Raw genomic sequence first — 144,179 nt, 5'->3', positions numbered from 1 at the left:
CTCAACTTCAATTACGTGGAGCAGACAGTGGGGGACGTCTACGGAGGGGGACGGGGGGGGGCGACAAGAAAGGCGTCCGGGGTCCCCAGCCCCGCGGGGCTGCCTCGGGTCGCCCTCTCCCGAGCCGGGCGAGCGCTGAGGGGCCGGGTGCGCCCCCTGCCCTGGGGAATCTGTTGGGAGGCCCGGGGAGGGGAGCGGGGGCCCGAGCCGAGGTCCCGGCAGAGGAGAGCAGGAGGGGCGGGAGCCCCCCTCGGTGCCCGGCCGACCACGTCCGAGTAGGGGGTCTGCAGCCGGGCAGGGGCTGCGTCGGCGCGGGAGGGGTCGGCGAGGGAAGAGGAGTCAGGGGAGTCAGGGGCTGGAGGGGGGGGCCGGGCCCGGGCAGGGCGCTCCACTCACCTTCCTGCCGGCGCCGCCGCCCGCGCCCGCGGCCAGCGCGGAGCCGCCCCCCGAGTACATGTAGTAGGCGATGCCCAGCACCCACAGGAAGGCGAAGCAGAGCAGCATCCGCGAGCGCCGCCGCATTCTCCCCTTTCGGCCGCCGGCCGCGGCCGCCGCTGCTCGCAAGTGCTGCCTGGGGCCGGCGCGGGCGGGGAGAGGGCCGGGGGAGGAGCGGAGGAAGGGGAAGGGCGCGGCGGCGGCTCCTCCTCCGGCGCGGGCTGCTGCTTGGCCGCGGCGAAAGCGGCGCGCGCCCGGCGCCCGAGCTCCGCCCCGGGCCGGGAGCGCGGCGCGGCAACCGAGCAGGAAGCGGTGGCCTCGGAGGCGGCGAGCGGGTCAGGGAGCAAAGGGCGACCAATCGGCGGCGGCTGCGGGGGCCGGGGCGCGGGCCGGAGGAGGGGATTACCGCGTCTCCATGGCTGCAGCACGCGGGGTTCCGCCGGGAGGGCCTCCGCGGGACCGGCCTCGGCACCGCCCCGCTCCGGCCGCCGCCCCGCCCCCTCTGCGTCCTCTCCGCCGCGGCCCCTCCGCCCCCGTGAGTGACAGGTGGCTGCCCGGGACCGGGCGGAGCGCGCGCACACGTGCGCACACACACGTGCACACGCACCCGGGACTCTGGCGGTCACTGCCGCCTCGCGCCGCCCCGCCGAGGCTGTCACCTCTTCGGTCCCGGGTCTTGGGGACCTCCTCAGACCCTTAACAGCCTCGCTCTTACTGGCCGGCCAACCTGAGTGTTTTGGTGCAAACCCGCCTCCTGGACCCGACTTTGCTGCTGCTCGCTGCAGTTTTCTTACTAATCTCGCAGCAAAACATCCCTGATCCCCAGTTGTCAGTTTTATGTATTTATTTAGTCAGAAGTGGGGGCCCACAGGTAGAATAAAAGAGGTTATGGGAATATTTTTCCGAGAATAGACAGCCCTGAATAGCAGGATTTTTTGTTGTTGTTATTTTATTTTGTTTTTAATAAACCCGAAAGAGGAAGAAGGGACGCAGTTTATTTTTTTTTAATCTTTTCCTTTTAATTTGTTGCTTTCTTAAAAGAAGAAAGAGTTAACACATAAACATCTCAGGAAGACACATCTGTCTTGTAACAGAATCTGTGTAACCTTGACTATGCCCTTGCTACACGCAAAGTTTCCCGTGCTCCTAGGAAAGAAAGATATGTTACTGGGCACTTAGTATTTCAAAAGTGATTTCAGGAGCTTCCAGTCTGGAAGATAATGGCAGCTGCCTGAATCTCAGTCTCCACTCACATCTTCAACAAAATACAAACACCAACAAGACTTCAGCACTACTAGGAGAGGGAATGCCGTGAACTGAACTTCTAATTACTTCTTAAGTAGAAGAAAGAAAAGACCTCAAATTCCAGCAGAGCTCCCTCGGCTGTTGCCAAGGACTTAAGTGAAGTCTGGGCTTAACGCCTCTACAAAGAGAAAGTCCAACACCAAGAACTAAAACTGAACACAGGTCGGGTACTTGACAGGGAAGAGGTTTGAAAGAGAATGGGACAGGAGGTGGCAGCCTTGAAGAAGCCTTGCTTCTGGGAAAAGTCAAATAAATAAAGAAAGGGTAATGCCCTTTGGAGGCCTGGCAGTGAAGGGAAAGAAGGAAGTAAAAAGGGCAAATTAAAGATCCTAAAGAAATAAAAGACAGCCAGTCCCTCCCCCAGATACTGTTATCTATTAAAAACTGCACTTCACTCTACAGACAGAAGATAACATTCTCGAACTGGGAACCGTGTGTCAAAATTCCTCGTAACAGAATAACATCAAAAGAAAACAAAAAAGGAGTCACATTTCTTATGATGAAAAAATGAATCCTAGCATTTTCAGCTGATGAAAATACACACACACACACACACACACATAAAACCAGGAAGCAGGAGAAATCGCAACACCATACATCAAACTACCAAACTGACCAAAGCATCATGTGTGTGGACACACGCTCACACACACACATACATATATGCGTCATATAGACAACTACAATCAGAAATTCAAAAACTAAGAACAGACTAGACAACAATTAGGAAGCGATGCAATAAAAATTGATCAAATTCAGGAAAGAAATTGAAAATAAGACAGAACTATCTGAGAAACAAAGAATAATTACAAAATGCCCACAGGAGAATATAGTCAAATAAAAATATGTAAAAGGACACTGAAGAATGGCAAGAAAATAATCAAGAAATTGAAAATAAGACAAAAAAAAGAAGCAAAAGTGTTCAAAGAGAAGTGGTTGAAATGAAAGAAGAACCAAACGACATATAACTGGACTCCTCAACGTAGAAACACCGGTGAAGCAGAATTAGTATTAAAACTGTAATCTCAGGGGTGCCTGGCTGGCACAGCGGTTGAGCGTCTGCCTTCGGCTCAGGGCGTGATCCCGGCGTTCTGGGATCGAGCCCCACATCAGGCTCCTCCGCTATGAGCCTGCTTCTTCCTCTCCCACTCCCCCTGCTGGTGTTCCCTCTCTCGCTGGCTATCTCTGTCTCTGTCAAATAAATAAATAAAGTCTTTAAAAAATAAAAAAATAAAAAATAAATAAAACTGTAATCTCAGGTATAATATTCAACATAACTACATCGTGATAAATAATGCTGTATGGCGTGTTGGAAAGTTATTAAGCGAGTAAGCCCTAAGAGTTCTCATTACAAGGAAAGCAACACTTTTTTTTCTTTTGTATTTAGGTGAGGTGATGGATGTTAACTCAACTTTATTGTGGTCACCATTTTGCAATATGTGTTAGTCGAGTCCTTATGCTGTACAACTTACAGAGTTATGTCAGTTATAAAGTTAAAACTGGGAGAAAGCTGTAATCCCAGAAAAGAATTTAGAAATAAGAAAAAAATTTAAATTGTATACCAAAAGTAACTTCCATGTACCCTGAACAACTGTCCTGGAATAATCAACTCCAGACTTCTTAAGAACAACGTACAAAACAAGGCAACAATGGAGCAGCATTTACAAGAAACTCAATGCAAGAAAATACCAGCCAAGGATTTTTGTGTGCAGCTATAAACAAACAGAAAGAAACTGAGTGCAAAAATTCAGAGACCATTATATGCCTTTCCTGGAAGGTGAGCTTTCCCCATCCAAGAGAAAACAAAGGAAAACCAACAAAATGACTGATGGAGAGCATTTATATATTTGATTGGTGGAAGAATAGTATGTACACATTATACTTTCTGGTAAGTAAAACACCAGCAACTAAAAGCAATTGAAGGAGAAGGAGACAGAAAAGAGAAAATAGAATCAAATCATTGACTATTAAATAGGCAATAGATGGAAGGCAAAGGAGACCATATAAAACGCACAGCCAGAGTTAAAAGGTTAAGAAACAAAGGAAGGAACTAAGGGTGATATAAAAATATGAAACTTGACCAAAAGCAAAATATATATATTCCCAAATATCAGAAACCCTATTCTAAAACCCTAAGAGAAAAAATTTTAAAACAGCAAAGAATACAAACCAGACAGTGGGGGGAAAAAACCAGAGTAAGTATAGCATAATACACATGGCAATTGTAAAAGAAAATAATAAGAGCTGAGACCAGACCATATCACAGTATCATTTACAAAAGGGCTTAATTTGCCTATTAAAAGATTTTTAAGGGATGCCTGGGTGTCTCAGTCAGCTGAGCGTCCAACTTGATTTCAGCTCAGGTCATGATTCCAGAATCTTCGGATTGAGCCTGAGTCAAGCTACGCACTCAGCGGGAAGTCTGTTTGAGAATTCTCTCTCCCTCTCCCTCTGCTACTTCCCCTGCTCATTATTTCTCTCTCTCTCGCAAATAAATAAATAAATCTTAAAAAACAAAGATTTTCAAATTTGTTTATGAAAGAATACCCAAATCTAGGGGCGCCTGGGTGGCTCAGTCAGTTGAGCATCAGACTCTTGGTTTAGGCTTAGGTCATGATCTCAGGGTCCTGAGATCGAGCCCCAAGTCAGCCTCTGTGTTCAGCAGGGAGTCTGCTTGAGGTTCTCTCCCTCTGCCTCTCCCCCTCAAAACAAACAAATAAATCTTTTTAAAAAAAAGGGAGGGGGAAAGAAAACCCAAATCTAAAAAAAGCAGGAGCTTTTTGGGGGGTAGAAAAAAGTCAATGGAAGTCTATTTCTGTTGTATGTGGCAACAGGTCTGAAGCGACTGTAACTTTCAGACCTGGCAGTCAAAAAAAAAAAAAAAAAATGCTAGGTGTGGCAGCCTGAAGTCATTGAAGTCACTGAGCCTTGAGGATGTGAGGCGAAGGAAATAAGCCAGTCATAGAAAGATAAAGACTATAGGACTCCACTGATACAAGGTACTTAGAGTAGTAGAATTCCTAAGTGTAGAGCTTCAGCTTGGGAAGATGAAACAGTTCTGAGGATGGGTGGTGGTGATGGTTGCACAACAGTGTGAATGTACTTAATACCACAGAGCTACATACTTACAAATGGTTCAAATGGTAAACTTATGTTATGTATATTTTACCCCAATTTGAAAAAAGGCATGACGGATTGGACAGAATTATTTCATACTCATCATAGATAAAAGGGTAATATCCTAATATATAAGGAACTTAGACATTGAGATGGGCAAAATACATAAAAAAAAAAACAATTCACAGTAAAGATCTTAAGAGTCCATAAACATGAAAAGACGTTAAACTTCACTCATAGTAGAGTTGCCAATTAACACTACAGAGAAACTATTTATCCCTCCCCCCCTACAAATTGGCAAAAATTCAAAAGCTTGACAAAACACTATCGGCTAGACTATAAGAAAGAATAAGGAAGACTTCTGTGAACAGATATGGAGTGACTTCCAGGATATGCTATTAAATTAAAAAAGCAAACTGTGACAGAGTATATATTATATGCTATTTGTTGTAAGAAAGGGAAAATAAGAAAGCATACAAAAATCTGCTTTTTTTTTGGCAACACACACACAATAATGATATGCCAAAAAACAATGAAATGAGTTACCTATAAAGGGCAAGAGGATAAGGTAGAGGGGATAGAAGAAGTGACATCTCCCTGAGCACACCTTTTTCCTAGGTTTGACTTTTGGAAACATGTTAATGTCCTCCAAAAAGTAAAATAAAATCAACAAGATGGGGGAGGGCCTAAAAGAGAAAGACCTGAACCCATCTATATTGCAAATGAATGACATAACCACCCTGCGAGGGGGTAAAAGAACTAATATGCACACCTTTTAAACAAAGCAGTTGGGCTATATAACCTCAGCCTAGGGAATGAAGGAATGTCAAACAATTTTTAAACTCTTCTTTATGTGTTTTTCATAGTGTTATGGTGTGGCCATTAAACTATTCTATGCATATTGTGCAATTGAGCATATAAGAAAATGTATTGCTTTGGGGAGGTAGGATATTCACTGTGGAATAAGGGAGATATGATATGGAATGATCTATAATGTAAGACAAGGAAAGGGTAAGGAAGGCAAGGAAAATTCCTGTGGAGTAGATTTGGAATCAGAATTAGCAGTATGAGGTGCAAATATATACATATATATCTATACATATACACATGTGTGCATGTTTCCTAGATCTGTCCAGTGAGAAGATCCCAGAGCAATGACACCTCAATGGCAATGAGCACATCTCGCAACCAGATCTTGGTTTCTAACACCATTCTTCACCGTAAGAAGGTTTCCTTGGAGAGATGATTGATTCAATGACCGGAGCCTAGAAGGTACTAATGAGCCTAGAAGATATTGTTGTAATGGAAAGTAAGAAACAGTGGTGGAGGAATGTTGAAACATCACAGGAGCCAGCTTGAAGGGCCCCTACTGGCTAAATCCAGACATGTATGTATCAAAATAAATATTGAATAAATTAAGAATCTTTGAGTACAGGCTGATAATAAATAGGTAACCAAATGAAGGAGATGGGCGAGATCTTTGTTTCCATAGAATGCCAACCGATAAAGGTGAAGGGAAGGGTGAAATTGAAAATCACCGTCTTGCCACCATCACAGTAGAGATTGGTTGGCGAAAGGGGAGTTTGATGAGAAGGAAGATATTTATAGTCTCTTCAAATATCTTTCAATAGGATGCTTATTCGTTGCAGAGGGAACTGAGGTATAGAGGAGAAACTGGACAATACCTTGGCCAGGTGATCAAAATTAACATCACTCATGAGGGTCAGATGGATATCCTGTGTCTGCAGATAAGACATATCACTGTTTTGGTATTCTGGCCAGGGATTCATAACTTGAATCTACTAATGAACAAATACTGGGGGAAAAAAACAAAATTGAGGAAAAGTCTGCAAAATAACTGGTCTGTATTCTGCAGAAACATCACTGTTACAAAAGACAAGGAAAGGGCAAAGAAGTATTGCAGATTAGGGGACCTAATGAGACATGGTAACTAGATGCAATACATGATCCTGGGTCGGGGACCGAAGAACGCTGTGGAGGACATGAATAGGACAATTAACAACACTGGACTATGGCCCATAGATTAGGGAACAGTATCGTGTTACATACTACAGCAGACTTAGCGTATCACACAGCGTTGCACTTTCTGATGCCGATAACTGCACTATCGTCACGCAGGAAGATTCTCGTTCTCAGGAAATGCGAACTGAAGGATCAAAGGTTCAAGGGGCAAGATAGAACACAAGTTACTCTCAAAAGGTCCGAAGAAATAGACACAGAGGATAATGCAACCAATATGGCAAAATATTAGAAAGTGGTGAGTCTGGGTAACTTATGAGAATTACCTTCATCATTTTTCTGTAAGGGTGATATTATTGATATTGATATTGTTTTCTTTGAAAAGTAATTTAACTTACAGTGTGTGGACCCTGGTTATTAGTGTCATTTTGCAGGTTAAGGAAGGTGTAGAAACCTGAAATCGTTTGGCTAAAGTTATTACAACCCCGGACTCTAAACTCCACTGCCTCTCTTTTCTCTAGGCAGCCAGCACACACGTAGCTCCGTCTTTCCGCTTCTTTTATTTTTGCTTCCTTCCCTACCGCACCTCTACTCACACTTTCAGCCACTCGTGCATGGTTTCTGTATTTTTATAGGTAATGAGCTGAGTAGCAAAGTCTCCGTAAATGTTGACTTGCCCTTTATTCAGCCCCCGGCACCATATGGCACTGTGGCTGCCATTGATCAATGTAATCTTTTCATGCTGGAAGCCCTTAGGGCTTTTTTCTTGACTGTATAGTACAGTACGGACAGCTACATATTTGTAGCAACACATAAATACAGCTTAGATATTTCTCCTGCCAGTTCACTGCGCTGGTTACTGCTGTCAGAGATGTCAGGAGCCCTGTACAATTTAATGATACTGTGTCTTTATACAATGGAAACTTTTTTAGAATCTGATAGCTCCATTTTCCTTTGCCTCGAATATTTGAATGAGGGCAAAATACCCAACTAAGAGAGAACAGAAAAAACAAAAGTATAACGCCTTCCATAGGACCAAAATATTAAACACTAAGATTGGATTCTCAGAACTCCCCCTCCCTCCCCCCCGCAATTTGAAATGTGTTTACACAGAGACTTTTGGCAAAAGGGGAGATTAAAGAATGCTGCCCAGGTCCCGTCAGAGTCTCTGGACCCACCACAGGCTGGCTTTAATGGGAAGGGACACTGGAGTATAACACTTCCGTCCCTTGTAAGTCAAGGACTACTGTCCCTCAAAGGTGCCACTCTTAGTGACAGAAGCTCAAAGCCCGCACACCCCGTGAAGACCTGCGGTGACCACCTGCCACAATCTTCCCAGCGATTTCCTCCTCACTTGCATTGCAACTGAGAAATAATTCATCAATGTGATTTAAGTTAAGGAATTCAATTGCCCTAAAAATATAAACATTCATGATGTGCTTACTACATGCCAGGCACTGTTCCAAGCGCCGTTCGTGTATTATTTTATGCGATTATTATTAATCTTCCCAACAGCCTGATGAAGCAAATGCCATTATTATTCTAGTTTCATACGGAGGCGCGACACTGTTACGTTCCTCGCCCAGGGCAGCTCCGAGGGCTGCAGAGCCTGGGAATGTGAGTGACAAGGAAACATTTGGCCACACCGCAGGCAAAATGGGTCACCTGGAGGGAGATGGCTGGGGCCTGACGAAATTAGCACAGCAGGGGCTTGGGGGATGCTGGAGACCTTCTGGCTGGTGAGCTGGGTGCTGCTTACCTGCTGTGTTGTGTGTGGGAAAGGTCAGTGGGTCATACACCTGTGATGCACGCACTTTCTATATGAAATCATACTTCAGTAAAGAAAAAAACACATCAGGATGAAGAATCACTGACTTCCTTTCAGTCTCCATAAGTGCTCGGTGAAATTCGCCATCAGCCTGTCTGGAACGACCGCAATATAGCTACTTCCTGTCACCGCTTCCCTTCCTCGCCTGCCCTGCAACCCACGCGGCTGGAAACATCCCCAGAAACCTCCACACAGCCTCCGGGGCTTGTGGACACGGAGCTCCTCACCTCACGTTAGGGGAATGTCAAGCCATTAAGGATGATGAACAGGCCACCGGGGCTGCTCGCACACCTGATTCTCGCTGTTCATCCCATGGATCATTCTGCCTGGGGCCTCGTCCCAGCCTCTCCAGTTCCAGAGGTGGGGAGGGGAGCTCCAGATGACAGCTGGGTTGTCAGCGCCATAGTCCTTCACTCCCCATAGCTCTTTCCCCCTTTGAAATGCTTGGGTCGTAGGCCACACAGGCCTGGGGGGAAGAGGCTTGTTGGCGGCTCCGAGGTGACCCCCAGCCCCTCCAAGTCCTCCGTAGTAATTCCTGTTCTCTCTGGCAACGCTGTGTTGCCAGCTGGAAGGAGGTGTTCATGCTCCTGCCTCCCCCTATTGTACCTGCCTTTACCCAAGACCCCCAGGAAACCTGTCCACCCATGGCTGTGCCGCTAGCGCCCCCTGCAGTACCACCTCTGTCAATGCCCGTGAGCTGGAGAGCTGCCCCAGGATCAGGGGCCAGGGTCAGGGCAGCTGACGGCTGCCTGGCCCCTTACCCTGCCCACATTCTCCAGGGATGACGAAGACCCAGCTCCTTTAGTTTTGGTACACTCTGGTATAATAGCCTTTCCCTCCCTGGGTCCCGGACAGTGAGAAGAACCCTCTGGATGGAGGGCAGATGCTTCCCTAACCTCAGATGCCTCTCCCCCTCCCCCCTGTGGATGAGCTCCCTTCCTTCCTGATGAGCTTCATCCCAGGAGGCCTCTCAGTTCATTGGGTAAATGAACTCCCCGTGTGCCTGCCCCAGCAGTCCCCCAGATAGATCTGGGTTCCAGGGTGAATATATCTCCAGCTCAACTAGACTCCTGCTGTGGATTTCACAGTGTTTTCACACGCACCATCCCGTCAAGTTCCTCCTGGGGCAGGTAGTACTCTGCTCGTCTTGGAGGACGACCTGGGGCTCAGAGAATCCAGGTAAGTTATCTCAAACATTTCCCGGGCTAGCAGACAGCAGCACCAAGGGCAGAGCCAGGCCACCTCCCTCTAAATCCCCAGCCTCCTCCCCCACCGCCTGCCCATGCCAGCTGCAGAGTCCCACGATTGGCTCTGGTGCGCAGGGATGTTCTGAGGAAGTCTCTGATTTATTTATAGTTTATACTCCACTCACTCCCAAAGATAATTGGAGTCATCTGAAAAACCCACAAACACACATCCATGAGATGTACAGAGAAGTGTTGTGTAGGCAGACCATGTAATGGGGGATTTTCCATTCCCCCTTCCCCCTGCCAGATTTCTAATCCTGGAGAGCTTTGTAAAAATATAATTTCCTGAGATTCCCATCCCAGACCTACTGAATCAGAATTGCCAAGAGACGAGCTGACTTGTATATAGTGTTTTTATTCCACAATGCAAGGAGATAAAGGAGGCTGGCGACAGATTTAAGAGAGAGAGAGACCATACAGTGGATATCTGTATGGGCTGAGCAGCCCTAATAGCTATACGGGGCCCAGGGCAGCCCTCGGTGTCCAAAAACAACACTTCCCCTGCTCCTGCTTGAGGATGGACACGGTCTGTTCTGGAAACAGCCCATCTTTGGGGCTCAAACAGCCCTTTATCATCCGAGAAACAGAGAATGCAACTGTGTTCTGTGAACTACAGGACCGTACCACACCTGTCAAACCCGAGGAATCTATAAGGAACAGAGACTAGAATTAAGTTTTGGAAAGCAGAGTCATTGTGTGGTCCGAAAGCAAACGTCTCCAACGTAAGAATAAATGAAAAGACATTGGATTCTATTTCAAAATGATCAGTAATTTTTAGCTGTGATAACGCTGCTGTAGTTATATAGAAAAGGTCCTCATTCTTAGGAGATGCGGGAAGCGTTTAGAAGGTGAAGTGTCATGATGTCTGCAATTGACTTCCAAAATAGCCTGCAACAAAGTTTTTATATTTATAGGAAGAGTTATAAAAATATAGGCATAGTCATATCTATGATATATAGAGAGAAATATATGGAGAAAGACAGAAAAAACAAATGTAGAAAAATGTTAATTGTGAGATCCAAGTGGAGAGCCTAATGGGGTTATTGCGCTATTCTTTCAGCTTTGTCTCAATTTAAAATTTTTCAAAATGAAAAGTTGGGGAAAAAAAGAAAGAATAAAGAACAAATGAGGGAGAACTGGTGAATAATTGCCATGAAAATAATCACAATTTTTCCCGGGGGAAAAAAAAAACCAGACATTATAGCCAGACATAAACATCCGGCATGCTTGGCTGGCTGTCAGTCAATCAATTATTCAACAGGTGTTTATTACAGGTCTGTGCTGGGTCTAGAACTTCTCTAAACAGTGAAAGGGAAACGAAGTTGTATACTATGGGGCTCCTGTCCTTGAGGCCCTAATGATTGAATTCCGTTTCATGAAACGTTTTTTGCTCTGGGTCTAATTCCTTGGGGGATTCTAAAAAAGCACCTAAGTTATACCTCTGTGAGCAAAGATTTCTCAGTCCCAGGAAGAATGTCTTTGTCCCAAACTTCACTGGGAAGAGAAATAAAACAGGATGTTCCAGGATGTCAGAAAAGAGAGGTTATACTGAGAAAATTCCTGAACCAGATCCCAAATAGGGCCATATGTTCTGGAAACGTGGCCTGCCGTGTCTGGAAATCCTAGGAAGGGAGGTGAGAGCAGAGCTGGGTCAACATTAAGGGTAAATGGAAGAAAGGTCTGACCTCAACGGGGATGAGGGACACAGGGAGCCCCAGAGGGGAGGAGAGCTCGAGAGAGCCCTAAAGAGCCTGTAGAAACAATGATGAGAGAGGGACACAGCCACAGGCCGTCCTCCTCTGGTGACCAGCAAGGAGCAGGGACGGTGGGTGGTGAGGAAGTCACCATGGGGCAGGTCAGGCCAGCCAAGGGATCTGTTTAACAAGCCTAGTGGTAATTTCAGGGGTATTTTTGCTTCAAAGAGTAGAGAGAGGGAAAACATTTCTCCGCATGAAGATAATTGATAATTCCTCAACATTTCATTGAGTAATTGGGGATGAAGGTTTCAAAGCATAAACTCCTACTGAGCTCACCTATTCCACAGACATTTTCAAGTACGCGCTTTGTGCCAAGCTCTGTTCTAGATTCCTGGAACACACTGAGGAAGAACACAGAGGAAAATCTCATAGCGTCTCATCGTGTGTACCACCATTCATCAGTGCACGTGAAGGACAGGCTCCCAGACCCATCTGCTCCAGAGGAGGCTGTGGGAGCGGGGAGCTGGGGGTACGTCCTGTAGAGACGCCTGAGGAGCCTCAAGATGGCGCTGCCGAGGCCCCAGACAGAGTGAAGAGACTCCAGGCTCAGGGACAGAGCTTCCAGGCTGCTGACACCCCCGTGATGGGCCCTGTCGACTTCAGCATCCGTGGAGACAAACAGAAACCGCGTTGAAGTATTTCTGACACGCAGCTGTAAGCAGGCAGCTCTGCTTAGAATGATTTATGAAGATGTTTTGTTTTTATTTTTGCACATAGTTGACTTTGAGTAAATGAGCCTTGTTCCTGAGGAATTTCTAATCAAGGTATCGCTGCATAAAACAGCCTGTGCCCTCAAGGATCTTATGGCCTTGCTTGGAAGACAGAGCACACACCCGTGGAATGGATAAGAAGGCCATAAATAAAGTGACAAAATGGGGGGTATGGACAATTAAGGGGTCAACAGAAAATTTAAAATGCAATATCCATAACCGAGAGCAAGCCAGGGTTCTACCCGACTCTCTTTTGGATTTCCACATGAAAAAAGGTTTACTGCACTTAATCTCTTGCTGTATTGATCCAGCATTAAATCGGAAGCCGCCCTCGATGGCAGTTATGAGAAGTCAGAGAAGGGACAGCCACGTCCCTGTGAGACTCACATCAAACTTGATCCAACAGGCCGTGGGGGGGACCAAGATAGAACCAAAGCAGCGTGTTTAAAAAGATTCATTTAACAGATGATTCCAGGATGCACTGGGGTAAAGAGGACCGTTCCCTGCCTTGGGATGGCAGACTGCACCTGGGGAGTGAGGATGCATCCGGAGGAAAGGGGGCTCGGTGTGGAAGCCGCCTTCGAAGCCTCACGCTTCAGGGAATGTAGGACAGTGGCGGATGGGCTTACGGGAGAGTTCTATTTCTTCCTTCAGCCAACATCTATCAGGCACATGCTTGGTGCCAGGCACTGTTCTAGGAACTTGGGTTGCAACTGGGATAGAACAGACTTAGGTTCCCTCTGGAGTTTCTCTTCTAGCAGAGCGATGAGATGAGTGAGGGGAGTGACGGGCACTAAGCATTGCATATAATCAGTAAGTAAACGGTATGCCGGAAGGTAGAAGGTGCTCTGGCCAGACGGCCAGCAGAGCAAGGGAAGGGTGGGTGATGGGCATGCGCCGTGGAGGGTCAGGCAGGCCCCGTGGAACAGGTGAGACCCAAGCCTAGAATGGAGGGAAGTGAGAGAACTGGCCAAGCAGGTACTTGGGAAAAGGGGATCCCAAGCAGGAGCCAGGGTGGCCAGTGCAAAGGCCCTGGGGCAGGAGCTAACCCAGCCCGCGAGATAAACCCAGGGAGGTCATTGTTGCTGGAACAAAATGAAAGCGAGGGAAAAGAGGTCAGAGATGGGCCAAAGGTCGCAGCGAGTTGAGAATGTATGGTTCCGTGGACTACCATAAGGATTTTGCTTTTATTCTGAGTGAAACAAAAAGCCTCTGGGTTGGAGCAGAAGAGTGACATGGTGAGGAACGGACTGCTGTGTTGAAATTTGATTGTAGGGGTGGGGGGCAGGAGCAGGAAGATCTTTCAGGAAGGGACCAAGATGGGATGGTAGCTCGGACCAGGCTGGGAACAGCGAAGGAGGCAAGAAGCTCCGCCTCTCGATGGTTTGAAGGTAGAACCAACTAGATTTCCTGTGAGGGGGGAGGCGGGGTATGGGAGGATAAAAGCAGCTAAGGCTGAGCCCAAGGATTTGGCCCCGAGTCCCTCCAAGTCAGGAGCTGCTGAGCCGAGAAGGGAAGGTGGCAGGCAGGCCTGGTTCTTGAGGGACGGCCAGGAGTTCATTGTGGAGTCTGGGCCACCTCCGAGACTCTCAAGGGAGGATGTCAAGAGGCAGTTAGATGCGTGTGCCTGGAGCGTGGGAGAGAGGCGTAGGGAAGAGAGACATCTGAGGGTCTGGGTGTGGACAGGCCATGTAAAGCCGAGAGGTGGCGGAAAGCACCAAGAGGCAGGCCAATGACCGAGCTCTGTCTTTAATGCTACTTAAAAGTTAAACAGTAAAATACACTGTAAGTGTAGCATGCAGATAAAGAGAACGGGAGGAGGGGAAATGGAGGGAGAGAACCGAATGGACACTTCGGAGTTTTGCTGCAAAGAGGAGCCAAGAAATGGGGTGATCGGTGAGATAAGGATCAAGAAGTGAGCATTGTGTTTGAGGAAGGGGAGTTTGTGAAGGGGACCGGATTGGACGGCGAGATGACTTTGAGTCTGAGGGGATGGCAGGCCATCGGGTGAAAATGCCCGTCCCTGTGAACACGGTTGGGCCCGCTGAGAATGGACACCGCACGGGCAAGGCCCCTGGCGCCTGCTCAGCCGATCTGAGTCTTGCTCGACCATGGACCACAGTGGTTAACACCAGAAACGGACCAGACTGCTTGACTCACGCGCTAACTAAACCCCTTGTGCTTATTTCTTGTCACGCTTTCTTGAGGCATCGATGAAGGTGTTTTGCAACGACTGGCACTTCCCAACCGCCAGAGCAGCAAAGCCCTGAGAGCCGTGAGGTGCCTGAAGACCACCCCCGCACGTCGGCCTCCCTGCCCGTGACCGCTGGGCTGAACGCGTCCTGCCCCGCAGCCGTGATCACGCCCTCTCTGCCTGCTCTCCTGCACACACCCCCTGAACCTCTCCCCTAAAACTCTGGGTGTCCATCCCGCAGGCCGAGAGATTGGTGAAGGCTTGAGCCTGCCATGTCCCCCGGCCGCCGGCACCTGAGATGAATTTCCCTGGATCTCCTGTGCAAACTCTCATCTCTTGAATCACTGGCTTCTCTTGCAATGAGTGTGTCCCAGTTTGTTCGACAGCACTGTCGGCCAACCCAGCCCGGAGCTATGCCTCTGATTGTCCAGCGCCTGGAGTTCCCCAGGATGGAGCAGTCGGCCTCGGCAGTGCTCCGGGGCTCACCTGCTCCTTTCCTTAGTGCCTGCGACAGATGGGTCCCTAACCTGAGGGAGGGCCCGAAGCGAATTAAAAATGAATGGAGAGACACTGGAAGGGATGCATGGCCCACGGAAGGAAGTAGAGGGGTGAGACGGGGCCAGGGGAGCCTCAGCAAGAGACGTTAGCCATGTGTGTTGAAGTTCGGGGACAGGGACTTCTTCCAGCGGTGGAGACTGGCCCCCTGAGGAAGGCGGGCACAAGCCCTAGGCCAGGATGGAGATCTACGGTGTTCGGTCTGCTGGGGCTGCCGTGACAAACCAACACAGACTTGGAGCTTCACTACGTCATCTGGCAACAGTTCTGGGGGCTGGAACTCCAAGGTCATGGTGTCGGCAGACCTGGCTCCTTCTGAGGCCTCTCTGCTCAGCTTGCCCGTGGCCAGCTTCTCCCTGTGTCCTCATGTGATCTTCCCTCTGTGTGCCTGTGTCCTAACGTCCTCTTATAAGGATGCCAGTCCCACTGAATTAGGGCCCACCCCAATGGCCTCGTTCTACCTTAATTACCTCTTGAAAAGCCCTGTCTCCAAACACGGTCACGTGAATTCTGAGGAACTGGGAATGAGGGCTTCAGTGTACAAATTTTGGGGTGACATAATTCAGCCCATAACACAAAGAGACTAGATTAGATCACATTTCCTCTTGAGATGGTAAAACTAGTGTCAGAATAAAGCTGCAGTTGAGCTAAGGACAGATGCTGTCAGCTAAATCTCCCCACCAAATTAAGAGTGAGGTCAAGAGCAGCAATGGTTAAGGGCACAATAAACAGAATCTTCTTTGCTTAAGCAGAAAAGGGGAGGTCAGAAAATGTGGCCAGGCCCCAAAGGGACTGGTTCTCAGAACTGAGATTTCCAGGAGAACTGGCTTCCCTTCCCCCTTCCCAGAGCCCCTGGTTCTGCTCATTGCTTCGTTCTTCTCTCTAAAGCACCTGCTTTCTGCACGTCAGGGCTGATGAAGCCAAGCATGGCCCTCCCAGGACCCGGCCTCCCATGGCTCCCCAGTCCTACCACCTACAGATCGTAGGGATGCCCTCTGAGGTTCAATTCCTCATCCCCAGGAATTGAACATTTGGCCGGATTGAGTAAAATGTATCCCCCGCTCCAAACAGCTAAGGCCTGGGGGTCAGGTGGGGCCCCATGGAAAACCCTTCCAGGCTGCTGGTGGAGAGGGCATGTGCAGGCCAACCCCAGCCGCTACTGGAGAAGGTGAAGGGTGGGCTGGGTGGGAAGGGAGGAGTCAGAGCTAGGGTCTTGCAGAAAGCCAGAAGGAGCTGTGTCGGATGAGATGAGAGCAAGGGAAGCCAAGACTGGGTGTGGACGGCTACCGGAGCGTGAGAATCAGGAACACACAAGAAAGAAAGTGAAATTTCCCCAGAGCAGGACGATTTAGGCCAGGTAGTGCTCTGTTGAGTGTGATTGCATATAGTGAGGCAGAACAGTAGGGAAATGAGTGAGGCCTCAGACACTTTCGAGGGGCTGCTATGAGTAACTTATTGTGGTATTGTTCCTTTCACGGGCTTTGAATACACCTGACAACTTCAGACAACTTAATTTTTTTTGTATGGAATAAAGACGAAAAATGCCCCATGGTCTGTGTCTATCGAGTAGTTCAGCCCAAATGCAGAAACGGATCGATTCTAGAATGAAATGAATCTGCCCAAAGATAGGAATTTTGGAAATATTCAAACCTTTAAAAATTACTGACTCTGTTTTTGATGGTTGAAATTTAACAAATAAGATTAGTTCTGCCACCTCTCTCGGCCTCTCTAACCCATCCAAGGCAAAGAGCCACAGGTGAACATCTTTTCTTACTGATGCCTTGTCTTACTTACCGTAAGACCACGGGTAAATCACAGTCTCTTGGAATCTTAGTTTGCTTGTCTCCAAAATGGATATCATAACACCTGTCCTCCTAACTCTCTGGGCTAACCTGAGACTTGCCTGGGGCTCACCTGACACCGTGTGTGTGGAAGGATTTTGCAAAGAGCCAAGCTGATCTGTCCTTCAGCTCACCTGCCCCAGAGGGGAAGTTCGTGACACTCTCCTGTGTCTTGCTCTACGTCAGTGGCTGTCAGCGGCCATAGCGGGCAGGGGCGCGGAAAGCCCCTTATCCTACCTGGCCATTGCTGCAGTGCAGGCTGGCTGGCTGCCAGCCCAGGCCCACCGGGGACTGGCCATGTCACATGGATTTCAGCAGCAGCTGCAAGTGACGTTGACAGACCTCCACATGCTGAATGCTACAGTGCAGACAGTTTTATAAATGATTAGAGAAACCACCATCTTCTATGCCCTTGTTCGCTCGTTCAGGAGTTCATGGAGATCTAGACTCAGGGTTTTCTAGGTTTATTACTTTGTAGTCTGGACCTCAGTGCCAGAGTCGAAATACCATATTCACAGCAAGGCAGGGCAGCTCATTGTCATCAAGGTTAACAAGTTAAATCCATTGTTCCGTTTAACCAAATAGGATGAATTTTGTTTCTCTCCCTTCTGTCTATTCAACAATTTTTCGTTCCTTTGTCCCCGGCACCCAAGGCAAAACGTGCTAGATCTGCAATCCTATAAGGAAAGTCCCAGGCATACAGCCCCGTACTCTTGTGAATAACACGAGGGCACTCACTCCCAATTCAGCTCAAGGGCTCACATGGAAGCTGCTGGAAGCCTCCTGGATCAGGCAGGATGCTCCCGGTACAAGTCCAATTAGAAGTGGCGAATAATGTCATTCAGGGACCTGGAAAGGCTGGCGATGGTGGTTTGCTGCCTGTTTGTCAATCTTGGCTGCTCAAAATCCTTTCAACATCTTCCCTGCCTTTTGGTCGTTGGCCACGTGGTGACCTCCACTTTGTCAACAGAGAGGCTCAGCCCCCTTGCTGCTAAGTGGCGTGGGTCCTACCCATCACCGGCGCTCTCCAGAAGCTTCGGTTGGGAAGTAAGGTGACCAGCCATCCTGGTTTGCCTGGCACTGAGGGAATATGACACTTTCGATGCTGAAATTGGCCAAGTCCCTGGCAAACCTCACCAAATTGGTCACCCCTTCTGACGCTGCCTACATGCGGAAAGAGGCTGGGCCGGGGCATCTTGTTTGCCGGCCTGGGGCAGAGGCGGCATGGGGTGACCATGGTAGCAGTTTCTTTTCATACTGGTTCTGCAAAGGAGTGTGTGTGTGTGTGTGTGTGTGTGTGTGTGTGTGTGTGTATAAAGGCAGCCCAGAGCCTATTTCCAGCCATTCTCTGGGCTTCTGAACATTCTCTGTGTATCACTTCCCCTGATCTAGCTACAGGAAGCTCAGTGACTGACAAGACACAGGGGGTTCAGGCTTAGTTGATCAGGGGCTCGGTGATATCAAATACTATTGTTATTTTTCCAATCAGTTGGCCAGCTCAGGTGGCTCCCCTTGGGGCTGTCGGGTGACTGTTACGTGCAACAAGGGCTGTCGATTTTTCTCACTGGTATCTAGTGGGAGAGAGAGTGCTTCTGCCCCAGAATCCGAAGCAAGCCTCCAGGAGTTCATCCTGATTGGACTGACTCAGGCTGTGTCCCCCACCAAAACAATGACGCGGCTCAGGGAACCGAAGGTGCCAGTTGGCTTCAGTTGAGTTAAATGTTTCCCAAAGGATGCGGACTGTGCTGGCAAGAAGGAGATACCAGAATTAAAATCAGTTTTCTGTTAGGAAGTGGAAAGGTGGGGGGGAGTGGGGGCTGGGGAGGCCACAGCAAGTGTCATCACAGAGGGCTCTTGCCTTTGCTGCCTGTGAAAGCTGAAGGTCCAGCTCCAATGTGACCTCTTGCAGAAAGCCTTCTGCGGACCCAACATGCAGGGACTCTTTCTCCCCTGAGCTCTCTTCGGCCTGTCGGGTGCGGCACGCTCACCCATACCATACATTCTTATTATACAGCGATTCTTCCTGTACCCACGCACCTCCCCGACTGTACTGCGAGCTGAGAAGAGGCCAGGGTCCTCCTCCAACAGTCCGTCATTGCACGCTGCCTTGCACCTGACAGCAGAGAGTGGCTGCTGAACGAACAGCCCTTCAAAGTCCCCTACAGCATCCCCTCCTAGGTGTCTGAAGCCTGGTCTCCCGGAATCTCTGTTCCTAAGAACTTGTCCTATGAAAACATGAACAGCTCAAGGCTTTATTTATTCATGTATTAGTTAGTTAGTTAGTTAGTTAGTGTTAGTTAGTTGCACGGCGCCGAGGACTCAGGCCTCTGGCTTTCTCCAAGTCCTCTTTGCCCCATTGCTCCTGCTTCTGCCCTGTCTTTTATCAGTCACCCTGCCGCATCTTCATCCTGGGAAGCAGATGCTCTTCCCTGCTCATTGGAGACTAAATGAAATTGAAGAGTGGTCAAGACCTGGCTTTGACGTGGGAGGAGGCTCTCCAATTGGATCGACTAAGTAAGCAGTTTGAAGTAGAGGTGTTGGCTCATTATTGGAAAACTTCTCCCTGTCAGTCTTGCCTTGGTCGGGTAGGAATGAGAACAGAGAAGACAACTTTTTTTTTTTTTTTAAGACACCTTTAATCAAAGAGAACTTGGAAGAAGGGCTGAAAGAGAAAACCTGTCATTTTTAAATGAGCAGGCCAGTTGTTTCAAAGGAAATTATTAGCATATTTCACGAACAGCATTGGTAAAGCAGGTTTGAGAATGCAAACGCAGGAAAATCACACGCCAAATGTTAAACAGAGATCAATCAGGTCTCAGTGCGAGGGGGCTGGATTCAGAGACATAGCAGCAGGCATTCTCCATAATTATTTCTCTGTCTCACATGCAGCCGACATGATTGCAGAGGGGCCTCGGCATTTCCTCCTCACCTGAGGAGAGCCCACTATCCCTCTTGAGAAGCCCAGAGAAAGCAACAACAGGAAACAGGGAAGACAAAAATCCACACACCAACTTCCCTATATAATGAGATGCTCTGTAATTACCTAAGTTTGGGAAATGCTCTAACTCTGAATTCCCTTGCAGGTATACTACAGACATTAGTATATTAAAAGCCCTGAGAAGTCCTGCAGCAAAGAAATCTGTTTAGCTGCCTCTAATCCCAGATTTCTCAAGTGTATTTGACCAGACAATTTTTTTTTTACCCATTAAATGCCTATTGTACTAGCATTTCATAGAACATAATTTGAGAAATATTGCCTTGGCCCATGTCCAGGTCACATTTTGGCCATCAGCTTCAGGCTCTTCTCCTACCAAAACTTTCTCAGTGAACGACTTTTCTGGACTGTCATGTGTTATGCTTCCCGCACTCTAGGAGCAGCACTGAGGAACAGCAGAGGATCCTAAATACTGAAGTCAAGAGAGTGTCCAGACCCCACCTGCGATGAAGAGTTTCCTAAGAAGATCCTACAGGTCAGGCCCACGGTCAGAGCAAGTCTGGTAGCATCCAGATGTGGGGTCAAAGCAAGACCCCAGTTTATCAGCTTCGAGTTTGAAGGGCATGGCCCATGCGCTTTTGGAAATGGGAGTGACACTGGGTATTTACCACAAAGATACAAATGTAGCAATCCAAAGGGGCACCTGCTCCCCAATGTTTATAGCAGCAATGTCCACAACAGCCAAACTATGGAAAGGGCCCAGATGTCCATCGACAGATGAATGGATAAAGAAGATGTGGTGCATATATACACAATGGAATATTACTCAGCCATCAAAAAATGAAATCTTGCCATTTGCAACAACATGGATGGAACTAGAGGGTATTACGCTAAGCGAAGTAAGTCCATCAGAGAAATACAGTTATCATATGATCTCACTGATACGTGGAATTTAAGAAACAAAAGAGAGGATCATAGGGGAAGAGAGGAAAAAATAAAACAAGATGAAACCAGAGAGACAGGCAAACCATAAGAGATTCTTACTCATAGGAAACAAACTGAGGGTTGCTGGAGAGGAGGGAGATAGAGGGATGGGGTAACTGGTTATTATATAAGACTGATGAATCACTGACCTCTATCTCTGAGACCAGTAGTACATTATATATTAATTAATATAAATATTAATTAAATAAATTATAATAATTATATATTAATTAAATAAATTATAATAAATAAATAAATAAGCATGGCGGGGGAGAAATAGGAATGACTAGCAGGAACATGAAAGGATAGAAGGCCCGGCTGGTCCTGTACATTGACAGCCTTTGGCGGGGTGGCTGGGAAACCATAGCTCTATTTCCATAAGGGGCTCCGGGAACTCAGTTCACCTTAAACAACCTGGCTAGCAGACAATGGCACTAGCCTCCATGCCCCAATAAAGAGGTAGTTTCTCCGAATACATTCCTTGTCTTGACCTTCATTGTTTCAGGAATTAGTAGTAAGGAGCAAATAGCCAGCAGGTATAATCCACCTGGGTGGGATTGGGGTCAACCTGGATGGACAACTGTACTGGCTTATAAAATCCAGCAAATTCAGTGGCCAGGACCAAGCCTGGCAGGCATTATTAATTAACAATTAATCGTGGCAGAAAAACCACGATTAATTGTTAATGCCAAGAGAAAAGTTAGGAAACCAAGGCAAGAAGATCGAGGGAACCATGCCAGTTGTGTGCAATTGTGTGGGTTGTACACTGTACCGGGGTCACTAGTCAAGGAGGTGGGTGGGGGCAGAAATCTAGCCTACATCCACTTGCAAAGCTAGGAACCCTCATTTGGGACTATGTGTACTTACAGTAAAGAGTATCTTTTACTAATTCATGCAAAATCTGAGATATCCAGATGAGTGTGAAGTGAAAACTTGTGAAGTGGAAGAAGAAGGGATCTGGCTGGGATCACTTAGCACACTTGACATACAAAATTTGGGCAAAACTGGGGTCCTAAACTGAGACTATAGACAAATCCAAAATCTAAAGTTGGCAGTGATTGACAGGCAAACAAGACACAGAAAAAGGGCCTCATATGTGGTCACTCCAGGTGAAGCCAACTGCCCTGTTCCAACACTGCCTCTTTGAAAGCTCCGAGTGCCCACCCCATGGTACTCTTTCATAAGAGTTAAAGGAGTGGTTCTGACCTCAGCGTCTGACCATGTATGAACTCTTCTTTATTTTTAATAGAGTAGCAAGAGCCAAGGATTTCAGGAAGACTTTACAGCCAGGCCAAGGAAAGGGGATGGAATGCAGCACTGATGGTATTTAAGCTCTGGGGTGTCAATCTTGCTCGGATTCCCAGTGCTGAGGGAGCCTAGAGGAGTGATATTCGATAAGGCTCAACGAACATGAACCTTTGGTGGTAAGCAGTGATCTCATGGTCAAGGGGTTCAGGTGGGGATTACTCCTGCTCCTCAGTTTACCGTTCTTCTTGATCAGCATTGTTACAAATTTATGGGTCCTCTAATCTGGTCATCTGTCTTTTTTTCTCCCCCTAATTAGCTCTATTTTGCCCTTCTTGCCTGTACTAGCTACTCTTTATTTTATTTTGTTAAAAGATTTTATTTATTCATTTGAGAGAGAGAACATGCATGCTAATGGGGGGAAGGGCAGAGGGAGAGGGAGAAGCAGATGCCCTGCTGAGCAGGGAGTCCAACACGGGGCTCAACCCCAGACCCTGGGATCATGACCCAAGCTGAAGGCAGACGCCTAACCAACTGAGCCACCCAGGTGCCCCTACGAGCTACTCTTTAAATCTTCCCATTTTCTAAGTCTCACACCATTTTGACTGGATTACTGTACTTCCCACATTTCAGAGGAAATAAGTGTCCCCAGAAATGAGCTCCTTCAAACTTTCTACCCAGTGTTGCTGTGACATTGTGATATAATAAGAAATACAAATTTTGTCTGTGGTTCCTGGCCAGAGCTCCTAAAAAAGCTGTAATTTCCTAAGTGATAAGAACCATAGGAACATCTTTCATGATAATATTTGATTTTTATCTCAGCTCATGAGGGGAGTGATCAAGATGAAAGGAGTATCTTCTGTTGTTAATGACAGGCTCCTGTCATCCACACGAGTTTGTGTTAATGAGGCGACTTTCTGAAAGCTTCTAAGGATGGGAGACCATTTGCCAGGGCAACCAACCATATGATTAGAGGGTTGGAATTTTCAACCCCACTCCCTACCTCCATGAAAGGGAGAGAGATACTGGAGAGTGAGTTAATCATTAACAGCTAATGATTTCATCAATCATGTCATGTAATGAAGCCTCCATAAAAAACTTAACCAAAAGGGTTCAGAGAGCTGCCAGGTTCATGACCACATTGAGGTGTTAGGAGGCTGGTGCACCCAGACATGGTGTGGAAGTTCTGAGCACCCCCCAGTCCCAGACCTTGCCCTATGTATCTCTTCCATTTGGCTTTCTCTGAGTTGTATCTTATATAAAATATAAGTCAGCATTTCTCTGAGTTCCATAAGCCATTCTAGCAGGTTGTTAAACCCAAGGAGGGAGTCATGGGACCATGATTTACAGCTGGTCAGTCAGAAGTACAGGACAGCCTGAGACTTGAGGTTAATGTCTAACATAGAGGGCAGACTTGTGGGATTGAGCCCTTGACCCGTGGGGTCGGTGCTAACTCTAGGTAGTTATTGTAAGAACTGTCTAATGTAGGGAAAAAGACCCACCACACATTTCGTATCAGAAATATGGTGAAAGTAGAGAAAAACAGTTGTTTTTTTTCTTTTAATTGCAAACTTTAGTTCTCATGGTCTTTATCCTTTGCTCATTTTCTCTTGTGTGCAGGAGGAAATGTCTTTTCCAGACTAAAGAAAAAGATTCCCTTGATTCTGTGTAACCTTTAAACTACTGTTTACCCCTCTCTCTCCCTCTCTCACCACAAAACTTAAAAGAATATCAGAAATCTGCTTTTCCCGTGATTGAGTACAGGGACTGAATTTTCCCTCCTACCTTAAAAGGTCATAAAAAACTGGACATAATTACAAGAAACAATTTTTCAGACACTGGGCACAAGCAGTATAACACTGAAATGCTGAGAGAAGAGAAACAAACATGACGAGCCCTCAAGTGCTGACATTGGTGTCTGGAGACAGTTTCCTGGCTGTATTGCAGGATTGTGGCTCCCAAATAGTCTGATGATCACACTGAGTTGAGGAGAAAGAGATTAGAATTGGGGGCCAAGGTGGCTAGAATTCATGGGATACAATACTAAAACAAACAAACAAACAAACAAACAAACAAAAAACCCCCAAAACTTTGCAAAGAGCTCTGGAGATGCATAGAAGGAACCACTTAAGTCTCTTCGTGAGTACTGATCTGCCCATGTGTGAAAGGAAATTACCTGAATTTTGGAGGAAAAAAAAAAACCCTGCAAAACAGAAGGCCAAACATTCCTAGAGCTCCCTCATGGATAGGAGTAGTGTGTGTTCCCACTAGCCAAAATGAATGGACATTGTAATGCTGCACCAGACATCAGGTATAGCCCTCAGGAAAATCCCATCTTAGTATTGGGATAAATTAGCCTAAACTAAAGCCTTCTGCAGACTTGTCTTAAAAAAAAAAAAAAAAAGCTTAACAGCAAGGCTTGAAAGGAGCAAGGAGATTCCAAGCAACTTAACGGCCTACTAAAATTAAGCCCAACACTTTTTAAAGGAACACAAAAATATCCAGCACCCCAACGATGTAAAATTTACAATGTCCGCCATCCAATTAAAATAACTAGACATACATAAAGCAAAAAAATATGAACTATTATTAGGGGAGAAATCAATAGAAACAGACACAGAAATGATATAAATAATAGAAATAGCAGATGAAGATATTAATAGTTGTTATAAATATGCTTCATTGTTCAATGAAGTACAGAAAAAGCAGATATGATGAGGCAAGAAATGGAAAATATAAAAATACCTGAATAGAACTTCTAAAGATGGAGAATACAATATCTGAAATAAAAAGTATATACTATAATTAAAGTAGATTAAATACAGCAAAAGGAAATATCTGTAAAAGTAAAGACATAGCAATAGAAACTCTTCAAATTTGAGTACAGAGAGAAAAAGGCTGAAGAAAAGAAGTAAGAGTATCAGTGATGTGTGAGAAAATATCTAGCAGTCTGATAAACATGTAATTGGGAAAAGAGAGAGAAAAAAAAACAATTGAAGAAATAACAGCCAAAACTTTTCCAAATTGGATCAAATCTACAAACCACAGCTTTAAGAATTTCAACAAAATCCAAGCAGAAGAAACATAAAACTACACTGAGGAACATCATAATCAAATTGCTGAAAACCAAAGATACAGGGAAAATTTTGCAAGCAACCAGAAGAAAACAACACAGAGAAACAAAAATAAGAATATCAGAAGAATTCTTGCCAGAAACTATATAATCCAGATGACAACGGGATGACATAAAGTTTTGACAAAAAACCTGTCAATCTAGAATTTCACACCCAGCAAAAATAGCTTACAAAAGTAAAATAAAAATACAAACTTTTCCAGATAAACAAAAGCTGAGCTGTTTTGTCACCAGCAAACCAGCACTGTAAGAAATATTATGGGAAGTTAATTCTTCAAGGAGAAGAAAATGATACTAGGTGGAAATTTGGGTCAATTTCCAATAAAATATTTGGAAATATTTGGAAGTGAGATGATACACTTGTAAATAACCCATGGGTCAAAGAAAAAGTCACAGGGAAATTAGAAAATATTTGAACCAATAAAAGGAAATATATCACGATTTTTTGGTGTCTGCTAAAGGAAGAAACCAGTGAGAAGACACAAATTACTAATATTAGGAATGAGAGAGGAGCACTATTCTAGATTCTACAAACATTAAGATGATATAAGGGAATAGTATGAACAATTTATGTCAATAAATTCAACCAATCAAATAAAATGGGCAAAGGCCTTGAAAAAACAGACTTCACTTGGGAAGAAGTAAGTTATCGATAACCCTATATCTATTAGTGGAATTAAATTTATAGTTTAAAACTTCCCAGGGGCGCCTGGGTGCCTCAATTGGTTAAATATCTGCCTTTGTCTCAGGTCATGATCCTAGGGTTCTGGGATCAAGGCCCACATTGGGCTCCCTCCTCGGTGGGAAGCCTGCTTCTCCCTCTCCCTCTGCTTGCCATTCCCCCTATTTGTGTGCTCTCTCTCTGTCAAATAAATGAATAAAATCTTTAAAAAATTTATAGTTTAAAACTTCCTAAGAATAAAAAAAAAAGAAAATTTAGGGTAGAGAAACCTAAAAAACACTATCTCAGCTAGGCGGTCAAAGTTAGTATCAATAGTGATGTTATGTTAATAGCACGTACCCTTGGTTTAATGTGATGAGAATGGTATTTTACCTCTATGGTCTTTATCCCCCAAACTCATCACCCCAGCCTAATCATGAGAAAATGTCAAACAAACCCAAATGGAGAGACATTCTACAAAATATCTGACCAGTATTGACGAGAATCATCAAGGTCACCAAAAACAAGGAAAGTCTGAAAATGGTCACCACCCAGAGAATCCTAAAGTAACATGATGACTAGAACTAATGTGATACCTTAGATGGGATTCTGGAACCAAAAAAGCAAAAAACAAAGAACAAAAAACCCCAATATCAGCTAACAGGTATGACAAAAGTCAATGCAAAATATTACTGGAGTACACTATGGAGAAGTTCTCTGTACTATCTTCATAGCTTCTCTGTAAGTCTAAAACCTTCCTAAAATAGAAAGTGTATTAAAACACACACACACACACACACACACACACACACACACGCTCAGGGACGCCTGGCTCAGTTGGTCAAGTGCCTGCCTTCAGCTCAGGTCATGACCCCAGGGTCCTGGGATCAAGACCCACATCCGGCTCTCTGCTCTGCTGGGAGCCTGCTTCTCCCTCTCCCTCTGCTGGCTACTCTGCCTGATTGTGCTCTCTCTCTCTCTGTCAAATAAATAAATAAAATCTTTAAGAAAAATAAGTTCTTAAAACAAGAAAACCCCAGGCCCAGAAAGCTTTACTGGTGAATTCAATGAAACATTTAAAAAGAGTAATACCAATTTTATACCAATGCCTCAAGAAAATGAGGTGAGAACATTTTCCAACTTTTTCTGTGAGACCAATGTTGTCCTGATAACAAAAGCATACAAAGATATTACAAGAAAATTGCAGACTAAGATCCTTCAGGAACACAGAAAAAAATTCTTTGCATAAGTTTAGTGAACAAAACCTAGTAACATAATTTAGAATATATCATTACCAATAGAGTTTGTATCAAGAATGCAAGTTTGGCTTAACATGTGAAAAATCAATTCAATTCACCATGTTAACAGATTTTAAAAAGGAAAACCATATGATGATCTCAACAATTGCAAAAGAAGTATTTGACAAAATTTAACACCTATTTATGATTTTAAAAAGCTCAACAAACTAGAAATGGAAGGGAATTTTCTCCATCTATTACAACATCATACTTAGTGATGAAAGACGGCTGCTTTACCCCTTAGATCTAGAGCAAGACAAGAATGTTTGCTCTTGCTTTTTCCATTTCACTTTGTACTGGAGGTGTTCACTGATTCAATGAGTCTAGAAAAAGAAGCCAAAATGCACAGAATATAAAAGAAAAAAATAAAATGAATGATATTCACAGATATTGTGACATGTACATGTATAAAATACTAATAAAATTACAAAAATGGTAGCTAGACGATTAGGTGATTTTAGCAATATCAATATACAAAAGTCAATTGTATTTCTACATAGTAGCAATGAACAATTACATTAAAAACTGTAATACCATTTATAATTACATCAAAAAATATTTAGTGATATATTTTACAAAATATGCACAAGACCTGTACACTAAAAAACTAATGTTGAGAAAAATTAGAGAAGACATAAAGAAATGGGGTGATACATAATGTTCATGAATTGGAAGACTTAATATTTTTAGTGTCACTTTCCCCCAAATTGATTTATATATTTAGAGAATACCAATCAAAATCCCAGCAGGTTCATTGGGTAAACATTGGTAAGCCAAATCTAAAATTTATATGTAAGTGCAAATGACCTAGAAAAGCCAAAATAATTTAAAAAAATAAGATCCAAGTCGGAATACTCATACTACCTGATTTTAAGATTAACTCTAAAGACACAGTATTAGAGAGAGCATGGCATTTGTATTTAGACAGAAGATCAAAGGGACAGGATTTCAGCAAGAATGGCAGAGTAATAAACTCTGAAAATGCTGTCTTCCATTAGGGCAACGAGACCACTGAAAAAATCAGTCAAGTTCAACTTTTTCTGACCTCTGGAAATTACCCAAAACCTTGAAGCAAACTGGGGAGTCTTCATTCAAGAAAAACAGCTGAATCTCAGTAAAAAGTTGGGTTTTGTGGTGTTTTAACTTGCCCTATTCCCATTCCCATTTCCCCAGCTCTGCAGTAGCTTTGCAAACAAACAGCTCACAATCACATGAAAACCAGCAGCCTGTTAACCACTAGAGGGGGCAGCAGCAGGTTGGAACTCTTTGAAGCCCCTTTCCCAGAGCATTGTCATTATTTGACCCATTTGGTGGTTCTTTAAAAGAGACCACTCTCAAAATTTCTCTTTATTTGACTTGACTAGGAGCTTGCCAAGTGTGAAAAGCCATTTCTCAAGGGGTGTTTGTTGGAAACAGTTAGGGGCAATTGCTTAACCTTGCAGCTGTCTGAAGCAGTGGATTAGCATTTTGGGAAAACAAAAGTTACCCAACAGCTTAAAAGTAAGCACTGGGGAATGAGAAGTCTACAAGAAGCTTTGAAAGCTCTGAGATATTCCTGGGAATCTGAAAGTTCACATGCACATGTAGGGCTACGTGCATGCTCAGGTCCATGAGAATCCTCAGGAAGGACCTGAAAAGGGTCTACGCTCTCACCTCTGGCTGAACTTGAGGCTGTGTGCAAGCAACAAGAGAAGGTCAGGGCAGAAATATAGACTGCCTGTCTGAGGGTTGAATGTGTTCCTCAATATATACACAGAGCTCCACCACAAAGACTGGGAGACTTATTGGTTCCAAGCATTTAAGGAAATTTTTGATGAGCTGATCACTAAACTATTCATGCACACATTTCAGAGACCACACATGAAAAAAAGTATAGACTCAATAGAATTAGTTCAGAAAGGTCACTACACAAACAGCAGCAACAACAACAATAACCCTAGAGAAGGGGTAGATTCTGACTTCCAGAATTGCCTCATTATATTAACAGAAAAGTATGAGAGATGCAAAGACAGAAGAAAGTATGGCCCATGGGCAGGGAAAAAACAGTCAATAATGGAGTATAGACATTAGACTTACTAGACAAGACTTTAAGTCAGGTAGTTTGAATATGTTCGAAGAACTAAAGGTAATCATGTCTAAAGAACTACAGGAAAGTATGAGAACAATGTCTCAACAAAGAGAATACTAATACAGAGACGAAAATTTATATGTGTACATATGTGTATATCTAATATATTATATATGCATATATGCTCAAATAGAAATTAGAAATTCTGGAATCAAAGAGTACGATGCCTAACATGCAGGGCAAGAGGAGCTCAACAGCAAATGTGAGCTGGTAAAAGAATCAGCAAACTTGAAAATAAGCCCATTGAGGAAGAGAAAGAAAAATGAAGAAAAGTAAACAGAGCATCAGAGAATTGTGGGATACTACCAAACATCTCAACATAAGCATAACGGGAATTCTAGAAAGACAGGAGAGAAGAAATAGGCAGAAAGAATATTTGAAGAAATAATGGCTGAAATCTCCAAATTTGATGCAAAACATTAATCTACATAGTCAAGAAGCTCAATAGACTCCGAGTAAGATAAATTCAAAGAGAGTCACACCTAGACACATCATAATCACACTGTTGAAAGTCAGAGAGAGGGGCGCCTGGGTGGCACAGCGGTTAAGCGCCTGCCTTCGGCTCAGGGCGTGATCCCGGCGTTATGGGATCGAGCCCCACATCAGGCTCCTCCGCTATGAGCCTGCTTCTTCCTCTCCCACTCCCCCTGCTTGTGTTCCCTCTCTCGCTGGCTATCTCTGTTAAATAAATAAATAAAATCTTAAAAAAAAAAAAAAGAAAGTCAGAGAGAACCACGAAACTAGCAAGAAACAAACAACGCCGTAGAACGTCAAGAAGATGAACAGTGGACTTCTCATCAGAAACCATGGAGGCCAGAAGACAGTGGGATGACATATTTAAAATGCTAAAAGAAAAAGAATGTTAATCAAGAATTCTATATCCAGCAAAACAATCTTTCAAAATTGAAAGAGAAATTATGACCTTCCCATATAAACCAAAACAGAGAGAATTGGTTTCCAGCCAACAGGCTCTACAAGAAATACTGATATAAGTATTTCCAGCTGAAATGAAAGGGCAAACAGTAATTTGAATCCACATGAAAAAATAAAGAGCTCTAGTAGTGATAACTACATGGGTAAATATAAATATAAAATATATATGCGGTATAAATGTATTTTTTAATTTCTAACTTTTTTTTCTCTTGACTGATTCAAAATACAATTGCAGAAGTCAACAATTAGATCAAAAGGAAAAGAAATAGGGATCAGAAAGAGACCCACATGCATAAGTTGAATTAAATTTGGGGAAAGATATCAAGGTAATTCAATGGAGGGGTGGATATCTGTTTAACAAATATTAGAGCACCATATAAAAATGAATGTTAGATCATGTTCAATATTAATTCAAATTGGATAATAAACCTTCATTAAGATATAAAATTATAGAGGAAACTCCTAGAAAATATAGGAATAAATTTTGACTTGTGTTGAGCAAAAATTTCTTGGGTAGGACACAAAAATCATCAACATGAAAGAATCAAAATATTAGACGTCATCAAAATCAAAGATTTTGCTATTCAAAAAAAGCTATAAGAAAATGAAAAGGAAATCCACAGCCAGGGAAAGAATATTTGTAAAAAATATATCCGATAAAGAATTTGAATTAGAACACACAAAAAACTTTTACAACTCAATAACAAAAAGACAACCCAATTAAAAAGTAGATAATATTTTAAATAGACAGGTCACTAAATTAGATAGATAAATAAGCCTATGAACAGATGTTTAACATTATTTGTCATTTGGGAAATAAAAATATCTATCCCAATGATATGCTACCACATTCCCATTAGTACAGCTGAACTTAAAGGGCTTGTCAGTATCAAGTTTTGGCAAACTTGCATGGCAACTTTGCTAAAACTTGCCATTTTTTGGTGAAAATCTCCCCCAATGCTGGTAGGAATGCAAAACGACATAGCCACTTTGATGAACAGTTTAGCAGTTTCTTACGAAGTTAAGTGTAAACTTACCTTATGCCCAGAAATCCTCTGTTTTTACTCAGTGTTTGCGGAAGAGAAATGAAAATATACGTCCACATTTTCTCGTTTGTTTCTAGCAGCTTTATTCATAATGGTCCCAAACTGATAACAAGCAAATGTCCATCGACTGGTGAATGGATCAGCACCTTTTGGTGTATTAGAAATACAATAGATTATTTGGTATGCTAGGGAATAGTATTTAGCACAAAAAATGAGCAAATGGCTGAGACACACAATAACATGAATGTGTCTCAACAGCATTGTGCTAGGTGGAGAAAACCAGACACAGAACACTGCATAATGTATACTTCCGTTTACATGAAATTCTTTAAAAAGGCAAAACTATAGTGACAGAAAGTAGAAGGAGATCAGTGTTCGCCAGGGGCCTGGGTGGAAACAGAGGACTGACTAAAAAGAACACAAGGGAATTTTTTGGTATAATGAAATTGTTCCATGCAATTTCATGGCAGTTCTACAACTATATACATTTGCCAAAAGTCATCAAAATGTACACTTAAAAATGGGTGAATGTTACTAATTATGAAGTTATATCTCAATAAAGCTTGTATAAAACACATACACAGAGCGAGGAACACTTGTTTCATGTTCCCCCCATCATGGCTCAGCGCACACAGCAATTTGCCCTCACTTTCCTACTGAGATTCCTCCAGGTTCATGAGCTGCCTCCAACTTCAGTCTCCAGCTACTCTGTCTGGCTGCCATATTTCATGTTTTGGATCACTCCCTTCTTCTCGATGTTTTCTCTGCTGGCTTTCGTCATCTTCCTGTCTCCTGGGTTGCTCTCACCTCCTGCTTCATTTTGGTTTTCTTTCCAAGCTTCTCTGTCTGCCCCTTAGAGGTTGGTCTTCACTAAGATGCTTCTGTTTTCAGTCCTCTGCTCTCCTTAAAATGCTGGGCATGACTGATCTCATCCCCGCATGACCTCACTCACCACTTCCAAATATAACAACCCAGGCCAACCCAGTCTTGGCCTCCAAAGCATCTTAAATTATGTCAAGGGATGTAAAGAAAACCTTAAGAGAAATGAATCCAAATTTGCTTTAATTAAACCCAGCATATACCCACCACTGGAAGAGATACATAAGAAAAATCAATGAACATTAGTGTGGCAACTCCGGTGAAAGTTTATAATCACTGCCCTCAATCTAATTGGAGCTTGATGTACAGCCACACAGATGAGACCTGAACCCTCCATTATATGATAATGCTAACTTCCCTTGGGACTCCCCTCCCCTCAAATCCTCCCCTCCTCCCCACACACACAGTGTAATTCATCATGACAAGTCTATTCCTCTTAGGCCGAGCCCTTAGCACATGTGCATAGCTGACTGAGAGATGGCCCGCCCACTGGGACTATTTTCCAGACAGGCGAACTTCCCTTTGCTGTTCATTCTCCTTTTGGTTCCAGGGCACTTTTTAAACCAGGAAACTACCTCATAAAGCAATGTGCCTGCCACCCTACATGAGTCAAAGGAGCATGTCCCCATGAATTTAAGAAAATAAAATCATAGTCCACAGTAAAATGGATTTAATGGTCACAGTGGTGTTCATAAAACACTTCTCCTCAGCTTCTTAAACACAGACTTTAATAATTTAATGTTTTTTCTGCCGTGACACTGAGATTTTTCTGAAACAGAGAGAAAGTCAGCAGTAAGATGAAGCCTACATCTATCCCCTCTTTCATGGCAGCAGAACTAATGCCTCTTCTGCAACCTTTCACCAAGCCTATGTGGAAAGTCTCTTCACACCCATGCACTGACTGACTTGGGATGCCCATAGCCTCCCTAACTCACTGGGACGAGAGCCTCAGTTTTCAAAAAGTTTAGCAAAGAAAAAAGATCTCATTGTTTGCATTGGGTCGAGCTTATTTTAAATTATTTCAAATTCTGAATCTTTACCCTAAAAACAAAAACAACTAGCATATAACAATAGGAAAACAAAACAAAGCACTTGGTAACCCGCCATATTGACCAGACATGTGCTTCAGAATCACTTTCCCTCATGTGGGTTTATTATTGTTATTAAAAATTTCCTAATTAAAGCTATATACCCAAAGTTCTAAGCATATATAACAAATATATAAACACTTTTTAAAATATAAAAAGAAATAAATGTTCCCTTTGAAAATTTGGAAAACAGAATATACAAAGAAGAAAACAAAAATTACTCGTAATACCAGTGGTGAAGGATTACTGTTAGCGTTGTTTTGTAGATTTTCAGGGGTTTCGTTTGTTTGTTTTTAAAGATTTTATTTATTTATTTGACAGAGAGAGAGAGACAGCCAGCGAGAGAGGGAACACAAGCAGGGGGAGTGGGAGAGGAAGAAGCAGGCTCCCAGTGGAGCAGGGACCCCAATGCGAAGCTCTATCCCAGGACCCTGGGATCACGCCCTGAGCAGAAGGCAGGCACTTGACAACTGAGCCACCCAGGCACCCCTAGATTTTCAGTTTTTTTATGTACAACTGATTTATGATGGGTTATGTGGTCATACTACATACATTGTTTTATAACCTGCTTCTCTTCATAATCCACTATGAGCATTTAGTCTTCATATACTCCTCCAAAATATTATTATTTTTTAAGATTTTATTTATTTATTCGACAGGATAGAGACATCCAGCGAGAGAGGGAACACAAGCCGGGGGAGTGGGAGAGGAAGAAGCAGGCTCATAGCGGAGGAGCCTGATGTGGGGCTCGATCCCATAATGCCAGGATCACGCCCTGAGCCAAAGGCAGGCGCTTAACCGCTGTGCCACCCAGGCGCCCCCAAAATAGTATTTTTAATGTGTTTGATAGCATTCCACCATATGCCCTGAATCATTTATATAACCCGGATCCTATATTTAAATAAAAAATGTTTCCGTTGTTTCTATTTGTTTATAAATATCATGTCCTTGCATAGTTATCTTCAGTACACATGTATTTCCATAGGATGAATTCCTGGATGATAAACCCATAATTTTTGATGAGATAAACCTGGGAGTCTGAAATTTCCTTCAAGGTCTAGAACATTCCAATTAAGAGCCCACGCTTCTAATAAAGTCTTTTGAATGATTCTTCTTCGAGCTTAGCTGTAATCCCGCCACTGCAGAAGGCCTTTAAGAGCATGTACTGATTAGATATTAATTCCTTAACCTGGCATTCCCAGACCGTTTTTATAGTTATGTGCCAGGCACTTTACACATATTATCTCTAATCCTCACAATGGCCCAGGGCAAGTAGTGTTGTCTCATTTTATGGCATGGAAATCCATATTGAGAAAAGTTTGATAATTTGCCCAAGGTCACCTCACTAATTAATGGGTATTTGAATCCAGGTCCCCAAAGCCTGTGTTCTTTCCCTCCATGACTCTGACTAATGCTCCAACCAACCTCCACGGGAGAGAGGCAACCTGCCACCCATGCAGGAGCCAGTCTGCCAGGATTTGAACCCTGGGTTCCCATCTAGCCTTGTGACCTTATGCAAGTTACTGCCCTTGTCTGTACTTGTTTCCTCATCTCTAAGATGTGGATAGTACCATAGCCACCTCATAGGGATGTGGTGAAGATTTAATTAGTTACTATACATAAAGTGCTTAGACTTGTGTCTGGTGCATTGGAATATTAATTACTTTTATTATCATTAGCATCACCATCATCATGTTGTTCTTACCGTTTTGTTTTAAATATGTGAAAAATGTTTAATCTCACTGGTAAGCTAGAAAAATACAAATGAAACGATATATTCGTATTTTTTTCTTTACAAATTAACACAGCAGATCATTCAAAACCACTCTAATACTCAGTGCTGATGCGGGGGCAGCAGGACAGGCATATTTTATTCTATCGCTGAAGGTGTAAATTGGCACAAAGTTCTTAAAGGCATTTTTTCAACATATGTGAGAAGATTTTTTAGATTGTTACTTAAAAAATTCTTTTTTATTTGCGTGTAGTTGACACACAATGTTACATTAGTTTCAGGTGTACAACATAGCGATTCGACAAGTCTATATGTTATGCTGTGCTCACCACAAATGTAGCTGCCATCTGTCACCATACAAGGCTACTACAATATCATTGACTATATTCCTTATGCTGTGCCTTTTATCCCCATGGCTTATTCATTCCATAACTGGAAGCCTGTATCTCTCACTCCCCTTCACCCCTTTTGCCCATCCCCCCACACCCTTTCCCCCATGGCAACCATCAGTTTGTTCTCTGTCTGTATTTACAGGTCTGATTCTGCTTTTTGTTTGTTTATTCATTTGTTTTTTTTTTAATTTCACAGATGAGTGAAATTATATGGTATTTGTATTTCTCAGTTGGACTGATGGTTGCCATGGGGAAGGGGGTAGGGGATGGGCAAAATGCGTGAAGGGGAGAGGGAGATACAGACTTCCAGTTATGGAAGCACTTTGGTTGCTTTCACATCTTGGCTATTGTAAATTATGGTGTAATAAACATAGGGGTGCATATATCTTTTTGAACTAGTGTTTTCATTTTCTTTGGGTAAATACCCAATAGTGGAATTATTGGATCCTATGGTATTTCTATTTATAACTTTTTGAGGAACCTCCATACTGTTTCCACATTGGCTGCACCAGTCTGCATTCCCACCAGCAGTGCAGGAGCGCTCCTTTTTCTCCACATCTTCACCAACACTTGTTATTTCCTGTCATTTTGGTTTTAGCCATTCTACCAGGTGGAAGGGGATACCTCATTGTGGTTTTGTTGTTGCTCGGGTATTTTTTTTTTTTTTTTAAGTAGACTCCATGCCCAGCAGAGCCCAACTTGGGGCTTGAACTCCCAACCCTGAGATCAAGACCTGAGCTGAGATCAAGATGCTTAACTGACTCGACTGAGCCACCCAGGTGCCCCTCTCACTGTGGTTCTGATTTGCATTGCCCTGATGAGTGATGCTGAGCATCTTGTCATGTATCTGTTGGCCATGTATGTCTTCTTCGGAAAAATACCTATTTAGGTCCTCTGTCCATTTTTTAAATTGGATTGTTTGGGTGTTTTGGTGTTGAGTTGTATAACTTCTTTATATGCTTTGGATATTAACCCCTTCTTGGATATATTATTTGCAGATATCTTCTCCCCTTTAGCAGGTTGCCTTTTTGTTTTGTTGATGGTTTCCTTCACTGGGAAAACTGGTGTTAACTATTACATTCCAGGCAAACCAGCCTTGCTGGTCACTTCCCAAGCATAACGGTTACTTGATCTATGCCTTTGCTTACACTGTTATCTGCTGTTGGCATGCATGTCCCATCTCTTCCTAATACTAACTTTACGGTTAATATTTTATTGATGAGGCTGGTAGAAATAAATCCTCCTTATCTTTTCAAAGCCACTCTCTTTCTTATTGTTGCATGATCGCTCCCTTTTTCTGACACCACCTACAACTCTTTTTTATTTTTCATCCTCTCTGTCTGCTTTTAGAGTTATGCATGTACCTGTTTACCTTCTTACTACATAAAAAGCTTGCTGAGGGCAGAGACCGTTCTGGGAACCATCATTGTGGAGAATAGCATGAGGTGGAGCCAGACAGTCCGTGTTTAATTTCCAAGTCTGCCCCTTTACTATCTTGGCATTATTTAACTTCTCCGTTCCTGAGTTTGGACATGATCACAGGACCTACTTTGTGGAGTTGATGGGAGGATTAAATGCGTAAGTATAAGCAATATACTTGGAATCATGTCTGAGGCATAGCAAGTGCTCAATAAATGCTAGTTTCAATATAATTTTATATAGTAAGCACTGAATAAGTGTTAGTTTAATGAATGGAGGCACTCATGAATCATGATTAGTCACTAGACATTTGTCCGAGCTAAGCAGACTCTCTCTGGTTATTATTTGGTACCATCAGGAATCATTTCCTAAAACTAGTCTTTTCGCTGGGGTGCTAATGGGATTGAGAGTAGTAGTGGTAATTGCTGAACTCTAATCTCTGGGTCAGAAAGTGAAGGTATAGGTAAAGCTTGGAGACATAAGGAAGAAAATAACCTTTGGCAGATGACTTTTTTAAATTTCTCCAGAAGTCAAACTGTTTCTGAGAGCACAGGCCCCCTCTGATGCCAACTGCAAACACCTCCCCTGTTGAGGGCATCTTGGGGCCATAGCAATCGCATTTTTGGCTTGTAGTGCTATATACAAAAAGATGATCAAATATAAGTAGGTATGGGAGGAGCTGCAGTTGTCCCGTACATTTTATGTTTCCCTAGAATTTTTTGCTTCCACCTGAAAGAGCAACATGTCCACCACCATCCCATAGTCTCATTTACCTGTTGGTGCTCTGACCTCTCACTTTGGATCTCCCGCCCAATTTGAGCTCAGTCTCCAGCTCTCAAGATTTTGCACCTTCCCTTTCTTGGTTGGGGAGTTATGCAGTATGTTTCTATATTTAAGTGGTTACCCTAGGAATCACAACATATGTTCTTAATTTATCATAAGCTAATGTTAATCTATACCTTTACCCTCCTTCTGAATAACATGCTGCCTCTTTGCCAAAATTATTGTATTATATCACATGGTACTAAAATCCATTTCTCTGGTCTAGTGACAAGCCCTTCTGCCATTAAAGGGGCTATGTCAAGGAAGAATAGGTTTCAGTTTTCATGCCAACCTCAATCAGTTAGTAAGAGCCAGAGTTCTGCAGCAATCTTCAAAGTCAGAGAGGAAACTGAGCCCTGAAGTTTTAGGAGCCTAGGAGGAGCCCAGGAGAAATCAGAGACTAGATAGGAGAGTAATCAGAAATAAGATCTTGCTAGAAAAAATACAACCTACTAAGATTGAATCATGAAAATTGCGAATCTGAGCAGACCAATTATTAGTAAGGAGACTGAATCAGTAACTTGAAAAACTCCCAACAAACAAAAGTCCAGGGCCAGATGGTTTCAGTGATGAATTCTACCTAACATTTAATTAAAGAAAATTTAATTCCAATCCTTCCCAAATTCCTCTGAAAAACAAAAGAAGAGGGAACACTTACAAACTCATTGTATAAGCCAAAACCAGACTTTTTTTTTATAAGCCAAAATCAGACTGTGTCTGATACCAAAACCAGACAAGGATGCCACAAGAAAAGAAAATTATAGGTCAATGTCCTTAATGAACGTAGATGCAAAAATCTACAATAAAATATCGGCACACCAAATTCTACAAAATAAAGTTATAAAAACTTTCAACAAACTGGATATAGAGAGAACATACCTCAGTGTAATAAAGGTCATCTATGATAAGCCCCCAGTTAACATCATTCTCGAGTATGAAAAGCTGAGAGCAGTTCCTCTAGGTCAGGAACGAGACAAAGATGCCCACTCTCGCCACTTTTATTCAACACAGTATTGGACATTCTAGCCAGAGCAATTATGCAAGAGAAAGAAAAGGCATCCAAATCAGAGAGGAAGAAGTAAAACTGTCTCTATTTGCAGATTATCTGATATTATATGTAGGAAACCTTATGACTGCACAAAATAGTTGTTAAAACTAACAAAGGAATCCAGTAAAGTTGCAGGATGCAAAATCAATTTCCAAAAATTAGTTGCATTTCTATATACTAACAACAAACTATCAGAAAGAATTTTTTTAAAATCTTATTTATAATTGCATCAAAAAGGATAAAATCCCTAGGGCTAAATTTAATCTGGGAGGTGAAAGATAGGTACACTGAAAACTATAAGGTGTTGTTGAAAGGAATTGAGGAAGATACAAATAAATGGAAAGACATTCTGTATTCATGGATTGGAAGAATTAATATTGTTAAAATGTGCATACTGCCTAAAGCCACCTACAGTTTAAATGCAATCCCTATCAAAATTCCAATGTCATATTTCACAGAAATAGAAAAAAAACAATTCTAAAATGTGTATGGAACCACAAAGATTCTGAATAGCCAAAGCAATCTGGAGAAAGAACAACACTGGAGGTATCACATTTCCTAATTTCAAACTATATTACCGAGTCATAGTAATCAAAACAATATGTATTGTCACAAAAGCAGACACATAGGTGACTAGAACAGAACTGAGAGTGCAGAAATAAACGGATGCGTATGTGGTCAATTAATTTATGACAAAGGAGCCAAGAATATACAATGGGGAAAAGACAGTTTCTTCAACAAATGGTGCTGGGAAAATTGGACAGCCACGCATAAAAGAATGAAATTCAACCACTAGCTTACATCATAACAAAAATCAACTCAAAATGGACTAAAGACTTGAACCCGAGACCTAAAACCATAAAACTCCTCACAGAAAACAGAGGGTAAGCTCCTTGACATAGGCCTTAGCAATGAGTTTTTTGGATTTTATAGCAAAACCAAAGCCAACCAAAGAAAAAATAAACAAATGGGACGACACCAAACTAAAAAGCTTACTGTCCAGCAAAGGAAATCATCGACAAACCGAAAAGACAATGTACAGAATGGGAGAATATTTCTGTAAATTATATATCTGGTAAGGGGTTAATACTCCCCAAATATAAGGAACTCATACAAATCAATAGCAAGAGAAACAATCTGATTAAAAAATGGCCAGGGGAACTAAATGGACATTTTTTTCAAAGACATACAAGTACGTAAAAAGGTGCTCTACATCCCTGATTATGGGAAATGCAAATCAAAGGCACAATTAGGTTGTTAAAATGGCTGCCATGAAAAAGGTAGGACAATTAGTGTTGGCCAGAACGTGGTGAGAGGGGAACCCTTGTGTGTGCACTGTTGGTGGGCATGCAAACTGCTACAGCCACTGTGGAAAACAGTATGGAGGCTCCTCCAAAACCTGAAAATAGAACTACCCTATGAACCAGTAATTCCACTTCTGGGTATTTAAGTGAAGGAAATGAAATCACTATCTTGAAAAGATATCTGCACCACTACACTCATTGAAGCATTATTTCCAGTAGCCAAAATACGGACACAACCTGTGTGTGTGTGTGTGTGTGTGTGTGTGTGTGTGTAGTGAAATGAATCAGAGAAAGACAAATACTGGATAATACTTCACCTATATGTGGAATCTTAAAAAAAAAACAAATTCATCTATACAGACAGCAGATTGATGGTTGCCAGAGGCAGAGTGGGAATACATGAGGGTGGGGAAAAGGTACGACTTCCAGGGTAAGATAGATAAGTCATAGGGATGTCATGTACAGCCTGGAGAGTATAGTTCACAACACTGTATGGTATATTTGAGAGTTGCCAAGAGAGTAGATCTTACAAGTTCTCATCACAAGAAAAAACAAGTATAGCTCAGTGATAGATGTTAACTAAATTTACTGTGGTGATCATTTCACAATATATACATACATCAAATCATTATGTTGTACACCTTGGGCTAATCCAATGTTTCATGTCAATTACATCTCAATAAAATGGGGGGAAAGAGTTGCCCATAGAAAGACTTTAGCAACCCAGTGTCCCCTGGGGGTTGTTTAAGGGTTTCCTGGATGACTGGTGACTCAGTGCAGTCTAAAACCATTGCTCTCTAGGGGAGGGGGCCGGTCACGGTCGGAGGGAAACAACATACAAATGGAGGCCCCCCGAGTGACGTCATCAGGATGGTTGCCATCACTCTGGGGAACGAACATGCAGAACAAGGAGTTGACAAGCAGAGAAGTGACTGAAAAAAACCTTTCTGAACAAGAAGGAAGGCTGTTCATCCTATATGATGCTGTCTTCTACAAATAAAATGTGGGACACCGTTTAAGCTCACAAGCTTGGGAGTGGGGCTCAGTGGTTGAGGTGGCCTTCGGTTCCTTCCATTGGTCTGTATGTCACATTAGTCCGTATGTGTGTTGAGTGGCAATGTGGGGGAAAAGATAAATCCCCTGCTGGACACGAGCCTGTGAAACCTGAGACCCCAGGTTCCTAGCCCTACTAGGGAGCGCCTGGGAGTTCCTAGGCAATCCCTCCGCCATTCCGTTCATTTGCTCACAGGATCGTCAGCCCCGTGGGACACCCAAGAACAGGGAAAACCAGACTTTTTTCCCTGTTCCCCATCTCAGAGTCTGGGGGGTGAGGGAAGGGACTTTGAAACTACAGGGAGCAGACCGTTAAGTAGAATGAGGTAAATCAACGTGAAATCTAGAGAAGGAGGCTTTCTCCAGAGACGGATCCTGCATGCTGACACTTGCAAATAAAGCTCCAGGAAGCCACTGGGTAAATACAAACGGAGAAAGCCAAGCCCTTCTTTAAATTGCTTTTGGAAGAGAAGTAACCACAAGCTGACATTGCCCCCTGCCTCCCTAGGCATAAAATGAACACACTGAAGGAGAAGCTTGACCCGAAAAAATATTAAACTTAATTGGTGTCTAGTTCTTAATCTTTCTAGGTGCAAGCTGGGAACCACTGAGAATTGGTGTTTAACAGGACTGATATGCAAAACGAAGGTTTTCTCTGGGGCTCTGCCCCACCTCCCACCTGGTACTCTCAAAAGAAAAAAATATATTGCTGATAATACCCTAAGATGCAAGCCATTCCCACGGACATTTGCATTTAAATGAACCAAACTATCAAACTGAAGGACTTGTCTGAGAGAAAAGATCTCTGGGCACCCTGACTCGGGCTTCACCTGGCTTTCCTGTGGCCCAGGATGGTTCTAGATAAAAATGATTGCGTGTCCCTTTTTTGAGTGGCTCACCTGAAGGCAGAATAAATGAACATCATTTTTATGTCCTTTTATTCGTCCTGCCTTCCCCCCAGCTGTCCTCAAGCCTGAACATCCTAAGCATTCATGCATCGGCCAATTTATTTCTGCATTCCTTCTGACTGGAGCAAAATTTAATCTAATTAGAAACTTAATCAGGTGAAGCAATCACCACAATATGGAAATCCAGGCTTTCTACCCTTTGCATAATGTACAAATAAGAAAAAAATATATTTACCTGAATAATTAGTAGTTTCAAAGTGTCTAATAATTAGTACCTGCTGGGAACAAACTCTTGGAGAGGAGGGAAGGTGGAATTAATTTAGGGGGCTGATCAAAAATGTGTGTGGATTACCTATTTTAAAAAACAAAATCAACTGAATAAATTTGAAGATCTAATTGTTTATTAATTGATTCATGAATCGGGCAGCAGCCCATCTAGCAAACAGAGAGGAGCTCTGTCTGTGGAGTTGTACAAAATGGAAGGTTTTTATAGGAAAGAGGGTGGGCCAAGGAGTTATCAGCAAAAGAAAAAAAACCAATGGGATTGTTTCAGGCAATGTCACTTTCCCTTAGGGGGAAGGGTAAGGGGTCTTATCATGCAGAGTAAGTACCTCGTCTTTTGGGGGAAAGGATGGAGAGACCCAGGTGACAGACTATCTCCTTATGCTGGGCAGAAAAAATGCCTCACTGATAGTTAAAATTACATTTCTGGGGGACATTGAAACTTATCTTGATTGTTGCCATTTTGGGCCTATGGTTTTCTTTTTAAAAGCCTGGTTTTTGGGGAATAATGAGGTGTCCACCTGACCAGAACCCCTGGCCCTGACAGACCAGGAAAGCCAGTGAAAGGACAAGGGCATAAAGGACAAAATAAAGGACACGAAGGACACATGGACATCAAGAATGGGCTAGGTTGACCACCTGTTCCTAATGGGCTTCATCTGACGGTCGGTCCAGGGCAAGGGGAGTGAATTTTGCCTCTGGAAGGTCTGTCTCAATCTCTACAACTCTGGGCAGGAGCCTCAGTTTTCTTATCCGGCCGATGGGGCCCCAATCCCTACCCATCCTTGTCACTGTAGACATCGCCTGGAGTATAGTATGTCTAAGCACGTGGTTAGCTCCAGAGCGCTACAAAGATGTGAGATATTTTTATTAAATGAGACTGGTTATACAGTAAACAGGTACAGAAAGAGGAAAGAGGTCAACGAGTAAGTTTGGGCAGAGAGTATTAGATCAGATGTGAAAAGTAGGTGAAGTCTGAGGAGCGTAAGGATTTTAAATCTATGAGGACAAGGAAGGAGCTCTTCTAGGCAGACAAAAATCACAGTATTCATTCACTCATTTAAAAAATTATTTGCTCAACAAATGTCTATTGTGTGTTTGATCTGTATCAGGCAGAGGAGCAAATGCCTCAAGGCACAAATGTGCCGTGCATGCTGGAAGCTTCTGAACAGAGCTGGGAGAGCATTCAAAGAAAGGGAGACGGAGACGGAGAGGCAGCGAGAGGAGGGGAGAGAGTAGAAGAGCGAACAGGCAGCGTGGGGCCGGATCAAGGAGTCTGAGTGACTGTGCGGCTTTGATGCAGTAGCGCCGAGCCGCTGCCCTTGAACACAGACCCAAGGAGAATGACTGAGTCTTTCCCTTTTGCTGTGGATATTCACCCTACTAGCGGCCGCGCGTGGAGAGCAGATGAAGGGGCACGTGAACAGCAGAGCGCCCAGGTCCGAGGCGCTTCTTGGAGTTCCTGGAGGGAGCCCAGGAGAGGTTCCAGAGCTGTGCCGCGTCAGGCAGCCAGATTACAAAAGCACATGGCGGGCTCGAGCCTGATGGGACACTATGACCCCTGGCTTCTTCTCGTGGTGAAAGTCCTCTTCTCCCGGAAGCCTCTGACTTTTCCAAGCTTCTTAGGATGGAGAGGATTCTAGGGAACAAAACGCATCTATCTGCGGACAGTGCTACACAAGGGCAAAGCCCAAGGCCCTCTTGAATAGCCCCTGTCCGCCCAGATCGGCTTGTGAGTGGCACCTGCAGCCGGGGGGTGGGCAGAGACGCTTAAGCATGCTCACTTCCAGCGTATTCTCCGTTTGGAAATAAGAGGGGTACAATACGTCCTCACTGTTTCTTCATTCCCCACATATACTACTGGGTAGAAGCAAAACGAGGTTGTCGTTGTCGGTTGAATTGGCGTGGCTGTAGAGACAGCTAGGGACTGGCGAGGTCAGGGGGCTGGATTCTGTGCTGCTCCTTTATAGGTGGGTGGTCTTATAGCCTCAGGAAGTCATCTTGTCTTTCTGGGTACCTGTTCATTCCCTTTTAAACTGATGGTGTTGGAATTAGAGCTGTAGTCCTCACCAGGGATGGGGAAATCAGCATCTTAGAGGAGGGCAGGGCAGGTGTATGCAAACGAAGAATCCCGTTCAGGAATTTTAGTAACACTGGCTTCACCCTTCCCGCCAACCCCCCATGCACGATTTCTAACTGCCCACCCAAGTTTGGACCTAAACGCTGCTGCAGATGCTTGTGGGCTAGATGAAGGTGAGGAGGTTGGGGCTCCCCAGGAACCTGTCCCTTCACCCCGATGCCCCAAAATTCCACATTGACTTCTTCAACTCCAGGATCATGTCACATCTGTGAAGCAGAATTGATCTGCCCATCTCCAAAGAGGAAATCAACAAAAGAGTGACACTTTATAGGAAACAGCTGAATCTTCAGGCTTTGAGGACACAGAAATGCAAACCATTAATCCCCAAATTTCAGGGCATTGCAACCAAGTTGTAATTAAAACAATGAAATCAATTACCCTGGCACTGAACTGAAAATTTCCCCGGGGGAGTTACATCGCCCAAGCCTTGTGTGGAAATGAGTCAGAGGGAAAATGTTCAACTCTGGTCTCCTCTCTGGCTTTGATTCCAGTTTTCTCCTTCCACTCTCTCAGTGATGCGTGGTCCACGCTCAGCTGCCTCCCTCCTCCTCTGTCCCCACACAGTCCTTCGTGGGGGACACCCTGTCCTTCCAGCCCTCACGGGGCTCCGAGCGCCCTGTTCTTGTCACAACTGTTCGCTCACACCATCCTGTCGGTATTTCCAGCCTCTGTCACTTTCCTCAAACCTCCTCATGCCTTCTTCATAGAACAACCTTGCCTCTTACTCCACAGAGAACATGGAGCCCATCTGGAGCCAACATTCTCTTGTCCCTCTCCTCCCCAAGCCAGCCGGACCCTCTCCTGTGGCCTCAGGGGTCTGTGCCCTGGACCCCCTCCGGCATCCACCTCCTCCCGGAGTCACCCACTTCTCCCTCTCCTGCCAGTTCAGAAGCACCCCAGCCATGTGTAGCATTAAGAGGAAAGGCTACTGTTCCTCAATAGAAAGAGAATGGAAACTCCCTTCTTGGCCATCGGGCGATCCTTGACCTGGGGCTAATGGCCTTCTCCTTCTGCCCTCCCTGTAGTCACTTTGACAATATGGAGCCCAGCTCAAGGGACGCTGCCCCCTGGCCTCAGCACCCTGCCCAGCCCTCGGGTTGTGCGGCTCCTCGCTCTGGGCCTGGGCCTGGGCTGCTGGCTCCATAGGTGCCATCTGGTTTTCTGCTGGGATGGAGGAGGTGTCGGGGGCTCTGGGTCTTGAGGTTGGAAGGAGGGACAGAGGAAAATGGCCCATTATGGTCCAGCCACCCAGTGAAACAACTACAAGACAGACCAAGCTTTCTTTCCATAGTATTCATGGTGGGATTTTTTCATCGAGACCCTCTTTTTCTGTTTTATCCTTTTCATTATCCTTGCTGGGTGTGTGGATGGGACACATACATGGCCAGGACATAGCAGAGGGGAATAAAATGCTGTCCTATTATGGAGTGATGCTCTCCAGTATCGTTGAAAAATAATCCTCCGATCTTCCGCTGCCCGCAGCCCACTCGCTCGCTTGCCTTCCACCCCCAACAGCACCTCCCACCTGAAAAAGTGGACACATGAGCCGGCTGTCGGTGGTCTCGTGCTCACCCCCAGCTGCTCGCCAGCCCACAACACCTTGCCTTTCAATGTTCCAAGAAAACTGCCCTATCCAAGTTTCCCAGCGCCCTCCAGTTCGATTCAAGGCAGAGTTTTCACTTCTTCTGTTTGTTTAACTCTTACAGAAACATCCCTCTTCCGGTGTCCAGGTCGTAGTGACCCCTGTTTCCTTTCATCTATAAGCTGATCCTTCCCAGAATTCTCTGGCTCACAGATGCAAATATGTCTTGTCTGTTCTCATGACTTGAACCTGCCGTCTCTTCCCTTACAATTTTTAAACCTCACTGTGTGCCTTGGAACCTCCCCGTGGAACGCTGGGCCCCCAAAGCTCAATACCTATTCAATGCCCTAGCAAATGTCCCTCAGGCACCTCAAGCTCCATCTTCCCCAAGCTCAATCAAGCCCCAAATTGAACTTGTTGCCCTCATTTCTAAATCTTCTCCTCGTGTTTTTTCTCTGAAAAAGGCTGCTGTCCTTCACAATGTCACCCAAACTCACCTCCCATTTGTCTGGTCACCTTGTCTTCATCCACACCTGCCTTCTGTGAGGCCTAATCATCTCTCCTGTAACAGACACTCCTCCAGACACTCTCCATGGTGCTGCCAGGATAATCTTCTTAAAACCACTCCTGGGATTTAGACCTATCTATGGCTCTCTATTGACTTATGTCAATACACAATCCAAATCTCTTGTCAAGGCCAAGAGGCTGTTCCCGATCTGAACAGGATGAAAAGCCAGGGGACCCAATGACACATAAACTAAATCATCACCCTCCAATCTAAGCTGTCTGGGAGCAAAGTCAAAGTCTAAAGAACTTGGTTTTGTTTTTTAAATAAAAGAGACTAGTGGAGATACAGAAGATTCATGAACACCAGGGGATGGACCTGGGCTGGTAGGAAGGCCAGAGTGAGCAGGACACCATTGCAAGCAGGGCAGACCCTCAGCTACCTAAGTACACTCCCAGCTTCCTCCCAGGAGTCTGCTCCTACAGCTTCCTGTAGTGGGGTTACTGTTCTTCCATAGGGTTGCTCCTTTGAATTCATCTGTCGTTGTCTTCTTTTCTTGGAAAGTCCTCTATTGCCTTGTAACTGTGTGATGCAGCTCTCCCATAACACATGTTCGATAAGCACATTACATACTCTTTGAATAAATGGATGAACGTGTGTTCTAGATGAGGGAGATTATAGTAACCCACTTGTACCCAACAATAAATTAGCCTGGATGAATTTACCCTAAAAATCAGTGATCAAGTGGTAGGACAAAGATGATAGAACTTTCATGGGGAGAGGAGGGGAGGAGTAGGTTCAGGGAAAGAGGAGGAAGATCCATAATAGGGTGTGTGAGTCCAGAGAACATGTTGGGACAGGCTCACTGAATTTCTGAAAAGTGCAAAGTCGCAGGTTGTCTGGGGGGTAGTGGTGTGTGGTAGAGTTGATGCAGAAATAGAAGTAAAGGGCACCAGGCCCTCCGTGGTTTCATTTCACCCTGGCCCTCGCCACTGCACCAGGGACAGGCCCACAAGACCTCTTTCTGCTCCAGCCACACCGGGCCTTGGTATTTTCTCGAGCCCACCAGGTTCTTTGATCTCAGTGCTCCTGGAATCAGGAGTGCCCTTCTCTCTTTGTTTTAAAATATGGATTTATTATTATTCAAGTATGGTGAGGCCGACAGGTCAGGAGATGATGCCATGGAAAAAAGGGTTTGTTCTCGCTATGGAATGAATATTTGGGTGCTCCCCCTCCCCCATTCCTGTATTGGAAACCTGATGCCCGATGTGATGGTGTTTGGAGATGGGGCCTCTGGGATTCAGAGCCCTCCTGAATGGGACCAGTGCCCCTAGAGTTACCGGTGGGACATTCTGTGTTGTGTGAATGGAGGTCTCGGTTCTTGGATTCCCCACGGCAGATTTACATGAGGATCCGTGCTCAGATAAAGACGGCCAGAAGGAAATTAGTGAGCACTAAGCTGGGTCTTAAGGACAGTGCACTCTAAAGGTGGGAGAGTAAGCAGGCCCAGACGTGGCAACGGCCCTGATGCTAGAGGGTTTATTTTCTTGTTCTGTAAGCAGGGTCTTGGGTCATAGACAGGATGGTCTCTACTGGATGCTGCTTCCAGTCATTTGGGGGACTCCTCCCACAGGTCAGGAGCGGGGGGTGGGGTGGGGGGTTGACCCTACAAGTTTGTACCAAACCTCATGGCAGCCTTCCCCCGATGAGGGGAGCCAAAACCTCAATGCAAGTGAATTATAATCAACCTAGGGGTCACCCTGGGACAGAGGTAGAAGAAGAGAGGGCATGTTCTGCACCTGTGGCTCTTGGTCTGTTGGACCCCGGGGTCTTGGAAGCCACAGGTCAGAACGTTGTATCCTTTGGCTTCGAATGCGTCACCTTATATCACCGCCCTTGTCTCCAGCTCCTGTCTAATTACTGCCTGCTCTCTCTCTCTTTTTTTTTTTTTAAAGATTTTATTTATTTATTCGACAGAGATAGAGACAGCCAGCGAGAGAGGGAACACAAGCAGGGGGAGTGGGAGAGGAAGAAGCAGGCTCATAGCGGAGGAGCCTGATGTGGGGCTCGATCCCATAACGCCGGGACCACGCCCTGAGCCGAAGGCAGTCGCTTAACCGCTGTGCCACCCAGGCACCCCTACTGCCTGCTCTCTTAAGCACAGCCTTGCCTCTTCTGCTCTGTGAGGACAGCAAAATGGCCATCTATGGCCAGGAAGCAGGACCACACCAGACCTCACCAGGCCCCACCAGAATCTGCTGGTACCATGATATTGGACTTCCAGCCTCCAGAACTAGGAGAAGCAAATGTTTATTGTTTATGAGTCACGTAGTCTCTGGAATTTTTGTGCCAGTGGCTCAAGACAGGTACCCTAAGAGTTATACTCACAGCTTTCAAGAGGAAGGGGATGCCACCCTAGGGGAGACTCACAAGGAAGCACCAGGGCTGGTCAGGAGGCAGGTGGAGGAGAGGGGAACATGTGGGCAAGAACCTTTATTGTAATTTCCATGGGAAAGAACAGGTAGGGGAAGTAGGCTCAGGATTGACTATTTTGAAGGCTCTGGTACCCCAGTTGGGGTGATTAGGGCACAGGGATGATGGCCCAGAGTGTGACAGAGAAATCCCAAGCAAGATCAAGAACAGTAAATCCATATGTTGACTCATCAGAGTGAACCTGCAGAATACCCGACATAAAGATCTTAAAAACAACCAGAGAAAAAAAAAGACAGCATAAAAAGTAAATACCATTAGATCAACAGTGCAATTCTCAACAGCAACAACGGAACGTAGACTCCGCTGGAATTTCATTTTAAAGAACTAAGAGAAAATAACTGATATCTTAGAAATCTATGTCAATATAAACATTATTTAAGAGTCAGGGGAAAACAAAGGTATTTTCAGACAAACAAGGATTAAAATAATTTTCTGCAAAGAGAGCCTCACTGGAAGAATTACGAAGTTCGTGTTTCAGGGGTCGGGAAACTGAACCCGGCAGGAAAGAGTAGGCTGCAAGGAGGAAGAAGGCGAAGGAGAAAATTCATAAACAGAGGAATAAATCTAGAGAAACATTTGATGTAAAATAGAGAGACCTTGAGCAACATTCTCAACATTCATTCCTTCAACAAGTATTTACTGAGCATATAAAATGCGCCGGCAATTGTTTTAGGGGTTGGTGAGATAATGGTGAATAAAACAGACCAAATGCTTGCCCTTAGGAAGGTTATTAACAAATAAGTAAGATACTGAGTATGCTGCAGGGGGATATATGTAAAGGGGAAAAATCGAGCAGGGGCAGGGGATAAGAATGCTGGAAAGAAGGGCAGGGATAAATAAAACGCCATCCCCACGGTTGGAGGCTAGTGTACACATGGCTGCCAGGAAAAACCCCACAAGCCCAAAATGGCGTCACTGAGGACAAGTCACCAAACCGGGGTCTTAATACCTAACCCCATTGCAGTTTCAACCTCCCCCAGAAATGGAAGTCTTAACCGGTGAGTCAGGAATTTACTGATCAGAACCAATAAGGCCCTCTCCACCCACCAAAGGAAGATGAGGTCATCCACCTAATAAGACCCCTTGTCTGTCCCCCTAAGGGAAGGTGACCTTGCCTGAAAACAATCCTTTCTCTGCTGTTGCTGGTAACTCCTTGCCCCACCTTCCTATAAAAACCTTCTATTTTTGTACAACTCCTTAGAGCAGCCCTCCAGGGGAATGCCCCCCGATTCTTGAATTATTTAGTAAAACCAATTAGATTTTCCAGTGTACTTGGTTGACTTTTGTTTTTTAACAGGTGTAAGAACCTTTGGTTCTATCTCTGCCTTCACCATCTTAGAGGCAGCACTGCCTTTTTTCCCCTCACCCAAAATGACTTAGGAAAAGAGAAAAAAAAAGAAAAGGAAAAGAAAAAGAAAAAAGAAAAGGAAAAGAAAAAACAGGACATTATGAGTGACCATCCTTGACCTTTTAAAGGGACAATAGATGAAGATTAGTGGAAAGTCATGGTCAATGAAGGGACTTGCCATCGGGCAATTTGGGGGTGGAGGACCGTTGGTAGCCAGTCCTGTATTTCCCAGCCTTAGAGAAAAAGTAGCCACCTAATTGGGTGGGGACCCCTGGGACTGAGCAGGTCTTGATAAGTTGGAGTGTTATTAGAATTTAGCATTTGGAAAGGTTTGGGAAGAAGTGTGCTTAAATCAAATCCTTTTTGAGGGAAAGTAAGAAACAGATTTTGTGGGTTGTGGCCAGTCATAAATTTGTTTTAGTGCCAGAGTTTTTAAAAAGTGGATTTTATAATCTATAAATCAGTTTTATTTATGAACTTAAACTTGATCTATTTTCTAAGCATTTCTTTGCATAAAATAGGCTGAGCTGGTCTGGCGTTACTTAGACTGTGAAGCAGCACAATTATGAAATATCGGAGGTCCCCAACTTGTAAAACCTGAATTTGTCTAATTTATGAACAACATTTATGGACAGTTTCTAGGATGGGAGCTTCTCTCCTCTGACTTCCTGGACACTTCTGGGAACGGCCCTCCCCGCCCAGGTCCTGCTGTGTCGAGCCAGGTGGGGAGCACCTCTGGTGGTCCATACTGATGCAAGAGCCAGGGTCACAAGAGGAGACACTGCTGCCCTGCTTACCTGGCCCCTTGGGATTGACATCCATCCACCCCACGGGTGAAATTGTCAGGTAGAAGCTAGACCTGCGCAGTGGAAGGAATGCCCGGAGGCAGAGTCCCAAGTCCTTGAGGGGGAATGATAGAGACAGGAGCTAGAGGCAAGGGTGGTGATAAATGAGCTACACGTTAAAAGCCCAGGAGTGGGGGAACACCGTATTCTACCCTTGTGGCTTCCAAGAACTTGGGCCTGATAGGTGAAGAGCCACAGGTGCAGAACAGGCGCTCTCCTCTCCCGCCTCTGCTCCGGGGTAACCCCTAGACTCATTACAATACATTGGCATTGCAGGTACAGCTCCCTCCCAACCCAGTCCCATGAAGAAAGGCTGCCTTGATGGTTGGGTACCAACCTTGAAGGGTCAAAAACTCCTTTTCCCAGCCTGCGGGAGGAGTTTCCCAGAGGATTGGAAACAGCCTCCATTAGAGACCACCCCACTGTGCATCCCAGCTCTTCCCGGCCTGGGGCGACCCAATAATATCCAATCCCAGAACAATGGAGGGGTGGGCTCCACCTGGAGGAACCTGCTTGCTCTCTCACCTTGAAAGTGTACTTCCGATTTAATAAACTGCGTTATGCTGGCCAATTGCCTTCTGGCTGTCTTTAGTAGAGCACGGGCCCCCACGTAAATCTCGTGAGGAACCCAAGGACCGAGACCTCCATTCACACAACGCAGACTCTCCCACTGCTGACAAAATGGACTTTATTAAATAAACACTACGCTGGCAGTTCACTTTCATCCAAGGAGGGTCTCTATGGGAAAATGAATTCTGAGTTACAAACAGCTGAATTTAATCAATTTCCGCAATTCACACTCACATGGGAGGGATGAGAACCTGATGACAATGACATCAGAGCAAGAAGAAAGATTCCCTCCCTCATTGAGGGGAACAGCTTCGCTGTCAACTGCCAGAATACTAGGTCTGATCATGGAGAGTTGAACTTGGCTCTGGGTAGGGGGTGGGAAGAAGCTCATTATCAATCAAGTTAAGGAGAATGAGTCAGCCTTTCACTATCTGGGAGGAGGGCCAGCAACAGGTGCCTTAAGGAAACCAGCTAACCAAACAGAAAAGGTGTGCCACACCCTAATTCTACCCTAAGCAAGCAATGGGTTATTTCCCCATTGGGAGGGAGTGGGTGTGGGGCGGCAGGGGGCGGCACCTGATCTGCCTGGTGGGGAGTCGGAGCTGGGGCGCCTGCTGCCTCTCTTGGTCTTGGGCAATGCTCTCCTAGAGGGGTTCAGGTCCACTGTGGGGCAGGGTCAGCTGTGCTGAGTCTCTCCTCTCTTGTCCTCTGAGTCCTTGTGAGAACACACCTGGGAAGGAGCACCATTGATGGACCCCGGGACCTGTGTTTTAAGGAGATGGGAACCTATCTTACAAAAAGGGAAACCCGAGGGTGATAAATTCGGCTGTCTTTATGCCAAACGCTGAGTAATCTGATCATCAGCATCACCTGGGGAGCTTAAAAAAAAGCATGCAGATATTTGGAACCGCACCCCAGACACACTGGATCCAGAATTCTTGGGGGGAGTCCAGGAATGTGTACTTTATCAACCTTCCCAGGTGACTCAGATTATAAGCCAGGTCAGGGAAAATCTGACATAAAGAATCCAAATAGAATTCTCACACTGGTGATTCAATCATTGAAACCCTCTTGACATGCAAAGAACTTGTCTAAATCACCAAGAAAAATATGAATGGTACAGTGGAAATTAAGATGAAGGCAGTTTTATTTAAAAAAAAAATACAAATCTGGGGCGCCTGGGTGGCACAGCGGTTAAGCGTCTGCCTTCGGCTCAGGGCGTGATCCTGGCGTTATGGGATCGAGCCCCACATCAGGCTCTTCCGCTATGAGCCTGCTTCTTCCTCTCCCACTCCCCCGGCTTGTGTTCCCTCTCTCGCTGGCTGTCTCTCTCTCTGCCGAATAAATAAATAAAATCTTTAAAAAAAATCATCAATAGTTACATGGAAAGATGTTCATCCTCACTGCTACACCATTGAAGCAACCAGATGTGATTATTTTTACACAACGAATCGGCAACGCTGAAAACACTGGATAATTCTTAGCATGGCAGGGTGTGAGGAAGCCCACCCTTTGGCACCCTGTTGGTGGGAATGTGAATTGATATAATGCGTTTGCAGAGCCATTAGCAATCTCCGCCAAAATTGTAAATAAATAAATGTTGAAGTTTTAAATACACATGGCTTTCATGAAACAATTTCAAAGCTCTTACTCTATAGGTATATTTGAAGAAGCAAGCACAACATATAAGAATGGTCCTTGCAACATTGTTCATCATAGCAAATTCCGGAAACAACCTAAATGTCCATTAGTAGTAAGTACATTAAGGTGCAACCAGACAATGGATTCCTATTCAACTGTTCAGAAGAATGAGCTAGATCGATCGTGCTGATATGGAACACTCTCTGGGAGATGCCAGTTCATGAAAAAGCGATATGTATGGTTGGGAATCATTTTGGGGAAAACGAAAATGGGTAGAAATGGGTATTTGTGTCTATATGTACATAGAGTACTGAGAGGGGAACATGAGAAACCGTAAAATGAAGTTACTTCTAGAGATCGGGAATCAAGGTTTGGGTGAAAGAGGAGTTTTTATTTACTTTTCATTTGACAACTTTGTAAATTATTCGAATTTTACCATGAGCCTGTATTACTTTTGTTATACAGAAGTATAACTGAAATGAAAAAGTGAAAACTTACACATACACAGCCTCTGTGGGTACGGTAGCCCCATTTTCTGGTCTTGTTCCCTGTAGCAGACATCCCTGGAAGGCCCACCACATCTTCTGGCCCACCCCCCAATTTTTGCTGCCACAAATTTAGACTTAGTTCCAGCAATTAGCACTCGGCCACAGGCCTGTGTCCTTCTACTTTCTACCCCAGGACCTTTACTGATGCCCTGAGTCTGACACCTGAGAGGTCCAGGGGATTTGAAGCCCCAAGGAGCAAGCTTGGGTAAGGAAGTGGCTTGTTGGGTAAAGTTCCTGTCCTTCAGTCCTTCAGAGCTCTGGCTCCAGGAGTCACTCTTCTCCCAGGGTCTGACACAGTCAAGCCTTGACAACCCACCCTTCCTCTCCATCTCCCTCTCTCTGCTCCCTCATTCCTCCTCTGGGATCAACACCCAAATAAGCCACTTCACCCATGTACTTGTCTCAGGATCTGCCTTGCAGGGAAGCCCAATGAAGTCACTCCCACAAGAATTGCAGTTCTTGGAAGCCACTGTTCTCTCAGCCAGTGGAATGGCTGTGTTGAGGTTGTGGGCCTCCCTGCCAGTGGTGGTCACATTAACAATGACCAAGATTCAGCAACATGGCAGGCCCTTTGCTGTGTGGACAGCCCCCTTTCATCATCCCAGTGATATGAAGTGGAAATTATTCTGATCCCCATTCTACACTTGAGAAAACATGGCGCAACTGGGGTCATGGAATCCGAGTCTCAGAGATCCCCAGGTAGGCAGCGCCCCAGCTCCAGATGGCCCCGCTCCGGCTGCACAGGCCCTTGCTTGTAGAGTCTGGTGATTGCAGGCCACATGCTGTGGGGTTCTTGTCAGCAGAGTTAAGAGACCAGTTACAAATCTAAACTGGACAAACCCAGACCAAGAGGTCATGATGCAAGAGTCAAGCACTTTGGGAACTGAGCGGTAATGATGGAGAAGGCATTTCCTCTCGGAAGGAAGGAGTCCCTTCAGCTGGGATCCAGGGAATCATCCCTCTCTGCTGTGTCTGTAGCCTTGGCCATAGGCTGGGTGCGGCACGCAAATTGGTGGGGGGTGGCGGGGGGGCTCGGGTGACCAGCCTGACTGTGGGAAACAGGTGTGACTCCTCCAGGGAAGAGCTGGAGCTGGAGAATGGAGCCCACATTTGAGGTGCGAAGCTCCCCCAAAGCTCTTGTGGGCAAGGTCTCCTGATCACCTGTCCTCCCAACGAGAGTATCCTTCAAACAGAAATCGTCGTGTGTGCACGCAAATGCAGCTTTGAGATGAATCATCAGCTCTTCCCTTCCAGCCCTGACCCCACCCCGAAAACCTCTCTCCCCATCGATGATTCGTAATTCCCTTTGGAGAAGGTGAGCAAGGGGAAAGGGGGCACCGGAAAACTGGTCTGACCCTGTTTAGAAATTTCTAAGAAGGCCCAGGTAGCAAGACCTCTGGGGCTGGGGCCAACCTGGGGGTGGCTCTTGGGGGTGGCCCCATGGTGACAGGTATCACACACACCTGGTCACGACTCCTCTTGGTGGCCGCCTCCATACTGGGATCGCACGTGGCACGTCTCTACGGACAGCCCTGTGGGAGTCTAAGAGGACAACCGCTGCCAGACACCAGTTCCTTGTCCTGAACCACAGGGTGTCCTTCCAAAGTCTCATGGATGAGGGGTGTGAGCAGGGTGGCAAGCAAGCAGGCAATTCAGAAGGACAAAGGAAAACAATTTTATTAGCAGAGAGCGCCAAGACAGAATTATTTGTTCTTTTACACGGACCAAAGCTCCGAGTATTCTTTGAGTAATATTTAATCAAAGGAGTGTTTTAAAGGTGGGTAGAGAAGCAAACATCTGAACCCAGGATTGACTAAAATTCTTTCCAGGTAAACATCCTGGACATGAAAACCATTGATTCTCAGGGGGTCCTGTCTCTACGGTCTTCAGAGAAGGGAAGAATAGTGAGCCTGAGGGCCTTTGGCCCAGCAAGGTCAGCAGGCGGTGATCGGGGCTTAAGGTTTCTGGTGCTCCAGAAAGCCCAGAGCTCAGAGACACCCCGACGGGTGCCTGAGTTTCCTGCGTGCGGGTTCCTCTAGAAGCTGAGTGTTCTGGTCCTCTTTTGTGAGGCTAATACTTGCGGGGCACGGGGGGCGGGGGGCACTGGGACTGTTAGCAGCCATTGACTCCTCTGGGGACTAGGGCTTTGTGAAAAGGTTTTGAAAGAGAGAAGGGAGGGATGGTATGGGTTGAACTGTGTCACCCCCAAATTCACATGTCAAAGGCATAGCCCTCAGTACCTCAGAGCGTGACCTTACCTGGAAACAGGGTTGGTGCAGATGTAATTCGTTATGATGAGGTCACACTGGAGGAGGCTGGGCCCTAATCCAGTAGGACTGGCGTCCTTGTAAAAGAGAAATTTGGAAACAGACATGCACACACAGCACCACGTGAGGACGGAGGCAGGGACCGGGGCGCTGCTTCCACAAGCCCGAGCTGCCCAAGGCTGGCAGACGGGCCTGCCACACGGTCCCAGGGGAAAGAGCCCTGCCACACCTGGGGCTTGCTCTGCGCTCCCCCAGAACGGGGAGACTATAAACTTCTGTGGTTCGAGTCACCCAGCCTGTGCTGTTCTCCCCCAGCAGCGTGAAGGGGCTGATACAAGGGTGGGGGCTGCAGTGGGGACGCATGGGAGGACACAGGCCACACGGAGGGAGGGAGGAAGCTGCCCAGGGTCTGGTGACCAATGAGAAGGAGCCATCCCGAGGGCCGGTCACCAGGCAGCTGCCTCCAGCCGGCCCTGCCCCCGCCTCTCCAAGGGAGTGGCGACCTTCACCTCTCTGCTCACCTGCTCGAGATAGAAAAGCTCCTGCGGTCTCCCTCCGGCAATCTGCTCCCACCCTGAAGGAGGAAGAGAAGATGATTCATATTGTTATCTGAGGCCGGATGGAGACGAACACTCCAGCTGATAAGTAGCCACTGGAAAGAAACAGGAACTCCCATCATGCCTCGCCCACTTTGGGCAAAACTCCGTATTCGATCTGCCTCCTACCTGCCTTCTTTTAGGATTTGCTGATGGATCTCGGTTTCCTGCCATGTGGAAAAACCCTTATGATAATTCATTATTCTTCCAAAGAGTCTCCCTGAAAGAGGCTTCGTGATCTAGAGTTCCAGTTTCACGCTGGAGTAAGGAGGAACATCCCAGAAGGCTGAACATGACCGTCTGCAGGACAAATACCTATGAGGAGCAGAAATGGTTTCAGCCTGAGAACACAGCATATCAGAGCCCCCTTTACAGACACCAGGACTGCCCTGGGAGTTTCCCTCTGCTGGGCAGAGGGATGGGCCTCCTGGGCCAGGCTGCTGAACATTCCGCTGCCATTTCTCAGGCCTGGTGACATTGGCCTCCACCACTTCTCCCTCCCCGGCCCGTGGCTTGACCTTGTGCCAAGTGTCGTGAACCAGTGGCACCTTGTGCACCCTGTCCATCTCTGCTACAGTGGAGAACTGTACCATCAATGTACCATCTAAACGTGTCCGTCTCCCCAGCCGCCTCCCCAACACACACACACACACACACACACACACACACACACACACACAAGCGCCCCCTCTTTCCTTCCTTACTCAGCGAATAGCACAACCATCCTCCTGGTCACCCAGCCTCAAAACCTTAGCACCATCTGTAATCTTGCCTCACCTGAATTGTCTACCCCCCATGTCTTCACGTCTTTTCCTTCCATTTGGCTTTTCCAGAGTTCAATTCTTCACCGTGTCTCCCTTAGACAATGCAGCGGCCTCCAGATTTCACTGTTGCCTGCCTCCAGCCTCCCCCACCCTGACCCATCTGCCCTGAGCCCCAGAGTCACCCTCAGAAAATATGGCTGCCCAGCCCAGATCCCTTCAATGGCTCCGCACTGTTGTATTTGAGATTCCTGCAATCTCGGGGGGATGTGGGGAGAATTTGGCATGGCCTATGTGGTGAGCAGAGAGTTTTCCCCCTACTTGCTCCTTGTCGGAGGCTGGCAGGGGAACAGTTAGCAAAAGACAAAGAAAGAAACTGCTAGGCCATTAGCGCCATTATGCCCAGGAATTATGCTTTAAGGAAAGCACACATGGTCTTTCTCCTGTTCCACTCTGGGACACCTGAAGGAACAGGGCAGAAGGAGAAGCAAAGTGGGCCCAGGCAGGCCAAGGCAGGAGTGAGGAGAGAGCTAGGGGCACCCACGTGCCCCCTCCGTTTTTAGGTCAGTATGGAGGCAAAATCAGGACCAAGCCTGTCATGAGAGCGCAGTGAAAGGGGCACCGTATCCCAGGTCTGTTCCCGTCCAGGGGTGATGATGGGCAGTGGTATCGGTTGGGGCTAATGATTCCCTTCTTCACCTCCCGCTTGCGGTGGAACCAGGGCAGAGCTGAATCTTGGGAAAGAGAGATGGATAGTCAAGAGGAGGGGAGGTGGCTTGAGGATGGGGACCTGGGGCCAACTGACAACTCTGAGCAGGGACCAGCTCTTAGCACCCCCTACACTCCCCTGACCCATTGCTGTGTTCACACTTCCCTCTGTCTATAAGTCTCTTCCTCATCTCTAAGTGCTAAAAGTCCAGCCATCACTGAAGATTAGCTCAAGTGTTGCCTCCTCCAGGAAGTGTTCCTTGATTTTCTAGGTCAGGATTAACTTCCCTTTCTCTTCACTCCCTTAACACTACGTTCACCTATCAAACCGCTTACCATGTTCATGTATTTTTGTACTATAGTGTGCAGACCCCCAGGAGCTGGCACGGTGCTTGACCACAGGTACTAAATAGATGCTTATGGAACTGAATGAAGGAAAGAACGAACAAGTGGAGATGGTAAAAGCTGCCTTTATCTGGACTCCTCTGCAGTAAGCAGCGTGTTCTCATATCTCATTGCTGCTCAACAAACCGCTAACTTGTTCATTTCATGGAGCTTGTGATGATAATCATCTTATCTCGTGTCATGATTTTTTACACACCTCCTTTGGGGGAGAATAAAGGGAAATGCCCAGAGCTTACTACTAATGCATTTTCTGAATATTCCAGGCAGCGTCAATCATTTGGGGCTCTAACCTGCACTGGGGTGCTTGGGGAGGCCCAGCTGGTGGGGCTGCTTTCTTGGGGGATATGACACCTGGTCACATGAGTATTTTGGATTCTGTGGAGTACCTTTTGGTTATTTTTAAACTATGCACGTACTTGACCTAGTCTTCCCAACATTGGAGGTGTAGGCAACACTGACCGTGGCGGAATGGCTTTCTAGACGAGGAGAGGCACTTTTTTTTTTTTTTTAGTATTTTATTTATTTATTAGAGAGAGAGCACAAGCGGGGGTTGGGGGGAGGGGGCAGAGGGAGAAGCAGACTCTCCACTGAGCAGGGAGCCCGATGCAGGGCTCAATCCTAGGACTCTGAGATCATGACTTGAGCTGAAGGCAGACGCTTCACTGACTGAGAGCCCCAGGCGTCCCAAGGAAAGGCACTTCTAAGGAGATAAAGGGCTCTCCCTGGGCCAGAGACGCCATTGGCTAAAGATCTGGCCATGCCCAGAGCCCAGGACGCTTCTGGTCCCACCTGGGGCAGAGCAAGTTCCCATCACACTTCCCGGTCCTCGGTGACGGGATTCCTGGGGTTGCCTCCTTCTCTCCCGTGGAACAGAGACTTGTTCTTGCCCCTGAGATCTTGAGGCAAGAAGCCAGGATTAGTCTGGCTCCAGGCCAAGGCAATCTTGCTGTCCCCTCTGCGCACCAGTAAAGCCTGGACACAGCCTGCGCCACCTGGGGCTTTGTCTAGAAACTTGCACCAGCCCTCCCCCCCCACCCCCCCCATGGCCCATTACCCTCCTCTCAGGCTCAAAGTTTGACTTTCTTTTCAAACTCACGGCTTTTGCAAACCATTGGAGAGGAGAAATCAGTCTGGAATTTTAAGCCTCTCAGCATAGTTGGCTCTGCCTGCAACCGGGGGAGGAGAAAAGCAGGGATAGACTCACCCTCCAGTGTCCCCGCTCCCGGGGTGGGGGCCGGGGGGGGGGCGGGTGTTTCAGATCAAGGCCCAGGGCTGCTGCCTGCTGTCACTTCCTTGCAGGCCAGGCGCTACTGCTCTCCCAGCTCCTCCCGCCGCGCCACTGCGAGGTGGGCTCACACTCAGGACAGCCTCCCCCTGTTGACAACCCACCGCGTGCCCGGCCTTGTGCAAAGTGCTTGGAATGCGTGCCATCTCCCGTCACGCTCACGGTCAGCCTTGTGCATCCTCCTCATGGAGGAGACGAAGGCTCAGAGTGTTCAAGGGACTTGCCCGAAGCATGTGTATACCCGCTCTGTCTGACTCCAGGCCTGAATTCTTCATGGGACCAGGTTCTAGGGTCTGGATTCATGGGCCCCATTGGAGGAATGTGACCCAGGGAGTTTGCTTTCTGGATCCTCTTTTCTTCCTACAGACTCGTTGTAAGATCAGACACTTCTGATGTTCCTTTTTGTTCCTGCCTCGGATATAGGATCTGATGTTAGCCTCTACCAGCTCTCGCAAGCCCAGCAGCCTCTTTTTCTAACGTCCCAGGTCATGGCCTCAAAACATAAAGGGATGGAATGACCCAGCCTGAGAGGCTGGCAAATAGGGTGAGACAGAGGTTGGCAGCGGGACCCTGCCACTGGTCTGCCCAGGTCCAAGCGCTGGTCCCACTTGCCATACGAGTTAGCCACTCGGTGCCTCAGTCTCTTCATCTGAGACATGGGGGTGCTCTGGGCTGAGTAGTATCTGCCCAAATACAAATGTTGGAGTCCTAACCCCTCAGTGCCTCAGAATGTGACCATATTCAGAGATTGGGTCTTTAAAGAGGTAATTAAGGTAAAAGGAGGCCCTTAGGGTGGGTCCTGATCCAGTCTGACTGGTGTCCTTACAAGGAGGGGACATTGGGACACACAGAGACACACCAGGGGTGTGTGGGCACGGAGGAAAGGCCATGTAAGGACACATGGAGAAAGCGGCCGTCTGCACGCCCAGGGGATTGACCTCTGGAGAAGCCAACCCTACCAACACCTCGATCTGGGACTAGCAGCTCTGGAACAGTGAGAAAACAAATGTCCATGGAAGCCCCCCGTCTGTGCCACTTTATGACAGCCGCCCCAGCAGACTAAGGCACGGGTGTCCATCGCCGTAACTCTTCTGGACCCATTCTGGTTCTGTTCGTTCTGGAATCAGACTGCCTGGGATCAAATCCCTGCTCAGGCCCTTCCCACCTGTGTGCTTCCGGGTGAGTCAGCTCCCTAAGCCTGTTCAGCCTCTGGGCTGAGGATACTCAGAGCCCTCGTCTTGCAGGGCTGCTACGAAGTCCGGAGAGTCTNCAGCAGGGAAGACACAGAGTGAGCAGGTGTGCAAGCAGGGTTTGGACACGGCCACTGTAACCAGGAGCACTCGACGGCAAGTCTGTACTCTCTTTCAGAAAAACTGTCTCCTTAGCCCATCGAAAGTGACCAGTTGTGAACTGCAGAAAGTACCAGAGCTCTCTGGGTGTTAACTCCCAGGCAGGACTTGACTTTTCTCTGGTCCCCGCCCCTAGCCAGTGTGGGGTTGGGGGGTGGGGAATGTCTGTGCGCCACTGGGCCTGCCCTTCTCAGCTCTCTGCCTCCTCTCCCCAGGCTCAGTCTCCTCCCACCTTCCAGCTCCTGCACAACCCAGGGCTTCCAGAGAAAATAACTGAAAACCCCAGGATAACTAGTGATTTACCTCATGGGAGGCAAACCCTGAAAACGGGACCAAAAATAGCGCTGGCCATTGCTCCTTCGTCCAGCGGAAGCGGCCGTTTCTCTCGTGGCTTGTGAGGTATGTGAGGCTTGGGAAGTCGTGTTGACGCTGTAAGACCATGCCCGAGGGGCTCTCCGGGGGTGCCTGACCCCGCACGGTGGGCACCGGCCGATCCTGCTCCCTGTGCAGGTGCGGGCCCGGGGAGGTCCACCTCCTCCGAAACCGGCTGGGCTCCTTTAGCAGGGGGGCTCCTGGCTCCCCCATCTCGACCCCCAGAAGCCAGACAGAGCCCTTGGTCAGGGCTCCACCCCAGTCTGCTGAGCAACCCAGAAACCAGGTGATTGGCAAACCCCAGCCCTTTCCTCTCTCTCCCCCGGGCAGGTTTCCCCAAGGGGGGTGACCGTCGGGACGCGGAGACGGAGGTCTGCTGGCTGGACTGGCTCGCGGCTCCCCGGGGTTTGGCCTTGGGCACATCCTGGCACGTCGCTGCACTGCCTTGGCTGCGTTATGAGCGCCTCACTTCGGCATGTACCTGTCGACTTTAGCTGTACCTTAGAAAGATTTCTAACAGACAGCCACGCTCTGTTTCCCAGAGGCCAAAGCTCACTGCGGGAGACAGCCTTTCTCATCGCTCCTGATGGGGCACACTGCTCCTCGCTCTCTCCTGCCTCCAAAATCAAAGATGTAGCCGAGAGAGAGAGAGAGAGAGAGAGAGAGAGAGAGAAACAGAGACGAGAGAGACAGAGAGACAGAGACAGAGAGACAGAGAGAGACAGAGAGAGAGAACAAGGGAGCAGCAATCCTGTATGCTGGGTGGTGGTGTCTGCTTCTGGACGACGGTCACAGAGCTTCTGCAGGGCCCGCATCCTCGCCAGGCTGGTCCCTGGGGGACCCCCGCCGCCCAAGGTCTTTCCACTTTTACTCCATTGACTTATTGCAGTAGAGACATTTCAGCTCCTGAGGGAAAGGCGGGGACTTCTAGAGGCAACTCAACCCATATACTGGATGATTAGAAGAAAAAAGAAGAAATCAGGAGAAAGAGGAGAAGGGGATGTTCACCACTTCTTTCCTTTTCTCCTTTTGGCAGGACAAGTGCTGAGAACGAACGCCAGGATTCAAGCGTCTGCTAAAAGTGAGGCCGTTTCGTACAAATTCCCTATTTCCTTTCCCCTTCCTTTCCTTTTGGTTCATCATGGGAATGTCTGAATTTTCCCTGAATGAGTCATGGCGCAGGCCTTCCCTTGGCAGTCGATGAGAGCTGCTTCTGAAAACGTTCTGGTATTTCCCTGAGAGCACTTCCCAGAGCTTCAGAAAATTGCGCACAGCCCAAGTGACTCAGGTTCTTCTGCTGAAACTGCTCCGTCTTAATTTACCCATTTCACAGCTCCAACAAGACACACAGTGAGAGGCGGCAGGCCCACTGCAAGTCGTCTGGCCCGCACGTCCTGGGATCTGGGGCCGTGCAAGGGGAGCCCAGGGGGAAAGGCAGAAGAGACGCCGGGTAGACAAGCCCTCCCGTAAAAATCGTTATTACAGCTGCTAAAGCCCTAGAAAAGCCCTCCTGGAAGGGAAGCGGCAGAACAGAGGCTCACTGCCTGCTTGGGTGTCAGGGCAGGGGATGGACCACCAAATCCGGAGCCGGGAGACCCTGCTTGGCCGCCCACCACCACCTCCAGTCCACTGTGCCAGAGTGATGGGGGCAAGTCACTGCCCTCTCCGGACCCTTGCTCTGATACGGCGCCCTGGCAGGGAGGGCCCAGGAGTTTCACGCGGGAGTCACCGGGTTAGTAATGTGGTGCAGTATCCCCCCACCCTCTACAGTCTATTTATTTGATTGCAAATACTTAGAGGGCATTTACTCTGTGCTGGGCCCTGTTCTAAACCTTTACATACCCTAATTCACTTAATCCTTACTCGAAAGAGAGATGCTACTATTACCATTCCCATTTACAGAGGAGGATGTGAGGTATGGAGAGATTAAGGTTAAAAACATGAACAGATGAAGAGATTAAACCAGGAGAGATTATCTTCTCTAACTCAGTGAGATGGCAAGGGGCAGAGCTGGGCTGGGAATGCAGTCAGCCTCTGCCCAGGGCGGTGCCTGCACCCTGCCGTCCTGATAACGCTACCCTCCAGGCTCCTGACTCTTTGGAGGCTACCACTGCCAATAGATTTATGTATCTTTTTAAAAAAACACTGTAGGGCATTTATACATTTATATACACACATGCACATATAGCATATATTATATATATAAAACATAGATATATATTCTTTCTTTTTTGAATAGTAACATTTATGTATTCTCCTTTTTTGCACCAAATGCAAGAATGTGATCTTTCCATATCAATTTATTCTTTTAAACAACCGCGGAGTATATTTCACTGTATCAGCCGTAATTTATAACCTACCGCCTACTGATTCCCATTTAGGCTGCTTCCATTATTTTACAATCATGACAATGCTGCAGTGAACGCTCTTATAGTCATTTTGTGCAAGCGAGGCTGTGGCGAGCAGACTGGCCCCCCCCTCAAGATGTTCATGCTCTAATCCTTTGAACTTGTGAAAATGCTACGTCCTCTGGTGAAAGGGACTTTGCAGATGTGATTACAATCATGGACCTTAAAAAAGAAAGGTTATCCTAGCTTCTCTGGGTGTATAGTTTAACCACATGAACCCAGCTAAAGGCAGGAGAGATGTGGGGATGCCAGAAAGATCTGAATCTTGAGAAGGACTCAGTCCACCATTGGTGGCTTTAAAGGTAGAGGGGACCATGAGCCAGTGTATGCAGGCAGCTTCTAGAAGCCAAGAATGAGCCCTGACCAAAAGCCAGCAAAGAAAGGGGGACCTCAGTGCTACAGTCAGTTGGAACTGAAATCAGCCAACAATCAGACTGAGCCTGGAACAAAATTCTTCCCCAGGACTCGATGTAAGAGTCAGGCCACCACTTGGTTTCAGCCTTGAAAGCGAGAAACCAGCAGAGCCTTCTAACTCTCCAAGATACAGAAGCACCAGATAGTAAACCTGTGTTATTTTAAACACTAAATTTGTGGTAACCTATTACAGAAGCAATAGAAAAACACACTGTGGAGTTAGTAGGAGAGCTGGGTGAAGAGTATATGCGTTCGGCATTTTGATAGGTGCTGCCAAACTGCTCTCCTTGGAAATATAACCAAGTTACAATCACCAGTTATAGAGGAGGGGCTGTTTCCCCACATCTTCACTCACTCAGTATGTCATCAAACTTTCAGAACTTCACCAGTTCGATAAAGAAGGTTCCCTGAGCTTGCACTTAGACAGCAAGACCTCTGTTTCAATGTAGATTCGACATCCGCTTGGAGTTGTTTTGGGTGCAAAGAGATCCTGATAGAGAATGCCAGGGCTCTCTTGGGGAGCGCCGCTGCCAAGCAGGCTTAGAGAGACAGCTCACCTCCCCCTCCTGTGCAATGAGAGGCAGGTAGGGAAGGTCCTGGGATCAGCCCCAGCTTGGGGAGGGGCGCTTGGGACTATGGAGCATCAAGCCAAGGAAGACTAAAGTCAGTGACCCAGGTGTGGTTGGCTACAAAGGAGGAGTCCAAGTGTTGTCTCCTTGGGAGGAAGGGGAGGACAAAGACAGTCTGAAGCAGCTGCAAAAGATGGGGCGCAGGGCGCGTGTCTGTGAAGCACATAGGACAGTGGTATGCAGAGTATGCAGCTTTTGGAAGAGCCCTAAGGCCCTGCTGGGTTTAGACTCAGCAGTGAAAGGATTGTGAGCTCTGCATGAGAACTGGGAGGGAGGGGAGTCTGGCTGACTTAGAAACAGAAGTTCAGCTCTAGACACTCTGGGGTCCTTTCAAGGTGGGAACCAGAAACCTCTGTCCCTCCTGGTCTGGCCAAGCCCGGAGCAAGAAGCAGTTGGAAAGGCTGGGAGAGTGAGGAGCCATATGAGGGTCCCGGAGGGAGGGAAAGAAGCCTACACAACAAGAGACAGCAGTGGCAGCAGCGGGGGAACCCTGCCAAGCAGCTTCAACACATGCAGCGCCCCCTACTGGCCTATGTGAGTGAGCCCGTGAGAAAGTCAGAGGAAGGTCTCAAACCAGTGTTTCCAGAGAAACACCACCACACAGGAGGAAGGGTCTGGATTGTGGAGGCAGAAAGAACTGAGTTCACATCCTGGCTCAGTCACTCAACAGCTATGAGATCTGCCTGAAGATGCCCACAGTCCCGAGGCTTTACTCTCTGTACCAGAAAATGGAAGTCATAAAACCTTTGGGCTATTGTAAGGATGAGAAATAAACATGCAGATAAACACAGTAAACGGACACATACATGCATGTGTACTTGTGCGTACGTACTTATATGCATGTGTGCACAGACACGTGCATATATTTACATACATGCGTATGTGAATATACACATATGAGGCCTGTGTATACACACATGGTGCGTATGCACGTGCATCTACATGAGCACATGCACACATGTGTGTACACGTGTATGCACATACATATATGTACGTGTGTGTACACATACACGTGCGACAGAGAAAGTACTACATGGTAAGAACTCAGTAAATGCTAGTCACTATATACTCAGAATTCATTAAAATATATCTGAGGGGCGCCCGGCTGGCTCAGTCGGTGGAGGACGGGATTCTTGAGCTCAGGGTTGTGAGTTCGAGCCCCATGTTGGGTGTAGAGATGACTTAATAAAATCTTTAAAGAACTAATACAATTATCTGAGAAATTACCTAGTGTATTTACGGATGGAAAACCAAGGCTCAGGAAAGTCTGATGATAAGCTCAGGGTCAGGCCACAAAAGACATGAACCCTGATCCCCCTCAAGCCCAACGTGGTGCATTTTCACCCTGCCCAGCCCTTGTCCAGACGCCTGGAACAATGACAAGCCCCCCCTGAAGAGGCCAGGCATCCTTCCCAGGGAGAGCACTGCTCCACGGCGACCCATCAGTTCCATATCAGAGCCCGTGCCGGGCGGGGGGGGGGGTTATGATGCTTCCCCCGCAGCCCCGTGTTCTCCGGTGGAGTTAACACTGGGGCAATGAAATACAGAACTCACAGGGAAATGTCGCCATGGCAAAGGCTGCAGAACCAAGTCATTTTCTTTCTTGGGAAGAAAGAGAAAAGATTACTATAATTGACCTCTCCTTGGGGCAGAGTGAACTCTAGAGAAAATGAAACTCTGAAATGAGTCATTTCTAGATTATTCATCTAAGTGTCTCCCAAATGTCAGTTCACACACTACTGTCCCAGAGTCACCTGGGTGCCTGTTGGAACTACAACTTCTAGGGCCCCCCTTTGACCTGCTAAACTGGGTCTCGAGGAATGAGGTTTGGGATGCTGATTTGTAACAAGCCCATCTGGGTGATTGGGATCTGTAGCTGGGGTGGGACGAGGCTGTCCAGCATCCTCGACAGAAGGCAGTCCTGCAGGCTGCTTGCCTAAGTGGCGGGAGCCCCCTACCCCAGAGCCAGCCTGCTCTGGGGGCTTACAGCCCCACCAGAAACTCCTTCCTTGGAGCCACACTCCTCCCTCTAAGTGCCACCGGTTCAGCAAGCTTTCCAGAAAAGTCAAACTCGATGCTTTCATCAACATGACAGCCTTCAAGCATTCAGGGTCAAGGAAGCAAGTCTAGTCTTTGCTGTTTTCCAAACTCCTCCTGGGGTACGAGGGCCTCTTTCTGCCTCTCAGCTGTCTTCACGGCGATGCCCAGGTACCTAGGCCTCCTTCCGCATCTCTGTGCTCTTTCCATTCAGGGATCTGTTTCCGTCTATGTTGGAGCTAACTGCGGGCTCTGCTCTCACCATGCTCATGCGCTCGGGAGCTCCAGCAGCTCAATGTGTCACTCTGGTTCCACGTGTGTTAACAGGAGGGCTTGAGCCAGTGGTGGCTGTGGTGTGGGGATGCCGGCGATCTGCGGGTGGGGGACACGGGGCAGGGAGGGTCTCCGCAGCTCTGTTATGTCATCTATATTTGCAGTAAACCCTAAATCTGAGATGATGGCATGAGACGTCTATATGTCACCGTCTTGTCATTTAAATATTCCGCTTGTCTTGTTTCCCACCCTGTTCTGGCCACTTTGCGCTATTGCAAAATTGCGTTTCTTCTCATTTCCTTTTTTACTCATTTTATCTGTAAGACCAGATGTGGCTCTTGCTCTTAGTTACCAATGTCCCTCTCCACCCCGCAGTTATGTGGTCAGAACGTTCCGTGGAGGTGTGGGTTATGGATCAAGTTCTCCAGAAGCTTCTGTGCTCTCAGACAGCAGACCTATAATTCAGGTGGCAGGTGGAGTGTGGCTGTAGGGAACAGCCTATGGAGCTGAGGAAACCCTTCCAGTGACAGCTGAGGGATCAAAGACCAATAAATCCACTGGACAGAAGACAAATCGGAAACTCAGAAAAGTGGCATTTCTTCGACTGCAGAGTTAGTTAATAATTGAGTCAGAACCAGAACTTGTAAAAGTTATATGACACATTTTATAATGTTATTGTATTTTTCATTAGGTAACACATCCCAGTGGCTCAAAAATCGAAATGATATAACACGGTATACATGGAGATGAATCCTGCCCACCTCCTTCCTCTCCTACCTGCTCCGTCTTTCCTTTCTTCTGTCTCCTTCTAGTATTTCTTCCTGTAGATATAAGGGCATGGTATGATTGTCTACTCTTTTTTTTTTTTTTTTGCCCCAGAGGTAGCATATGAAATATGCTGCTCTATTTTGTTTTCTCACTTAGGAAATCCTGGACGGCTTATAATCATCATAATTTTTTATAGCAGCATTGCACACAGTCCTTTCTGTGGATGCACCATACTGTCTTTTAGCAGTTTGACTGAGACAGAAGTCAGATACGATAGCATTTATGTACTTAGGGTATATAATTCAGTTTTTAGTATATTCAGAGGTGTACAACCTGGACACACAACCATAGCTTTTCAACCAGTCACCTAGGAAGAAACAACTTGGATTATTTCTAATTTGTTATTATTTAAAAAAAAAAAGCAGGGAACATTCTAGTTTATGGCTCTTTGTGCAATTTGTGGGCACTTCTCTAGGAAATGGCTCGGAGCAGAAGCGCGGCAGGACTGAAGGTGTGCACATCTGAAATTCTGGTGTCTACTTGTTCTCCGGGTTGATCATACTACCTTTACCCACCATGAGGGAGAGGGCCTTCCTCCCTGATGCCCTCCGTCCCTCCCACAGGCCAGTGTGGGACATTATTATTCTTTAAAATGTTCACTTATGTGAAGAGTAAAACATGTCATCTCATTGTAGCTTCAATCAGTCATCAGTTATACCTTTATTCTAAAAATATGTTTTCTGTTGTGGTAGCCAGCCTCCAAGATGGCTCCAAATGATCTTAGCCTGCCTTGTCTGTTCCCCTCCCACCGTGAACCAGGGCTGGCCCGTATTCCTCATAGAATGTGGCAGGGGCAGGGGGCGTGACTTCCCTGGCCAGGTCATAAAATGCCCCTTCACGCGGCCTCGTGGATTGCATTCTCCAGGGGAAGCCAGCTACAGTACGGTAAAGGCACACTCTCAAGAGGCCTGCATGCAGAAAACCCACCAGTCAGCCCCAGTTTGCCAGCCGTGTGAGTGAGCCACCTTCCAAGCAATTCTCTAGCCCCAGTCAAACGTCCAGATGACTGTGACCCCAGCTGGCAACCTCAGAAAAGCCTTGAGCCAGAACCATCCAACTGAGCCACTCCGGAATCCCTGCCTCCAGAAGCAGGAGAGAAAATAAATGGTATTTGTTGTCCTATGCCCCTGGAGAGATTTATTACGCAGTGATAGATAACCACTGTGGTCAATAAATGTGCAGAGCATAACTGCTAACCCTTAGCGTGTTTTAAAAGATGGCTTAATACAGAGCGAGTTATAAATTCACATACCTTAATATAAATCAGTACGTTCCATCTCAGCTTTAATTGTTATTGATGATTGCTTGCTCCCGTGTTCTGCTTTAAAGAGAAATATTAGGGGTGCCTGGGTGGCTCAGTCAGTTAAGCATCTGACTCTTGATTTCAGCTCAGCTCATGATCTCAGGGGGGTGAGATCTAGCCAAGCATCGGGCTCCGTGCAGTGCATGGAGCCTGCTTAAGGTTCTCTCTCTCCCTCTCCCTCTCCCCCTTCCCACCTCTCTAAAAAAAAGTTAAAGAGGAAGTAGTAGCGTGTATATTTACACTCCTTAAGTGACACAGGGTGCCACATCTCATTGCTGGCTCCTGAACGAGCCATCCCAGCCCCACCCAACTTGGCAAGGCTTCCCAGGGGTTTTGGGTCAAAACTATTAACTCCTATCAAAAACTTTTTTTTTTTCCCCTGAGGACGCCTACCATCTGTTCCATGGTACCTGCGTTTCTAGAACAAGCATTTCTGGACTTGCATTTTGGCAGTGGTCCAAATTGCTTGATTGTTTCATTTTCAAATGGGACAATGATTTCGTTTTGTTTCGTTTCTACCTGACCCACTTCTCCAGCCTAAGACCTGCCCTTTCTGGACTCCTTTTCACAGAGCCATCATCCGTATTTTGCACGTACACAGATAGCTTAACAACAAATTGATAACAACCAGAAAATCACGAGTTGGCACTGGCAGGCACTTTTGTTAGAAAAACTATTAATTTACAGCCACATTCTACTCTTAAAAAAGCAGCTCATTTCTAGAAGAGCCTGCTGAAGAGAGGGAACATTCGCAGAGGGTTTCCTCATGAACCTGAGGCAGCCTGCTTGTCAATAAATACACTCTCTTCATTTGGATACGACCTTGACGTAGAGGCTACTTTGCACAGAACATTAAAGATTGATTGCACATCAACAGCCCTGCTAGGGTTCCAGGAGTTCCAAGCCTGACTTTTCCAGAGACTATTCAGAGTGGCCAGATCCATCTATTTTAAAGACCTAAGAACTCACTTTAAAAGACAAGTTTTAAAATAGGGACATACAGATACTTTCCTCGTGGCTATAATACCTCTTCCGTGCAGAGGCAACTTCTGTCGGAGGTGTCAAGGCTGCACTGACCAGTATGGTGGCCACTGGCCACATGTGGCTACTTCAATCTAAATTCAAAGTAATTCGTATTAAACTAAGTTACAAATTCCGTCCCTCAGTCACACTGGCTACATTTCAAGCACTCAGTAGCCACATGTGGCTGGTGGATGCTGGCCTCAAGACTGCAGATTATATAGCACTGTTCCAGAGTTCGGAAAGTTCTATTGGTCAACTCTGGTTTCGAGTTTTGCCCCATCCCTTTTGTGGGAAAATAAATAGAACAAAGCATGCTCCGACCCCAAAGGGACAAGACTGTTCGAGTCGGAATTTTCTCCACTCAGATTTAGCTATTATTTCCTGAGTAGGGAGGCCCAATGGTTAAAAATAATCAAATTTTGATATTTGAGTACATGCAAAGCCAAGATGGAATTCTCTCTCGTCCCTGTTAAAAACAAATAACAGAAAAGAACACTAAGAAAACATGGGGTTCACTTACTGGGTGTTTGTGATATTTTGACAAATGGAGGAGAGATCATGCTTTCCTACTTTATAGAAGCAATGATTGCAAGAGCTAGTTAATGTTTGCAAATCCTTCTAAGGATGGAAAGCACAGTTACGTAAGTGCCAAGTGCTATTTCATTATTTATTAACATCCTTATTAGTAACAGGAAAGCGAATGCCTTGTTATAAAGGATTTTCTTCAGATATGTGAGCTTCCAAAATATATTTTGAACATCCAACTCTCCTAAAATTTTAAAGGGGAAATAAAACAAACTCAAAAAAAAAAAAAAAAGGATGCATGGAAAATCTGCCAGCAAAGTAGACAGCATCCATTTATAAAGTACAAACAGTGTTATGTTTCCTAAGTTATAGTCAAGAATATTCTGCAGGGAATACCAGTCACCTTAGGAACTTTTGTTGGCTTTCCTTGCTCAACAGAAACAAATCTATAAGGGTGGCAGTGTCCCTAGCTCACACCAGTTATGAGCAAACAGCAACAATAAAAGTAATAGTGAACATTTATCGAAAACTTACGTCAGGCTCTGGCTAGAAGCGTCCCATGCATTGTCTCATTTAATCCTCTCAAGATCCAGAAGTCAGGAAGTATGAGTTAAGTAGCTCCCTTCTACAGATATGCCAACCAAGCCAAAAGAGGGTTTCCTGAAAGTAGTAGGTGGTGAGGGACTGCAAGGTCTTGACAGGTGGAGTTCTGCCTCCTGTGGTGGGATTTGACTCTGGTAGTATCTGGAGGAAGCCCTGAGTGGAAGAGGGTTCACATTTGCTGCAGTCCAAGACGGGAAACCGTCCATCTGAGGCCCCCAAACTCAATGCCAGTTACAAATGAAAACATATATCATAGTGTCCTGAGGCCTCAGGGGTTTCCATTTGCTAAAAAGAGGACATTTGGAAAACTAGAATCCCTACCGAGGGTCCTAATGTCTTCAGGAAGAGTTGCTCAAAGTTTATAGGAAATGGAAGACAGTACAGAGAAAGTCAGAAGGTGAAGTGACTCTTAATTAATTACTCTCCCCCCAGGTGATCACAGGTGAAACATTCATGAACCCCTTTTCTGTGATAGAATACTTTTTTTTTTTTTAAAGATTTTATTTATTTATGTGACAGAGAGACAGCCAGTGAGAGAGGGAACACAGCAGGGGAGTGAGAGAGGAAGAAGCAGGCTCCCAGCGGAGGAGCCCGATGTGGGACTTGATCCCGGAATGCCAGGATCACGCCCTGAGCCGAAGGCAGACGCTTTAACGACTGCGCTACCCAGGCGCCCCTCTGTGATAGAATACTTAAACAGACTTAGCGTCTGACTCTTACCACCTTCATGATGCTCAAGGATGCTAACCTTTCCACTAAAATTTCACAAAACAGGAAGTGCCCCCCCACCCTGCCCCAATACAGAAATTAGTGAATATCTGAGAAGTTGGGTTCTGATGACCTCACCACCAGCAGTTTGCCTGGGGCTGGGGGTGCGGGGCCATGGATAAAATCTCTGAGAGGTTTTTGAACAATGTATGCCAAGGACAGTCTGGAAGGGTCTGTGGTGATGGTGAGTGCTCTGTGATTCCCGCAGACAGGAGGGCTAGCAGAATCCCAAAGGGAATGCTGCCGGGTTTTAGGGAAGACGGTTTCTAAGAAGAGGGTACTCTCAGGGGCTCTGGTTGCTCCTCAGGGGCCCCAGTGCTGTGCCAGCGGAAATTGCTCAAAGTCCATCTTCTTCCTTCTTCTCTGGAAGCAGGGGTTTGGGGCTGAAAGACCCCCGACAAAATATAAAGGGGCAAATATTTAGGAAGCAAAGCCCGATTCTGCCCCTGTATTTGGCTCCCCATCTTAATCATGGGGCTGTGAGTAGTCATCGGTCTTGGGGTCACCCTCCCAGACTTGCACAAAGCTGACTGGGACCAGCTCCATTATTGGTGAATAACTTCAAGAGTGGAAACTGACAAAGATGGGAGGGGGGTGAAGGGAGGGCCCATCTTATTCTAGGTGCCTAAGAGAGGAGGTAACCAACCTTTGGCACATTTAAGCTCGTTGATATTCACCCCAAGCCTTAATTATTTTCACGTGTATCACAGGAAGATTTTAGGTAAGAATAGGTCAAGGAACCAAATTACTTTTACATTCCAGAACTCCTTCCTCTCTGACCCCTTATCTCAACCTTTGATGCTCCCCTCTGAGAGCAAGGGGAGCGGCTTAAGTGCTGGGAAAAGCCTGGCTGCCTGGTGCCTGTGAAGTCTGAGTCCTGGGGTGAGTAATGTGAAGTGGGCTCAAGATCTCCTTACCCGTCGGAACTTGCAGATTTCACCAGGAAAGCAATCTGTACAGTAGGACTTTTCAAAGACTTTTCTATTGTTTGGTTCTTTTTGGGTTCTTCAGAAGTGGCTCCCACCCTCAAGGAGCTTGCAGTCCCCTGGGGCGGAGGAAACAGATGCTTGCGTCCGTCTCCTGCGTGTCTCCCTACCTGGAATGTAAGTTCCAAGAGAGCAGGCATCACCCAACCCATTCCCTGAGGTTTGGCCAGCACCCAGGACAGGGTCAAGAAGGAACAGGTGTTCACTGCGCATTTGCTGAATAAATCTAAGGAGAAAGACAGGGAGATACAAGAAAGATACGTAGTGTTACGGCACTTAGCAGGAGGACATCTTAACTACCCCTGGGAGGACAAAGCAAAGATTTATAAAGAAGGGGTATGTAGCGTTCTAATTGTTACCGAGTGAACTGAACCCAACAGTTAACCGAGCAGTAGTTCATCAATTTGCCCGATATGAAGTTTCCAATAAGCAATGGAACCCATACCGAAACTCACCCCATTATTTTATTTTCATTTAAAAGCGTAATCTCTCGGAAAGCACATTTTACAAAATGCACGTACATTTCCTTCAATATTCAATTCCAGGTACTTTCATTTTCTGCTTGTGGTTTCTGGATGGAATGGTTGCAGAGTGGCGTGTGTTCATTAGAATCAAGGGTTACCTGTGCCATAGTTACCGGCAAGTTAGAACCTGACGCCCGATGCTTGATTTAGAAACAGAAGGTTGCAGCACGCTGGGCTGCATTGATCATTCATTCAGGAAGGTCTGTGGGTGACTACCGCGTGGGGGATGGAGCTCTGATGAATGACGGGGCGTCTTCGTTGAAGGCCGAAGTGAATCATCTTTGTGTGGCTGCTTGAAGGCGAGGAGATGGGCGAGGTGAATTCTCAATCTGATGCCCCCCACTTTGAATCATGACAACTGACATGCCAAGGTATTTATTTACCGACCGCTGTGCACAAGGCCTGTGTTGTTTAGTAAAGAGTATACATAACGAGTTGTGAGAGATGGTCCCTGCCTGAAAGGAGCTCATGCTCCGTAGGAACACATCAGCCGAAGGACAGGTCATATGAAGCAGTGAGAAGGGCCAAGAATATGTTGGCTCCCACCCACCGCCCCAGCCCTGCCCTGCCCTCCCCTGCCCTCCCCAGTTCTCTGCTGCCCCTCAGTCCCAGCCCAGTCCCAGCCCAATTTCCACAGGCAGGAAGTGTACATAGAGCCCCTGCCCCCATTCAGTTCCAGGACGTGTGGGATGTTGTACAAAGCCTTAGAAGTGTCTGACATAGTAAATGCTCAACAAGGGATTTTTTTAAAAAGATTTTATTTATTTATTTGAGAGAGAGAAAGTGAGAGAGAGAAAGCACTTGCATGAGCTAGGGGGAGGGGCAGAGAGAGAAGCAGGCTCCTATCTGAGCGGGGAGCCCGATGGGGGACTCAATCCTAGGACCCTGGGATCATGACCTGAGCCAAAGGCAGATACTTCACTGACTGAGCCACCCAGGTGCCCCTCACCAAGGGACTTTTGGATGTGACCAGGAGGCAGGATAAGGGACATGCACAGAACACACAGAAATCAAGGTGGGAACTGCTTAGGCAGGTCAGAAAAAGCCTTCTAGAAGAAGAAGGGCTCAGCCCCAGTGTTGGAAGAGTTCGCCAGTGGGCATGGGGGGCATTCCAGGCGGGGGAAGGACAGTGCCTAAAGGAGGAGGGTACCGGGTACGGCTGAGCTTGCCTCTGGTCGGGATGGAGTTGGGGCTGAGTTGGGGCAGAGATCCAGGCCGGACTCCAAGTGTCCTGTTGTGCGAGCTGCCCCGAGGGCACACCTGGGGTCCACTTCTTTGCAGGCACTGTGTGCACCATGGTATGGGAGAGAGGCACAGCCTGGCTCTGTGGGGTGCGAGGAGCAAAGGCATGAGCGAGCGAGTGGGCACTGGGAGCAATGATGAAGACCGACTCTGCCTCCTCCCTTGCCTGGACCCCCGCCCAGGCCACCGCACTGGTCGGGACCCAGCACTACAGGGCCAGGTGGCTGGCTTGGGAGGGAGCCTAGCAGTGTGTGCGTGAGGTCATACGGGTTTGTGATCTTTGTGTATTCTTTTTCTTGAAGTAGACTCTTAAACTGTATTAGCCGTAGGCCTTCCAAACCCCTGGCTCTGCCCCTGCCCCTGAACAGGATATAGATGGTTATCAACAGGGGGCGTCCGGGGCGTTTGAACCCACCGCCATCCCACCCTCCTGCCGGCCAACACGAGAGAGCTGCGCTTCCACCCTGGTCCTTGCCCAGGTCCAGCCGTGGCACTCATGATTGGGCTCCAGGCAGGTCTCTGTAAAGTCCGGACATGTGCTCTGAGTTGCTAGTCTACCCCTGGGTTGGAGGAGAGCAGGACGGAGGTCCTGCAGAATGGGCCAGTGAGGAGGCAGAAAGCGCGGAGCGGGTTCTGGGGCTGGGGCTGGGACCGGCTCTCAGCTGGCTGAGGGGCTGCCCAGGGGGGCGTGGGGAAGAGAGCTTCTGTCAAGCATTAGCTCCCCAAATTGCAGGCTAGAAATGGGAGCAAAGCATCCTAAGGTGCAACTGGGAGTACATTCACAGGGCACACGGCCCTCCCTGTGTCTAGAGAGCAGCTCGGTACATGCTTTCCAGCTACGGAAGAGGTGATCAGAGACCATTACGGAAATGCTGCCATGCAGGGCGGCCGTGATGGATGTGCCCTGGGGAAGAGGTCTTGGTGGCAGCGGCCCCAGCCGGCTAAGGCGGAGCCATGCTGCCACAGGCTTTTTGGATGGAGTCCCAGATCGGGAGGCTCGTGTCATCACAGAGGTATTAGAGAGTAGACAGTCCTCCTGGGGTAGAGATATAAATAGAGGCCAGCAGAAGGAGGAGAGGCTTGTCTAGACTTCAGAGCTGGCTTTGTGGCTTTGTATTGATCTGTTCCGCTACTGATAATTCTGCTTAGAAAACCCTGCTTGTCTTCTTGTCGATCCTTTGCCCTCATTTTGCCACACGGAGTCCTCACTTTTGCTGCCCTTGGGTTTCATTGCCAAGAGCTCCCTGGGCAACTGGCCATTTGTGGGGGTGCATGACAAAGGGGCTTACTCTTTACTCTGGTCAGCTATCTGGCATACGTGTGCTACTGCCTCCAGAAGAAATGTTCTCAGCATGGCATTCAAAATCCTCTTTCCGTAAACATTCTCCACCCTACACATGCCTTGACCAAGCCGAACTGCTGGCCTCCCCTAACCTGCCCCATGTTTTCTGTTCTCCCAACTTTGCTCATGCTCTGCTTCTGCTTGGAAGGCCCCAACCCCATCACTGGGTCTATAAACCCCACACCCCCTTCAAAAGCTGCTTTATTCAAGCAAACATCCAGAATCTTCCAGAGAGTTCTCCTGATCCCCTGCAGTCTTGAATCACCTGCCAGGAGAGGAATGGAGGTGCAGGGGCCTGGGGACCAACAGTTTCCGACTGCAGTTGCCAGGTTCACACTCCTTCCTCTTTTGGAATCCCCCTGGGAACCCAGAGGATGGACTTGACGGTGGTTTTGGCTTGGAGATCAAGCAGGTAAGACCTAGAGATCAGGGACACCTGAGTGGCTCAGTTGGTGAAGCGTCTGGTTTCAGCTTGGGTCATGATCTCGGCGTCCTGGGACCCCCCCACTCCCCCTCCCGCCGTTGGCTGTGGCTCAGTTGGGAGTCTGTTTGTCCCTCCCCCTCTGTCCTTCTCCCTCTGCCCCCCACCTGCTCGTGCATACACACTCTCTCTCAAATAAACAAATTAATAAATCTTAAAAAAAAAAAAGACCTAGAGATCAACTAGATGTTGCCAGATGACCACGGGGGACAGTGCTCATGGTCAATAAGTCAGAAGCAGAGAGGATGTTTAACTTTAGCAGCAGGCTGCATAACACAGTGGATGGAACAGGTTGGCTCGCTGGTCTCTAGGCGAAAAGCACAGAAGGAGAGAAGTATGGATCTAGTTGGGAGACTTTACAAACCCTGATAGGCCCTCCTCATAAGGAAGGTTAAAGAAATCTCTTGGATTTAGGAAAGGACTTCTGTTGTAGCCAGGAGACTACATTTTTTGAACTACTCTGGACAATGGAAGTTTTAGTTAAAATAATAAGATTTTCAAAGTAGTCGTCATTCCTTCAGCATATGTTGAGTGAGTGCCCGTATGGCAGGCTCGAAGATGTGCGCCCAGACCTCCTTCCATGATGGGTCTGTCCTCCAGATGCTGGGCAGGCCACAGAAGCCACCTTCAACTGTCCATTTCAGCTGCGGAGAGACACCTCACAAAAATCGAGCCCCTTCCCTGGGCAGCCTACGTACAGTGACCGATGAGTTTTGCCAGGACAGGGGATGGGATGGATCTGAAGGGTCACTTTAGCTTCAGGGTTCCCTGTGCGGTTGGCTGAGCCTGTTTTTGGGCTCAAATCCGAGTCTGATGTTCCCTCTGCCCACTCCTGCTTCCTCCCCTCTCAGCCATCGTGCTGACACCAGGGGCACTCCTTCAAACACATCCCACATGCCAAACACCCACTCAGCGTCTGCTCGCTGTGGAGTCCAGCCTTCAACAACCTGCTTTTTGACTAGCACTGTGGATGATTACCAAGGATTTTTAATCTAGATTATTTGTGTCTGAGAACTATTTAGAATGTCTCATGGGTTCAGAATGTATATTCCCAGCTCTCTAGAAATATTTAGTCAACAGAAGAACGGATACTTGAATGAATCTTCAACCTCATTTGGAAGGCAACATGCCCAGGTCTAACTTTTCCTACGGTTACCTCTCTGCTTCATGTCCAGCACATTGGTTGAAGAAGATGACTTCCCACAGAGAGGAACATGGCTCTTCAGTGAACACATATGGAATCCTTCAATTATATTTTGACGTCAAAGCCCAGAGCAGCTAAACAGTGGCTGAGCCAAGATTAGAAATGGAGTGTCTTCTGCCCTGGCCCCGGGCCCTCTCCATGACTTCTCTGAATTCATCTTGGGAGCTCCTTGAACATGTCAGGAGTTATTTCTGTTTTTTTGTTTGACAAATCCTGTTCCACGTAGCCTCACAAACCAGCTGGGACCCTGGCTTTGGCCTGCAGTGGTGGACACTGACAGCAGTGTATTTGGTAAATGTTGCCATACTTGGTACAGGGAGGGCCTCTGGCTGAGTGGTCCAGACCAGCGCTCCCAGCGTGCAAACAGCACTCAGTGGCTGTTGGAGTGAAGAGAAGCGAGGGAGGCTGAACCTGTGGAGTCAGTCACTATTTCTCGCAACTTGGAACCCCAAGTGTGGGTGTAGATCTTAAAAAACGATGCAAACATCAAATGTGCAATTTCCAATGTTTCAAGAAGAAAATAATTGGGCTAAGAGCCAGAAAAGTTGGATTCTGGTCCTAGCTCTGCCTCTGACCAATTGTGAATTACAGGGTAAAACAATGTACTTATTCATAAAAATATCTGCTCATTTTATTGATAAAACGAAGGTGATGAATTAGATGCTATTTGAGGTCTTTATGGCTAAACGAAGCTAGGGAGTGGTTTCTCTCTCTTTTTTAAAGATTTTTTTTTATTCGTTTGAGAGAGAGAGAGAGACACAGAGAGAGAGAGCATGAGTAGAGGGAGGAAGCAGAGGGAGAAGCTGACTCCCCCCTGAGCCGGGAGTCCGACATGGGGCTCAATCCCAGGACCTGGAGAGCATGACCTGAGCTGAAGGTGGACCCTTAACCATCTGAGCCACCCAGGTGTCCCCCCCTTCTCTTTTTAACGTTTTTATTTATTTAAGTAATCTCTACAGCCAGCGTGGGGCTCAAAGCTCACAATGCCGAGACCAACAGTCTCATTCTTCTTTGGTTGAGCTAGCCAAGCACCCTGAGAGGGGTTTCTCTTTTAAGAGAGTTTGTTTAAATAGGTCATTCTGTATTTTTAAAAAAAAATGAATAGACTATTTTTTAGAGCAGTTTTGGTTTTGGGTTTCCACGTACCTGCTATTACAGAGTCATACACAATAGTTCCTCTCCCTTAAACATGGTCTGTGCTCTAGCCGTTGGTCTCTCCCTCCCCTGAACAGCCACCAACCTTTTTACTGTCTCTAGAGTTTTGCCTTTTCCAGAATGTCTTAGAGTTGGAACCATACAGTATGTAGCGTTTTAAGAGTGGCTTCTTTCACTTAGCAATGTGCATTTAAGATCCCTCCCTTCCTTTCCGGAGAAATAGCTCTTGTTTTTTTATTGCTGAATAATAATCCATTGTATGGATAGAACACAATTCGTTTATCCATTCACCTGCTGAAGGACCTTTTTGGTGGCTTCCAAGTTTTGGCAATTATGAATAAAGCTGATATGAACATCCATGCCCAGGTTTTTCTGTGGACATAAGTTTTCAACTCCTTTGGGTAAATACTAAGGAGCACGACTCCTGTATAGTATGGTAAGGGCATGTTTAGTTTTGTAAGAAGCCTCCAGACTGTGCTCCAAAGTGGCTGTACCCAACAGCAATGAATGGAAGTTCCTGTTGCTCCACACCCTTCGAGTATTCTGTGTTGCTAGGGTTTTGGATTTTAACCATTGTAATAGGTATGTAGTGGTATCTCGTTTAATTTGCATTTCCCTAATGACATGACGTTGAGAATCTTCTCATAGGAACCATCTGTATATCTTCTTGAGTGAGGTGTCTGTTTAGGTATTTTGCTTATTTTTAAACTGGGTTGTTACGGTGCCTGGGTGGCTCAGTGGGTTAAGTGTCCAACTCCTGATTTCAGCTCAGGTCATAATCTCAGGATTGTGAGATCGAGCCCCGCATTGGGCTCCATGCTCAGCGTGGAGTCTGCTTGAGAGTCTCTCTCTTCCTTCCCCTTTCCCTTCCTTTCCCTCCTCCTGTTTGTGTGCTCTCTCTCTTTTTAAAATAAATAAAATCTTCCAAAAAAGAAATAAATTGGGTTGTTTGTTTTCTTACTGCTGAGTTTTAAGAATTCTTTATATATTTTGGATACCAGTACTTTATCAGATGAGTATTTTGGAAAGATTTTCTTTATCTGTGGCTTGCTTGTTCATTCTCTTAACAATGTTATTTGCACAGCAGTAATTTTTAATATTAATGAAGTCTACCTTATCAAGTCTTTCTTTCATGAATCATGCTTTCAGTATTGTATCCAAAAAGTCATCACCAAACCCACAGTCTCCTAGATTTTCTCCTATTTTATCTTCTAGAAGTTTTATCCTTTTGCATTTTACATATAGGTTATGATTCATTTTAGAGTTAATTTTTGTAAAAGGTATTAGTTCTGTGTCTATATTTATTTTTCTATATGAATGTCTAGTTATTTCAGCACCATTTGAAGAAAAGACTATCATTTCTCCATTGGAATGCCTTTGCTCCTGCCAAAGATCAGTTGGCTATATTTGTGTGGGTCTATTTCTGGGCTGTCTATTCTATCCCACTGATGTGTTTGTCTACTCGCCTACTCTTTCACCAATATGAGACTGTCTTGGTTACAGGAGCTTTATAGTAAGTCTTAAAGTCAGATAGGGTCAGTCCTCCAATTTTGTCCTTCTTCAATATTGTGTTGGGTATTCTGGGTCTTTTGCCTTTCTATATAACTTTTATTTTTATTATTATTTTTTTAATTAAAATTTTTTTATTATGTTATGTTAGTCACCATACAGTACTTCATTAGTTTTTGATGTAGGCTTCCAGAACTCATTGCTTGCATATAACACCCAGCTCTCCTTGCAATACTTGCCCTCCTTAATACCCATCAGTTTGTTGATATACACAAAATAATTTGCTTGGATTTTGACTGGGGCTGCTTTGAATCCATAGGTTAATTTGGGAAGCACTGACATCTTGATAATATTAAGTCTTCTTATCCATGAACATGGAATATCTCCCCATTTATTTAGTTCTTTAATTTCATTCTTTAGAGTTTTGTAGTTTTCCTCATATGTGTATTATAATATCTTGTTAGACTTATGCTCTTTTTTGGTATTAATTAAATGCTATTGTGTTTTAAGTTTCAAAATGTAATTGTTCTTTGCTAGTGTATAGGAAACCAATTGACTTGTAAATTAATTTGGTAATATGAAAACTGATTAAAGTTTCAGTTTTTTGTTGTTGACTTTTTTGGGTTTTTCTATATGGACAATCATTTAATCAGTAAAGAAAGACAAGTTTATTTCTTTCTTCCTAATGTATATACCTCTTATTTCCCTTTCTTGTCTTATTGCATTAGCTAGAACTTCCAGTATGATGTTTAATAGCAGGGGTGAGAGTGAACATCTTGACTTATTCCAGATCTTAGTTAGAAAGCATTTAGTTTCTCACCATATCATGTTAGCTGTAGATTATTTTTGGTAGACATTCTTTATCAAATTCTGTTCTATTCCTACTTTGCAGAGTTTTTTGTTTTTGTTTTCCTTTTTTAAAAATCATGAGCAGTGTTAAATATTGTCTGCATTTATTGATATGATCCATGATTTTTCTTTTTTAGCCTGTTGTTGTGATGGATGACATTGTATTGGATGGATTGCCCTGAATTTTGAACATTAAACCAACCTCACATACCTGAAATAAAACCCATTTGGTCATGATATATAATTCTTTTTATACATTGTTGGATTTGATTTGAAAACTTTTTGTTGGCCATTTTTTTATGTTTATAACAGATATCGGTCTTTAGTTTTCCTTTCTTTGTATATAATATCTTTGTCTTGTTTTGGCATTAGAGTAATGCTAATCTCATAGAATAAGTTAGGAAGTATTCCCTCTGCTTCTATTTTCTTGAAGAAATTGTGGAGAATTGGTGTAATTCTTCCTTAAAGATTTGGTAGAATTCACTCATGATCTCATTTGTATCTGGTATTTTCTGGTTTTGAAGGCTTTTGATTATTAATTCAATTTCTTATGTAGATATAGACCTATTCAGATGATCTGTTACTCCTTGTGTGAGTTTTGGCAGATTGTGTCTTTCAGGAAATTGGTTTATTTCATCCAGGTTATTGAATTTGTGGGCAAAGAGTTGTTCATAATATTCCTTAATAATTCTTTTAATATCAGTGGGATCAGTAGTGATGGTCACCTTTCACTTCTGACAGTAATTTGTGTCTTTGCATTTTTTGTTCGTTGTTTGCTAACCTAGCTAGAAACATCAATTTTATTGATCCTTTCAAAGAAACAGCCTTTGGTTTAGTTGATTTTATCTATTAATTTCCTGTTCCAAATTTACTGATTTCTGCTTTAACTTTTGTTAATTTTTTCTTCTTTTTTTGGATTTAAATTGCTCTCTCTTTTCTGTTTAGTTTCCTCTGGTGGAAGCTTAGATTATTGATTTTAAATCTTTCTTTTTTTTTTCTAATATATGTTTTCAATGCTACAAATTTACCTCTAAAGACTGCTTTTGCTGCAAACCACAATTTTTGATATGTTATATTTTCATTTTCATTCAGTTTAAAATATTTTGAAATTTTTCTTGAGACTTCATCTTTGACCCATATATATTTAGAAGTATGTTGTAACCTGTAAGTTTGGGGATTTTCCAGCTATCCTTCTGTTACTGATTTCTAGTTTAACTTCATTGTGCTCTGAGAGAATATCCTGTATGATTTATGTTCTTTCAAATTCTTTAAGATGTGTGTTTTGGTCCAGAATATGGTCTATTTTGGTAAATGTTCCATGTGAACTTGAGAAGCATATAGTTCACTGTTGCTGGATGAAATACTCTACAGATTTCAATTAAATCAATTGATTGATGGTGTTGTTCAGTTATACCCTACTGATTTTCTTCCTGCCAAATAATCTATCTGTTACCAATAAAAGGGAGTCAATTATAATAGTTGATTCATATATTTCCCTGTATATTTCTATCAGTTTTTGCCCCATGTATTTTGATGCTCTGTTTTTAGGCATATACACAATAAGGATTATTTTGTTTTCTTGAATAATCGACCGCTTTATGCAATGACTCTCTTTATACTGATAACTTTCCTTGTTCTGAAGTCTGCTTAGTCTGAAATTAATAAAGTCACTCCCACTTTCTTTTGATTAGTGTTAGTATGGTATATATTTTCCATACCTTTCCATTTAGTCTATGTTTTTTATACTTACAGTAGGTTTCTGTAGAAAAAAATGTATTTGGGCATTTTGAAAATGTACTCAGAGTGTCTGATTTTAATTGGTATATTTTGACCAGGGGTGTTTTAAATAATTGTTTATATAGTTGGATTAATATGTACCATATTTGTTACTGTTTTTTATTCATTGCCCTTGTTCATTGCTCCTCCTCCTCCTCCTCCTCCTCCCCTCCTCTTTCATTCCTCCTCCTTCTCCTCTTCCTTGTTCTGCCTTCTACTTTTTTCTCCTTCTCTGGTTTTAATCAAACATTGTATAGATTTCATGTTTTCTCTTCTTTTAGCATATCAATTATACTTATTTTTACGAACCCCTTTTGGTGGTTACCCTTGAGTTTGCAATATACATTTACAACATTAATCCAAGTCTTCTTTTCAAATAACACTATACCACTTCACAGATAGTGTAAATACTTTACAAAAGTGTTCCCAATTCCTCCCTTTCATAACTTATAATATTGCTCTATTCATTTCTGTTATCTGTGAGCTTTAATCACTGAGTTCATTATTGCTGTTATTGTTTTGAATGACCTGTTATCCATTATCAATTAAGAATAAGAAAAGTTAAAGATCTTATATTATTTCATTTATTCCTCTTTAACACTCTTCCTTTCTTTTATATAGATCTGAGTTTTTGACCAATATCATCTTTCTTCTTTATGTAGAATTTCTTTAAAGAATTTCTTATAAGGCAGGTCTACTGGTGACAGATTCTCTCAATTTTTTTTTTTTTTTTGTCTGAGAAGGTTTCTTATTTCTTCTTCACTTTTGATGACTAATTGCACTGGATATAGAATTTTACATTACTGGTTTTTTTTTCTTTCAAAACTTTAAATATTTCACTCCATTCCATTTTTGCTAGCACGGTTTCTGAAGAGAATTCTCGTGTAATTCTTATCTGTGCTTCTGGGTAAGTGAGATTGCTGCCCCCCCNAAGTCTCCCCCCCCCCCCCCCCCGCCCCAGCTTCTCTCAAGATTTTCTCTTTGTCTTTGACTTTCTGCAGTTTGAATGTGATATGCCAAGGTCTCGAGTTTTTTATATTATCCTTAGTATTTCTCAAGCTACCTGGTTCTGTAATCCAGTGTTTATCATTAATTTTGAAAATTCTGAGTCATTTTTGCTTCAAATGTTTTTCTGTCCTTTTCTTTCTCTTCCTTTTGGTATTCCCATTACACATATGCTACAACTTTTCTAATCGTCTCCAAGTTCTTGCTTATTCTGCTTAGTCTTTTACATTTTTTTTTACATGTTACATTTCAATTTGGAAGTTTCTGTTACATTTCTTCAAACTCACTGATTATGTCTTCACCTGTGTCCAGTCTCTTGATGAGCCTATCAATGAATGACATTCTTCATCTCTAGCATATTTCTCTTTGTTTTTCTAGTGTTTTTGATTTCTAGCATTTCCTTTGGATTCTTTCTGATAATGTCTATCTCTCTGCTTACATTACCATCCATTCTTGAATGTTGTCTACTTTTTCCATTAGAGCCCTTAGCATATTAGCCATAATTGTGTGTGTGTGTGTGTGTGTGTGTGTGTGTGTGTGTAAATAGGCTCCATGCATGGAGCCCAGCTTGGGACTTGAACTCATGACCCTGAGATCAAGACCTGAGCTGATATCAAGAGTTGGGTGCTTAACCAACTGAGCCAGCCAGATGTCCCTAGCCATAATTGTTTTACATTCCTCGTGTTATCATTCCAATATCCCTGCTGTATCTGAGTCTGGTTTTGTTGCTTGCTCTGTCTCTTCAAACTATAAATTGTCTTTTGGTATGCCTTACAATTTCTTACTGAAAGTCAGACAAGTTGTATTGTGTAAAAGGAACTGAGGTCAATAGGCCGTTAGTTTGATGTTTTATGTTTATCTGGCTAGGGATTAGGTTGTGTTTACTATTTGCTGTGGTTGTAGGTGTTGGAGGCTAAAATTTCTTCTGATGTTTCTGTCTCCTCTATTGTCTTTGGGTTTCCTTAAAGACTTCTTAAATAAAGTCTAAGAATGTTCAGTTTTTAGTAGTACTGTTCTATTTACTTAGGAGCATTATTGAGGTGGTGAGCTGTTAGGGGAGTAGAAGCATTCTGTAGTCTTGCAATTAGGTCTTTCTTACTCCTGCAGTAAGCCTGTGTCCCATGCATAAGTCGCTCAAAAGTGGCACAGTGTATTTAAAGGGATACATACATCAGCAATTAAAGAAAGAAAGGCAAGGGAATGAATAAGGAAAATTCAGGGTGGTGGTTCCCTAAGTTAATACCAGGGATTGCCCTGTGCCTGGGAGTCAAAGAGGAGACCAAGAGGCTCCCAAGACACCCAGGCAGAAGAAACTCTAATCCTTATGGACGCTAGAGCCTCAGAAGCTCCAGAAAACTTTGCTCTTGAAGGGTGAGAGTAGGAGAGTCATGATTATTTCAAAGTGCCACTGATTTAAGGGAAAGACTTGACATTATCCCAGAATGTCCATGGGGAGGAGGGTGGTCTAACTTGTTAAGGCTGAGTGCTCATTCTAAAGAACTGGAATTAGGGCTGAGCTGTAGAGTGTTGAGTTTTCCTTTTCAGTTTTTAGAATAGAAATGTTGAAGGAAAAGACAAACTACAGACTTGGCCAAAACAATGACAAATTCCATATCTGATAGAGGTATAGTACATAGAATATATGGAGAATTCTCAACATTCAACAATAAGAAGGAAAGCAATCCCCACCCCACAATGGGGAAAAGATTAGAGTAGGCATTTCACCAAAGAAGATATACAGATGACATATAAGCACATGAAAAGATGCTCAACCCCATTAATCATTAAGAAAATACAAATTAAAATTGAATAAGATACCATGACACAGCTTTAAGAATGACTATAAACAACAACAACAACATGACAATATTTAGTGTTGGTGAGAATTTGGAGCAGCTGAAACTCTCATCCATTGTTGGTGACCATGCAAAATGGTATAGCTTCTTTGAAAAACAGTCTGGAAGTTTTTTTATAGTTAAACACGCGCTTACCAAATATAATACTTGCATATCAACATTTATTGTTTATTTACTGCCAAATCTCAAAACTCAAGTGTTTTAACTAGTGAATGGATAGACAAATTATAGTCCCACCACACAATGGGATGATACACAAAAATAAAAGAAACAAACATACAACAAATGGTGAATTTCAGTGCATTATGCTAAGTGAGAAATGCCAGATTCAAAGGGCTAGATCCTGTATAATCCCATTTGTATGATGTTCTGGAGAAAGCAAAACTATAGGGACAGAAAGCGGAGTATCCTGTGGCTGGGACCGGAGTAGAAGGAGAGAATCGACTACAGTGTATGAAGGAACTCGATGGAGAGAGGTAACAGTGCTATATCTTGATTGTGGTAGCGATTACATGATTGTATGCATTTGTCAAAAAGCTCATACAGTTGTACACTAAAACAAGTGAATTTTTCTTTATGTAAATTATAGCTTAATAAAAAACATTGTAAAAGTCTCCAAAGGTAAAAAAAAAAATCACCTATCTCTGCACAGTTATAATCAGAATGTATATTATACACATTGGCCTGCCTTTTCTGTTCATGGCGTCACCCCCCCCCCCAGAGTTCTTACCAGTGCCTATTGCATCATTTGAAAGCACCCCTATTCTAGGGAAGATATCCATTTCCCAGCATCCTCTCACTACACAGCTCTCCTTATCAATGTCACACTGGAAACTAAAATTAGAACTGATTATTCACTTTCCCCTAAAAGATCAGCAGGACTAATTTCATTTCTTATTACATGCTATTTTCCTATTTTCCTCTATCTCCACCAGAAGTCCCTGACTACCAGAAGAGTCTAAAGTAGCCAGACTCCCCTGCCTTGGTTTCAGTTAGGAATTGTGTCCAGATGCTAGTAATAGAGACTGAGCGACAGTGGTTAAACAATTAATGCCTCATTCTCCTACAACGTCATTGGAGACCCAGGCTATTTCAATATTTATACAGATGGTTTGAGAATATTTGGAGCTGTTTTGTTAGAATAGAAACCCAGAAATGGGTTAAAATATGCATTTTTGTGGACTCTTGATTCATATTGATGCATTGCGTCTCTGGTTGGGTGTGTCTATTCACAACGCCACTGGTAATACGTCAGAGTACCCACCTTATTGCAGAATCAGTATTAGAAATATTGTTGTATAATGTTGTATAAATGATGAGCCTATAGCTGGTACATGTATTCTAGTCTCCCGACTCCAGGTCCTGTGCTCTTCTGCCAAGAAAATCTACAAAAATTATGTATCATTGTCTAGACCCTGTTTCCCTGCTTCCCCACCTCTTTGTCTCCTCCTTTCTTACTTCTTTCCTTGCTTCCTCAGCTGTTCATTGGGGTCCCACAATGGGCCAGGCACTGGATATATTCTGTCGTAGTGCCTTCTCTTTGGGGAGATTTGACAGTCTTGAAATGCTTTCCTCCTTTGCCTCTTCCGACCCCTGTCTCTCCTACTACAGCATGGCAGCTGTACTTGGGTGAGGGACAGGTGGGCAAAGGGGTCAGAACAGGGGTGTCAGAGTCCCACTGGTGAGGGGAGGGGACTGTTAGGTCCCCATACAACAGATCTTCTCCTCCTCTTCATTCCCGATCATTCGGGACGACAGTGTGTTTAACTGCGCGCGACCGCACGTGACATGCACGTGGAAGTTGTTGAGCTGCTGGATGGCACTTTCAGGAAATCTTAAAAGGGAGCTGGCAGCTTGCTGAATTGTCCTCCCCTTTATTTCCTGTGCTCGTTGGACCTGTCTAAAGGTCAGTCCGTAGACCTCTTCTCTTCTCTAATACTCTCAGTTCCTAGGACTTTAAATGTCATCCATAAATTGGCCACCTCCAAATGTCTATCTCCACGCCTGGCTTCTCTCCAGAGCCTCAGATTGGTACACACCCAATGGCCACCTCAACCTCTCCACGGGGATGACTGATAAGCTGCTCAAACCGAACTCGTCCAAACCAGAGCTTAATTTCACGCCTGAAACTCATCCTCCCCCGTTGTTTCCTTCTCAGCAAATGGCACCATCATTCATCCAAGTGTTCGGGCCCAGATCCGGGAATCACACTGACCCTTCTCTTTTCCTCCCACAGCACATGCACGCCAGCAGCAACTACGCAAGGCTCTCTCTGTCGCATCTGCTCCCACGTTAGCACCTGTGCAATCCTTCCTGCTCCGTCACCTCCAGCTCCCACCTAGACTACAGAAGCAGCCTCTGAACACTTTTCCATTTATCTACTCTTGTTCCGGAAAATCAATTCCCCTAACAGTATCTAGAGGGATCTTTTAAAAACTATTATTTCTTGGGGCACCTGGGTAGCGCAGTCGTTAAGCGTCTGCCTTCAGCTCAGGGCGTGATCCCAGCGTTCTGGGATCGAGCCCCACATCAGGCTCCTCCGCTGGAAGCCTGCTTCTTCCTCTCCCACTCCCCCTGCTTGTGTTCCCTCTCTCGCTGGCTGTCTCTCTCTCTGTCAAATAAATAAATAAAATAAAATATTTTAAAAAACCCAAACTATTCTTTCTCAAATCCTTCTAAAGTCTCCTATGGCGCTTAGAATGAACCAAATTCCTCTCAGGTCCTCTGGTGCCTGCCTGCCATGGAGGTTCCGCAGGGCCAACAGCTGTATCTTATTCATCTTTTTGCATCAAACAGAGTGACTGGCAGGTTGCAGATGATTAATAAACTTCTGTAGAAATGCGGATTGAATTCTGTCCGCTCAAACGACTAGACAAAACAGTGCTTATACCTGTGCTAGGAATAAAAACTGATGTATGCCCACCACCAGCCCTGGCGCTTGAAAGAAAACACGGCAGCAGATGACAACATTGTCGGGTCTTGGAAAAAGGTCTTCTAGGAAGCTCTTCTGATTGCAGCCTGTACTTCCCTACTCTATCTTGATAGCTTCATGGCAATATTTGGGTTATTTTTCCATCTTCTGCACTTTGTGAGCTTTCTTTTGAGTCCATTTGCCTCTTTGGGGACACACTGTTGCAGGATATGAATAATTGAACACAACAAATTCGGATGATAAATTATGGATTACAGATGCTGAGTTATTTTGGAACTGTTGCTCTGTGTGGTAGCAAGGCCCTGGAATATTAAACTGTGTGTTTTAAATGATCTTATGTTTCTTCTTGAGAAGAAAAGAGAAAAACCACGATAGCCCAGAGCATCGGGGAAGATTGCCCCCTGCGTCAGCTCTCTGGCTGGCGGCTCTCCTGAGCCTTGGTTGCAGAGATCACGGGAGCTTGATGCACTCTGGGCACCAGCGGTGTTTAACTTGGGGAACTCTGGAAAAACAAGCACCGGGCTGGCCCTGATTACACAAGCATCCTGTGTCCTCGGTGAGGGGATGGGAGGACAGAGGGGGTTATGAAGAGGCATCTGTGGATTGTGCCCCCATCCCGGGACACTAGGGGAGGCAGAGCTCAGGAAACAAGGCAGTGTCTACACCTGTGTCCTGCCACAGCGCACAAGAAGGGAACGCTAAGGGGGTAGTCTGGCTGGGGCCTGTGTGGTGGGATGTCAGAATTTCTTCCCTATTGTAAATTGACAAGAAAATGTCAGTGTCTACTAGGATGTGGCAGAGACACAGAAGTGTGGGCATTGCTTTAGCCCGGGTGACGGAGGCTGCAGACGCGGGGGGCCGCAGCAGGGCCCTGCTAGTAGCTCCCCTCATTAGCACCCAGAAGATCTGCCAGGCCAGGGGAGCCACCCACTGCAGGAAGCAGCCGCTTAGAGCCTCTCAGAGGAGAGAGCAGCAACAACAACCATTGGAAGCTTCTAGTCACTGGTGTTGCCTAAGTAGCTGGAGCGGGTCTGGGCGACTTCGTGGCTTGCAGTCCCACCCCCTTAGCAATGCCAAAGATTGACAATTTTGACTTCCCAAGGGAGAAAGGGTAACGTTTGTTATATTTTCAGAATAACAATCTCCCTTCAGAAGACGCAGTAACTCAGCAGGCCTGGGAGCTCTGGGTGAGGGACCCATTTACTTCAAAGAGCGGTGAATTAATCATCTCCCGGTCCTCGGATTCTGAGTGGAGGGGTGTGGCTCAGGAAAAGCAGTGCCCCTTGGGCAAATCCCCACCTGCAGGCCTGTGTGATTGTGTCTGGCTGGGTATTTGCCGTAAGTTATTTAAAGTCCCCATCAAATATGTGCTATGGTCATAAAATGTCCCATTTATTCTCTCTCCTGATGGAGACTGGTATGTTTTTGAAATACAAGCTAATTGTTTAAGCCCAAGTCCTAACACCAGGCCATCAGTGTAGGGACAGAAAGAAGGGGAGAGAAGGTGCGCATGCTTGTCAGCACTTTGAAGTCGTGGCAAGTTCCCCCAACCAGCTCTTGATGAAGTGGGAGGAGGACCTGTGTGTGTCCTGGAGTGACATGGAGCAGGGAGTGGCATCTTGTCACCATCACTGAACACGCAGGAAGGGAGTCGCTGAGCTCTGGGTGCATCAACATTTCATGAGAAGGGCGGTGGGGGGGTCTTGTCGCTTTTCAAGATCCTTAGCCTGGGGACTGTTGGCCGGAAAACCCAAGAGAGGAGGAGTTGGGGACAGTCCTGGGAAGGAAGAGCCAGGCTCTGGTGCCTGGGAATGCCGGCCTGGAGCCCAGGAACGCCTTCCTCTCTCCTGGGCAGGAGGGGCCCGGTGGCCTGTAGACTTGGTCCGTGTGGGTGAGGAGGAATGGACCATTTAGGATGGCTTCGGCTCACTGTGGCGGCTGCCTAACAGAACCAGAAAGTTCCAGGGTGAAGCTGGGAACTGAACCAAGCAGATGCTAGAACAGTCACAGGGAACTCTCGGAGGGTGGCCAGGAGGGCGAAAGGCCGGGACTCAGCATGGGATTTAGACACTGGGGTACAAGGTAAGGAGCTCTGAACTGACACCAGAAAACTACCTGTAACAAAGAAATGTGTCCCTAAGGCTTTTTAATAAGGTTCCTGTAGAAGAGAGACATTAAGACTCCAGCCGGCAGGCAAGACAGTACTCTCCACGCCTGCCCGGGTCTCGAGATTCCCCTTCTCTCACTGAGCCGTCCACTGGTCCATCCCATCTCCCAGTTTGGGGACCCTAATCCGGACCCTTCGGCCATATGGTCTGTCCCCTCTGGAAGCACAGTTTAAAGTCAGGGAAGAGTAACCCCCTGCACGCAGTGCTGTCCAAGAGAGCGCCGCGAGTGGGCTCAGGGCCATTTTGAAGAGTGCGGGTGGAAGAAAGTGAAAGTGAAACCCAGTGACTCACCCGCCTGGGAAATGTTTATGAGACATGCTCTCCCTCTGCAGTTAATTGAGCAATTTTTAAAAAGCCAGCTTCAAGAGGAAGTGGAAACGAGCAGAGCCCATGCTGAGATCTGGGTTCTGATTCAGGCCCAGCTACCAGTTTGGCCTAAAGCCTCCAGCAAGCTGTTTAACATCTCCGAGCCACTGTTTCTCATTCGTACAATAGTACTGAAAATCGGCCTTTCAAGGTATTTTTTATTCTTTTATATTTTTTAAGCCGGCTCCACATTCAATGTGGGACTTGAACTTATGACCCTGAGATCAAGAGTCACAGGCTCTATCAACTGAGCCAGCCAGATGCCCCTCAACGTATTTTTTTAAAAAGATTTATTTATTTATTTGAGAGAGCGCGAGAGAGAGCATGTGCACAAGCAGGGGGAGGGCAGAGAGAGAGAGAGAGAGAGAGAACCTCAAGCAGACTCCATGCTGAGCACAGAGCCTGACATGGGGCTCGATCTATGACTCTGAGATCATGACCTGAGCCGAAATCAAGAGTCAGACTCTCAACTCACTGAGCCACCCAGGTGTCCCCCTCAAGGTATTTTTAAAAAATTATACTAAAATACACATAACATAAAATGTGCCATCGTAACTGTTTTTGAGTGTACAGTTCAGAGACATTAAGCACATTCTCATTTTTTGTGACCATCACCATCACCATCTCCAGAACTCTTTCCATCTTTCAAAGCTGACCCTCCATCTCCATTAAACACTAACTTCCCATCCTCCCACCCTGACCCTGGAAACCACCGTTCTCCTTTCTGTAGCTATGATTTTGACTACCCTAGGGCCCTTGTACATGTGGAATCATATAGTTTATGTCTTTGTGACTGGCTTATTTCCTTTAGCAGGCAGGGTTCACCCATGTTGTAGCATATATCAGAATTCCTTTCCATTTTAGGGCATTAATATTCCATCGTGTATATATATACACACATATATCTCACATTTTGTCTATCCGTTCATCCATTGGTGGACACTTGGATTGCTTCTCTACCTCTAAGCTGTTATAAATCATACTGCTGTAAACATGGGTGTACAAGTACTTCTTAGAGTCCCTGCTTTCAGGTTGTTTGTTTTTTGTTTGTTTCGGGGTTTTTTTGGTACATATCCAAAGGTGGACTTGCTGGATCATATGGTGATCCTACTTCTAATTTTTGAGGAACTGCCATACTGTTTTCCATAGTGGCTGCACCATTTTATGTTCCCACCAGTGGTGCATAAGGGCTCTGATTTCTCCACATCCAAACCAACGTTTACTTTCTAGTAGTCATCCTAATGGATGTGAAGTGATACCTTACTGTCGTTTCGATCTGCATTTCCTTAAGGATTATTGATGTTGGGTATCTTTTTATATGCTTGTTGGCCATTTGCATATCTTCTTTGGAGAAATGTCCGTTCAACTCCTTTACCCATCTTAAAATCAGGTTGTCTTTTTGTTGTTGAGTTGTAGGAATTCTTTATATATTCTGAATATTAACCCCGTATCAGAGATATGATTTGTAATATTCTAAATATTAACACCATATTGGATATATGATTTGTAAGTATTTTCTCTTATTCTGTAAGTTGCCTTTTCACTCTGTTGATTATGTCCTTTGATGCACAGAAGTTGTTAATTTTGATGTAGTCCAATTTACTATTTTTACTTTTGTTTCTTATGTTTTTGGTGTCATATCCAAAAAATCAATGCCAAATCTCTCGAGGTATTTTTGAAGATAAAATGAGATATGTGTGAAAGTCCTTGTAACTTATGAAGTAGTATAAAAATATTAAGAGTTATATAAGTACTCGAGTACTCAACAAGCAGCCAAGCCCTATAGGGATGGTTCAAAAATTACCAAAAAATTATTAATTAAGATAGTAGTTATCTTAATTAATTGAAAATGCACATATTGTTTCTTTCCCTTCCTAAACCTTACTAAAGAAACAATAAAAGAATTTTTAAAAATTACCTGCTTGAGATATAATTTAAATACAATAAAATTCATCCATTTTATAAAGTTTGACACGTTTTCACAAATTTGTACATTGCTATAACCACCATCACATTCAAAATACTGAATATTTCTATCACCCAGGAATTTCCCTTCTGCCTCTTGACAGGTAATCCACCAATAACTCTGTACCCAGGAAACTGTTTATCTGCCTTCTGCCATGATAGGTTAGTTTGGTCTTTTTGAGACTTTCGTATCGAAGGAATCTTGCAATATGAAGTCTCTTGAGTCTGGCTTTTCCTGCTCAGCATGGGTTTGAGATTCATGCAAGTTGTAGCATACGTCAGTCATTCCTTCTGTTTTACTGTTGAATAGGATATCATAGTGTGGATAAACCAAATTTGTTCACCTGTTGTTGAAAATTTCAGCTATTATAAGACATTTATGTACAAGTATCTGTGTGGATATAGATTTTCATTCTCTTAAGTAAGTTGAAGTCATAAGGTAACCTGGGTCATATGGTAAGCATATGTTTAACTTTTAAAGAAACAGCAAAGTGGCTGTACCAGCACTGTACAGGAATTCTAGTTCTGTTTTATTGCTAACATTTGGTGAGGCCAGTCTCTTGAGTTTCAGCCATTTTCAAGAGTGTGTAGTGGTAACTACTTGTGGTTCTAATGATCATTTCCCTGATGATTAATGACGTTGAACATTTTTCATGTGCTGTGCCACCTCTCTATCTTCTTGTGTGAGATGTCTGTCTGACCTTTGCCCATTTGCAAAGGGCTGTTTTGTCTTCTTGGTGTTCCATTGTAAGGAATAATTCCATATCATTATTTTTCAAATGTGTGTGTTGCAGATATTTTCTCCAAATCTATGACTTTTTCTTACATCTTTTTTGAAGCATAACTGATATGCATGAAACTTCACATATTTAAAATTACAACTGATAGGGGCGCCTGGGTAGCGCAGTCGTTAAAGCCTCTGCCTTCGGCTCAGGGCGTGATCCCGGCGTACCGGGATCGAGTCCCACATCGGGCTCCTCCGCTATGAGCCTGCTTCTTCCTCTCCACTCCCCCTGCTGTGTTCCCTCTCTCGCTGCCTGTCTCTCTGTCACATAAATAAATAAAATCTTAAAAAAAAAAAAATTACAACTGATAGGTTTTGACACCGGTATACACTTAAGAAATCATTACTACAAAGAAATGGGTATATCAATCACTCTCCAAAGTTTTTTTAGATCACTTTTAAATGCATCCTTCCTGCCCTTTTTTGTATTGATCCAAATTTTAACTTGGCATAGCATTTTTTTTTCTACTTGAAGAGTTTTCTTTTACATTTTTTTTTTGTAGTATGGGTCTACTGGCAAAGAATTCTTGAAATTTTTGTTTATCTGAAACAATCTTTATTTCACCTGCAATTTTTAAAGATGTTTTTCTGGGTAGAGAACTCTGACATTTTTTTTCTTTCAGCATTTTACCACATACTATTTCATTTTCTTCTGATTTGTGTGATTTCTAATGAGAAATCTGCAGTAGTTCTTACTTATCTTTATTCCTTCATGTGTAAAGTGTCCTTTTTCTCTGAATGCTTTTAATATTTTCTTTTTATCACTGATTTTCAGCCATTTGATTGTGATGTGCCTTGGTGCGATTTTCTTTGTGTTTGTTTTCCTTGGGTTTCCTTGTTCTTGGATCTGTGGGTTTATAACTTTCATTAGATTTGGAAAAATCTTGGCATTTTTTCTATCCCTTCCACCTCTTCTCTGAAGTTATTTGTATGTGATACTAATTTGCCAAGAGTCACACTGTTCATTGTTTTCAGTTTTTTTCTCTCCCTGTATTTCATTGGATGGTCTTCTGTTGTTCTGACTTCAAGTTCACTGAACTTTTTTCTGCCAGGTCTAATCTGCCATTAATTTTTATCAGTGAAATTTTCATTTCAGTCTAACACTCACCCAACTGAGCTATTTCAGCTGACTTGAAATTTTCATTTCAGACACTATTTTTTAGCTTTTAAAAGTTCAATCCATTTTTTATGTCTTTAAATTCCCTCCTCATTCTGTTTATATTTTTTAAATTATGTATTTGTAATGTGCAAGTAAGTAATTAAAATCTTTGCCACTTCCATCTTCTGTCATTTCTGTCGACCATTTCTACTAACTTATTTTTTCTCCCTGGCTTTAGATCATCTATTCTTGCTTCTTCACATGTCCACCCATTTGCTAGTCAATGCTTTACTTTGTGAACTTTATGCTTTAGACTTAGATCTGCTCCAAAGATAAGGAACTTGATTTTTTTTTTTTTTGAGTTTGTATTTACTTATTTTTGTATTTGAGTGGTAGGGGGAGAGCAATCGAGAGCACAAGAGCAGGGGGAGGGAGAAGTAGACTCCCTGCTGAGCAGAGAGCCCAATGCGGGGCTTGAGTCCAGGATGCTGGGATCATGAGTTGAGCTGAAGGCAGCTGCTCAACCAACTGGGCCACCCAGGTGCCTCAGGAACTTGATTTTTTTGGATCTGCTTTTTGGCTTTATTTTTTAGTGAATCTAGAATATCTTTTGTTCCAGGGCTAGTTTAGTCTCACTCTCAAAAGCTTTTCATTTTAAGGCCCATGTATTCTTTTAGGTTTCTCCACTTACAGGGACTCAATGATTTCCTGCCTGTGTGATTCCTGTATGAATTTTGGGAATTGCCCAATTTATAGCTTCCCAGGATTTTTTCTTTCCCCAAAAGTTGGTTTTGCATAGCCTAATGGAGCTTAACCCTATTTGTATGAAGATTGGCAATCTTACACTCCAAGAGGATCCCTGCGCAGATTCCTAGACTTTCTCCATATAGCTTCTGGCCTTGCCAGTACTCTGTCCTGCAGATTCTTGGCTCCTTGTCCTCTTTCAAACACTGATTTCTGACTCTTCAACTTCGTGACACTACTGGATTTCCCTCCGTGCACTGCAGGCTGCAGATGGTCTCCAGGCAGAAAGCTAGAACAAACACAGGGCTCACTTTGTGTACCGTGGCTTAGGGATCACAGTCCTGCACTACTATTTCCAATGTCTAAAAACAGTAGTTTCATTTATTTTGTCCAGTTTTTCTTTTTTTTTTTTATGGATAGAAGGTAACACAAATGGAGTTCATTTGTCATGGTTTGTGTGGTAGTGTCCTATTGCTGTAACAAGTCGCCATGAATGTAGCAGCTTAAACACACAACAACACAAATGTATTATCTTAACAGTTCTGTGGGTTAGAAGTCCAATGCAAGTCTCGTTGGGCTAAAATCAAGGTGTTGGCTGGCCTTATGACATCTTGGAAGCCCTGAAAACAATCCATTTTCTTGCCTTTTCTAGCTTCTAGAGGTTGCCTGCATTCCTTATGGGCTCCCTTTTCCATCCTCAAAGCCAGAGATGGTACATTGATCCCTTCTCATGTTGCATCACTCTGACCTCCTCTTCTACTTCTTAGGACCCTTGTTGATGACATTGGGCGTACCTGGATAATCCAGGTTAATCTCTCTATTTCAAGGTCAACTGATTAGCAAACTTAATCCTACCTGCAACTGTAATTCCTCTTTGCCATTTAAACTACATATTCCCAGGCTCTTGGGATTAGGATGTGGACATTGTGGGGAGACTTTTTTTTTTCTAACCACAGTTGGAAAGCAGAGTCTGGAATTAGAACATAAACATAATTCCCCAGAAGGAGAAGAAGAACCGCAGAGAAGGCAATGCCAACAAAATTTTGGAAGTGGGGAGGAATAAAAGGTTTAAAGGTCTAGGAAAGGATAACTTTTAAACCAACAATCGAGCGAGCTGGGAAAGTAACTGGCTTAGACTGTACAATCCTCAAAATGCTCAGGAATTAGAGGTACCAGGTACACCTGGTTGTATCAGCTGACATAGGATGCTATAATGATTGAGCGCCTATTCAAGAAGCAGTTAGAGTCCTGAACACCCTTTCCAACTCTGTTCAGTCAGTTCAGGTAAGTGTCCTCTTCAATGCTAGCACAAAGCATTGGGATTTTATTGCCTAACAAGTTACCTTTCTTATTGAAATGATTCAGCCAGAGAGTAAGCCCACCACGGACAAGCCCACCCACAAGCTCAGAACTGCCAACCAGATTTGTAGTCCTTGCTCTTAAATGCCAGCAAGCAGACAAGGAGTAGCAGACATCAGGAAGCTTGCATCACAAAAGACAAATAAGCATGCAAACAAGCAAATAAATACAGTAGAGCTTAAAGGATGCAGGTTTTAAGAAAGGGAAATATTCAAAAAATTATCTCTAATACCATCAGAGATATGGAGAAGATACTGAAACTGTGAAATAGAAACAAGTTGCCCCCCCATGGAAAAAAACCAGAAAATAAAATTTTAAAACAAACAAAAACAAATGGTAGCAGAAAATTAAAACTCAGTAGAAAGGCTTGAAGATAGACTTACAGAAATGTTACAGAAGGTAGAGAAAAAGAGAAGTGGAAAACACAAATTCCGGATTAAAATGACCCATCTGGTGGGGCGCCTGGGTGGCACAGCGGTTAAAGCGTCTGCCTTCGGCTCAGGGCGTGATCCCGGCGTTCTGGGATCGAGCCCCACATCAGGCTCCTCCACTATGAGCCTGCTTCTTCCTCTCCCACTCCCCCTGCTTGTGTTCCCTCTCTCGCTGGCTGTCTCTATCTCTGTCGAATAAATAAATAAACTCTTTAAAAAAAAAAAATGACCCATCTGGTACCCCTCACAATGAATGAAAATAAACACTCATCCCAGTGTATTCGTGAGAAATTTCAGAACTGGGGACAAATAGAAGATTCTACATACATACAGGAGGGGAGAACCTGGGCACATTCAAAAGAGAGGGTATCCAAATGACTCAGCCATATCAACAGCAACTCCAGAAGCTACAAGAAACTAAAGTGACGCTTTCAAAATTTGGAGGAAATAATTTCAACCTAAAATTCCATATTAGCAAACCATCAACCTAGCATGAATATTTAAAGCTATGTATTATATTTTATATATTATATAAATAGAATAAGATAACTACAGAATTATAGAAAAAGAATAAGACACCTATCGGTTGGAGAATCCTAACATTGCTCCTTAGCAGTTTTCTCAGAAATCACCAACATCTTTATTGGCTTGAGCTTCCAATTCCGCGGACTGCATTCCAGATGCCTGGTCAGGGAGAATTACTATTCCAGCGGTGTTCTTCCTGTCGTGACCAGAAAAATGAGCAAGTCAGCAGGAAATCTGCAGCCATGTGGCAGTCCAGAGGTGAGATACTTTGGACTTTGTAGCCACCTCAGATCACAGCACAGAGCTGTCCCCTCTGTCTAGGGAGGGCCCCCAAGTCTGCATGACTCTGGGCATGGAACTAGAGGGGATAGGTTGAACACCTGTCAGCCACTGTGGTTCCCTCCCATCTGAAACCTCTCCTACCCTGCCCACACCATCACTCTGGAGACAAAGGTGCTCAGCTCTCCTCTCTCAAAACCTCTGCTGTCCTAAGATACTAGTCTGCTCCATAATGATTTGTTTACCTGTTTGTCTCCATCCTTGCTACCCCCACTGCAGAAGGCGGCATTCTTGAGGGTAAGGACCACATCTTGTTGGCCGTTGGGGCAAGCCATGAATGGGCCTTCATTTGAAAAAAATCCACCCATTATTTGCCCTTCTTTTAACCCTGGCATGCACTGTTCTGGGATACCAGTAGACAAATTAGATGGCGTTCTTGGACTTACATTCTCAGGGAGGGGGGACACAATGTAACATAACTAACACGGGTACGTGAGCAAATGCCCACGTGGCTCTGGGATAGTCAGAGGTAGAACAGAGCTCTGTGGTCTTGTGGCTTGTCCCGGAAAGTTCAGCCATAAACAAGGGTCCTCACTGTCATCTGTCACTCAGTTAGTTTAGAATCTTCCAGCAAGGAAACTGTGTAGGTGTATTTTAGTGCAACTAATATTTATTAATACCCATGAGCAAACTATTGAATATGCAAGGATGAGTATGATTTATCCCTTAAGGGACTTGTTTTCTGTTTCTAAGAAAGAGACATGAAGTATAACATCTTAATAAAATGTAGAAAGTGCTGTCTGTGCTAGAAACCAAGGTGCTGAGGGGTGTAGAGGACATTTAGAGAGGACTTTCTCGATCTGGCCTCATCAGGACACCTGTCAGCTCTGCCATCACAGACAGGAAGACCAGACCCTGAGCACACAGGAGTTCTCAGACAGGGCTGACAGAGACTGGGAAGCTGTCGGGCAAATCTCGGGGCTCCTGGCTTCAGGGCTGTCCACAGTTCTGTAAATACTGACAGGTCTGGCACTGAGCAACCCTGTGAAGTGGTTTCAGCATGCCTGCTGGAGTGCTCAGCCCCCCACCTCCCTCCCCCTACACCTCAGCACCTTCTGTTTTATGCTCCCTTGCTCCCTCCCCACCCTGCTGTGTCCCCCTAAAGGCTTCTGGTCTTCCCATCCTGGCTTAGAGCTTCCTGCACTCCCCCCTTCATACGACACATGCACACATCTTCAGGGAGCTGTATAAGGCAAAGTGTTGTTTGTGTGACTGGGACATTGTATAAGCAGGACCTGTGGGATATGGTCTAAGCATATTCGGCTTTCCTCCTCCACTGTCCCTTTAAAATGCATCCAGGGGAGGAATTTTGTCCCCTCCTAATGGATAGAGACTCCCGCAGGCCCGTGGCTGTGCTGGGTTCATGTAGAAATAGGAAGTCTTAGTCATTTTACGTGGCAAAACTCAGTGTCTGATAAAAACATCAGAATATCCTGTTTAATACATTATTAATTCAAAGTACAGAGATCTACTGATTCTCCCCCAGCTCATATCCTTCTCGGGTGGGAGGCAGGAAGGCAAAGAGGGCTGGAGGAAGTTCTTACTTGGCTGGTGTGCTTGGCTACTGCTCCCTTGGTCTGGTGGGTGTTTAAAGTGGCCTCTCGATCTCTAGAGCACCCCGTAGGCTCCTGGGAGGCCTCCCTGTTCACACATGTGACTGCAACCCCACAGCCCAGGCGAGCTTCTTCCCCGAGATGCTGTTCCCACCTCCCCTCAGCATTCATTTCCTAGCCGGCCATCCACACAGACCATCTGCAACAAGGGACCACTCACTTTGGAAACAACCTCGTGGACAGGATTCCATTTCAAAGATTCCAAGCCATATTCCTCTTGTAGGCGCCACATCTGGTCCCCGGGCTTCTTGCACCCTGGTCCCCGTCCTAGAGGGCTGCACGTTCTTCCCAGCTACTTCTCTTTCTTCTCTCTCCCTCTGCCATGTCCCCTCCAGGCCGATGGCCAAAGGCCCTAAGTGGCTTTGGCACTACACACAAAATACAATGACAATGGTGTTCTCTGCTACTGTGCAAGCGCTGAGGCTGTGTGGGCATGTGCTGGGGCCAGTGTGTGCGTCTCAGTTTCTGGAGGCAGATAATTGTGCCCCCTGAGGGTCTGTTGAAGCTGGCTCTCCCTGGGTATGAGGCAGACAAGATGACCCTCTCAATGCCCTCGCCTTGAAATGGGGGACTGGGACTCGCACAGAGGTAGCTTTCTCCCAAGAAATCACTTTACAAATCCTCCCCTTCTTCATGAGTTCTCCCCAGTTTTGTAACTTTTTAATACCTTCCTTGAAGGGTTGTTATTTAACTGACTCTTGACCTCTGATATTTACCAATCGAACATATAGGACACAGCTCCCTATTTAACATTTTGTTGCCCGTATGTGTTTGTTCTCAGTGAAATCCAATTATTACACTGTAACTTGCCCTTTCCATTTGTCTGCATCATGTGTCTCCCTACAGGTCCATAAATATAGATCACAGTCTGTCTTTTGCACAGATGTATATATAAATGAATTTATGTAAATGGCAGGGCTAGGACTAAAGTGGGACAAACAAGGTGGCTAGGTAGCAGAACTTAAGGAGGTGCTCATATCAGGGTCATGCCCATCACACTCTTTGTCTTTCATGCAGCCCTTTTATTTTTAGGAGGCATCGTATGATAAAGAGCATGGACTCCAGATCCAGGGTGCCTAGGTTTGAATCCTGACTCTACCACTTGTTAGCTGTGTGAACTCTGGCAACTTTACGTTCTGTACTTCAGTTTCAGCATCTGGTAAATGGGTCCATAAGAGAATCTAATAGTATTTATCCCATTGGGATACACACACACACACACCAATAGATATAAAACAATGTTTATATATTTAATTTATACATGTATTTAAAATTTATATAGAGATAATATATGTATGTATATAGAGAGTATATATATAAATATATGTATATATGTGCATATATAGAGGGAGTATATGTGTGTATATGTATAGAGAGAATACATCTACAAATATGTGTGTATCTGTCCGTGTCTGATACCTCGAAGACCTATATGAGTGCTAGCTATTTCAATTATTATTACCGTTAAATATACTTGCCTAATCCTCCTCTTTGTTCTTCCTCCTTCAGCTGCATGAATTTTTCCCTGCAACCCTCAAATGATACTTCATGTTAACAACTTGAGAATATTCTTTTAAAAAAAGCTCCGTGCTCTGGGCGCCCGTGTGGCTCAATCGGTTGAGTGCCCGACTCTTGATTTCGGCTCAGGTCATGATCTCAGGATTGGGAGATCGAGCCCCCCGTTGGGTTCTGCACTCGGGGTGGGGTCTGCTTGAGGATTCTCTCCCTCTCCCTGTGCCCCTCCCCCTGTTTGCATTCTCTCTCTCACTATCTCTCTAAATAAATAAGTAAAATCTTTAAACAAAAGAAAAAAACCTCCACGCTCATTGACATACCAACTTTGTCATATATTAAATTCTCATTTGAAATGAAAATCTACTTCTGGACCATTTTTTTTCTGTCTGACAGATCTATTTGCTTATTCCTATGTCAATATGATATTGATCTGAGTACATAAGTTTTAACTATGTGTGGACGTTTTGAAAAACAAGTCTTCATGTTTTTCTTCCAAATTTCTCTTGGTTATTCTCAGCTATACATTCTTCCAAGTGAAATTTAAGATAATTTTATCCAATTTCAGGGTGAAGAAAATTCTGTCAACATTCTAATTGAAATTATATAATTACATAATAATGATAGGAATTAATTTTTAGGATATTAAATCTTCCCATCCATAAAAAGATATATCTCTTCCCTTATTTAGAACTCACTTTATATCTTTCAAATACATTTTAAGGTTTTCTTTAGATAGATACAATGCTTTCACCATTATATTTATTTGTGTGAGTTTTACACTGATAGTTTTTGTCACTGTTATGAACAAAGTATTTTTCACTATTTCTTTCTTTGTATGAAAAGCAGCATATTAATTTTTGTATACTTATCTTACATATAGCTACTTTGTTAAATTCCTTACCTGGATAAAAAAGATTATGTCATCAGCAGGAGACAATTTTACTTTTCCTCACTTAATATGTATTCCAATTATTTCATTTTCTTGCCTGATTGCATTTGCTAAAACCTCCAAGGCACTGTTCAAGGAAAATGGCAGAGCTGGCATCCTTGTCTGGTTTCCAATGGTAACTGAAATGGTTTCAGAATTGCTATTAGGATAATAGCGAATGAGACTAAGAACAGCCTGTAACATATTTAAGTTGATTCTTACTCTTATCTTATTTAGAATTCTTTTGAAAAATAGTGGCTGAACTTTATTAACCTTTTCAAAGTCTATTGATACGACCACATGGATTTTCTCTTTTAATCTGTCATTGCAATCAACTTCATGTATACATTTCTTGATATTTGGACCACCCCCGCATTTCTAGAATAAAATTTACTTGGTCATAGTGTATTTCCTTTGATACATTGTTGTATTTTATTTGCTAGTATTGTATCATAATTTCTGTTTTTATATTCATAATGAGACTATAGTTTTTCTTTCTATACTCTGTCATATTTTTGTGTTACCTGTATAAAATAAATTAGAAAACCTTTCATCTTTTTCTATGTATGGAATAATGTAACTATTACTGGATTATCTGTTTTTTAAAGGTTGGATAGAACCCAACTTGAAAGCCATCAGTTTTCAGTAACTCTTTTAGTGATAAATCTTTATTCACATTTCCTGTCTCTACTGTGATAATTGTGTATGTAAGTTTCCCATTTCTTCTTAATTTTGTTGTTATGTACTTCATTGAAAATCAGCCATTTCCCCTAGAGAGTACCTTCCCCTTCCCTTCCTTCCTTCCTTCCTTCCTTCCTTCCTTCCTTCCTTCCCTTCTTCCTTCTTTCTTTCCCTCTCTCCTTTTTCCTCCTAAATTAGGTTCAAGAAAATTAGCCATTTATCTGTCTCTTCAAAGACCAGCTTTGGGAATTATTTATCCTTTCAAATTTTTGTTGTTGTTGTTTTCTGTTTAATCCCTACTTTCTATTTTGGATTATTTTGCTGTACTTTCCCCCTCCCTTTTATATACAAATACAACCTCAATTTTTAGATTTCTTTTTTTTAAGGTATTTAAAGTCATAAAAAGTTTTTGCTATGTGGAGAGATATTGACAGAAAGTATACTCTTTCACATTGCTTTCTAGAACATTTACGCTTTTTTTCTAACTCTCTTGACTTGTGACTAGATAAAATGGTTGTGAAAGTTCTACTTTTTTTTTTAATTTAAGGATTCTATTGTGGCCAAGTGAGAAAAGACACACCTTGGTATATCTTATTTATTTTTGCCTTTATATTTCCAAAATTGAGGTCTTTGCTTTGATTCTGTTTTTATTTGGTTATTGGACTCTTAGGTGGTTCTTGTTGGATGGAATATATGTGGGTTTTTCCCATTGGACTTGTACGATGTGACAGCCCTAGGTGTGGGGGTGATATATACACCAATTTCTTGCAAATTCTCAAATATATTTCTACATCACTGACCCAGAGAATAATATCTTAGCTGAGAAGAGGATTCTTGGATTGCAAGTTTTTTTCTTCATAGTCCATAGGCATTAAATTACCATAATCTAGTCTCTAGACAAAGTAAGAAATCTGCTACCAATCTGAAGCTCTTTATAAATAGCTTGTCTTTACTGTCTGGAATCTGTAAGATTGCTTCTCTAGCCTCCAACCTATTTTGCTTCAGTTGTTCCTTTTCCAGACTCTCTCCATTACCCTAGAGCACATTTCAAGGTAGAAGGCCAAGATGAGAAAAATCCCTGAAGGGCTATCAGGAAGAGGCTTAGAATTTCTTGCCTGGCTTTAGCAGCTGAAAGCTCTCTACTCTGTTGCTTGGCTAGATTGCCGTCTGAACTCTGGCCCTGCAGTTCATGAGAATGGGGTGCAGGATAGTATTTAATAAACATTTGTTGACAGACTGATTCACTACAAGGCTGTAGGGTCTGCTGCAATCACCAACAAATGTTACTTTGGTTTAACAAGTTCCAAATGTTACAATTTTCTCTGCTGGCTCAGAGCAACACTGCCAGTTCTTAACTTTAGGTAAATCAGGCCATGCTTTTAAGGAGATAGGCTGAGGAAAGGTCTAAATGTGAATTATTTTTCATAAACATTCATTTAGGAAAATGCACAAATCGTGAATGTGCAGCTCAGTGAATTATCACAATTGGAACACACCCATGTAACTACGGCTCACAGCAAGAAACTGTGTACCAGTCCCCCACACGCTCCCCTATTCTCCTTCTAATCACTGTCCCCTCCTTTCTTCCCAGAAGTAATCACTATCCCTTCCTCTCACACAATAGTTCTGCCTGCGTTTTGAACTTTATATAGAAGGAATTGTTTTGTGTGTACTCTTTTGTGTCTAGCTCCTTCTGCTCAACATTCTGCTTGAGAGAGTCCTCTAGGCTGCTGCCCGTAGCTGGCGATTGTTCTTTCTCATCACTGAATACGCCACCACTGACTCACCCACTCTACTGTTCATGCACGTTGGGTTATTTCCAGTTTTTACTATGATGAATAATGCTGCTATGGCTACTCCAAGAAATTTTCTCTTTCTCTTTCTACCTGAGGTCCCAATTCGAGAAAGAGAAAGAAAGGCATCACACTCCTTTCTCATCCTCATACTTTTAATTCCACAGATCTTAAATATGGATTGAATGTTGGTATCACCCCAAGTCCCATGTTGAAACCCTCGCCCCCAACGTGATGCCTTCTGGAGGTGAGGCATTTGAGAGGTGATCAAGTTCAGAGGTGGCCATGGGAGTGGTGTCCTCCTGATGGGCACAGGCAGAACTTGGGAACTCACTGGACTTGGATAACAAGATGGGAAAGAGTCAAAGATCGACATCAGGTCAGCGCCAAGGGCAGTCATAACATCATTGTAGGAAATACAGATGGCAGGAAATGCGGAGTTTGGGGAGTGAGGGTGACCAAAAGTTGGATTTCAACATCCTTCAGAAAAAAAGAAGGCTGGGAACTATGCTACTTTATCTATTTTATACATGGGAGAATTGAGTCAAAGAAAGATGAGTTGACCTGTCCAAAATAAAAATTCTAATTTCTAGCAGACCTGATGGGAGAATTAAGGACTCCTGACTCCTCATCACTGCATGAAGTGAACTGCCATCTGAAAGGACTTCCATTTGTTTTGGAAGTCATACAACACTGAAAATGTATTTCACCGTCCCCTCCTTTCAAAAGTGCCTCAATTACGGCACAGCCTTGCCCATGGGGAAGGAAAGACGGTCTTTCAAGAGAGCGATGGAACATGAGTAATGGTGGCATCTGGAAATTATTTACCAATTGGAGGAAGAGCAGCTTCAGGGAGCCGACATGGAGCACTGGAAGGAACAACAGGCCCAGCGGAAGGTGTGCGGTCTGGGGCCTTGAGTTGGTGATTTGTGTGTTTGTGTGTGTGTGTGTGTGTGTGTGTGTGTGTTTATTTATTTATTTATCTATTTATTTATTAATAATATTTTTTTATTATGTTATGTTAGTCACCATACAGTATATCCTTAGTTTTTGATGTAATGTTCCATGATTCATTAGTTGCATATAACACCCAGTGCACCATGCAATACGTGCCCTCCTTACTACCCATCACCGGCCTATCCCATTCCCCCACCCCCCCTCCCCTCTGAAGCCCTCAGTTTGTTTCCCAGAGTCCATAGTCTCTCATGGTTCATTCCCCCTTCTGTTTAACCCCCCCTTCCTTCTTCCCTGAGTTGGTGATTTGGCCGGAGCTGGGTCAGCGGCCCTAAAGTGGGGAACCTCAGGGGTGCCCTCTGGAGGGGAGGGAGAGGGAAGGGAGAGGACCAGCAAACTGCAGCAGGAAGAGGCTCGGGCACTGCGGAGGGGTTGACTAGTTGCCAGCACTTCGTGAAGCAGCCCGGGGAGTATAGGCAGCCACAGGTCATCAGAGTCCGTGCGTGGCTGGCCACATGGATCTGCCATGGATGGAGAAACATCTTGTGCACTGAGAGCTTTGCCCCCTTCACCATTCAGTCTCTTACCAGAGCTGCACATTTGCCACTGATCTGAGGGGTCCAAGTTCTGTTTCCTGGGCCCGTCCTCTGGGGAAGCATCATTGGAAGCCGTGGAGTCAGGGATAGAAAGAGAAGGCTGAGCACGGAAACTGAGAAATAGAAAAAAACTGGCAAGTTGACACTTACCTGCTGACATTCCCCCCCGTCCTTCTGCTACCATTGTTCCTCACGCTCTCACTTCATTCACCCTCACAACGACGTGCATATGACCTGCCATGACCTTGCCTCTTCCAGGAAGCCCTCTTCGGGTGCAACGTCCTCATTGCTCCGTGCATTCTGCACCCCGCCTAGCACGTAGTACTCCCCTGATCTAGCTACACAGCTGTTCCTCTGCCTGGATTCGAATCTCCTGAGGGCAGGGACTCCACCGAGTTCACTTCTGGGTAGTCCGCATGTCTCAAGTTCTCCACGCTCCTGGTTCAAGTGACCATAAGCCAAGCCCCCACTGTGTGTGCATGGAAGAAGCCTGGGCCCACCAAATGCTCGGCACCTCCCCCAACGTCCCTCTTCCTCTTGCTCCAGCTGCTGCTCTGAGTGAGTCTGTGCCAGTGGATGTCCCGTCCAGTCTCTTGTCCCCACGCCCTTGACTCCCTAAGCCTTTGATGCTACACAGTCCAGCTAACAAGAGCCCACGGAGTCCAGTGACACTCTATTAAACACGGAGTTAACACCAACCTGGGAACAGAAAGCTTCCAAAAACCAGCCTCTCGAGATCAAATGTGGATGCTCCTGAAGTCCTCCCACCTTGCTTTGTCTTCGGGTCTCTTCCTCTGGCCATCAATCTTCTTGATTCCGGCTGGTAGCCATGCTGCCCGGATCCGCTCCAGCCCAAACAAGAATCTCCCATGTAAACCTTCCCTCCCTGATGCTCCAGACACTGGAATATCTTCCCATTACTATGTTATCCTCCCACAAGGATGATGGTCTCTTTGTAGAAATGGGCTGAGCAGTTCTGCGCCTCTCCCAGTTCTGAGCCTATACCCCTGCCATACCTTTGCAGAAGCAACAAGGATACGGCGGTGCCCCCCTTCTCCGTGGAGGATACATTCCAAGATGCCTGAAACTGTGCATAGTACCAAATCCTATATAGACTGTATTTTTTCGTAGACATACATACTTACGGTAAGATTAATCTATAAATTAGGCACAGTAAGAGATGAACAACAACAATAATAAAATAGAATAATTATAACAATCTGCCATAATAAAAATGACATGAATGTGGTCTCTCGCTCTCTTAAATATCTTATCGTACTGCACTCACCCTTCTCGTGATGATACCAGATGATAAAATGCCTACATGATGAGATAAAGGGAGGTGCGTGATGTAGGCACATGACGTAGCGTCATGACGCAGCGTCAGGCTACTACTGACCGTCTGATGACAAGTCTGGAGCAGGATCATCTGCTTCTGGACCACGGTTGACTGTGGGCAACTGAAACCACAGAAAGCAAAGCCTTGGCTGGACGGGGAGCGGATACTGTATTCCAAAGACGAATTGTAGTGCCATCCTTACAGTCCAGGGGCTGGCTGCAGTTTGTAAACTGCATTTCCCATCTTGTGTTTTTTCTCCATCATATTATTAAATTCAGAGCACTTAACAAGGTTGTCTGGGACATACTAAGTACCCAATGATGTTGGTTAATTGAATTGAGGAGCTTAATTTCCTTCATTATTCAATTTTGGTGGAAGATAAAACAGTATTTGTAACTTGTTTGATGAAATAATTAAGAGATAGTGGCTGCACAAAATAGTGGGAAAGTTTTACATTTATATCTTCTGACCTGGGAAGTTATTGAAGCTGGCCAATTGATCATTTTTCAGTAGGCTATAAAAATGCAGTTTATGTCCTCAAAACCAATAAGCTTGTTGGATCCAATTCAAAGAGCCCAGGCGGAGAGTGGGGGTCAGGAAAAGGACTGTGACAGACACAGGGCTAGAATTCCCTGTCTAAATTATGGGGAGCCGGGCCTGCCCACAGTTGCCCATGAACCAGAAAACAGAGCAGAGGTGAACTCGAGAAACAGGAAAATAGAGTAAAACTTTAGTCAAAGTTAACAAAGTGTCTGAGCCAGTGAGACAGCTGCAGGCAGATCATGGGACAGTCGCTGGTACCCCAAACACGAAGATTGAGGGGATGGGCTGGGAGTCAGAACCTCATGAGAGCCCGGGGGCCGCTGGGCTGAAACCGAGGGTATTTACCATGGAGCGGCAAGGACCTGGAGGCCAAGAGAGCTCCAGCAAGTGTCAACCAGAAATGAGTGCCCAGAGTTGGCTTGAAAACCCAGGCAGGCTGCCAAAGACCGGAACTAAACCCAAGTGTCCATGGACAGGAGGATGTAGGCATAAAGTGTGCTTCCCACAATACAGCGATGGAATGACCAAAGTACAGCTGTGAAAACATGGCCGTTCCTCCCCAGTTGGACCCCGAGCAAAAGAACGAGGACGCAAAGGACTACGCCAGTGGAATTCCATTTATTCAAAAGCAGGCAAACAGAACCATACTTTTTAGATTTTAAACACATAGGTGGTAAAACTATAAAGAAAAGGATGACCTTACTAGAGTAAAGAAGAGAGTGAATTACCTCCACAGGGACTCTTCACGGTGGTGCATAATATCTTATTTCTTCGCCTGGCTGGTGGTTCCAGGAGTGTTTGCTTTGTATTTATTAATTAAATTGTCCACATATGTTTCGTGCACTTTTCTTTTTCAATGCTCTATTTCATAACTTTTAAGAAAGTGAGTTAAAGAAATCAAACACTTTAAAATTCTGCAACCAGTCCTTTTAAGGGAGGGTTCCAGTCATTGCTTCACTCACCAGCCATACGTGACAATTTTGGTAGGCTCCCTATAGGCAAAACCTGCAGGCTTCTTGGTCCATTTATTCAATCAACAAACACATACCAGGAGCTTACTATGGGCTGGGTACTGTGCTAGCCCCTGGGGGTTCAGGTATGCTCCTTGCTCCGGTGGTATCCAGTGAACAAAGAAAATGATGTGATGCATAAGGCTTCCCTTTCCCCCTAGAATTTCTGGAAGCCCAGAGCTGAAGTTTGGTCTTATTTTTGGTAGCTGTCCCTATCAGAGATTTTTAGATATAATTATCTCCCCTCTCCCTCCCGTCTGCACCCCTAGCTTCATTATACAAGCTAAGTTTTTACTCATTACTTTTGCAAGATCTGCCACATTTTACTGGAAGCCGCTTCAAATCCTTTCGGGTGGTAGTCAGAGAAAGTAGTGAATAGCCGGAAGCCCCTTGCTCTCCTGTCGGCCTTCTCCCCCTCTCCTCAGGCCAGGTCCCACCCTCCCCCCTCTGCCCTTCCCTGAGCCTGGGCTTGCCCTTTCTGCCCCTCTCCGTAAACCTCTATCTGGGAGGCTGTGCCCATACTTGAGACGTTTGGGGGGACACTCTTACTTTTTATACCTCTCACATTTTCCAATCCCTTGGCCCCAGAAGCTAACACGTGAGCAGGGCTTGTTTCTCTTATCGGTCCCCGCCCCGCAGAGTGAAGACTTTGTAAGGGCGAGCGGTGAGCCGGAGAAGGAGCAGACTTAATGCTGGATTTGTAGGCTGAATGCTTCCATTACCCCGGCAATAACGGGCTGGAGAGGGCCCTTCAAACAGAAATACACTTTAATTTACCATCTTGAAACACCCTTAATCAACTCTCAGAACACACTTCACTTTGCTAAAAGATGTGCTGGCAGGAAGCGTATTTCAACGGACGGGGAACGCCAGCTGACTTTGCTGTGGGAGGAGAGGTGACTTAAAATAGTGCCCCCAAATGAATGTGCGGACTGGACCCCGGGCTTGCCCCGGGAGAGGCCACGGGTGCCGCTGTGGTTAGTCCAGGGCTCGTTCCAGCTTTCCTGGCACCTTCCCCCGAGGGCTTGTGACGGGAGGGGCTGCAGACACCAGGCTTTCCTCTGTTCCCTTGAAGCGATAAACCTATGCAGGCATCTTTGGAATGGGACCATGCCAAGGAGCCTGTTCCCTTTATGACTCCACCAGGCTTCTGGGCCATTTCCAAGACATTATCTGGAGAGAGAAAAATGTTCAGGGAGCTGGACAAAAAAAAAAGTGCCTTGATTATGTTTAGAGCCATTTTCAGCATGACTGAAATAAGTTTGGGCTGTTCTGGGGAAATGGGCTGAGAGCTCTGTGCCGTATGGCTGGACTCTCTTGCGCCGGAAGAAAATGCATTCAGAACAACAACGTGAAGTCCTGCAACTGTGTGCCCCTTCCCCCACACCACAAACCCTCTAGTGTTCCTGCACACACACCAATGCCCACACCCATGCCCACGTTCAAACACACAAGCGTTTGCCTAAATGGGTATATGAACACAAAGGTCAGCAAGGGAAAGAGAACGGAGGGAAAGCTACAAAGGAAAGACACTTTTAAGAAAACAATGCCTTTAGTACGAGTACCAGGAGAAGAGTAGATCCCGAGTTTATGGGTTCTCTATAAAAAAAAGAACGCACTTACAGGGGATGATAAAATCACATCCAGAGTTTTGGAAGAGGTTGGGGCATGTGTGGGCTGTGAAACTTTAGGCCACTAGGTTAACGGTAAACGCGCATCTAACCAGAATTCGTCTTTGGCCCCATCACAAGTCAGTGCCTTTGCCAAATTGATTTTCATATATACACGTATTTCCCACATAGGTGGGTGGGATGGGAGACACCTTGGGACCACAACGGCCACACAGGCCCCCTGCTCCAGTAAGGACAATGGTGCATTGATATAATAATACACCCCTTACTGTTCTTTTAATATCTGTAGAATCTGTCACCTTCCTCATCCTTGATATGGGTAATTTCTGTTGATAAGTATCCATTTTATCGATTTAACAGCACCAGCTTTGGATTTCATCCATGTTTCTCTATTGTTTGTCTGTTTTCTGCTTCATGGAGTTCTGCTCTAATGTGTATTATTTATTCTGTTCTACTACTGTGGGATTAACTGACTCTTCTTTTTGCTGGGGTCTTAACGTAAAATCAGAGTTCACTGATTTGAGACCATTCTTCTCTTCTAATGTTTCAGATTAGTGCAATAAAATTCCTTCTCAGCTCCAGTTAGCAACATCCCACCCATTTTGATATGCTATGTTTCCAATTTTATTCAGTTCAAATACTTTCTAATTTCCCTTATGATTTCTTCTCTGACCCCTGAGTTATTTAGAAGTATGTTATTTAGTTTCCAGGTATCTGGAGATCTGCTAGTGATCTTTCAGGAATTGATTTATGTTTTAATTCCATAGTGGTCAGAGAACACACTCAGTATGAACATACTTTTACAGTCACTGAGAATTGTTTTACAGCCTAGAATATGACCATTCTTGGTAAGTGTTCTGTGTACATTTGAAAAGAAAGTGTATTCTGCTGTGCTTGACTGCAGTGTTGTATAAATGTCAATTAAGTCAGGTTGGTTGATAGTATTGTTTAAATCTTCAATATCCTTACTAATTTTCTCTAGACTTGTTCTATCAATTATCAAGAATGGGATATTGAAATCCCTATTGCAGACTTCTCTATTTCTCCTTGTACTTTTTAAAAAGAGATTTTATTTATTTATTTTGAGAGAGAGAGAGCATGAGCAGGGAGAAGGGCAGAGAGGGAGAGAGAGAGAATCTCAAGCAGGCTCCACACACAATACGGAGCCCCACGTGGGGTTCTATCTCACAACCTTGAGATCGTGGGTGAGCTGAAATCAAGTCAGACGCTTAACCGACTGAGCCACCCAGGGGCCACTCCTTGTACTCCTTTTATTCACATATTTATTTTATTTTTTAAAGATTTTATTTATTTATCTGACAGAGAGAGAGACAGCCAGCAAGAGAAGGAACACAAGCAGGGGGAGTGGGAGAGGAAGAAGCAGGCTCCCAGCGGAAGAGCCTGATGTGGGGCTCGATCCCATAACGCCGGGATCACGCCCTGAGCTGAAGGCAGACGCTTAACGGCTGAGCCACCCAGGCGCCCCCATTCACATATTTTAAAGCTCTTTTATTAGATGCATGCATATTTAGTATTGTCATGTCCTTTTGAGGAATTGGTTCCTTTATCATTATGAAATAACCTTTGTATCCATGATAATATTATTTCCTCTGAAATCTATGTCTAATATAGGGAATCCAGCTTTCTTTTGATCAGTGTTAGTGCCATTTACCTTTTTCCATCTTTTTAACCTAATTGTGCATTAATATTTGAAGTGAGTTTCTCGTAGGCAGCCTATACTGGGTCAATCTGACAACCTCTACCTTTTAATTGAGATGTTTAGAACATTTACATGACATTTAATTATTTGTACAGTTAGTTTTAAATTTATGATATTGTGGTTTGTTTTCTATGTGACCCATATGTTCTTTGTTCCTCATTTTCTCTTTTCCTGCCTTCTTTTGAATTAATTGGTGAATTTAGAGTTCAAAGTGTACATCTCCAACTTACTACGATTTACCTCCAGGTGATATTGGTCACTATACCCGTAAGTATCTTACCACAACATGCTTCCATTTCTCTGCTCTCCATCTTTGAGCTATTGTTGCCACACAATTTACTGTTTTAAACCCCATGCTGTGTTGCCATTATTGTTTTTAAACAATCAATTCTTTTTTAAGGGTTTTTTTTTTTTGGTGCACTTTTTAAAGGATATTTAAGTAATTTTTAAGTCCCTCTATAATTACCCATATACATACCATTTCCACTTCTTCAGAACTTTGTGCAAGTTCACATTTCCATCTGGTGTTATTTCTTTAGGTCGGAATGACTCCTTTAGTATTTTTTGTAGTTCCGGTCTGCTGGTGATAAATTCTTTCAGCTTTTGTGTCTGAAAGTCTTTATTTTGCTTTCATTTTTTGAGAGATACTTTCACTGGGTATAGAATTCTAGTTTAAAGATTTTTTTTCTTTTAGCACTTAAAAATGTTGTTCTGTTGTCTTCTTGCTTAAACTTTCCTGATGAAAAAATTGCTAGCATCCTTATCTTGTTCCTCTGTACATCTTTTATTTTCTCTGATTGCTTATAAGATTTTCTCTTTTTTGCTGGTTTTTGGCAATTGATTATGATATGAGTTGGTGTCATTTTCCTTATTTTTCTTATGTTTCTGATTAGCTTGTTGAAAAATACAATAAAGTTTTATTTGATTTTTAAAATATGTTTCATGTCTCTACTTAACTCTTTGAACATATGAAATAAAATTATATTAAACATTTCTACGGCCTTGCCTGTTATTTCTAATATCTGTGTCAGTTCTAGATCAGTTTTGGTTGATTTTTCTCTTCATTATATTTTCCCGCTTACTTGTATACTTGTGAGCTTTTACTGGATGCTATATATTGCAAATTTTACCTTGTCGGGTGTTGGTTAATTTTGTATTTTTAGAAATATTTTTGAGCTATGTTCTGGGATGCAGATAAGTTATTTGGAAATAATTTGATGCTTTCAAGTCTTTCAATATTTGTTAGGTAAGATTAGAATAGTACTCAATCTGGGCCTAATTTTTCCCCCACTTCTAGACAAAGACTGTGCACTCTACCTGATGCCCTATGAATCAGAGGTTTTCTGGTTTGCCTGGTAAGAGCAGGCACTATTCCCAGGCCCATGTGGAGCACACGCACACTCACCTGCACCAGTGAGCTTCCTCACATCATCAGTACTCTGCTGAATACTCAGGGAGACCCCCACTGCAGGACACCGGAGTTCTCCCTCTATCAGCTCTCTCTTCTCTCTGGTACTCTGTCTTGTGACTCTGGCCACCCTGGTCTTCCCTACTCTCAGCTCCATCTCCTCAGTTCAGAAACTTCCCTCAGGCTCCGTTTGGATTCCTTGTCCGTGTGCCACAGCCTGGAAGCTTTCACAGCTCTAAGCTGGAACAGCTATAGGGCTCCCCTCCTTTGTTTCCCATCTCCAGGGACCTCTGACCCTTATTGCCTGACAGCCAGTGTCTTAAATACTCTTGCTTCATATATTTCATCCTCTTTGGGGATAGTAAGTCGGGTGTTTGTCATTTATCTTGGCTAGAAACAGAAGTCCTTCTTTGACTTTTTAATCTCGTTTTGTACATGAGGAATCTGAGAACTCAAAGGATTAAGGAATTTGCTCAGGGTAATTCAGCTTGTAGCTGGGAAGCGCATGTTCACATCTGGGCAGTCCAATGCCAGAGCCATGCTCTCAAGAGTTACTACGTTGTACTGCTTCTGTGGTCCACATAGTCTATGCAGTTGACCTTATTCCATATTTGCAAGAACATTCTAAGGTAACATTGTTATTCATTTGTTTGCTTAAAAAATATTTGTCGAGGGTCTTCTATGTGCCAGACCAATTCTAGGTGCTAGGAATGCAGCTGTGAGCAAAGTTTACTCAAGTCCTCTGACCTGTTAGAGCTAACATTCTAGCAGGAGGAAGAGACAGCACACAAGGCAAAAAAGTAATTAATAGAGTATGTGAGGCAGCAATATTCTAAGAATCATTTCAAACAGGTATAATGTGTGTGTGTGTGTGTGTGTGTCTGTGTCTGTGTAGTGAAAGGGGATGGCAAGGCAGAGAGGGAGTTCAGGGAAAGTTTTACCAGGAAAGAAACATTTGCATAAAGACAGGAAGAAGTTTAGGGAGCGAACCGTGAAGGAAGGAGCCGTTGGTATTTAAAGTGATAACAGTAATAGGTATAATTAATGAAACACCTGTGATAAGGGCTTTACGTGTACAATCTTCACACACAAAATGAAAAGTAATTTTATTTTTAAACTGTAAATATATTTATTGGGTTTCTTAAGTTATTGAAAGTAGATGCTGGTTATAAAAAAATAAAGCAATACAGAAACACATGTAAATACAAGATGAAGATCTCCTTGTAATTAATCTCTTCTTATGCTCTCCCCCACATTCTCCCTGAGATAACCCTTATTAACTGTTGGATGAATCTTTCTATGCATTCGTAAACATACATGTATAAAGATCCACATAAAATGGGTTTGTGGTGTACATGCTGTCATAGAACTTAGAACTTGGTCTTATTCCCATTTCCTAAATATGTCATGGACACCTTTCCGTGCTCACATACAGACTTTCTTTCTTTTTTTTTTTTTAAAGTTTTTATTTATTTATTTGAAAGAGATAGAGACAGCCAGCGAGAGAGGGAACACAAGCAGGGGGAGTGGGAGAGGAAGGAGCAGGCTCATAGCAGAGAAGCCTGATGTGGGGCTCGATCCCATAACGCCGGGATCACGCCCTGAGCCGACGGCAGACGCTTAACCGCTGTGCCACCCAGGTGCCCCACATACAGACTTTCTGTTTTTCAATGTTGCATCTGAGTGTACTATGCTTTATTTAATTCTTTTGGTTCAAATTTCGATTATGAACAATGTTTTGTTATGATACAAAATGCTACAAGAGACATCTTGCCCACTTTTCTGATTGTGCCTGATACTTTCCATTTGCTTCTCCAGATTTAGGGAAAAAAAGGGGGGGGCCTGGGTGGCGCAGTCATTAAGCGGCTGCCTTCGGCTCAGGGTGTGATCCCAGCATTCTGGATCGAGCCCCACATCAGGCTCTTCCGCTATGAGCCTGCTTCTTCCTCTCCCACTCCCCCTGCTTGTGTTCCCTCTCTCGCTGGCTGTCTCTATCTCTGTCAAATAAATAAATAAAATCTTTTAAAAAAAGAAAAAAAAGGAGTTGAGCAAAGTTAAGTAACTTATTTGAAATTCTACCTACCACAGACAATAGAGTTCATTATAGGCTGTGTCAATATATATCATTGGATTGTCTGTAACAATAATTAACTTTGTCATATAACCAAAAGGTCAATTCAATGAAACCACCAGTGTACCTTTTTGACTAAACTGTCAGGCATGGCTCCGTGTATACACAGCCCTAGTTAGGTTTTTCAATAATGTCACCAGAATTGGGAACTTGAGTCACAGTTTACATCTGAATTTATGGACAATCAAAAGTATTCTGAGATAAAGCATGGGGAGGAAATCCTCAGAGTGGGGGCGTGCATTAATGCACTGACACTTCATGGTAGGAATTGGGGGTCTTGGCATAAGATACCAAAGCATCAAAGCCAATATTTTTTCCTGGATCTGGTCTTTCATTTCTTAATTTACTGGTCTTCAGTTTCCATTTGCCTTTACTTTTCCCTGAAGATGAGATCCTTGTGTTGCCTTTGTCTTTTCTAGAAAGTTCAGGGAAATTTCTCATGAGCGCCACTCACCTAGAACTCCAGAGTTCCTGATGGTGTCCTCTGTCTCTCAAACCTGAGTAACTACAAGAGTCAGGACTCAATGGAGGACATGTTCAGAAACTCCACCCACACTAGCTCAAGTAACTGACCAATCCAGAAGGTGTCGGGCTTGGAAGGGTGTAATCCAGAGACGAATGGTATCTCTCTCTCTCTCTGACTCTCTCTCAATCTCTCACTCTTTGTCTCTCTGCCTCTAACCACCCTCTCAGCTTTCCATCACAGGTATGCTGTCTTCAGGTGGTGGGAAAACTGTCCCCTGAGAGCTCTATATTCATTCCTACTCTTCGTGAATCAGAAGGGAGTGACTCTCAGAGAGACGCTGATCCACACTGCCCGGACCCCATGGCCTCCTCAGTGGGGGAGGGAGATGCAGACAAACAGCAGGCCAGTAACAGCTCCCGTGGTGACTGCGGGTTTTTGGGGGGCCAACTCCTGTGTTGTTCATGCGGTTCCCCTGGACCTCTCACAATGCATGGCACAGCGTAAGGGCCCAGGACAGCGCTTTCTTATTTTCTTATTGAAAATGGAAGCATTAATTGCATCCAACCACCCTGGCTTTCTTGGTACTTATGCATATCTCCTCCTTTAGGTTAAGCACGGCCTGCAGAGAAGCCAGTGGCTCTCTTTTTGTGGGTTCTTTATTTGGGGGGAGGTTCCAGGTTTGTGAGGGTGAGGGGTTTGGGGATGGCGGTGGCAGTCATAGCAGTCCCCTGACAATAAAGGTATCTGGTGGAGACCTACGTTCTGCCTGCTTGGGCCTATTTGCTTTCCTGCTTTCCAACACAACAAAGGTTTCGGGCATTCTCCTTACACCACTTTTAAATTCTGAACTAAGCCAGAGAGCCACAGAGCGTTTGTCTGATAAAGGCTGTGATGGTGTGATCTCTGTTTCTCTCTCTCTCTCTCTCTCTCTTTTTTTTTTTTTTGGCCTCTTCTCCTGGGGATTTGGCACACAAGTAGCAGTGGCCTTGTAACCTAACCTGCTAACAGAATCATGGAGATTTCCCTGGCAATCCGAGATGCTAACCTTCATAACCCAGCCTTGTGTTCATCACCCGTAAAGGCTCTTAGGATTCAGAAAGTCAGGGTTGCTGCCTGCTCCAAGAATTTGCTTTGTCTTCCAGAAAAATGAAAAGGCAATTTGTAAGAACTACAAAGGATATTGGAGGTATTTGGATACACCTGCTTGTCTGAGAGCTCAGGATGGTAACTTAATTAATCTGTCAAACAAGATCATTAATTTATCAAATGCCATGAATTCCACTTGAGACAAGCTATTAGTGAAGAACGCGGTGGATGTTACCCTTTACGGTCACATATATGTAGCTTATCAAGGTCTAGTAATAAATCACATCTTTCCCTCTTGCCTAAAGAAAAATCTATTTTTTGAAATTGTTTAGAGGAGAAAACCACATATTGATTTAAAAATATATGTGAATAACCTAAGTCCCCAAACTCAGCTATAACATGACAAAAAATAAAAAGGAATTAATGGAAGTTGGCAGGAACAAAGGAGGAAAAACTCCAGGAGAAAACTGCTACTTGCTCGCAACAAAAAAGTGAACCTGAGTTGAAGGGATCACAAAAGCAACGCAGATGCCCTCATTGGACCCTTCTAGAATAAGGCAGCACTTTCCCGTCCCGCGAGTGGAAATGAAGAAATGCCCATTACTTAAATTTCCTTCTAGAAAACAATTAGTGGCTCCTGGACAGCAGTGGCTAGAGCCCAGGGAGAAAGATGCTAGCTGGAGGCAACAGGGAAAGAAATGTGTTCTCGTGACTGTTCCTGGCGCCCCGTTCAGCTCCCAGAAAGGCCCCGGTGACTCTGCCAGCACCAGGAATACCTGTCTCCCTGGGGGAGCTCATGCAGGACGGGGCCTCCTGCCTCGCTGCTCTGTGCCAGGGACTGACAGAGACACAAGCATTTTCTAGATCGCTATAGCGGCTTTGCAGCTGTGAACGCCGTGATTCTTACAGAGTCTAATCATAACTGTGCTCAGAAGTTGTATGTGATCATAAGAAACTCCCAGATAAAAGAAAATATTTTTAGAGAGGTTGCATCTATTTCTCACATATACTGACACTGAATCATTCTTTTCCCTTTATTTCCTATGCCCTCTTCTCCAGCCTATGTCTCTCCCCTCCCTCTTCCTCCATCCCAGCTCTTTCCCGAGCCCGTGCACACCTGTTTCCAGGCCCACCTCTGATGGGAGCCATTTATCCTTGTCCTTTTCTTGGGAAACAGCAGTTCACTTTGTACGTTCTCTCCCCTTTTCCACCATTTTGCCAACCGGCTCCAGGGGTGTTCTGTATTGGCCCCCAAGAGCCTGTGGGGGGGGTCTTCTCTGACCACAGTAGCTGGAGGGTGATGCCCTGTGGCAGCATCCCATAGTCCTCTTCACCAGCACCCTGTGATGGAAATGTGCTGTTTCTACTTTGGCTTTAATTTGCTCATTTATTATAATTTATTGAAAATCTAACCCATTTACCTTTTATCCAGTGATAACAATCTTTTCATCACTTAGGATTTAGAAGCAAGGACTCTGCAACCAGACCACCTCATTCATATTGTGGCTCTGCCACTGACTAGCTGTGTGACCTTGGGCAAATCCCGTAACCTCTCTGTGTCTTATTGTCTTCAACTGTAAAATGGGGGTAATAATCGTTACAGCTTCTTACTAGTGCTATCCTGAAGACTGGATGTGAAACCCTCTCAGAACAGGGCCGAGAATAGAGTTGGTAATATTTAAGTACGTGATAAATAAAAATGTTTTAAATTTCACCTCCAAAGAGAACTTTACAATTTTTCAGGTAAGACATATACAGAAGTCAGAAAAGATGCATGAGCAAGAAAGGAATAAAAACAAGACACATTTCCTGAGGCTCCGAGGGCCCTTGGGGCCAACCTGGGGTTGATCCTGGTGTTGCTGAGTCAGCGTGCTTGGCAGAGCTCCTTGTGAACTGCACCGTGGGAGAATTAATGCACCAGAACAGGGGTTCCTGCCATGGGGCCAAGGTTACTTTGATGCCCAGAGAGTTACAGCAGGGAAGCTGCAGGTTCATGTGAAGAATGGGCAAACATAGGTCCCAGAGTAAACATCCCTATTAAACAAAGCAGAACACCAGCTTTTAAAAAAAATAGGGGCACAGGAACCAAAGAGGGCTTGCAAACCAGCAAACCAGCAACCCAGACTGTTGGTGAGTTGAAAAAAGAGACCTCCGTTTTGGGGTCTCAGGCAGGAGGTGAGCCCAGTTCAGGCACGAAGCAGAAGTACCAGCCTGATGGGGAATCGGGTTAAGGCAGAGAAGAGCGACAACGGGCATTATCTGGCGTATGGCTAAAGCAGAGGGTTCACGCACCTTGGAGTGAAGTAGAGTATGTATTCCTGTGTCTGCCGCACAACCCTGGGCTTCTGGGAGTTCTAACCTCGGTTCGCAAGAGAAAATCCCAGCCCAGGACAGAGGTGGACACGGTGACCTAATGGCCGAGACTTTGGCTTCTCAGCATTCAGAGATGACACTGTGCTGCTACCTGCGAGAGTGAGTAGAGAGTTTAGGCAGCAAGGGACAAAGGACCTTGCTGGCTGCCATACCTGGGGACGGGTAAGGGAGATTGACAGAGGAGGAAGTGCCCACCCATGGGGCAACACACCCAGGCCTATGGGGAATGAGCCAGCAAGATTCTGCTACTCCTCCACTTCAGTGACCTAGCGGGACTAAGAGTGTGGGTGAAGGTCTCTCTGTCATTTTTTTTTTCTTTTTTTTCTCTGTAGGTAAGCGATCTGGGGAATGCGTGCGGCATTCTCAAGCTTCACTCGTCCAGCAGTCTGCGGAATCAACTTATCTGCACGCAGAGAGCTGTATATTTCAGGGCAACGTTTCCCGCAAGCATGCGCAGAGAGAGTTTCTCAAGGGTCGGGGCCGTGTCTCATTTTTCTACGTGCCCTCGCACCAGGGCATAAAACAGGTTGTTAGCATGCGGGTGAGTATGAGGGGAGGGGAGCCCAGAAGACCAGAGCCTGAGGATAAAAAACACAGAAGGAACATCAGATGATCCCAGGGTCCTGGGCTCGAGCCCTGCATCAGGCTCCTTGCTCAGCGGGGAGCCTGCGTCTCCCTCTCCCTCTGCCTGCCACTCCCCCTGCTTGTGCTTGTGCCTCTCCCTCTCTGTCAAATAAATAAATAAAAATCTTTAAAAAAAAAAAAAAAGAGCATCAGAGACATGTAGGTATGTGATTGTATAATTAACCTGCTCACTCAATACAATTTTGAGAGTAAGTTATAATGATTGAAATTAGTGACCGAAAACTAGTTTTGTGTATTGATGGATCTGTGGTATAGTTCTATTTTAAAAACTCTTCCACAAGAAAATGCTTCCTAAAAAGTAAAAAGAGCATATATCCATGTACATTGAAGCAAAATTTATGAAGAACTTCTTTATATTCACTTGAACATTAAAAATAATATAAGCAGACTTATGGTTCTTGGCACACGGATTCACATACTCGCATCAGTTTCTTGACCATATGTATCTCGAATTCATGTCCCTCTTACTTTTCTGAAGAATGGGGTTTTTCGTGTTTTTTTTTTTTTGCTTTTGTTTTTGTTTTCCTTTTTCCTTTCAGTGTGGTCTTATTATTTCAATTTTTTCCCCACAGAATTGTTTACAATCTTCACACTTGCATTTGAAGGTAAATTAATTTGAAATTGTTGACATCTTTGCTACTTTTCTGTAGACTGTAACATTTTTATTTAAGAAAATAGGCTCTCTGTAGGTGCACAGGTACATAGAAAGCTCAGATCACATTCTGCTAAATGAAGGATATTCTCACTTCCAATCACTTATGCCTTGAACATGTCAATATGTCACCCAAATATTCACACAGGTGCTTCTCTGCCATTTTTCAAAGTACTTTTCTTTGAAAATATTTTTATACAACCAAATTTGTCAATTCCTTTTATGTTTTGCCAAATTCAGAGGCTACAAAAATCACAGCCTTTCTCCATCTCATTCCATGCCAGTAAAATAAAATTAATCTAGTTAAAAATAAAAGCTCCGTCAAAGACTCCAAGTATTCCACAGCTCAAATATGCAATTTCAAAACTAAATCTTGTACACTGTTTGAGCTCTTATCTTTTAATTTATTTAGGGCCTCTTCTGCTTCTGGAGAGATAAACTTGTCTTCTTATTTGCAAGTCTTGTTTTGAATAAATGCAATTTTCTGAAAGTATCAAAAGCTTTCAAAGAAGCTTCTGGTGCTCCACGCATTGATTTCTGGGAGTAAAGATTTCCAAAAGATTCTGGAAAAAAAATGTACTTCAAATTTAGAAGACTTACAAAAAGACTTTGATATCAGCCCTGAACACTCAGATTGACTTACAAATGAATTCTTCAAAGGTGCAAATATTTCTAATATCTGATCAGTTATGGCCAGTAAAGAAAGTTCATCCTGGACCACAGAGGAATTTTTTATCCATGTCAGCTTTGTACGGTTAAATTTTGTGGTTTTTAGATACTGTGTATAATATTATTTTATAATGTTGATGACGGTCACTGCTATTTGGCAGAATATCACAGCTTTTACAAATGTAATGACGACATATGTATGACCCACAACTAGGGCCAAAGACGGTTTCTTTGGTTTTCCTAATTAGTAAAAGGATAGTTTCTAAGCAAATACGATGCTTCATCAAAATTTTTATCTGTGTATCACCTCACAAATAAATGATTTTCATTTTCATGTTGAACTTTTTGACTGACTTTACAGTGGCATTTATGATAATGCCAACTGTTCTGTCACTGACAGCATGAACTTCTAAAAACTTAGCTTTGATGATCTGAAGTATATGAAAAAATCACATCCTTGTTGAAATTTGCTTAAATTATTTTGTTTGAAGACTCCGATGACGCTTATAATACTGATATCATTTATCTGTTTTCAATATTTCTTTTCCGCCCAAGCAACAGAAACCATATCATTTTCCTTTTCAAACATGAGTGAAAAGACTTAGAATAGTAAATAAGTAAAATTAATTTAGAAGACCAGTTATTTGATCTTAATGAAAGTCTTGCTTCCTAGCATGATGTGTCTAAAACCTTCTGCTCCTGTACGTATGAAACTGTCATGTTGGAGCACAGTCTTCCTAAAGTAATGATTAACTTTAAAGTAGATGCTGATGCCTCATCAGCTGGTTTAGTCCCCTGAATTCCATGTGGTTGGTAATCCAGCTGCTTTGGGGGGATGTTAAATACTGAAAAACATTTTAAGTTACATCAGCTGTCCTGGGAAATGGAAACTTGTTACTCAATTTTTCATTAAATATATACTTTGTATTGTTTTAGCTCATTCCTGACAAAAAGGTTAATTGTAAAATTTTAAAAAGCACTGCCAAACCGTAAACTAAGCAGTTCTAAGCTTAGACCATGCAGTAAGACAAAACCACAGCAGCGAGAGCATTTAGGTGACGCTCTTTTGCCTGAAGGCAGGGCTGCTTAGTCTGTGTTCCCACACATCTGTCACATATGTCTAATGTCTAATTTCTCCACTCCCGCTGAGTCCGCTGGCAGGGGTCTGCAGTTTTATGCGCTGACCGGCCACGGCATGGGAAACGGCCCAACTGTTTGATGCACCAAATAACAACTAGAACAGATACTGACTCCTTTTGCCATCTCCCCTACAGACTAAGAGGGTAAGGTGTCCTTAGCTGCTTGGTACTGAACATACACATTCTTTTTTTTTTTTTAACCACCAAAAGCTCCCTGCAACTGTACTTAAAGGAAGGAGTTTATTGAATCCCGTTTGGAAAATGACCAAGAAAATAGGTTTTTGCTATTCTTGTTTCAGTTTTAATCTGAAATTTAGTAGTGAGATTTCTCTTAATTTCATATGAACCTCTCACATTATTAAAGTCCATGGCAGAAGCTGAAGCATAAGGACTTGTGAAATATATCCTGCCTCATTTTGATAGAATTAATAAGAAGAGTTTATTAAATTTAGGAAAGGCTAAATAGAATGATACATAATATCAATAGGCACAAACTGGGAAACGAGGGCCTAAGGGTCACACAAACAGGAAACAGAGAGAAAATCCTACTAGATTTCCAAAAGTGGTGCAAAAGCAATGCTCAGAGAGTTCATGGCTAGATTGTATTCCCAAACTGGAGCCACTGGATTAATTGGGATGCTATCAAAATGGCAAAATAGTTTTTTATCGTCTTCCCCCGAAAGAATGCCGATTTTGATAGGCATCCATAGACAAAATTGTGTTTGTGGAAGGCTGAGAGTCCAGCAGAGCAGTTCCAGCACACTGTTGGAGAACCCAACCAACCAACCAACAAACCACACTGGATGCATTGAAGAGGCCAGTCTAAAGACTGGAGGAGATGACTCCTTTAAATGTATGAACTAAATGAGTAGTTTAACAGAGAGATAGAAATCATAAAAAAGAACCAAACAGGAATTCTGGAGCTGAAGATATAATGAATGAAATGAACAGTTTAATAGAGAACATCAACAGCAGACTTGATCAAACAGAAAAAGGATATGTGAAGACAGATCATTTGAAATTAGCCATGTAGCATGTCCATATCATATGAACAATGGGATATAATTAAAAGAAATAATCTACACACCATTGGAGTTACAGAAGAGAAGAAGAGGGCAGAAAACTTATTTAAAGAAATAATGGCTGAGCACTTCCCAAATCTGAGGAAAGATTTGGACATCCAAGTTCGTGAAGCTTATAGGTCTCCCCAACTTTTCAGTTCAAAATGATCTTCTCTAGAACACTATATATAATATAATATAATACAATACAATATAATATAATAATAAAACTGTCTAAAATCAAAAACAAAGAGAATTTTAAGGGAAGAAACAAACAAACAAACAACCTCACTTGCAAGGGAACTCCCATAAGGCTATCAGTGGATTTCTTAGCAGAAACCTTACAGGCCAGGAGTGACTGGGATGATATAGTCAACTGCAAACCAAGACTATTTTACCCAACAAAGTTTTCTTTCAGAAATAAAAGAGATAATGATATTCCCAGATAAACAAAAGCTACTAGACGTGCCTTACGAGAAATGCTGAAAGGAGTTTCTCAAGCTGAAATGAAAGGATATTAATTCTTAACATAAAAATATATGAAACTATAAAACACAGTGGCACAGCTAAGTATATAGTCAAATTCAGAATACTCTAATACTATAATATAGTGGTGTGTTAGACACTTCGTTTTAATACAAAGTTTAAAGAACAAAAGTATTAAAATAGCTACAATAATTGTTAATGGACACACAACATAAAAACATGAAAATTATGGCACCAAAATCATAAAATGTTGGTAGGCAGAGTAAAAGAGTAGAGTTTTCATATGTGATGAAAGTGAAAATGCCATTAGATTAAAATGGACTGTATACATATACACACACACACACACACACACACAAGATATTTTATGTAAGTCTCATGGTAACCACAAAGCGGTAATCTACGGTACATGCACCAAAAATAAAGAGAAGGAAATAAAAGCATACCATTCCAGAAAACCATGAATTCACAAAGGAAGACAGCAAAAGAGAAAGAATGGGACAAAGGAACTACAAAACAGAAAACTATAAGATGGCATTAGTAAGTTCTTACCTATGAATAATTACTGTAAATGTAAATAGATTAAATTCTTCAATCAAAAGGAGTAGCGTGACTGGGTGAATGAATGAAAAAAAACAAACCCAGATCCAACTATAGGCTCCCTATAAGAGATTCATTTCAGCTCTAAAGAAACAAATAGACTCAAAATGAAGGGATGGAAAAAGATATTCCATGCCAATAGAAACAAAAGAGAGCAGGGGTAGCTATACTTATATCATACAAAATAGACTTTAAATCCAAAACTATAACAAGAGACAGAGAAGGTCATTATATAATGACAAAGTGGCTACTTCCTGAAGGGGATAGAGCAGTTGTAAATACACATGCACTAATTATTGGAGCACCTAAATATATTAAGCGAATACTAACAGGTCTGAAGGGAGAAATAGATACACTATGATAACAGTAAAAAACTTCAATACGACACTGTCAACAATGCATAGATCATCCAGACAGAAAATCAATGAGGAACATTGGATTTGAACTATACTTTAGACCAAGTGGACCTAACAGACATATAAATAACATTCGATCCAACAGCAGCAGAATACACATTCTTCTCAAGCACACACAAAACATTCTCCAGAATAAATCCTACGTTAGGCCACAAAACAAATCTGGCAAATTTAAGAAGATTGAAATCATACCATGTATCTTTTCTGACCACAATGGCATGAAACTAGAAATCAATAATAGGAGGAAAACTGGAAAAATTACTAGTATGTGGAAATTAACACACTCCTGAACAACCAATGGGTCAAGGAAGAAAGTGAATGGGAAATCAAAAATATCTTGAAACGAATGAAAATGCAACTATAATATACCAAAATTTATGGGATGCCGCAAAAGCAGTTTGTTTGTTTTTTTTTTTTTAAAGATTTCATTTATTTATTTGAGAGAGTGAGAGAGAAAGCATGAGCAGGGGGGAGGGAGAGGAACAAGCAGACTCTCCGCTGAGCAGGGAGCCCGATGCAGAACTCGATTCCAGGACCCTGGGATCACAACCTGAGCTAAAGACAGACGGTTAAACCACTGAGCTGCCCAGGTGCCCCAGCAAAAGCAGTTCTAACAGGAAAGTTTATTGCAGTAAATATCTGCATTAAAAAAAAAAGCACAACCCAAAGATTTCAAATAAACAACCTCCCTCTATGCTTCAAGGAACAGAAAAACAAATACAAACTAACCCCAAAGTCGGCAAAAGAAAGGAAATAATAAAAATTAAACCAGCAATAAATAAGAGACCACAAAATAGATCAATCAAACTAAGCTGGGGTTTTTTTTTTTTGAAGAAATAAACAAAACTGACAAAACTTTAGCCAGACTAAAAAAAGAGAGAGAGAAGTCTCAAATAAATAAAATCAGAAGTGAAAGGGGAGACATCTTGATATCACAGAAATACAGAGGATCGTAAGAGACTCCTATGACCAATTACAGGCCAACACACTGGAAAACCTAGAAGAAAGAGATAAATTCCTAGAAACATATAACCTACTAAGACTGAATCAGGAAGAAATAGAAACAGACCAAAAATGAATAAGGAGATTGAATCAATAACCAAAAACTTCCCAACAAAGAAAAGTTCAGGACCAGATGGTTTCCCTGGTCAATTCCACTAAACATTAAAGAAGAATTAATACCAATATTTTTTTCAAACTCTTCTAAAAGAAATCGAAGAGAGGGGAATGCTCATATTAGTACTTTTTGTAACAGCCTCAAACTGTAAAGCACTCAAATGTGCACCAAAGGTAGAATGACTAAGCGTATCATGATATATCCACCCAATGGAACCCTAAACAACGACAATATGCAAACCACAACAAAACCCAGGCATAGGAATGAATCTCACAAACAAGATGTTGAACAGAAGTATCTAGACACAAAAGACTATACACTGTGAGATTCCATTTATGTAGAGACTAAAAAGCCAAAACTCATGGATGGTGCTAGAATCAGGAGTAACTAGGTCCACATGGGGCTCAAAGAAAATTTCAAGGCCAGATGGCTAAGTTAGTAAGTTCTACTCAACTCTTAAGAAAGGGGTAATTTCAATTTTACACAAATTCTTTCAGTTAATACGAAATAAGGAATTACTCCCCAACACATTTTAGGAATCCTGCATTGTCTTGATGTAAAAACTTTAAGAAGAATAACAGCAGGGGCGCCTGGGTGGCACAGCGGTTAAGCGTCTGCCGTCGGCTCAGGGCGTGATCCCGGCGTTATGGGATCGAGCCCCACATCAGGCTCCTCCGCTATGAGCCTGCTTCTTCCTCTCCCACTCCCCCTGCTTGTGTTCCCTCTCTCGCTGGCTGTCTCTATCTCTGTCAAATAAATAAATAAAATCTTTAAAAAAAAAAAAAGGTGTCCTATAAAAAAAAAAAAAGAATAACAGCAAACTAAATCCATACATGGGAGAAGGACCAAATCGGGTTTATTGCATGGGTAAACTGCATGATCAGTTTAACCTTTGAAAATCCACTAACATAATTTGCAAAATTGAAACAACAAAAGCAACAATTTATATGCTCTTCTCAATAAATGAAGAAAGAAAAACTGTTAAAATTCAACATTTGCTCATGACAAAAACTCTTAGCCAACTAAGGTTAGGAAAAAAACTTTCTTCAATTGATACAGGATATAAATAAAACCTATATCAAAAATCACAGTGTTGCAATGTGAAAAATACTCCCTCTGAGATCAGAAACAGACAGTGATGCCTGTTATCGCCTCTTCTATTCAACATTGTGCTAGAATTCCTAACAAATGGGGTAAAAAGCAAATAAACAAACACAAAATATATGTAATAAGAAGTATAGAAAAGTATGAACTATCTCACATGATATGATTATATATACATACAAATTTTAAGTTATAGGTAAATAATTTTAGTGAATAAGTGAGTTTAATAAGTGAGTTTTTCTGGACACAAGATCAATACACAAAATCTATTACATTCACATATATTAAAAACAAAAAAAGTGAAATTTATGAAAAGAAAACCTTCACAATAATGCCAAAAGTATGAAAGATACAGGTATAGCTCTAAGAAAAGTTGTATAACTTCCATGAAGAAAACTATAAAACATTATTAAGAGATGTTAATAAGTAAACACAATAAAAAGTGTTGTAGTGTATTAGAATGTATTAGAAAATTTAATATTGTAAAGATGTAAATCCTCCCCAGATAGGTTAGTAGAGTCAATGCAATTCCAATCAAAATCTCAACAGTTCTCTACCCCCACCCCAGAACTTGCTATGATTAATCTAAAATGTATATGAATGTTCAAAGAGCCAAGAACGAGGTAGATGGGCTTGTTCTATCAAAGTCAAGCCTTATTATAAAGCTATGGTAATAAAGAAAGTGTCCAATGAGTTAGAAAAGAGAACCCAGAAACCAACCAACTTATATATGCACACTCGATTTATTACAATTCTTTTTTTTTTAAGATTTTATTTATTTATTTGACAGAGATAGAGACAGCCAGCGAGAGAAGGAACACAAGCAGGGGGAGTGAGAGAGGAAGAAGCAGGCTCACAGCGGAGGAGCCTGATGTGGGGCTCGTTCCCATAACGCCGGGATCACGCCCTGAGCCGAAGGCAGACGCTTAACTGCTGTGCCACCCAGGCGCCCCGATTTATCACAATTGTTGCATATGTATACACACACATACACACACAATGGAATATCACTCAGCCATCAAAAAGAATGAAATCTTGCCATTTGCAGTGATGTGGATGGAGCTAGAGTGTATTATGCCGAGCGAAATAAGTCAGTCAGAGAAAGAAAAATACCATATGATTTTACTCATATGTAGAATTTAAGAAACAAAACAGATGAACATAGAGGAGGAAAAAAGAGGGGGAGGACACCAAAACACACACTCTGAACTCTAGAGAACAAAGTAATGGTCACCAGCGGGAAGAGGGTGGGGAATGGAATAGGTGATGGGGACTAAGGAGGGCACTTGTGATGAGCACCAGGTGTTGTATGAAAATGATGAATCACTAAATTGTACACCTGAAACTAATATTACACTGTATGTTAACCAACTGGAATTTAAAGAAAAACTTTTTTTAAAACCTAAAAAATGAAAATAAAAATAAATAAATGAGGCCAGGACAACTCAATATCTGTTTGGGAAAATGATGCTTCCATAAAACATAAATAAAAATTAATTCCATTTTGATGGTAGCTTTAAATGTGAAAGACAAAAAATAAAACTGTTTAGAAAATCTAGGAAGAGATTTTCATGAGTTCAGTAAGGAAAGCTTATTTAAAGGAGACACTAAAAGCACTAGTTATAAAGGAGGAGATTGATAAGTTGGATTCCATTACATTTAAGAACTTCTGTTCATTAGAGGACACCATAAAAAGACAAAAAAAATGCAAGCTACAGAATGTGAAAAGATACTTCAACACTTATATAACCACTATGGGGCTCATATCTAAAGACACAAAAGATTTCTATATGTTAATAAGAAAAGGACATATAACCTAATACAAAAAAAGGGGTAAGTGACTTGAATGGGCAAATCATAAGAGAGAATATCCAAACGGCTGATAAGCATATCTTCAACCTCATTGGTCAACAAGAAAACGCAATTGAAATGTACAATAATATACTTCTAATCACCCTCCAGAATTGCTAAAATTAAAAAGAGATAACACTAAACGTTGATGAGGATGTGGACCATCAGGCATCCCTATCTACTGCTAGCGAGAGTGTAAATTAGTACAATTTCAGAAAACAAATTATCATTATCTATAAAAGTTGAATATATGCTTAGCCTTTAACCTGGCATTTCCACTCCTGGTTATAGACCAATAGAAATGCACACATAGGTAGAGTCAGAGATTGCACAAAAATGATCACAGCAGCATTATATTTATATATTCACAAAAGCCCAAACCTGGAAACAGCCAAATGGACAACAGTAAAGTGGATGAATAGACAATAGAATGGATGAATGTTGCTACCAACAAATATATTCAGACTAGAGCAGTAAAACTGAGCAAAGCAGAACCATATGAAGCAAACAGAGCTGAGTAAAAGAAGCCACCTGCAAGAGGGTGAAAAGGTATGATTCCATTTATGCAGTTTAATAAATAGGAAATATAAAAACAGTGTTACAAGTCAGTATACAAAAAGAATAAGTAAGTAAGAAAAAGGAAGTGGGGTTAATGGTTAGATTTGGAAGGAGAATGCAATGATCGGGAAAGGGCAGGGGCATCCTGGAGTGCTGCAGTGTTCTTTTTCTTGACCCGGAGTAGTACATTGCTGCCTGCTTTGTGATGATTTATTAAGCTGTCCAATTTTTGTTGTGTGCACCTTCCAGGTGTTTTTTAAGGCATCAGAGATAAGAGACTAAACAGAAAATTGCTATCTCCCCATCACAGGGAGGGTTCCAATCCTAATGGCATAGCTCCTGCATGCCTGCATGAAGGCAAAGAGGAGTTCTCTTCGAGAACAAGCTGACCATGAATACTTAGCCCATTTTGTTTTTATTTTTGTCAGATTACAAAATAACCCAAGCGCATTGTGGTAAATAAGAATGTATGGTAAAGTTTGAAAAAACAAATAAATTTTAGAATCTCATCAGTCAGAGACCATCACTGCTCACATATTGGCTATTTTCTTTTAGATTTTTCTTTGCATTTTTCTATGCTTGTCATCCTATAAGGGTTTTAAAAATCATCCTTCTTAAGTCAAACTATCTCATTAAAAATTTCACGTTTTTAAAAGTTCTTTTTAAGTATCCTTTTGGGGGACCCCCAATGTTTCATACAGTGGTTGTACTCAATTCTTACTGGAAATTTAGGTTGCTCATAATTTTTCTATTTAATAAATAATTTTCTGGTCAAAATCTCATATAGAAATATTGGCTTATGTTTTGGTTTGTCGTCCTAGGTTAGATTACCTAGGAGGGAAATGACTAGAATAAATATAAACATTTTTAAGGCTCTTGACATATATTTTCACGTTGCTCGTCTGAAAAGTAACCACAATTTTGAATCTCATCGACACCCGCTAGTCAAGTAGAAATGGCTCTTGTCAGGAAAGGACAGTGAGAGCCTTGCGTGGGTATTGGGTCTCCATAGGCAGCCAGCCTCGGGCGGCTACGGGGTAGCCTCCGTCGGGGGCAGGGCTTCCCTCCCTGTGGCGTGGTGGTGCTCTCTCCCCCCCCCACCCCGTTCCTCAATGATCGCATTTGGGAGATCTGAAAATCTGAGCACTGACAAGACCCTCCCCACCCTGGTCTCTCCCACCAAACACACATCCACACGCGTGTATGTTCAGGTACCTACACACATACTATACGCAACAGAGAACACTCATGGGGGGGAAAGTCTATCAACTCCCACATTTTTACCCATGTTTGTAAATGATCCTGTCCACCCCGCCAGCACTCCTTCTATCTTGGCAGTTTTATTAGGGTGGCCTTATTAAATCGCTCTCTGGTATTTGTAGCGTGTACTTTTATACGTGTACCGGAACACTCATAACACCTGGGTGGGGGGAGGGACACGGCCCTATAAATAAAATCTTCATTTACCACTGCCGCTAATAAAGTTCTTGTTCTCTTCTTCTCTCTCTATTTTTCTTTTTATCAGAGCCAAATCACTCGGCAAATGAAGTCTAACATCTATGAGATTTCCCATACACGTAATTTAGAGTATGAGCTATAAAATTCCACTAAAGCAAAATAAAGCATAAGATAAAGGGGTGCTTAAAATCCTCAGGATACACCATGTGAGCCAACTGAAATATTTACCACTGACTGGAGTCTGGTGGGTATTCCCTTTCGTCTCCTTTCCATTTGCCAGTATTTTGCCCTTATGTTCCCCCCTTTACTCTTTCACCTTGAAAGGGCTCCAGAAAATTCCTTCCGTCTGGGCAGCTTTCACATTTGCTTTATTTCAATTTAGCAGTCCTTGTACAGCACCTCACAGTGAGCTGAGTGCTGACGCAGGTGGCGAGTGCGTAACGGTAGAGAAAGCCTGGCCCTTTCCCTCTGAGTCTAGGGGGCAGCACACAGGGTCAGATGACCCACGACCCGGGCCGGCCATTCCGCTGGTGCAGTGTTTGTGCAACCAAGGCAGAGGGGAGCCGGTGGAGCACAGGGCACAAAGCCTGGGCAAGAACTTCAGCCTACCCGCCCTGTCCACTTTGTTTCTAGTTGGTTATCTATTCTAGTAAGTGCTGATAGACCTTGAGGAACTCAGGAAGAAATACGTATCACCCTAGAGCTGAGTTAAAAAGAAGAGTCTCTTCTCTGTCACTACTGATATGATCTCATAGTATGTTTGAAAATATTTCTTGCCTCCTTATGGGCAACCTTCTATATTTTTTCTTAAAAGACGAAAAATCCCGGGGCGCCTGGGTGGCACAGCGGTTAAGCGTCTGCCTTCGGCTCAGGGCGTGATCCCGGCATTATGGGATCGAGCCCCACATCAGGCTCCTCTGCTATGAGCCTGCTTCTTCCTCTCCCACTCCCCCTGCTTGTGTTCCCTCTCTCGCTGGCTGTCTCTATCCAATAAATAAATAAATAAATAAATAAATAAATAAATAAAATAAAATCTTTAAAAAAAAAAGACGAAAAATCCCTATTTATATGACCTTATAATACATTTTAAAATATTACTTGTTTCCTTAGGGACCCTCTACATTTTTTTTAAAGTCAGGAGAAATTCCCAGTTACATTATATCACTTCTTAATACATTTTGAAATATTGTTTCTTATACCCTCATGGACAGTCTCTTATGTTTTTCTTCAAAGAGGATTGCATTCTGAATGAATGCTGTTCATCAGTCCTTGTGAGACAACCAAGGTGGCCTGGGGACTCTCCCATGGGGAAGGTGATGAGAAGCTGACGTGCCCGGGCATACTTCAGACTAACGTGGATCATTCCTAGAAGGAGCCAAATTGGAACAATAAGTTCAGAGCACACTAGTGTCTGGAGGGAAGATGTGTTTTGCAGAGATGACAGCTCTTGTATTCGGGGACATTCCGTAAAAGACTGGGTGACAGGCATTTCACTTCTAGAAACCAGAGCGCGACTTACTAATAGAAGCCAGATCCTCAAAACCTTCTCTGAGAGGTAGGATACAATTTTACATTTATTTCTCTGAATACTTTGAAGAGATTAATTCGTTAATTAATTAATTGTCCATTCATTTGGTAAATGCCTTCCTTGGGCCATTAGAGTAGCTCTGGAAATACCAACAAGGTTCTCGTCCATGGAGCCTGTGTGCTGGCGGGGAAGCAGTTAATCAAGAAGGGGGTCTGCCAGGGAGTGAGGGCTGGGGGAGCTGCTCTGGACATGGTGTGAGGCAAGCCCTCCGCAGAGGCGTCTACTGCAGAAGTGAAAACTGAAAAGGTGTTGAGGAAACTGGGTGGCTCGAGTTCTGTTTTGTTAGGCGTCTTAGTTCGCTCAGGCTGACAAAGTATCACAAATGGGGGGAGAGGGGGTTTCAATGCAGACACTTATTTCTCACACATCTGGAGACTGTAAGTCCAAGATGAAAGTGTTGGCAGGTGTGGGTCCTTCTGAGGCCTCTGCATGGCATGTAGACATCCGTCTTCTCCCTGTGTCTTCACGTGCTCTTCCTTCTGTGTGTGTCTGTGCCCTGGTCTCTTCTTATAAGAGCATCAGTCAGGGGCGCCTGGGTGGCTAAGTCATTAAGCGTCTGCCTTCAGCTCAGGGCGTGATCCCAGGGTCCTGGGATTGAGCTCCACATTGGGCTCCCTGCTCTGCTGGAGGCCTGCTTCTTCGTCTCCCACTCCCCCTGCTTGTGTTCCCTCTCTCACTGGCTGTCTCTCCCTCTTTGTCAAATGAATGGATAGAAGCTTTAAAATAAAAAAAAATTAAATTAAAAAAAAAGTATCAGTCAGATTGGGTAAGGGTCCATCTTAAGGGCCTCATTTTAACTTAACTGCTGCTTTAAAGACCCTGTCTCCAAATACAATCACTCTCTGAAGTACTGGATGTTCGGACTTCAAAATAAGAATTTTAGGGGGCACGATTCAGCCCATACCACTAGCTGTAATAATAAAATGAGCCCTTGGTTGAGAGCCTACTACAATCTACCACTTTACCTGCCCCACTTCTTAATTCTTACCACAGTCTGCAAGCTACCCTTGAGGAAACTGAAGTTGGGTATTTGAGTAACAAAGCCAAAGAGACAGAAAATTCTAGAATCAGAATTTTAACTTAGCTTTACCTGCATCGAAATCCCTCACTGTGTTAAGCCTTTGGGAAGCCAATGATAGAAGCCTGGTTTTGAGCAATAATTTTGTGGCTGCAAATCAGGGCTGGCACTTGTAGACGGTGAGGTAGGTGAGATTTTCTCTCCACTGGCCTCTACCCTGCATTTCCAGGAACGCAAGGAGGGCTGTGTGGTGGTGATGAGCAGATGTATTCAGTCAGGCTGTGTCATTGTCGAGCTCTATGACCTTAGGCAAGTTCTTCAACAACTCCTCAGTTATTCCATTTTCCCATTTCTAAAACCCTTCAAGGTTGGAGGGGTGGTGATTAAAAGAGGTAAGACACATGAAGTACCTGGCATGGGATACATGCTCTCTTAACTACTGGGAGCATAAATTTCTTTTTCTGTAGACTGGGAATATTCATAGTTACTCTTTGGGACTTCTGAGATCTGTGACTGAGGGGACATCTGGAAAATGACAGGTGCACAGTGTTCGTAAAAATGGCAGCCATCATTGTTGTTAGTCTTTCCCTCTTCCCTTCCTTATGCTGCCTCTTTATCCCTCCATTTCCACTCTCCCCTGAGCCTTATCCCATCCTGGTGATACCTTGCTCTTCTCATGGATTACTGTGCCCTAACATGGATGGATTCCATGCCCATTTTTAGGAGCACATTATTCTAATGAGCAGGTGGGTCTCTGAGCAAGGTGGTGCATACTATCTGATTCTCAAAGCAAGCTATCAGCGATTTCACAAGACAGCAGCAATCACCCAAGCCAGGGCTGGCAGCTAAAACAGTTAACTCCTGATTAATTAATTTAATCAAGGCTTGGCCAACTCATAAATCGTTCAGGCATGCCATTAACCCTGAAATTCTCTTGTTGGCTAATTGCTTAAGTGATTTTTAAAAATGTTTTAATGAACCACACTGCAGTTGGACTCTGTGCTATTTATTTTTTTATCAACAAGAGCAAGGTGCATGAATGTGTGGGGGGAAAAAATAAAGCAAAGCAACTTGGGTTGGGATCTGGAACTTGTTGGGTGGGAAACTAGATCCACACAGTTGCAAGCTCGCCCTGGCCAGAGTTTTAAAGCCATATCAAAAGCTTTAATTCTTTCCCTCTTGCACTCATGTCACACATTCTGCTTGCAGCATGTGTCATAGGGATGCAGTGGTTCAAAAGTCAATAAGCCTTTGTGATCTCATCACTCTTATGCACAAAATTTACTAGCCACAAAATACTAGGTGTGGTTTATAGGCTGACAATAAAATCTCTCTCAATTGCTGGATGATGCCAGTTCTCCTGGACATTGATGTCACACTACCCATCCTTCTTCATACCCTCCCCTTATGCCTGTTGTCATGTGTCTTCCAGAAAGGATCCAAAGGGATTTGTGGGAGGTTTTATAGGCTCATGTGTCTGCAGAGGTGAGCAGAGTGAGAGCAAAGTGGATGGCAGTTCTGATGAGACCTCCCCATTACCCTGGGTCTGATGAAACAGGAAGTGGGACAAGGAGAGTGAGAAAGAGAAAAGCCGAGAGCCACAAAGAAAGTGTTAGTAAGAAGGAAAAAAGGAATGAAAGACAAGGGGAGGGAGATATGTAGGCAAAGTGAAAGAGAAAGAATAAAAAAAAAAGATTACTCAAGAGAAAGAGCTAGAAATATAGAACTAGGAGTCAAGAGAGAGAAAGATAAGGAGAAAATGAGAGATAGAATGTAAAAGAGAGAAGAGGAAGATAGAGATCTTGAGAAAAGAGGAGAAAGAGAAAAAAACTGTGTATGGGGGGAGGGGGAATAAAATCATCTGGTAACTTTACTTGTCAAGGTAGCATCAATATTCCATTTACACTCTCTGAAGTTAGCTCTTAGAGAAAGTTCCAGGAGTTCACTGTTGATGTCTCTGCATCCTCTCTTATGTTCAAAGTGTTGCTTACATAATAACTTCATTGATCTAACTCCCAGCTCGGTTCAACATGTCACTTGTACTACAGCTTCCGTGACATGGCACTTGAGCTCCGTGGAGTGTGACAGAAGTGTGGCACCAGGAGCTTGCCCTGGTGTCTTCGCTTCCAACCTGTGACTTTCACCTTCTGCGTATCAGACTTTTTCAGGCTGCTGTACAAAACATTTGGCATCTCAGGAGACCCATGGCTTGCTACCATGGGGCAGAGAACTTAGGCAAGTTTATGAGGAGCGGTCTACCGAGAGGCAAGCAGTTCCGTTGGTCCCAGAAGGCCATGGAAAGTAGAATTATCCACGTGACATACATGTCCTAAAATCCTTACCTCCTGTCATTTCTTTGTTTGTCCTTAAAGTCTGGGAAATCCTTCTTACTTAACTTTGAGTTTCCTTGTGGGCTCCGAAATACAGACACTGTAAAAAAAAAAAAAAAGGCAATAGTCTTCATCTCTACACTGCCTGTCTAAAGGTGGCACGGGTTGTATGAATAATTCCTCACTTAGGGGCGCCTGGGTGGCACAGCGGTTAAGCGTCTGCCTTCGGCTCAGGGCGTGATCCCGGCGATCTAGGATCGAGCCCCACATCAGGCTCTTCTGCTATGAGCCTGCTTCTTCCTCTCCCACTCCCCCTGCTTGTGTTCCCTCTCTCGCTGGCTGTCTCTATCTCTGTCGAATAAATAAATATAATCTTTAAAAAAAAATAATTCCTCACTTATGTTGATGACCGCCCCCACTCTACTTCAGGGTAGTGTCATTTATCAACCTTTCCTTATGGTTAGTGGTTTCTGTGTGTTATTTTTAAAAAATCCTCACCGGGGTGCCTGGTGACTCAGTCGGTTAAACATCTGCTTTTGGCTCAGGTCATGATCCCAGGGTCCTGGGATAGAGCCCTACATGGGGCTCCCTGCCCAGCAGGGAGTCTGCTTCTCCCTCTCCCTCTGCCTGCTGCTCCTCCTGCTTGTGCTCTCTCTCTCTCTCTCTCTGTGTCAAATAAATAAATACCATCTTCAAAAAAAGTCCTTACCTATTCCAGGGTTCTAAGGAAATTCTCCTATATAGGTTCATGAAGCTTTATTGTTTTTCCTTTTACACTTAAATCTATAGTCCACTGGGAATTTATTTCTGTACATGGTGTGAGGTAGTAGGAAAGGTCAAAGTTTGTTTTTTTCCCATCCAAATATCTAAAACCGATGCTGCACCATTTATTAAAAATCTGTTATTTCCTGGGGCGCCTGGGTGGCACAGCGGTTAAGCGTCTGCCTTCGGCTCGGGACGTGATCCTGGCGTTATGGGATAGAGCCCCACATCAGGCTCCTCCGCTAGGAGCCTGCTTCTTCCTCTCGCACTCCCCCTGCTTGTGTTCCCTCTCTCGCTGGCTGTCTCTCTCTCTGTCAAATAAATAAATAAAATCTTTTTTAAAAAATCTGTGATTTCCTATTCTGCAGTGCTACTTCTATACACATACATTCATGGGTCTGTTTCTGAACTCTGTTCTGCTCCATTAGTTTGTCTATTCTTGCACTAATACCACTCATTCTAGCTTTCCAAAAAGTCTTGATACCTCTCAGAGTAAGTCTTGTATATTGTACTTTTTAAGAATGCCTTGGTAATTGCATTTTCCTATGGATTTTAGATCAGCCTGTCAATTTCCACATGAAAACATAGCCACACAAATCTCTGGGAATTTTTATTGGGATTTCACTGAATCTATCAATCAATTTGAGGGTAATATTTTTTTTTTACCAGGTTTTCTTCATTCCCTTTGTCTCTTTCTTTCTCTGGATATATTTCAATCCAGAGTCATTACACATTCTTCCATTTATAGGTCTTCTTTAGACCCATATTTATTTATTTTATTTATATATATATATATATATATATATTTTTTTTTTTCCTTGAGAGAGAGCAAGAGAGAACAATGCAAGCAGGGAGGGGCAGAGGGAGAGGAAGAGAGATAATCTTTTTTTTTTTTAATTTATTTATGTGACAGAGAGACAGCCAGTGAGAGAGGGAACACAGCAGTGGGAGTGGGAGAGGAAGAAGCAGGCTCCCAGCGGAGGAGCCTGATGTGGGACTCGATCCCGGAATGCCGGGATGACGCCCTGAGCCGAAAGCAGACGCTCAACGACTGTGCTAATCTTAAGCAGGCTCCATACCCAGTGTGGAGCCGGATGCAGGGCTCGATCTCAGGACCCTGAGATCATGACATGAGCCGAAATCAAGAGTTGGGTGCTTAACCAACTGAGCCACCCAGGTGCCCCTCTCCCAATATTGTATTATTGCCTTAGATTATCTTTTATTAGATTTGGTTTTGTTTGGTTTAATATGCTATTGTATATAAGTATCTGTTTTAAAGTTTATTTTATGTTTATTGCTGCTCTATAGGAATGCAATTATTTTTGTATTTTCTGTAGCAATTTACTGCAATACTCTGTAAGTTTAAATTTTTTCTGTATATACAATTATGTTATTTGAAAAAAAGATGCTTGTAATTTCTGCCTTCCGGTTTTTAATACCTTGTATTTATTTTCATTGCTTTATTGGAGTGGTTTCAACCACAAATAAAATGTTAAGTAGTGGTGGTGGTAGCAGATATCCTTATCCTGACCTCAGAAGGAAAGCTTTGAATATCTCACTGTTAAGTATAATGTTTGCTGTAGGTTTAAAAAAATAATTAACTGATTATGAAATTTACCTTCTTTTGTTGGTTTGCTAAGAATTTTTTAAAATTATAAGCAGACATAGAGTGTTATCAAGTGTGTTTTGTACCTATATTGAGGTAACTGTATGATTTTTCTTTTTTTATTGTATGTGAATTACCCTGATTGATTTTCACATGTAAAGCTTGTCTTGTATTCTTGGAATAACCCACTTTGGTGATGCCATGTTATTTTTTTAATATATTGTTGGACTTGGTTTGCTAATATTTATTTAGGATTGTTGCACAATTTGTGAGTGAGATGGGTCTCTAAGTTTCCTTTTTTACACTGTTTTGGTGGGTTTCAGAATCCACGTTGGACCAGCCTTATAAAACAAGTTAAGAGAAGTTCCTTCTTTTTCTATTTTTTGCAAGAATTTTTATTCTTTTGAGAGAGACATTATTTTTACTTAAATATTTGGTATGACTTGGCAGTGAAGCCTTCTGGGACTGTAATTTTCTTCGTGAGAAAGATATCTTAAAGTTTTTAAAAAAAAATAATGTTTTTTTGAGGTATAATTTACAAAGAGTAAAATTCATTCTTTTGAAGTGTGCCGTTCAGGGAGTTTTCACAAATGTATACAGTTGTGAAACCACCACCGGAATCAGTATGGGGAACACTCCCGCCACACCAGAAGCTTCCCTTAACCTTCAGCCCCAGTCCCAGGCAAGCAGGGCTCAGTCTTCCGTGTCTGTCATCTTGCCTTTTCTGGAATGCTCAGCAGTGAGATCATATGCCTGCCGTCTTCTGCATCTGGCTTCTTCCACTGAGCATAATGCCTGGAAGAGTCATCTGGTTGCTGCATGTGTCAGGGGTTCATTCCTCTTTATCACTGAGTGTTGGGAGTCAAGGACATGAAGTACCACAATTTGTTTATCATTCAGCAATATGTGGACACGGGTTGTTTCCAGTTTGGGCTATTGGACTAAAAATATTCACCTGCAGATCTTTATGTGGACATACCTAGGAGTAAATAGCAAGGAGCAGTGACTACTCGAATACTCGAGAGTGGGATTGCTGGGTCATAGGGCAAGTATAGGTTTAACTTGACAAAAAATGACCAAACGTTTCCAAAGTGACTATTTTGCATCATCACCAGCATCTGCACCAATATGTGATAGTGTAAGTTTTTTAAAAAACAGCCATTTTAATTTGGGGGGTTTAATAAGCACTTTCCTAGTGAAAAATAACACTGAACATTGTCTCATGTGCTTATCTGCCACATGTATAACTTCTCTAGTGAAATATCTATTAAAATCTTTTGCTCAGTTTTTATAGGGTTGCCTTCTTAGAATTTAATTGGAAGAGTCATTTATATATTTTGGATACAGATCCTTTACCAGATATGTGTTATTCAAATATTTTCTTCCAGTCAATGACTTCTTTCTTAAAGAGCAGAAAATTTTAATTTTGATGAAGTCAATTTTGTTCTTTTATTGCTCATGCTCTTAGTGTCTTAACTAAAAATACTTTGCCTTACCCAAGTGACAAAGGTTTTTCTATATTTTCTTCTAGAAATTTTAGTTTTATCTGTTCCATTTAGTGTTATTTTGAGTTAATTTTTATATATGATGTAAGTGTTCAGTTGCTTCTTAAAGCATGTGCAAAAGACTGTCATTTCTCCATTGAATTACCTTGTCACCTCCATCTAAATTCAATGGAATATATATGCGTGGGTCTATTTTCACACACTCTATTTCTGTATGTCTATCCTTATGTCAAAAATCACATTCTCGATTACTACAGCTTATAGTAAAACTTAAAATTAGATATTAGGGATCTTCTAACTTTCTTCTTCGTTTTCAAAACTTCCGTGTTCCAAATATTTTTTATAAACATCTTGTCAATTTCTATGGAAGGAAAGAAAAAAGGCCAGCTGGGGTTTTGATTGGCTTTGCGTTGAGTCTGTAGATCAATTTGGGGAAAACTGACATCCTAATAATAGCTTTCCTATCCATAAACATGATACACACTTAGTTAGATCTTCTTTAATTTCGATCAGCAATGGTTTGTAACTTTCTGCATCCAAGTTTTGCACATATCTTGTCGAATTTATCCCTAAATATTAAATATTTTAATGTTATTATAAATAGTGTTCCAAAATTTCAATTTTCAATGGCTCATTGCCTGTATACACAAACAAAATCGATTTTTGTACTGTTTTATAATATTGCTAAATCCACTTATTCTAGCTTTTTTGTAGATTCTTTGAGATTTTCTACATAGAGTGTCATCTGTGATTAAAGATAGGTTTATTTCTTCCTTTCTGATGCCTTTTATTTCACATCCTTGGCCTATTGCACTAACAAAGGCCACTAGTACAATATTGTAACAATCAGTGACAGCAGACATCCTTTTCTTGTTTGATCTTAGGACTAAAGCATTCAGTCTTTTACCATTAAATATGAAGTTAGCTGTTGGTTTCTTATAGAAAGTTCTGTTCTACTTCTAGTTTTCTGTGAGTTTTTATTATGAATGTAAGTTAAATTTTGTCAAATGCTTTTTCTGCATTTATTGAACTGATCATGTGGGTTTTTTTCTTTTTACTATCTGTAGATAGGGTGAATTACAATTATGGATTTTTAAATGTTGAACCAACCAAGCATTCTTAGAATAAAACTAACTTCATCTTTTTAAATATATTGTGGAATTCAATTTGGCAATATTTTACTAGATATTTTTGCACTAATTTTCATCATGGGTATTAGTCTAGTTTTCTCATAATATCTTTGTCTGTTTGGGGATCAGGGTAATGCTAGCCTCATAGAATGAGTTGGGAAGTATTCCCTGTTCTTCTATATTTTTTTTTTCTAGAAGGCTTTATGTGGAGTTGGTATTATTTCTGTCTTAATTGGTAGAATGTACCAGTGCAGCAATTTGGATATGGAGTTTTCATAGTGGAAAGATTTTAAATATGAATGCATTTCCCTTACTAGATATAGGGCTATTCAGACTTTTTCTTGGTTGAGTTCGGGTCATCTGAAGTTTACACAGGAATTTGTTCCTTTCATCTAAGTTGTTGAATTTATGTTCAACAGTTTTACATAATATTTCCTTATATTTTATTGTAATAAGAATGCTTAATATGAGATTTACCCCCTGACAAATTTGTAAGTGTGTAATACAGTATTTTTAACTATAGCACAATCTTGTTCAGCACATCTCTAGAACTTACTCATCTTGCATAACTGAAAATACAGACCCATTGACCAGCAACTCCCCATTTCCCCCTTATTAACCATGTGTTTTCTGTTGGATCTATAGTTATGTCCCCTTTCATTTCTCATATTGGTAATTTGTGTCCTCACTCTATATATCTTTTTCCCGCGATCAGTCTGCCTAGAAATTTAACAATATTATTATTTTCAAAGAATCAAATTTTAATTTCACTGATTTTCACTATTATTTTTTTGTTTTCACATTCACTTACTTGTGTTGTTATGTTTGCTATTTCCTTCCTTCTGCATACTTGGATAATTTGCTCCTCTTTTTCCAATTTCTTAAGGTAGAAACTTGGATCATTGATTTGAAACCCTATTTCTTTTCTAATATAAGCATTTAATGCTATAGATTTCCCTCTTTGCAAGGCTTTAGCTGTGTCTCACAGTTTTGATCTGTTTTCTTTTTATTTTCATTAAATTTAAATTTTTCTCATTCCCCCTCTGAGTTCTCCTTTGATTGCTCGTTTAGGAGTACTATGTTAATTTTGAAATATTTAGAGATTTTTCAGATATATCACTGCTATTGATTTATTGTTTAATTCCATTGTCCAAGAAGATATTTATTAAATTTTAATTCTTTTAGATTTTTGAGATTTGTTTCATGGCACAGAACATAATCCATTGTGGTGAATATTCCATACATACATTTGGAAAGAATTCACATTCTTGAATATAATTCATCCATACAGTTGAGGAGAATGTGTGCTCTAATGCTGTCAGGTTGAACATTCTATAATTGTCACTTAGCTCAAGTTGGTTGATGGTTTTGTTCAGCTCTTCTATATTCTTATTAATGTTTGTTTACTTGTTCTTTTAATTATGTAGAGAGAAGTGTTAAAGTCTCCAAATAGGATTTTCACTTCTATCAGATTTTCCTTCATGTATTTAGAATCCGTTATTCGGTGTATACGCAGGTAGGATTAGGTCTTTTTGATCAACTGTCCCCTCTTTCATTATGTAATATCTTTA

At 43.6% G+C, this 144,179-nt stretch overlaps 1 protein-coding gene and 1 long non-coding RNA gene across 4 annotated transcripts in view; one reads left to right on the top strand and one right to left on the bottom strand.

Annotated features, from left to right (window-relative positions):
• GALNT2 (polypeptide N-acetylgalactosaminyltransferase 2) overlaps nt 1-586 on the bottom strand; it is a 183,299-nt gene extending 182,713 nt beyond the window's left edge. The window contains exon 1 of one of the 2 annotated variants that reach the window (XM_040624116.1): nt 397-586. In XM_040624116.1, the coding sequence (XP_040480050.1) occupies nt 397-522 (126 nt within the window). In that variant the 5' untranslated portion in view covers nt 523-586. The remainder of the gene's footprint in view (nt 1-396) is intronic. The other variant, XM_040624115.1, reaches the window with a different exon arrangement.
• A 60,911-nt stretch (nt 587-61,497) lies between these two features.
• On the top strand, nt 61,498-122,977 carry LOC103661866. 2 transcript variants are annotated; one of them, XR_568290.2, is made up of 3 exons: nt 61,498-61,701; nt 62,711-62,755; nt 121,246-122,977. It is a non-coding gene; the product is annotated as an uncharacterized LOC103661866 (long non-coding RNA). The 2 variants fall into 2 exon arrangements; XR_568291.1 differs by lacking the exon at nt 121,246-122,977 and adding an exon at nt 88,651-88,879.
• Nucleotides 122,978-144,179: the final 21,202 nt, after the last annotated feature.

The sequence above is a fragment of the Ursus maritimus genome, unplaced genomic scaffold, assembly GCF_017311325.1.
Source record: "Ursus maritimus isolate PB19 unplaced genomic scaffold, ASM1731132v1 scaffold_7, whole genome shotgun sequence".
Taxonomy (NCBI): Eukaryota; Metazoa; Chordata; class Mammalia; order Carnivora; family Ursidae; genus Ursus; species Ursus maritimus.
The sequence above is the reverse complement of the archived record's forward strand: the minus strand, read 5'-3'. Positions and strand labels throughout refer to the sequence as shown.